Here is a 140,612-nt window from a genome sequence, read left to right as displayed (position 1 = left end):
ATACTTTTAACATTTCATTTGTGAAAAAACTTAAAGCATCATTTTAAAATGCAGAGAGATAGTATATATCAACAATATTAGGGATATAAGTCCCACATCAGGTATTGGAAGAGATCATTAGTAATATATAACATAGATGTGTCACTCCTCTTATTACCAATTGGTTTTAGATTGGAAGTCCATCTAGCTTAATATGGTATCAAAGCCCGATCCAAAAAATCCAACCCGATCCATTATCGATCCAGTCCAAAGTCGGTCCATCAATCTCCGCCCAAACATTCCGAGATTGACGCTCAAAGAGCCATCATCTAGAAATGGTGTATTAGGGACATAAGTCCCACATCAGGTATTGGAAGAGATCATTAGTAATATATAAGATAGATGAGTCACTCCTCTTATTACCAATTAGTTTTAAGTTGAAAGTCCATCTAGCTTAATAAACAAAACATATGAAAAATTGCATGCGGCTTATATAACTTAGAATACTTATCTAAAAATTAATGAGTTAACTTATTTGTTAGATTGCTTGACATAATATAAGTTCATTTATTTGTTGAGAAAAACGAAACAATCATAAAAAGATTGCTCACCTGTCAGCAACTAAATCAATCACGAACTTGTGTCTGACACATGCATATACACAGATACACTGTAATTACTTTTTGTCAAATACACAAAACTCACAGTGTACTGTTATCCCGACACATATTATTTCCCGGAGACAAACCATTACTCTACTTGGATTCTCTACGTATTCTGTGTCAATGATCCCAGAAAAGCTGGCTCCCACAGTTACTATTTGTTCACTGACCATATAACTTATGGGAATTCCTCAACTCAGTTCCTCATAAAACTTTATTTGTGGAGAAAACGAAGATGCAAATCATAAGTAGATGAGACCCTAGAGATAATATATGGTGCATTTTTTACGGTAAGAAGTGTCTCTTTGTCGTGGGAGATAACAAAATCATCAAAGTCTTGTTTTCAATCGGTTGACTCAACTTTCAAGTGCTTTAAATTGTAATTTTTTTGTAGGTCAAAGTGGGCGCTAAAAAAAATATTTTGAGTGATTATATATATGTACCTCATTTAAAAATCTATTCAGTAGCTGTTCCTTTTGCTTTCAATGAAGTTAAAAGTAGCAACATAAAGCAGTGCCAAAGCGGGAGCTCAATCAAGATGAAAAAATAATTTTAAGCCCGAGATTATGACTCAATAGAAGGAGGCTGGTGACAGAACTATCGTATACTGATCCCATCGAATATTCTTTCCCGGCTGAGGACTATGGTAGTATTACGATTGGGCCAAATATCTGGAAAGGCTGGGATGCTTTCCTGGCCCAATAGCTTGAGTATTAAGAAATGACCGTGATGACGTGGTGGTTTAATTGGTTGAGAATATTTTGTCCTATGTGGACAGTTTTAGGAACTTCTAAATTAGTTCCTTTTATATAGTAGGATACTTTGACCCTCGGTATGCTGTAAATATGTAACATTCAAGGAAAGTTTGTTACACATGGGACTTTTGAGTGAAGTGGATCGTTATGCTGACTGATAAATGAGGTCATCGTTACACTACCAAAGTTTCTTTTCACATTAGAACTTTCCTGGGTAAGTCTTTATAAACTAGTAAAAAGTATACTAAGAAAAGGTTGGCCAAACCAATCTAATTCAATTAAATAGTAACGTTATGTAAACTATGATAACCCTTTTTATAAAATTAGAATAAATAATAGTACAATTTTTTATGCGTTAATCGTGGGGGAAGTTGTTACGAACCTTATGCTATAATTGTTTTTTTATGTATCTGGTAATCGTTTTCATCAAGGAAATTGATAGAAACATGATAGGAGTATAGGACATATAATACCTAACCGACATGACAAATTAGAAGGAGACATACATCAACCTTAGTATGGTCAAAGTAAAACAGTTACTATAAAATCAATTAAATATGGCAAGATAAAAACAAAAATATGATGGTCTATTTGTTTCGTTCACGATTCATGATGTACCATCGATTTTATCACATTTATACCAAGGTATATGGTTGTTTTAGAGTCTATTATATAGATTTGAAATATGAATTTATAATATTTTCAGGTTCATGCACATTTTCGAGAACTTTAGTGATTATGAAGTTTTTTGAGGTGTAGAATTGCACATACGCGTACGATGTTTAGCTATGGATAGAGACATTCTCATGGTTCGATTGAACCCATCTTTTGACACAAAATATCGCTTTGAGTTAGATTTCTAATGCTGCCGGTTTGAGGTCAATCAACATCCTATAGCAGAAGTTATGCATGATTTACTAAAGAGTAGTACGTCTGCCTCGTGAAAGGAAGCTGTCGAGGAGATGAAGAAATGTCGATCGACGACATATCCTTGGTGACAATTGACGGTGATCCCAGAAGACAGACCAAGCCTATTTCATGACCGACATAAGCCCATAAGTCACAAATTATTACCAGAATGACCATGCACGACTTAAACCCTATTTATATGTTTTCCAAGTCACAAGAAGGGGATGCTGAACTTTTTCAATTTTACTTATTATGTAATCACTCTCTAGCACCATTTTTTGAGTTTATTGACTGCATGGTGTGATGAATGGAAATGCCAAAGTGGATCACCAGCCAATAACACATACGATAGCTGAGAAAGTCTAAAAGGAATCAAAGCTAACTTCCAACCTTAATCAACTTAACTTGCTTGTTTTGGGGCTCGGTATACACTAGATCGGATTTCTCCTGCAAGTCTGGAAGGTAAAAATCTGTGTGTTTCTGGTTTCTCTCTCACCTCTCTTCAGCATATATAAAAGATAAGATTGATATGATTTCCTGAGATGTAGAGGAGTATGTACATTACCAATGACCCCACTATTCTAATTCAAAGTAATGACCACACATCGTTGGAAGTGAGAGGTATGTATAATACCGGTGATCCCACTATTCGCCTAGTTACACTTTGTCGAAGAAAAGAAAAAACGAGAAAGAAAATCGAAATCGAAAAGAAAAAGAAAAAAAATGTAGAGAAGAGAGAGGAAAAGGATAAGAGAAGACTACATATGTGTTCAAATACTTGTTAGGGTAAGAGCCCATGTGTTCTTTGATCGATATTCTCAAGATTTAGCCAACACATTTATATGCAGAAATGAGGTCAATAGAGGGGTATGTCAGGCAGAATCAGCTCAGCAGTGGGCTGGATGGTTTGGTTGCTAAGCTAAGGCCTAGTACATGAAGTGCCTCTAAAGTTGGCACTGATCTGATGTGATTTGCAATATTGAGGAGGTAATGATAGCAAGTATAAAATTATGTGTCTATGTGTTTTCAAACCTCTTTCATAAAGACTACTCTTTGTTTAAGGTAAGTCTCGGAAAGTTGACATACCATGGATTTTACCACATTTATATCATGGTAAATAGTTGTTCTAGAGTCTATTATATGGGTTTGGAGTGTGTTTTAGAGTATTTTCAGTTTCAGGTACTTTCTAGAGAACTTTGGTGATTATTGAGCTTTTTGAGGTGCAGAACTGCACCAAACGTCCGATATTTACTATGGATAAAGACCTTCCCATAGATCAATCAGCATCCTATAGCAGAAGTTGTGCCTGATTTACTAAAGAGTGATATGTCTGCCTCGCGAGAAGACGATCGAATGTCGATCGACAACAGATCCTTGGTGTTGATCAACGGTGATCCCAGAAGATGTGTCGGGCCTATATTCATGACCGGCTTAAGCCTAGAAATCACCAACTTTACCAGAATGCCCGTGCACAACTTAAATCCTATATATATATATGTTTTCTAAGCCATTGTTGACGGCTACACTTTTTATTCTATTGCTTAGGTTTTCTCTTAGGTTAGTAGAGAAGAGAGGAACTCATTCAGAGTCTTCTTGGAACTCCGTTGATTTTATATTTAATTTCTATTTTATCTATTATTTCTATGATTTTTGTGACAACTATCATGTTTGAATACATCAACCTGTTAGGTTTAGGAATTAATTAGGGTTATGAAGGATTAGCCATAACTATATAATTGCTAAGACACTAATTAAACATCATTCATTAGAATTGATTTTACTGCTTTTGTTCTAGAGTGGCTAATTAGAATCCTGATATTAGGATGTGGACAACTACGGCGGTAGGTTCGGCACCAGAATAGATTCTATTGAGCTACGATTGCTAGAAACAAGCGACAACTGATTTAGTTAAGACTACTGAACACATCAATCAGATTGATAATGCTTGCCTAAGGAAGCATCGATCCATGCTAACCCAATAGCGTCGATCGACGCTCGATCCGTATCAACAAATAGCAACGGCTGAGATACTAGACTTAGTTAATAGATTAGACTCGTAGAGAAAGCTGGATATCTTTGCATTAGAATTTGAGATCTAGGATCGTGATACCGTTGCATTATATATCTCAAAACTTTTGATTGCCTGAAATATTAAGTCTAGCAATCCTCTTTCCATCAAACAACTACTAAACAACTGCATTGTTCACTTTTATTTACTGCTTTCATATTTATTTCATGGCTTAACCGCAACTGTACTGAATTCACGTTCCCTATAGATTTGATCTATAAATATTACAACTAAATCTCTTATTTAAAAATAAAAGTTATTTTGTACAGTAGTTTGAGTGATATCAATCAATTTGGTAGGTGAAGGATTTGAATTATTATTTTTTAGCGATCCTACTTAAAATATTATTTTGTTTGGTGTGTACACGGCACAACTAAGTTTTTGGATTATAAACTACAATGAATCAGGTCTGATAATCTCTATATAATTACTAGAACGTTATGGATGGTCCCAACATGACATACTTAAATATCTTAGTCACTATGATATTATGAATACACTATTTTTTAATTCACATGTTTAGCCTATGCTTATACTTGATTAGGAGTGTACTGATCTTTTATTAATGAGCAAAGTTAACCCATAATTCACATGTTTTCAGCCTCTTTTTGGTCAAAAACGGAATATCATGAAAAACGTTTCAAGAAAAGCAATACCAATGAAGTAATCTTTTCTCGAAAATAAAATGAGTGAATAATTCTCGATGAGGCAAAAGAGACATCAACTATTCTCATTTGACCAAACACATCAAATGGAATGATTATTTAACCAGGAAGATAAACTTCAACCATTATCGGATAACACAGCTAGCTAATAGAATAATATCTTCATGGAATAATTTAATCTTCTACTGCATATAGAGTAGTAGCTCTAGGCATGCTGAGTAGATATCAAAACACATTTATAGTTTATTTTGGCATGAACGGCGTAACTGGTGTCTTATCGTTTGCGCTACCATATCCATAAAGCTTCACCTGAATGTAGCCCCACATTTCATATAGGTTTTCTTACTTAATTAACGTGAATCTTTTGTTGGTGTGCTAGTTACCCTAAGTGAGACCGTGGATTTATGTATTTGTAACTTGTAAGAGAAAAGAAAAACATTATGCTATATATACACACATACACATATATCGTTATATCAGTCTGCCGTTGAAATGTCTAACGTATTTTGGGGATATGTGCCTAACTTATAAAGATATTATAATAATAATGCAGCAAAAATACATAGATTAACTTGTATTCTTCATGACATCTATGTCCTCTGTAGAGGCTTTGTTTCTATTTCCTTTAAGCATATTCCTAGACTTAAGAATATTGAAGCTGACGCTCTTGCGAAGTCAGCACTGTATGTTCCCTAAACATTGGAGCTTTTAATCTAAGTATGGTTTGTTCAAAAAAAAAAAACTTGTATGTTTAAATATAAATATATTAGCTGGTAAGACGAAAAAGAAAAAGAAAAAAGAGAGTTAATTTGACCCAAAAAGGAGAGAATGAAATGTTGACTTGTAATCTTTTGAAAAGAATAATTGGGGCAGGTTTGTTGTTAGGTGTGTGACAATAAATTTATTTGTTTGCATATCCCACTATATAAAAGAAGCTATTTTTAAGCTTCCTAAGGCTATCCACATGGTCAAAATAATCAGGGCCAATCAAAGTGCCAAGTCATCAAGAAGTGGACTTTAATTCTTATTTTCTGTGGATACCTAATGTTGGGTTTTAATCTTTTTTTTTGGGCGGTTAAAAATATAATTCCTAAACCTAAGCCTGCTTCTTCCATTAATCTTCTACAGATATGCTCAGCTCGGCCGCCACCTCCGTGAGTGCTCGCTCTGGCGATATTCTCTGCGGCTATTTGCATGGGAAGACCGTCGCGCCTTTCCGTTTTGCCCAGCCTGTGAGTTCTCTCCTCTCCCTGTGTCGACGTGTTCCTCTTCTTAGTGTCTTTGTTTCTCATATCTGCTATTGTTGATTTTGTCTAGAAGCAGCATGTCTATTCTAAGTTGATGCGTCCGAGTTTCGTTGCGGTCCGAGCCATGTCAGAGTCTCAGACAGCTCTAAAGAATCATCCACAGTCCTCGGCCTCCTCTGATTTGTTTTTTTGTGTTAACCTGCAAGTTCATATTCAGAGATTGATTTCAATTATATTTTGTTTACAATAAGGTTTTTAATATATTGGCGTGTGTACATCAGGAAAGAAGCAAGCTTTGATATCTTTATATGACAAGAAGAATTTAACTACTCTTGGCAACGGTCTTCAAGAGTCAGGGTATGTCTTATTTCATAATTTTTAGTTATGTTTCTGTCCTAATAAGTGTGTATGGATTGAAAAATGATTCTTTTTTTCATCTCTAGATACACTATTGTTTCTACTGGAGGAACTGCCTCTACCTTGGAGAATGCTGGAGTCTCTGTCACCAAAGTGGAGACGCTTACTCATTTCCCTGAAATGACAAGTTTCAATATTTAGCTGGTGGTAATGATTAAGCAGTAGTTTGGTATATTAAGCTTAGCTCTCATTCAGCTTGATGGCCGTGTGAAGACTTTGCAACCAAACATACACGGTGGTATCCTTGCTAGAAAAGATGTGGAGCATCATATGGAAGCTCTTAATGAGAATGGAATTGGTGAGTTTGGACACATTTGATTAGCCTTTTATTTTCTAAGGTTGAGACAAGTTATTTGTAGTATTCAGGTGGGATCAGTTTTTAGGATGGGATTGAGAACATCGACATTGGTGGTCCTGCTATGATTAGAGCAGCTGCTAAGGTATACGTATGTGCATATGAAACTTATTTCTTATATTCATATCTTGATGATAATTGTTGTTGGACAGAACCACAAAGATGTCCTCATCGTTGTCGATTCAGAGGATTATTAAGCTGTTTTGGAGTATCTCAAAAGAGGTCAGAACGACCAACAATTCCACAGGAAACTTGCGTTGAAGGCCTTTCAGCATGTTGCTGCTTATGATTCCGCTGTCTCAGAATGGCTATGGAAGCAGACTGAGGGACGTAAGTGCTTATTTTTTTATGTGATCCTCCTTACACTAGATCGAGATGTATTGGTGTCGTTTCGTCTTTGTTTCTTATCCCCTCTACTGCTATAAGGTTAATTGATTCACTGTCATTAATGCCTTTCTTAACTCCTTTGATTCAGTTCAACCACGATTTCTCCTTCAATGCTTCTTCCCTCTTCCCTCTGTTCAAGGCGGTGCATCTACAACTATAAAAAGGTTAGTTTACTTGAAAAGTTTTTTTTCCAATAAAATGGCGAACTCACGCTCCGAGCGGTGCCATCACAGTCAAGATCATCTTGGAATCACTCTGATTACAGAGGAACTCAAGCGAACATAAAGAAGCGTTAACGAGATTGAAGGGAGCAGTGGCCATGTTGTCGATGGTGATCAGCATGTCAATACTACGTAGATGGTGATTCAGGCGGCGGCTACGGCGGCTTTGGGAGTCAGAAACCGCGTGAAGTACATGCTCGCACTGGTTCCACTCAATCAGTCTCCCTTCTTCCTCTGTGCCACTCTCCACCTTCCGGTAAAATCAACAACCTGATATCTGTTTTGATAATAGTTCAAAACTTTTTATATTTGTTGTGATTATTTTCCTTTCGATTTGGTTGTTCTGATTTTTTTTTGTTCCCTTATTGTTTCTACCGAAGCTTTATGTGTTAGTACTGGATAAAGAGCATCCCAATAACAAATTTGTTGCTTCTCTTTGGGTGGCATGCTGGGATCTCTCACATTTATCATATGGTTTTGATGATTTATACAATGAATTGCTTATTTTGAAAAAAAAACTTGGTCGGTAGAATACTTTTGGTTCATACTTTTGTTGATCTTTTGATCTTTTCGGTGGGTAAAGAATGTGATACTAATACCACAATACATGTTCTTGGTACTTTCTATGCAGAAGTTAAGACACGTGATCGGAAAAAGAACGCAAGATGTTGCAGTGAAATTGCAGAAAAAGATGGAACAGAGTGTTGAAATTCTCAAATTGAAGATCTCACCGGCAGTCACGGCGGAGAAGAAGGGCACCACTATGAACTACCGTATGAACCGCATAATGAATATCTCCTACAACCTGATCACATGACCACGCCACTGTTGTGTTAGTTATCTTTCGTTCATTTGCTCTTTTATCCTCCAAACTGTATAAACAACAGAAGAAACAAGTTTGTATATACATAAATTCACAATCCATGACACATGCTACACATAATATTTATAGTTTGATTGATGTTGTTATGTCAATACAAAATACAATTTTTTTTAAATACAAATTCTGTCATTTTTTGGGACGTGATGTTGTAAACTAATGCTTAAATTGTTTTTATTTTAATGGATTTACACAAATAAATATTTTAATTGTCATATTATGATGACATAAGAAAAATTATCAAATTTTAATATATTGAAATATTAAAAAAAATATAAAGATAACTCCAGTATAACAAAACAATAGTTTGTTTGTACAATATATTTATTAAGAATACCAACGGATTTAGGATAGGTGAGAGCTCTTCTTTTTTCTTCTTCTATTTGATTTTTATAGAAAAAAATTAATGTTGTATCGCAAATAAAAATATTACTGATTAATAAAATATTATTCTTCTTTTTAGATGTTATGAGGCTGAAGAGAAGCGTGAAGACAGACGGGGAAAGGGCATCCTGTTAATTTTAAAAATACACATGCATTATAAACCGGCATCCAAATATATAAAATAATTTTTGTAATGCTCAGGTTTCATTCTTAGAATATGATAATTTTGATAATTAGAATTACACTTTTCAAATGCATGCTTTTAAATATAAAATTATATTTTCACAAAACAAAAATTCAGTAAATTCATTAAATCTTAAGAAAGCTATACAATTAGAAACATTCATTAACATTAATGATATATTTACGTATTTTTTAGAGACTAACCCGCCCGTAGGGCGGACCAAACCCTAGTATGAATAAAAAGGAATCTCTTGTATTATCTGACTTCACACACATCATTTTTCTGAAAGGTTGAGTTGCTAATATCCGTTCAAATTTAATTTAGGGCTATTAAGATTTTGGATTTTTGGAGTTGAAAATTTCAGTTCCATTCAAGTTTTTATAAGATTCGGATTTAATTCATTTTTTGCGGATAAGGTTCAAGTTCGGATAAGCCGTTTAAATTTTTGTAGAAAAAAATTAAATTCATATATACTTTAAATTTCTTAAAATATAAAAATAAAAATAATAAATTTGAATAGTTTATGCCATAATACCTAAACTTAACATAAAAATTAGTTTGGCTTGAATATTTGGATAGATGATCAATAGATATTTCAAGTATTTTTGGTGTTGAGAATTGTTTAGTTATTTTAAAATTTTACTTTTGACTATTTGTATATATTTTCAAGTATATTAGACAAATTCAAGTGTACATTTTCATAACATTATATATATTAAATCTAAAAATTATTATTATATTTAAATATAAATTTGATTCAGATATTCGAAATATTTTTTTCGGATCTGATTCAGTTCCAATTCTCTAGATAACAAAATTTTATACCCGTTTATATATTTAACTAATTTTGGTTCAGATTCGATAGTACCTTTCTAGATAGATCGGATTCAATTCAGTTTTTTCGGATTCAATTTTTTTTCCTAGCCATAACTAGAGAGCTGGTAAACTTTCCTAAGGTGTTTGTTGCAAATTCCAAGTTGCTCGTTGGTATTTGAGCGTGGGTCAGTGCTTCCATTAGCCAGAGGTGGATCACATACACACCCTTGATGAAAAGAAGAGAACATATAAACGGTGCTCGATACATTTAAAAGTAGGTTTATTCAAATAATAATATATCAAAGGTTAGATTTTAACTTAGTGTTATATAGAACATACAGATAATACAAATCTTAATATAACAAATGATAATATTGTAATTTTAACTTACAGTTATATATATTATATATTATTTTCATACATCAAATATAATAATAATTTTTGAATTCATTCCTTTTTTATTTACGGTTGTAAATTTCTAATTCATTATTTTTGTATTCCAGGTATATTCTTAAACTTTTTTAAAAAAACTTAATCTACTCGATATTTTTAAATTATCTATCAATCATTATTATGCTAGATAACGAAAATCTATATTATTTAAAAAACTTGTTTACCAAGCAATATCGTTTAATTCAAAATTTTAAACTAATTTATATATTCAACGTGAAAAATGGAGTAAGCACAATATATAGCATGTTTATATTGTCTTGAATATTAGTGTTTTGAATTTAATAATTAGGAATTTACTATATTATACGATTCTCCTATATGGTAACGGAATTTCGAATATCATTAATTTTGTTTCCATAATATTAAGCATATAAGATTTCTAATCCTTCAAAATCCGATTAGATTAGATCATCTTATATATAAACACATCATTTCAAACATAAATAATCATTAAAATTGTTAATAGATTAGATCATTTTATATAGAAACACATAATTTTATCATTAAAAATATTTCTAAAATTTTAAAATATAATAAATCATGCATTCAAAGCACGAGTCAAATCCTAGTAACACTCTTAAAACGGCTGCATAAGCTTTTTCTTATAAATAGTTATGTCTACTAATTAATTAGTGGTTCATTAATATTTTTATGAAATCATGTTCAAATTCCAGGAAATCCAATATATTATATTTACTATGCATATTATTATTAATCGAATATAATTCTACAAGGAATATTTGGTGTGGAATATGTATGTAAAACAGGTTTTCATCGAAGATCGTAGAGTTATCATTATATAACAATTTTCATAGTTTATAGTTTAATACAATGTTGAAAACTGTTGCAAATAAAACTTATTCGAACTTTCAGTAGTTTTTCTTCCCAAAAAGGTTAAATGTTTTCTAAAAAAAGGGTTAATGTTATGTTTTTTCTTGATCCTAAGAGCATCTCCAATGTATATCTCTATATTTTCCTCTAAAATAGAGATCTCTATTATAGAGGTGGATTTACTCCAATGTATGCCTCTATAATAGAGTTTCTCTATTTTAGAGGAAAATATAGAGGAATCCTACTTTTTATCTCTATATTTAGAAATAAAAATAGCAAATCTCTATATTTTCCCCTATAAATAGAGAAACTCTATTATAGAGGCATACATTGGAGCAAATCCACCTCTATAATAGAGTTTCTCTATTTTAGAGGAAAATATAGAGATAAAAATAGATGTGGGTTGGAGATGGTGCCAAAGTAAACCGATGACATCTCCATTTGGCAAGACATCAAACGGGTTAAGAAAAACCCACAGAATTCCTCCTCATCTTCTTGGCGGGTGAAAGGAGAGGTAACCATTGGGGATGTGAATCAGTGAATTCCTGCTTATCCACATTATAGGATTTTTAATGCCAAAATCCCTCAATTATATTTCATTCGGGTACAAACCTCCCAATTATTGATTCAACCAATAACCTCCCCCCCCCATCCCCCGGCTCTCTCAATTGTAATTTTGTATTATTTTCAAAATTGCAGTCACCAAAAATAATACAAAATTACAATTTCTCTAATAATTTACATCATAAAAATATATAACTCAAATACAATTTTTTCTTAATTTAATTAAAAATTATGGAAAGAAACCTGGGCGTAGCCCGGGAAAAAAACTCTAGTATTAACTAATGATGAAACGACTACAAAACCGAGATGCTACATGTAACAGATAGAGAAAAAAAAAAGCACTTAACGATCGTTGTAAATAACCGAGATCAACAGCTCTACAGTGTACAAAAATGGGTTTAGAACAATTATCTTTAAGTCCCCATGACACAGCAAAATCACTATTTTATCTGATATGGATGTGAAAACAGCAAAAGCACTTATCAAAGGAAGGAAATGAGACCATTTTGCATCTCTACCTTGTGTGGTTTGAACCAGAGTATCAAGAACATTTTTTCCATCCTCCAAAATCTAAGGGAGAACCAGTATCAGGCTATACTACAACAACTTCTATCTCAGGTAACAATACAAATGGCTATGGTGACTCATATGGTGGACGGTTCAAGAAGAAGACTACTGAGAATTAATAACCCTACTGAAATTTACATGTTCACCATTTCAACCTATCAAGTATTATATTTTTGCAAGAATCTGAACTTATCAAAAACGATCAAAAACTTACTTGATAGGTTCAGATTCAGGCCATTAAATTTCAGTATTCATCGATTGACATGTTCACAATTTCTGTTCTTAATACTCCATGGCTAAGCGTTAAGAAAAAAACAACCCAAAAATGAAAACTGAAGGAATCACCTTGAAAGAAACTCTGGTTGCATGGTCAGGTTTTGTGTCGTTGAAGCCGGATTTGAAAACATGTTGGTATGAGTTTCCAACGTGACTGTTCCAAGCTTGACAATGTTCTCCACAACTTCAACTCTTGACAGGGGTTGTGCTAGCGCGTTGTAGAACAATGCCTATCAATAAATAGTTTCAGTGAAACCACATAAACGTATCGACATCATCAATCACATAAATGCATACAACCAACATCAGTTACAATGAACAAACCTGATGCTCAAAGAACCCTCTCATCAAACTGAAGGTAGCTTATGCGTCAAGAGAACTCATAATATGTAACCCCAAGAGCTTACATATGCATTATCATGGAACCTACAAAATCCAAAAGCCGAAATAGATTCCTTAGGAGTATGAATATGTGAACAGAACATGAAGGAAATCCTTCACAATTTCATGTAAACAGACATGAACAGCATGAATAAACACAAGATACTTTTCTATTAATCATGAATCTAAGAATAGTTAGCGTCAATCAGTACATGAAACAGAGTACTGCGATGTTATGTGATAGCTTCAGCCTCAAGAGAAAAGACAAAACTGTGAGGTCATCAACGAATGTAACTATATTAACCAAAGCTACGAACTTTATGCTGATTCCAGAAACTTAATGCAAAAACTGGAAAGAGAGAAGACAAAGAGATTACTGACGGTAAAGGAAGAAAGTGAAGGAGAAGGGAAACTGGAGATCCATTTTTTGCTGGATTAGGATAAAAAACCAAAACAAATTAACACAGAGAAGCCGAAATTACCTTGGCATCACTAAGGAGCATGTCGACTCTCATTAGCTCGTCGCCGCTCTTAACATTCACGGCTTCCCAGAACCTAAGCAAATAAGTTTACTTTGTTGTTTCATAGATTTAGAAGATGGTCTTTAGAGGTGGAAATCGTACCTTTTTATGCCCGTAAAACCTCTAAGAAAATTAGCACACATTGAAGTGTAGATCGTGGCTAAAGGATTAATGCGATGGATCTGGAATCTGTCTCGTTTCGATGGATGAAAAGAAGGTGAAAAGACTTGATCAAAAGTCAAAACCCCAAACGAACGAAATCATCATGTCGACTTCTGCATCTCAGTCACTCTGATGGCGGATATAGGAGATTGTGATAAACAGCTGAATTAGGGTTAGAGGCATATTCCATTTCATCGGGCCAAATAAACTGTCCAAAATTTCAGCTCAAACACACGTATAACGATCAAGCCCATCATGCAACTGAAACAGTGAGTTTCATACCCGAGACACGTGTCGCGCTGTCAAGAGCCGATTTAATGACGTGGCGTTCTACGTGGCGCAAGCAGGAAGGAGTAAACCCTCTTTTATAGATAGATAGATAGATAGATAGATAGATAGATAGATAGATAGATAGATAGATAGATAGATAGATAGATAGATAGATAGATAGATAGATAGATAGATAGATAGATAGATAGATAGATAGATAGATAGATAGATAGATAGATAGATAGATAGATAGATAGATAGATAGATAGATAGATAGATAGATAGATAGATAGATAGATAGATAGATAGATAGATAGATAGATAGATAGATAGATAGATAGATAGATAGATAGATAGATAGATAGATAGATAGATAGATAGATAGATAGATAGATTCCACCTGCTGTTTTAACAGAACTATGAGCTTAAAGAATTCATCCTTCCTAGTAATCAACTGCGACATGGGATGGAACATAATAGAAACCTCGTCGAGATCCATGTCTATTTCAAGTCATCTAAGTGCTTTGGGAATTACTTGAAGCTTCAGCTGGTGATCTCTTGCTGGATCACTGAGCTTCTGATGATATAAACTAAAACATTTGATAAGTACAGTAAGATGAAACCAATTAAATCAAAAGAAAGCAAATAACAAAATAATTTACTTGTTCATCTTCAAAGCTCCAATTGCGGACAACTCTTTAACTCTCTTCCTTCACTCTCCCTTTTTGATTTTGACACATGAAACTCAAAGCGACTCTCAAAGCCCTCTGTCGTATTAACCCTCTTTCGATCTCACAATTAAAATTCAAAAATCCCAGAATTTGAAAAACTAAGATTCCTCATCTCTTTCTCTCGATAACTTGAGAAACACTTGGGTTTAGAGAGAGCATAAGTCCTAAGCTTAAACTACATGATGTTTAAATAAATGATGTGTTGTTTTTATTAAAAAATCATGTAGTTTACAAAATAATCAAAACACATCATTTTGTTTTAACAATACAACTGAAGGAGAGGCTGTTACATTAACACAAGTGACTTGGAGAGTTTATACATTGAATCAATAATTGAGTGGTTTCTATCCAAATGAAACATAATTGAGAGGTTTTGGCATTAAAAATCCGACATTATAAATGCAAGACAAGACCAAAGACATAAGATAAGATCAATCCGAACGTGGTTTTAGTAAGCTAGAGACTGGTTTCTAGATCATTATCACTATACTTGCAGTACCCGTCGAGATATTATTATGAGAAGTGTGACTTCAGAATTGAGAGAAATTAGGCCAAAGGGAGTTGTTCGATCGCTGGATATAGACCTCTCAAATCGTTCACTTGTACAAGATCTTAAGAAGAAACATGGCATTTGTTGTCATGTCATCATGACATCTCTTGAGTTCTTGATATTGTCATGTTTTATTGTTTATAATTTATCTGGTCAAACAAACTTTTTTATTGTCTATTTGATAGTAGTTCTTGTGAGGTTTTTTTTTTCAGAAAAGCTCTTGTGAGCTTTATGTCATTAATACATACTTCTGGTGTGAATAATTTGCTTCTCTGCGCATATTGATAAAATGGTAAAGTACAGTGTTCGTTTTGAGATTTCTCTAAAATTTTGGATGATGGTACGTATACTATTAACATGTAATAACGTATGATAAAACTGCAGAATTCTATAATATCAATGCAATACATAGGATAGAGTTACAATATCGTGAAACAAAAAAAAAAGCCGATATGCTATTCTATAAGTAATTTAAAAATCTATAACAAAAAGCATAGTTGAAACTAGTAACTTATAATAGTTAGACATTAGAATCAGGCGTCTCAGAATGGGGACAACACTTCCTAATTAAACAGGGACCATACAAGTACGAAGCGAGAGCCAAGATAAGAACACCCAACACCGTGCCGATCTCTGCTGTCAAATTATACCAGTTCATCTTCTTCTTCTTCAAACCAATCTTTATCCTTCTAAACTTTGTTTTTCTTCTTCTTTTTCTCGTGTACGATTATACTTATATACATGTATTATCAACGCTAGCTTTACATTTTTTTTTATTAAATACCTCATCACAATTTAGTAAGTTTACATTTTTAAAAGAAAAATAACTACAAAAAAACTGAATCTGACATTTTTTTTTTTTACAATTCTTACATTTTGTTATTGGTAAACATTAGAGTGTTTACATTTACGGTTCTTTTTTTTATTATGTCACGCGCATACACCATAATATTGTTTCTAAAACAGTCAAAAAGCTGAAATTATGATATTCACTACTAGAAAAAATATTATTTTTAGATATGTATACCACTATTTCCTTTTTTTATTCCCATTAGTTCTCTTGCTTATATACATGTTACCATAAGCACCCAAGTTTATATAAATTGGACGAGTGAATAGTCGCTTAACCAATTACGAAAGGCAACAAGACCAACCACATAATCAAGACCCGATTTAGGTAAACCAGAGAGCATGCTCCTCGTCAAGTATCATTTACTCATTAGCATCATTTGATCAGGTTGTAACTTGCAACGACTGTAAACTAAGCTAAACCAAAACATTGCAGAGGATCAATCACCACTGCTACTATCCAAGAGATCTACAAGAGTAATCTTTCCATTGCTGCACCGGTCGAGTTTGTCAAACTGTTTTGAGATCGGTGTTATGTCTTTATCTGTTATTTTCTCCATCTCCTTGAGTTTGTAAATCACATACTCTGCTTTACTACAAACACACACAAAAAAAATAAAAGATATATCAGACTAGAACTAAAGATTCATTAGAAAGTTAAGGAATGTGTCAAAGAATGAGTCACATACCTGACACAACCATTGTTATCAATATCAGCAGCAAAGAACTGAGAGACAGACATTGTCTCACACAGCACTCTCTTAGCCCTCTCCCTATTCCTCTTATCAACTCTCGCCTCAGCCAAGTACAAGAAAGCCCGAGCCACGGCTAACGTAGACACAAGCAGCCATACCGCAGCGAAAAGCCTACCAGGCAACGTCTTAAACGCCCTATCTCCATACCCAACAGTAGTAACCGACATAACCGAGAGATAAAATGAATCCAACCAATCAATCTTCTCGATAAAATGCATTATCCCAACACCAAGAGCAATGCATGAAACCACAACACCTAAAGCCAACGCCACTTTCAACCTAATCCTCATCCTTCCCTTCTTCACATCGATAATATACGATCTTCTCTTATCAGGCTCCTCCCTCCGCTTAGCAGAGTCTAACATGTAGCTCTCTTGAAGGTCAAGAACGTAAGAGACCATCCCGCTAAGCAAAATATCGATAAAACCGAACCCAACGAGAACGAACATGATCGAGAAGAGCTTAGTAACGACACTGTTTGGTGTGATGTCTCCGTAACCGATGGTGCACATTGTAACGATGCAAAAGTATAACCCATCAACGACGGGATGGGTTTGATTCACTACGTAGTGGTCACGGTTCAGCCAGTAGATAAGGACGCCTAAGGAGAGGTAGACGACCAGTAGAGCAAAAGCTTGTCTCACTACAGAACGTGATGATGGCTCGAGCTCGGTTTGCTGATGCATTGGGTGGTGGAGATCGTCGATTATGGCCATCGCCGGCGCGGTTTTGGATCGGTGGAGTGGATGGCCGTGATGCTGTTGTGGAGGGAGGAGGGGATCTAGCGGTGAGGAGTCGGGGAAGGTGTCTGCGGCGGCGGCGGAGGAGGACGGCGAGTGTTTCTGAGAGAGTGAATGGAAGTATTGAGAGGAGTCTCGCGGCGAGGGTCCGAAGATTAAACGGTCTTTGAACTCGGACGGTGTCATCGGAATAGTGACTTCGTCGTTTTCAGGTAAGGGTAATAGAATCGGAGGTGGTTTTCTTGTTTTGGGGCTGATCATGTATTCTATGTTGTTGTTGTTACCGTCACCTCCCTCGTTTGACATCTTGTTCTTTTGTCGGAAAAGTTAAAACCTGTGGTGGGTTTAGGGGTGGGCGTTCGGGTACCCGTTCGAGTTCGGGTCGGGTATTTCGGATTTTCGGGTATTTCGGTATAGAGGTGTAGAACCCGTTCGGGTATTTCTATACTTCGGGTCGGGTTCGGGTATTTTAAGTTCGGTTTCGGTTATTTCGGATCGGGTTCGGATATTTAGATTTTGAAGAAAAAAAATGAAAATTTTCATTTCTCAAATTTCTTGTATTTAAATATATAACTTTTCACTTAACTATTTTTTATTTTTAATAGATTGCATGGTTAATATATTTGGACATAACATTTTCAAACTAAAAAGACATTAATTTGGTTATTGTTTTTAAATTTTGGATGTAACTTTTTGTTAATTGCTGAAATAAGAAGTTTGACATGCATTTTAAGCGAATAGCAAATCATCTTCTACGTAATTGTATGTATATCATATGAATTTAAAGTATGTGTAGTATCAATATAAATATTTTATATAAAATGAAAGATGTAAACTATAAATATAAGGTTAATTATCATATGTTCGGTTATTTTCGGATATCCATTCGGGTTCGGATATTACCCGTTCGGGTTCGGATATCCAATCTCTCCTAATTCAATACCCGTTCGGATATTTTGCTACTTCGGTTCGGATTTCGGTTCGGGTTTTTCGGATCGGGTTCGGGTGCCACTTCGGATTTCGGGTAAAATGCCCACCCCTAGGTGGGTTTCTGCTTATGAGGTTACGGATTTGTCGGAAGAAACTTTATCACAAGGATGCAAGTAGAAGCATTAGAGATGGTACTTTCTCAGTTTCTTGTGGCTTTACACTGTAGTCAAAGGTGAGTAAAGATGAACCGGCAAGATGTGTCGTTTTCCCAACGAATCTCACATGAGGTGATTCTCCTACCCGATTAGATAAAGTACCATTATCAAATTAATTATGTGTGGACACCCAAACATGAACACATGATTAGCTGTCTTAACAAATAGTTAAATCACTAGGTAGAGACCCGCGCCTTGCGCGAGACGACATTATACGGATAAAATAAAATTCAAAAGTCTAAAACAAAGAATTATGTTGTTTTTAGACCTAACTGTCTGAACTGGGATACACAACTCAATTTTTCATATATGGAGCGGAATTGGTTGAGTTCTATAGATATTAAAATGGGTTCATAGATATATGGTTAGGCCGACTCTCGTTTATAGGCAGAAGCGATGGGTAGCTTGAAGCAGAAGAAAGTCATATTTGAAGCTTCTTCGATAGAGTGAGACAGTCCCTTTTGAACCCTTATCACTATATGGACCTCTTACCCCTGATCCAACAAATCCTAGTTCTCTTGCACTGCTTTGAAGAATGGTCTATATGCTATGTCTCTGATCAGAAAAACAGTGTAGCACAAGCCATTGCAGAAAGTGTGGTCACATGGGCTCGTTCACAATCGTATGTTGGGTCTGGTAGTCCTTTGTGGCTTGATCAGCTTATTCAGCAAGAAGCAGGAGATTAAACTCCCTCCTCCTCCGTCCTCAGGGGGCTCTAAGTTGCTTCCATTCTCTATTTCTCTTCTATTAAGAGTGATGTGGTACCTAATGGTACTTGTATTTTTCAGCTTTTATTTCTTTGTTTCTCCCTCAACTTTGTCCTCTTTGGACTTTTAAATTAATAAAGAACTTCAGTGTTAAAAAAAAAATATGGTTAGGCTTGGCCCATGTTAAAATTTAAATTTATTAAGTGGGGGTATTCAATTCGGATATCGGTTTGATTTCGGTTCAATTTTTTTGGTTTTCGGTATTTCGGTTTATAAAAAATAGCTACCACAAATTTACTTTCGTTTGGCTCGGTTTACATACGCTCGGTTTACATACGCTCAGTTTTCGGTTTATTTAGTTTTATACCAAAAAAAACATAATTTATCTATCTTTTAAAATATTTTATGAATTTTACTTTATATGATTAAATATCGGCTTTTATATAACATACATATATTTTGGTTTTTAGATAGCCTTATTTATTTATATTTTACTATTTAAAATAATTAGTAAGCATATTAAGTTAATAATTATAATATTTTATAGGTTAGAAATAATAACAAAAATTATTAATCCATAATATTATAAATAACTAAACATTAGCACACATATTTGTCAACAAAAAGGTAAAAAAATTATGTTTTATTTAATTAGATAAAAATGAAACATAACTTTGAACTTAAAATAAAATATTAAATTACTAAAATAAACATTTTAAATATGAAAATCATACAATAAAATAAATTATGTATTTATTCCCAATTATCTTATATAGTTTACATATAATTATACTATTGAATTTGAATTGATCAGTTTATTCGGTTTGATGGGTTTATATACCAAACCATATCTATATATCACAGTTTCTTAAAAATGACATTCATTCGGTATTATTCATTCATTCGGTATTATTCAGTATTTACCAAATCCAAATAACTTTCTCTATTTCTGCTCGGTTCGATTCTAATTGGTTCGGTTTTACCAGATTGAACACTCATCCTATGAATCATGGTATACTTCGAATTATTTTGATTTAGATATTTGTTACTTGAAAATGTAATATATAGAAATAAAATGAAATTACTCAATTTTATGTAACTAATTATATAAATACTTTCATTTAACATTCCTAGCTGGTTCCCAAGAGTTCATCACAGTAGTATTAGTATCTGAAGCAGGTGGTGGCCTTTCCGCAAACGACCTCCGATGGTCCGACCATTTCTAAAACCACACGGCCTCTCAAAAGCTCTAGAAGATTTGTTGCTCATCTCCCACGTACTGCACCTCCAGTCCACATATTAAAAGGAATCTATCATCCCTGCAACTCCTGGTATATCACCAGTCTCCAAGTAATGCTGATGGTCTATAGTAGTCATTTTCAAACATCCCAGCACTGGACCGAGAAGATGTGTATTTATGACCTTCAGAAAAATTGAAGACAGAGGAAGATTAGAAGCTCTGCAATCACTATATTGGCCTAAATATAAATATAACATCTGAAACTAAAAAAGTATCTCATCTCAAAGTCTGGACTTTTAGTGCTGAACAAAAACATCAGAACTATCATAGCACATCAAGTGATTTTCCTAAGAGACAAAACAAATTCCTTAAGGCCAGTAGTCCAAACAGGTATTTCAAATCACCATAAAAATAAAAGATGTAATGAACCCACAAAAAATAAGACTAATTGTCATCCAATAATAATAATTTGCATCAGACATTTATCATCACATATACATAAGACGGTAAGTCTGCAGATACGTTTCAACAGCTTGAACATATATTGAAAAGCATGAAAGATCTTGATTCTTAGATCGAAAAAAAAGACTTACCAAGTGATTAGCAATCCCATTCCTTCCCTCTCCCCAAATCCTTCTCCAACCATTTCTCCCTTTCTACGCACCTCTCCCACTCCTCGCACCTCCATTAGACCCACATGCCACAACATGTCAAAGCCCTCGAACCTCTCAATACCGTCAAAACCCCTGCGACCACCGTCCCTCCTCCAAACCCCCACCACTGTCATAACCTGCGACGCCGGCTCCCAATTAATTCCGTCTCGTCACCTCCATCTCCTTCACCAACTGCTCCTCCGCTCTCTTTCTTCAACTGTCCTTCTCTCTGCCCACCACATCGCCTCCCTGATTCACACCACTCCTTCTCCGCGGCCGCAACGGCCTCTCAGAAACGTATTACGTTTCTTTGTTATTATATTTTTTAGACTTCGTTTATAAGTTGTTAATCATATAACAAAGTTTACGTCTAATATAATTTCCCTAGCAAATTGACATTGGACTAACTAATTTTCCAATTGATTCTGATCATGCCACCTCAGCGAAATTGTGTTCTAATTAAGCGCCACATCAATAAGCTTAATTTGTAAATATTACAAAATATAAGGTTACTATTTTTTAAATGATTCTCAATTAATATATAGAAGATTATCTAGTGATCTTGCTTTTATAATCCATGCCTCTCAATAGACCCTCAGTTAGCAAGGACGGGCCAGGGTTAATTGAGACATACTGGTTCGGACCAGGACCGGTCTGGACTAAACAATGTTTTTAAAACCGGATCAAATACCGATTCGGTATAGCTGTTGGTTGAGTGGTCGGACCAGTTCAACCGGATTTTCTATTTAAAAATAAATAAATAAATATATATATATAATCATATATTTACACTATTTGGACTTAAAATGTAGTTTCACATATAATATCTTATATGAACATCATCAAATTAATTATTTGTGAACAGACACCCAAACATGAACACATGATTAGCTGTCTTAATAAATAGTAAAATAATTATATAGTGTGATATTGTTTTTATAATTCATGCCTCTCAAATAGCAAGGACTGACCAGGGTTAATTGAGACATACTGGTTCAGACCAGGACCGGTCTGGACTAAACGATCACTAGCCTGAAATCTGGTCTAATAATAGGATGTCAAGACTGAAGAGTTTAAAGAGTAAAGACAAAAACAAAAACAAAAAACAGAATTTCAAGTCAACAAACCAACCATTAAAAGTCTTTAACAAACCCCCCCCCCCCCCCCCGCCCCCCCCCCCCCCCCCCCCCCCTTAGCCAAACATGCAAACACACACAACACCATTTTCATAGTTCTGAATCAACTCATCGCTGTTCAGAAATAACAAACATCACAAAAATAAAAAAGGAAAGAAAAATCAAGGCATGGAGAGAGGGGTTTTGCTTTTGATCACTAGTTGTTATTGGGCCATAGCTGTTCTTGAGTCTGACTAGACGCCTCTCCAGCACTTTGTTGATGATGCTGATGCTGATGCTGATGATGGAGTTGGTCCAGTGATATTAAAGCTTGTTGAGACAGCTGTTGCTGGTGCAGTTGTTGGGCTTGAACGAAACCGGGAGGTTGCATGTTTGGATTAACACTGTAGATGTAAACTTCGCCACTGGGAGCCACACGCATGTGTGGTCGTTGCCAGGCAAATGTGTTTTCGTTCTGCGGATCAAAACAAAAGAAAGAACCTACAGGTTAATAAGGGTTCCAAAATAGATATCCAAAATTCTTCTAACCAAAAGCCAAACAAAAATTCACCTATTAACCTTTATAAACATGGAAACTCACTAAATTTTCATACTAAACGGAGCCAAAACTAAATTCCAGTTCTAATTCAGCATAAACCAAACCATACAAAACAAAACCAAACCAAACCAAGAAAAGAACTAGAAATTCAGATGCTCACACCAACAAAACAATATATTGGTTTACCTGCTGCTGCTGAAGTGATGAGGCAGAGGGAGGAATAACCACAACTAGAGGAACCTGATGGTTACCAACAGGAAACACTTGCTGAAAACCTGGATGCATGTAACCATGGGGCATGAATGGATCACTTATGAAGTTACCATGATACCCTAATGGCATTCCATGTTGATTAAAGTATGGGTATAAGGCGGGATGTTGATAAAGAGCTGCTGCTTGTTGTCCTCCACCGGGAGGAGAAATACTCTCATCTCTTAGATCCTGCAAGAAGAATTTTTTGTAAGCAATTGGTGTCAAATAATTTATATGGTTAATATCTTTTAAATGAAATTTCGATTACTTAATGGATTTTAAAAGGAGATATTTACCATTACGTTGGTGAAGAAGCTGTCAAGATTCTGCATATATGGATCTTCTTGAGGAGGTTCTTCATGATGTGCCGCTTCTCTTTCAGAATCTGATGAAGCATGGTAGTTTCTAGCGGTCGAATCTATTTGATAGGATGTTTGTTCATCAGTAGCATTATATCTAAGTTCTTCTTCCCCTCCATAGAAGTTAGTATCATGTTGTCTGAAAGATGAATTTTCTTCTGTCTCTTGCGTGTCCTCCAAGTTATAATTAAAGCGACTACTAGCTCGGCCTGATCCTATCAAGCCAAAGCTACCAAACCTCAAGTGTGACAATTGCGCAACCTGGTCTAGATCAGGATGAATTGCAACTTGATTTGTTTTCGTCTCGAGGACCTCATCATTCATTTGAGACTCATCCACATGTTGAGGCTCGCTAACTTGGTCGGCATGTGTTTTAGGTTCAAAAAATGGTTTCAAGAGAGAAGGCACTGGATCAGAAACATCTTGCATCTCAAATGAAGACCCTTCATCTTTCAAAGGAGCTTTGCTTCCACTCTCTTGCGTTTCAAATGAAGATTCTTCATCTTTCAAAGGATCTTTGCTTCCACTCTCTTGCTTCTCAAGTGAAGACCCTTCATCTTTCAAAGGGGCTTTGCTTCCACTCTCTTGCTTCTCAGTTGAAGACCCTTCATCTTTCAAAGGGGCTTTGCTTCCACTCTCTTGCGTCTCTGATGAACGAGGCGCACTGACTTTCTTCTGATGAAGAGGCTTACCCATTTTCACAATCTCAGCCATAGTTTTCTTCCCGGGGTTAGCTTTGGCCCAAGCGGATTGATACGCTGGTGCTGGCAGCAAAGAGGAAGAAGCTGCACCAGTTGGACCCGCTGGTTCTGCTTCCTTAACTTCAGCGTTTTTAGGACGATCACTACAAAAGCAAAGGAGTTATACGACACACACGCATGATTTAAACGATGATAAGACCACATGAATAGATGAGAACCTGTTTGGTGCTGAAGAGCCAGCCCAATGGTTACGTGCTCCCTTCCCTCTTTGGGCAAGTCTTGTCTCTGAACCAAAACAGATCAACAAGTTTAGAAATTGGTTCGGACTATCAACCACAACTAAGAGAAGAAAAACATAACCATATTATTACCATTGGAGTTAAATTTGTTGCCGCCACCTCGAGCGGTGTTGTAACTGGACTTAGCACTGTTTCTAGCTCCACGATTTGGGATTCCACGTCTCGATGACTCTGCTTGATCTTTAGTCTGACCAAAGAGACAAAACAAGAGAGAAATGAGTCGAAATGGAACTAGTCATCTGAAAACTATAAAGGCATTATAATAAACAATCTGCAATAACTAACGTCTTTTTTCTCGTCTCGCTTGCTCTTCACCTCTTGAAAAGCATCTGAAATGTTTGAAACCAAACAGCATTATAAGAAAGTCAGAATTGAACAAAAAAAAACACATAATCAATACCAAAAAAACTAATTTTATATACTTCCATAATCGGGTTAAAATGAAAATCAATGTTCTAAATATTGGTTTAGGCAGACGCAAATCAGTATTAACCATAACTATTTTTCTAAAATCCGATTTAAACGGTTCTAGAAAATCCAAATCGGTTTAAATGGCCACATACCATTTTAAATCAATCGAAATTGGTCTAAATCAATCGAAATTGGTATAAATCGGTTAAATTTCCAGTTTGGCTTTCATGTCTTTTTTAGTTTTTTTTTAAATCACATTTTTAGATAAATTAAAAACAAGTAAAAATATCAAATTGAATTATGATCAATTTAATTGTATCATCATCTTCATTTTCAGTTTGTCTTTTCTCCCCAACTTTTTTTCTTTATGCAGGTTCACAAATTTGTTTGTGTTTTTATTTTGTAAATTCAATTTTGTTTTATATTTACCAAAATATTTGTTATTAAGCGCTGGAAAATTTATATATAATGTTAATATAAAATGCTAATTAAAAATTATAATTTGCAAATGTCTAAGCCCGTCGAGGTCACCTAGGCGCTAGCCATTAATGTCTATCTATTTTACGAAAATTCACCCGCGAATCTACAAAAGCTTAAAGGAAAGAAGAAAGACGAAAAAAACCTTGAGAAATGAGACGAATAACGGTTTCGTTAGGATCCATATGGCACTCCACAAGCATCGTGTAGATCTCTGAGTCGGAACAGTTCACGATCTCTTTCAAACTCTGAATCATCTTTCTAACGCTGTCTTTAGAGCCCATTTTCACTCTCTCTCTCTCTCTCTCTCTCTCTCTCTCAAAAACAGAAATCAGATTCGAAATCAAAATGCTCTAAAGTCAAGCTTCTTTATTCAAGCTTGTGATTTTCAATCGTAAGCTTCGAATATTGGGGAAAATTCGTCTTTTATTCTTACGCTCTTTGGGTGTGGGGCTAATTATGGCTTTAGAAGACTAAAATATTTGAATTTGGAAACAATGTAATGAAAATGGTGATTTAGACAAAAATTATGTATGTATATCTAGGAAAAAATATTTAGTAGATTCATTACTTTGTAAAGATATTCTAATAGTTTTACAAAGTTCACTCGCCGAAGCAGATGTATGGAAAAAATATGAATTCTCGTTTTTAATGTAATGGATATATAAGATAAATATATTATTGCGGCCCAACTTAAATAATACACGTAATATGGACCTAAAGTTTATAAAGCTTAGTTTTTTCAGAATGGTTGTTAGAATCAATTACGTTGTCTATATGGTCATTAAGTGAAGGCAAATATTGGTAGGAGCATAAATAAAGTAGGAGTATGGTTATTCAAAAGGATGCATAGTATTAACAAGTATCAGGAAACCATAAAACACAGTCAAATACCAAAAACAAACCAGCAACCGTAGGTTTTCATATAATGACATTCTAGGACTGGTTGAAGTTTATAATATCTTTATATGCGAAACAACAATCTATAACTTTTTTTTTTTATTTCTGTTACTTCGATTATGGTCGGCTCTGTGATTTGAGGTGGCCGATGAAAGATTTTGAGGAGGAAAAAGAAGAACCAGAGTTCAAAAGGAAACTTCTTTTTTAGTATTGCGGTAAAAATACTGTCTTTAGAAAAGTATATTGGGTCCAAATAGTGACATAGAGATTAAGAGAAATAGTCAATTCGAGCCAACTTATCGCGTGCCCCAAATGTGAAATGCCCAATCTCCTATGAGCTCCTAGAATTTCCTATGCCCCTATTTCATAATTCTTTTTTTGATCAAAATTCAAACTCCCAAATCAAATCCTTTCCGGTCATCAAAACTAAATCCTAACTCCCTCCTATGGATTAGTGAGCCCATGGACAAATATTTAAATTCTATACCTTTCAAATTCAGAAAAAAATATTTTAAAATTGTTTTTAATCACATTTTGATGATTTTTTCGAAAATATGGAAAACAACGTTTTTGGATTTTTGAAATATTTTTATCAAATTCTATAAATCAAATAAAAAATATTAACGTTTCCATTTTAATTTTATGATTTTTCGTTTGACATATAAAATTAAAAGAACAAAAAGGTTCTTTTGAGATTATGTTATGAGATATAGGGGTATGAGCGGATTTGTCTCAAATTCCTAATCATTCTTTAAAAATTACATCATTTATGGGGAATTTTTGCTGCGTTTGATTCCTTGTCATTTCTTGAATTTTAAATAACTATAGAAAAAATATTTTTTTTATCAAAATTGATTTGGAACAAAAAGAATAAATACTTATTTTTATTCCTTTTATTTTGTTTCTATTCATTCATTTTCTACTCGTTCATATTCCTATTTTAATGGTCACCAGTTAGAGTCATTGTCTTTTTTAACATTTTTGGCACGAGTCTCTTGCGTTTATAATACTCTTGGCAAAAGTCTCTTGCCATCGAACTTTCTGGATTGTGAAAAATTGTCCATTCTTGTTTGCCGAAGTAAAGACTGATTGAATAGTTTTAACTTTTGAGCCTCTGAACCCCATTCTCCCTTTTATCTGAAGTATACATAATCGTTTGCAATCACTTGAGCTCCACCTAAACTTTGCACGGATACTATTTATTTTTTTACATGCTTCCTTGGTTAACCTGAACATATTCATAGAAAATATAGACATTGCTAGTGCCACTACTTTCAATAAAACTTCAATCCCACATTAACAATGTGATAGAAATCTCTGTTTTCACTCTTATATTACTGCTGCTCTTACTTTGTCTGTGATATAGGTACACAGTTTGCTTCTTCTGCTCCCAAATTGCTCCACTACAAGAAAACATATTTTTTACGAGTGTTATATTCCTCGTTAATTCGACGTAATAAGAGTGTTACGACAAACTATCGAGAAAACAAGTTTCTTGTTAAACATCCACCGTAACAGATGATTCGTCGTAAAAACCACGTAATATTTACAAGGAGAACTCTTCGTCGTAACACGGAAAGAAAGAGTTTGTCGTAATAGCCTCGTATACTGTCTTTGTAAGGTACTCGTTAAACGTTACACGATGTAAAAATCTCGTAAAATTTACGACGACTTTACAAGTCTTTCGATGTATATTCTTTGTAAAAGTTACAACGAAATTACATCATTTCTTATATATATAATTATTATTATATTTGTTAAAGATTCAAAAATTAAAATGTTTATAATTTAAAAATGAAATGTGAGAATTTAAATTTTATAATAAAAACTAAAATGTCATAAAATAATATTTAAATTTATAATACAAATTAAAATAAAAACTATGGGATCACATTGTCGAAGTAGGTCGCAGCAACATTCGGATCATGAGAGTCTCGGGATGCCGTTGTCGAAGCGCCGCCCGTCTTTCATCCAATGCTCTCTGCATAAGCGGGTTTCCCACCGCCATCATGTCCAGCAGATCCTCAAGGGAGTCCAAACGATCCTGTTGGATCCATTCGAGCCTGCATCCGAGCATTCTCTTGGTCCCGTCTCGAAGAGTTTGTCGAAGTCGCCCTTGCAACTTCGTTAACAGAGCTTATTCCTACTGTCTGTCCCTTCTTTCTAGGAGCAACCTTTAAAAGAAAAAATTTTCATATAGTTATTTATATTAAAATAGTTAAATTAATTTAAATATGATTTTTAAATATTACCTCTTCGAAGATCCGGTCGATCTCTTATGTTGTCAATTTGACGGGTAATCCATCGGGAGACTGCTGGGTTAGTTGCACCCCTCGCTCTTCAATCCGAGCAGCCACATCGTTGAAGAGTTTCTCGGATTCAGGATGGACAAAAGTCCCGTCCGATGTGGCGTGAGTCATCTTGAATAGATCAGACAGAGATGGTCAGACTCACGTCTTCTCAAGCTACAAACATAAAGAATAAATAAAATTAAATATTTAGATAAAATTTAATTAATTAATATAAGTTTAAAGAAATAAAAGTAATTATTACAAATAAAACTTACAGCTTCTAGACGGATCTCGGCATGGGATTTTTTTCTGGTTCTATGAACCATGGGCAAATGACCATCTCTATCCTTCGTTCTTCCGGAAGCGGAGCACGACTTTGCCTTCCGGATCGAGGACGGTAGCTTCCAAAAGGCGATGAGGCCATCCCATGTGTCCTTCGTGATCTCGGTGGCCTTTCCCTCATAACCGTAGAACTCCAACTTGTCCTTCCAATCCGAGAAGGTGTTGCAAAGGCGGATCTTTGCTTTTGCAACAAATTCCCTCTTCACCGTCTCGGTGATTCCTGAGGACCAATGCCCCCTTTGCTGAAACATACAAAATTTTTGAAACAACTAAAAGAAAAAATTAATTATTAAAAATAAAAATTTATAATTAAAAAATTACCGCAAAACATTTAAATCATGTTATCTTAACGTGATCTTGAGTCATGGTTCAGTTCGGATAGGACGCATCATAATATCCCTTGTTCGTCTCCGAAACGCTCCGGCCAATGCGGTTGTTGGCCCCAAACCTGAAAATAGAACCAATTTGTTAGGAAAATAAAATATTTAAATTTTAAAATAATAAAAATTAGTAACTTACCAATAAGTACCCGACAGTCTATCGGGGTCCAGGATATCACTATACTTGTAAGTGTGGCTTCAGCATTAGGAGAAATTAGGCCAAAGGGAGTTGTTCGATCGCTGGATATAGACCTATTAAATCGTGCGCTTGCACAAGATCTTAAGAAGAAACGGGAGATTTGCTAAAACCAACCCAAATATTCAAGTCAAATATAAAAGTGTACCCCACTTTCAGTCAAATGCAAAACCAACCTAAAGGGGTAGTGAAAGTACTATTTAACCCTTATGACCAAACAAAAAACATAAATGTATTTTACGTTTTTATCCTTTGGAAGTCTACACGTAAAAAACGAAGTCTACAAATGTTTAGACTTTCTTAGAAGTCTACCTTATAGACTTAGTTTGTAGTCTATACTCTAATTTGATCTAAAATTTTAATTTTGAAAATGTATAAAAATAATTATAGTGATATTTTTAACTAATCATCAATATAATGGATAATATGAACTAAATAAATTAAAATTTCATATAATTGAACAATTTTCAAGAATATATACTAATTTGGTTATCATGTGTTGGACAATGTTTATAGTTTACAAACAAAAGGTTATAACATGTTATGTCTTTTAGTGGTTGATTTCATAGGGTTAGATTTTAGATTTTGTTTTTTTTTGTTTTATTAACTTAAATCTGCATATTAATGTTTAGTAGTTTATATTTTGTATAATTGGGACTTTTTGATTATCAAGCAAAACATTTAGGGTTTGATATTTGGGGTTTAGGGTTTCGTAGACCTACAGAAAAGTCTATTTAGCTGGAGACGTCCTTTTCAGTCTATTTTATTGGTGTTCACATAAAATCTTTTTATTTTAAATTAAATTTCCATATTTATGAATAAGAATGTTAAATCATATATTAATAAATATAAAAAATAAATAAAAAATTTAGTAAGTTATCTTTTTAATTTTCGCAAATAATAAAGGGAAAGAAAAAAATCGTTGTAGACTGACAAAGAAGTCCACATATCAAATTTAACCTAACCGGATTTAACCAATATAATATTAACCAAATCGAATTTAAACCAAACCTCTTTTAACCTAACCAGAAAAGTTACCCAGAATATAAATACGATTTGTTAAGCTTTTTGGGGTAAAAAAAACCCTAATCCCCGCCGTTCTCTCTCTCATGCGATTTTCGGGGAGATTTCCGGCGAACTCTAGCCACACCGTTTCCGCCGCTTAAACTAGTCGTTGTCCACTCCGTCGCTCTGGTAAGTTAAATGTCTTCGGCTTGTCTTCGGCTTCGTCCGCTCCGTTGCTAAAAGTAACCACCTTTACCTTTTTCTTTTTCAGATCTGAGCCGGCGACTTCCAAATCTCTGCTTCCTGTCAGTCTCACGGCTTCTACTCTAGCGAGCTAACAAACTGTGTTTCATCTTTTCAGGGAACGAACGGTACGTCATCTCTCTATGTCTTCTCTCGTTTAACTAATAACCTAACTAGTTGACTTATATTCCTGTAACCTCTCTCTTAGTTTGTTAACTAACCTATTAGTTTCTTCTCTAATCCATTTTCTGCTTCCGGTCAGTCTACTTTAAGGTACACATCATTGTTGATATGTAGACATATTTTTTGAATTGTTGTATACTGTTTTTGGCTTCCGTCGAAGGATGACAAATTTAGTTTGGTTAGATGGTTTCGTATTCTCGATTTATGATAGAGTTTGGGTTATTAATTTAGTTTGAATGGTTAATTCTCGTGTAGACTTCATTTTGATTTGTAGACTTCTCGGATAGACTTCATCTTGCATTGTAGACTTCTCGGGTAAACTTCATCTTGCATTGTAGACTTCTCGTGTAGTCTTCACTCTGCATTGTAGACTTCTCGTGTAGACTTCACTCTGCATTGTAGACTTCTCGTGTAGACTTCATTCTGAATTGTAGACTTCTCGCATAGAATTAATTTTGAATTGTAGACTTCTTTTATTCTTTTGTAAACTTCTCTTGTGTAATTTTTTGTTTGTGCTTTTTTGCTGCAGGTTTCAAAATGGATAAACTTGATTTCCCACAAAGGCTGTATAGTGTAGGCCAGGAACCTTTTCCGAATAAAAGCATTGCCTACTACAGCAATGACAGCAAGCTCTTCCCTGCTCTTAAAGAAGCACTCGAGGCAGATGAATGGGAGGAGCTCAAGAACTCGAGAGTAGGAGTGTTCTTAAAGTTCCACGAAATGAAGTTTGGATGGGCTTCAAGGCTGGTGCACTATATACTGTGTTTTCAGCTTGACTGCAAGAAGAAGTTTGAGTTGTGGAGTCTCGTAGGTGTTGAACCATTGAGGTTTTCTCTGCATGAATTTGAAGAGATAACTGGCCTGAACTGCGAGTATGTGAAGAATCTCGAGAATCCGTTGGTTGAGGTAACGGCTGACATGAAAGCATTTTGGGCGCAGATGGGAGTGAATTTCGACCGGGGGCCAAGTATTGATGAATTAACTGCAGCGTGTCAGATGTGCAGAACATGGTCTCGAGATGATCGGCTGCGTTTAGGGTATCTAGCCATCTACGCTGGCTTCATCGAAGCAAGAAGAACCTCGTCACCCACACGGGCTAGCCTGGCTAGGTTAGTGATGGATCTAGATGCTTTTGAAGATTATCCGTGGGGAAGAGTAGCCTTTAAATTCTTGATGGAGTCGGTGAAGGGTGTAGACTTGACAAAGACGTATGCTATTGAAGGCTTTGTTCAGGTTCTTCAAGTCTGGGTCTACTGCTGTCTCCCTGAATTCGGAGCTGGGTATGGTCTCCCTATAGAAGGTTCTCCGACCCCACCTCTACTTGCCTTCTTAGGTGCCAAAGGCCAGAGAAGACTCCAGGAGAATATCTTGAAACAGGTATGCTTCTTATGTTTATATATGCATTAATTTGATATAAAGTGGTTTTATACTAACTTAATAGTTTTATCTTCTGCAGACTAGGACTAAGAACTTTGCTATGAAGGATTACTCTGAAATGTTCCCTCGCTGGGATGGTGAGCTGGAAGATGAGAAGGCTGATAACATAGTGAAGGCAATGTTTTCTTCAGGCTGGGCGTGGGAACAAAGTCACTGGCCTCTTGTCGGAACAAAACTGTGGACAAATGTGAAGGTGGAGATCCATCCGATGAAGACAGAAGCTGGTCAGATGATGCGAAGCTTGAAGACAGTGTCCCCTTCTCGCACAGAGTCTGATGCAGAATCACGCAAAAAGGCTCGTGAGTCCCCTGGCCTGGATGTGGAGACCATGAAAGGAGAAATAGTTCGTTGGCTAACTGGCCTGACTTCTAATATGGTTGAGGGGCTGAGCAGATGCGAGAACACTCTGAAGACACAATCCCACATGATTGAGGGCCTTACAACTCAAGTGGGAGCTGTTGAGAAGATGGTGCGTGAAGGTTGGAAAGAAGACCACACCAAAGCTGGTTCATCTACTGATGTACCTGAGGCAAACAAATCTGATGGAGACAAAGCTAAGAAGGACAGCGCTGAAGGAAGCAAAGGTGATGAAAGCAAAGGTGATGAAAGCAAAGGTGATGAAAGCAAAGGTGAGGAAAGCAGAGCCGAGGAAAGCAGAGCCGAGGAAAGCAAAGCTGCGGAAACAGCTCCCAAAGGAATGACAACAAGAGCCAAAGCTAGAGACACCCAAGCCACTGTGGTTAGTACCAAAACATCTCCCAAACCACTTGATCCGAAAAGAGGAAAAAAATCAGTGAAAAAGAAGTAACTTGTTTGCATTTGCATTTGGATTTGGAACGGTGGAACCTTTTTCATGTTGTGCGGAACCTTGGAATATTAGCCCTTTTTCATGTTGTTTTGGAACCTTGGAAAATTAGCTTGTTTGGTTTGAAAAACGTGTGCATTTGTATGTTCTCTTTTGGTTTGTATAAAATTTGTGGCTGTTATTAATGTGTTATTTCTACTGAAAACAAATGCAGAGTGAGAGTGAAAATGAGAATGGAGGCATAAGTGTGGTTGTAGTAGATAAAGAACAATCACACATTGATTATGGTTCTGTGAAAAAACTGAAACAAGTTGGTAAACTGAGAGCTGCTCGCATTGTGGCCCGTGCTAAGAGTGAGCGGCAACGTAGGCTTGCTGCAACTCAGCAGTCTCCTTTTGATGGAAACAGCACGGCAAAGGTTATTATACCTAACCAGCCGAAGCAAGGCCAGGGATATAACCCATTTGCTAATCCTGATCGCCAAAAGCTCTCTGCTCTTCTTGATTGGGTGAAACTTGACCCGTAAGTCATCTATTTCCTAAATTAATTGCTCTTTATATAAAGACTTTGTAGTGTTTTATTTATTTAATTTGATTATTCACAGCAAATGGCGACAGAAGGTCAAAGGTTCATCAAGTGATTGGTTCTACATACTACTAACTCCAACAAAATGGTTGATTGACACGGTATGTAGACTTCTCTCTCATGTAGACTTCTCTCGCATGTAGATGTCTCTGATGTAGAAGTCTCTAATGTTGTAACTGCAGCACATGGATGCTGGCATTAATCTTTTAAGGCTCCGATACACAAAGCACCCTGAATGGTTTAGGTCGGACAGAATTTGCATGTTGGATGCTGTATTTACTCAAATGTGGACAGCAAAGTACTCAGAGTTTCTGGCCTCTCCTGCCAATCCTGACGGCTCAGGTAAACTACTCCCTCCTGGCGCCTTAGACTACTACACAGGCGAGGAACCAGCGTATAGCAGATCAAATAAGACATGGGCACTGGAGATTGATGATATATATGCGCCATTATTGGTCAAGAACGATCATTGGGTAGCTTGCTGGATATCAATCCCGAGGAGACGCATAGTCATTTGGGATAGTGATCTTGCTTACGCTACGGATGCAGAAATTGCTAAGGCCGTGAAGCCTATTGCACACATGCTGCCGTACATGCTGCGTATGTTATCTACCGGTGCGGAGAGGGAGTTGTACACGGTTGATTTCACACATGAGCGTGAATCTGGGGTGCCACAAAACAAACAAAGTGGTGACTGTGGAGTGTATTGCTTGAAGTATATAGAATGTCATGCACTTGGCATGCCATTCCCACCTCATGAGCTGTGTGATAAGAAGATCAAGACAATCAGGTCTCAGATGGCGAGTGAGATATTTGATGAGACCAGGATAAACGGCACAGAGAAACGTGATTACAAGCATCTCGGTGTCTATGACTAAGGTTAATCCACTTCTTTGGGTAGAATTGAGGGAAAGTATGAAGTTTTTTGGTGACTTTCCTCATCGGATATATGTAGGTTGATGTAGTAGTCTTTTGTACCAGACTATTGTATTGTGCTGTGAGTAACATGCTGATGTAGCACACTTTTGTTTGTAACAAACTTATGTAATTTGCTTGCAGCAGACTTAAGTATTAGTCTTCTTTTACAGAAGACTTTTACAGAAGTCTGCTACTCGACTACTATCTAGACGTCATCTTTTTATCAGTATATTAGTCTTTCTTAGCTCATATTCGATCAAAATACAAATTCGAGACAACTCAGAGACTTAGTCTTCTTTTCAAAAAGACTACAAAAGAAGTCTGCGGTAAGTAAAAGAAGACTATAAAAGAAGTCTGCGTTCTGTAAAAGAAGACTACAAAAGAAGTCTGCGTTCTGTAACAGAAGACTAACACATTAAGACATAAGACATGAGACAACATCCAAAGCAATAAGACAACTGATAAGCTTCACACATCACATAAGACATAAGACAACATCCAAAGCAATAAGACAACTGATAAGTTTCACACATCACATAAGACATAAGACAACATCCAAAGCAATAAAACAACATCCAAAGCAACAATACAACTAATAAGTTCCACACAAGACATAAGACAACATCTAAAGCAATAAGAAAGCCAACACCAGTTTAACCTGGACAGTTAGGACGAGTGTGACCCGGTTGTTTGCACTGGGAGCAACTATAATCCTTGTGCAGTTTTCGCGGTTGGTTTCCCCTCATCCTGGAAATTTCTAGCCAAGACTGCCACCTCGACTTCTTTTGCCTACCCCTTCCACGCTTGACCTCTGGAGGAAGACATTTACGTGCCTTATCAGCTCCTTCTTCATTAGCAGGTGTTGTGTCATCAGTGTTAGGAGCTTCTTCTTCATTGGCAGGTGATGTGTCATCAGTGTTGGGAGCTTCCAAAACGTCACTTTTGGGATATATATTTGCCGCGTATGCTGCATAAAGATAATTCTTTGAATAGGATGGGCATACAAGCGTAGAGACATGAATATTTGCATCCTTTGCAGCTGCAATGGCATGTGAACAAGGTATCTTCTCAATATCAAACACACCACATTGACACCTCCGAAGTTCCAAGTCAACAACACAATCTCGATGTCCTCCTCTCACAACAAATCGCCAACCATCAATACGCTCCACATTCATCATATCTGCATACTCTTCACGAATAGCCAACAAGTTTTCGACTCCCCGACTATGATGTGAAGTGAGACTCAAAGCATCTTCTCTCCTTTTAAAGAACCACCTTCCTAGCTTCTCGCGTATAAATTCAAGAAGGAATGAGATTGGGAATCCTTTGGCTGGCTTAAGTGCAGAGTTGATGGATTCTGCGATGTTGCTAGTCTTTATGTTGTATCTGTCACCTTGAAAGTGAACTCGTGACCATAAAGAGACGTCAGCATTCTCCAAATATGTTGCAAGGCTTGGGTTTATACTCCGTATCTCATCCATGTAGCGGTTAAAATCGAAAAGCGTATGTGCGTAAGCAGCGCCTTTGACCAAGTACAACATGTGCTTTCCCTTGAACTTTTGGACTATGTTCTGTTGTAGATGATAATAGCATATTCCTCGCCCTGCCCAAGGAAAAACCTTCTCACACGCCTTCTTAATGGAACCGTGCCTGTCAGAAACTATCACCAAAGCATACTGATCTGAAACACATCTCCGCAATTGGGTAAAAAACCATTCCCATGACTCATCATTCTCCGCATCCACAATCGCAAAAGCCAACGGAAAAATCTGAAAATTACCATCTTGGGCAGCAGCAACTAGCATAACTCCTTCATACTTTCCACATAGATGAGTCCCATCCACCACAATAACCCTCCTAAGATAGTTAAAACCAGCTATCGAAGCTGCAAAAGATAGGAATAGATACTTAAATCTGTTTTCACCATCTTTCACAAGACATGTGACAGTTCCCGGATTCGATATCTCGATCTGACGCAAATAAGAAGGCAGATTCTCATATCCATCTTCTGCTGTTCCTCTCACCAACTCTTGCGCAGATAACAAAGCTCTATACGAAGTGTTGTAATCAAGCTTCATACCAAACATGTTCCTCATCGCGTCTTTGATATGCTTTGGTGTAAGCCCATCTATGATCCCAACCCGTTCTATAAATAGTCTTGCAACATATTTCGGAGTAAAATGTTTCCGTTGAGCCATTCGATCCGCCACTGAACATGTATGAGTTTTTGAATATTTTGTCACCCAAAATGTCTTTGGCCCATGCTTCACACTCGCTCTAAGCTTCCAACCACATCCTTGAACACGACACTTAGCCACATACAGAGTTTTCGTTGTCTTATATGCTGAGAATGTAAATTTATATTCCACAGCCACCGACTTCAGCTTTGAAACAAGCTCATCCTTACTAGCAAAACTCTGACCGACATATATATTGTCCTTTAAGGACAACGATCTTCCTTCCCCACCAGAGAACTGTGCTTTATAACCATCATAAAGCGTTTCATTTGCATCCTCGTCAGAATCCTCATCTTTCACTTTCCCGTAATCACTGTAGTTTACACCATCGTCAACATCAACAGCAACAGTTGCTTGAACATCATCAGCAGTTGCTTGAACATCATCAGCATCATTACTATCTTCATCCCACTCTGAATCAGTATCTTGACCAGTATCTTCATCAGCAAAATTACTATCATCACCATCAGACACATCCGCATCATCATCAACTCCAGCTTCTACTTGGCTCTGGCTTGATACACAAAGGCGTACAAAGTGTGTCTTGGCCAACTCGATCAAGTTCCACACTTGTCTATCATTCGTGACATGCATAGGAGGAGTATCCGGAGCCATTTGCTGTAGAATGACGTCTGGTAAGGAATATGTTAGCTCCACCTTCTCGATTTTCTTGTCCAGACCATAATCTTCTTGTGCCATTTCATGAAGTTCACCATGTGTACAACCATCTGGCACAAGAAACATTCTCCCTCCTTTCCGATTATTGACCACAAACTCCCACAAAGAGCCTTTCACCACCCATTCTCCATATACAACAGGTATCTGAGCCATATCCTGCAAAAAAAAATACAGGTTTACATAATCAGCAAAGAAATATTTCATGTTTCATAAAACTATAAACGAAGACTTACAAATACGTCTACAATTATTAGCTAACAACATTGTCAAATCAAATAAATTATACCTTCATAATTATAAAAACAATTCTTTTCAAAATCACCCAAACCCATTAGGATTAACTAACACACAGTTTCAAACAAAAAAACTAGAAAAAACTTAATGAACAATACACAAATTTGCATTTTTATAGATTTTTCTACGTAGACTTAATATTCCGTCTCTGACAATTTAGACGTTCGTTTCAGTTTACAAACGTAGACTGTGAAATAGGTCTACGATTTGGGTTGGTTTTTGCAATTGACCATTTCACGGGTTGCTTTCTATAGTTGAAAAAAAGTTGTGATTTTGTTCATGTAGACTTTCATTTCAGTCTACAATTTAAAAAGGTTAGTTTTTGCAATTGACCAGAATTCATCCAAAATTTGACTTTCAGAACTAGACTTCATATGCAGTCTATATGTTTGAATTTTTTTGAAAGAGGTTAGTTTTGCAATTGACCAAGTTTGACTTCCAATCACTAGATCGAAATGAATGTCTACATTGTGTGTAGACTTTTTTGAAGTCTACTTTCAAATCCGACGGGTTGGTTTTGCATTTGACCAAAATAAAAAGACAGACTTTATACGCAGTCTACAATTTTTTTTCTAGGATAAGAAGACTGCATATGAAGTCTACAATTTAATAAATTTTTTACTGCTTTTTAAACTTTTTGGTCAAACACAAAACTAACCTATTCCACGAAGTCAAAATTTTGGTCAAATGCAAAACTGACATTTGATAGACTTCGTTGGCAGTCTACACTTTGTAGACTTCCGTTGAAGTCTATTTTGTAAAGTCAAAAGTTCAGTCAAATGAAAAACTAACCTCTTTTAAGTAGACGTCTGAGTAAGTCTACCGAAAGTTTTATTTTTGTTGTCAAAGGTAAAGACAGAGACTACTGGGGAAGTCTGCGTTAGAAAAAAAATTTGTCTGGTCAATTGCAAAACTAACCCGTGTGTTGACAAATAGACTGCATCGTAAGTCTCCATGGAGGCGTAGACATACAAAACAGTCTACCGTCGCGACACAGATCTGAAAAAAAAATGAAAACCATGTGAATAGTTACCTTTTTCCTGTGTAAAGCTCGTTTCCAACCTTTTCAACTGTCCAAACTCCAAGTATGAGCAAAAAAAAGCATGTTTAACGATTCACTAATGAAGAAACTCGAAAATATGAAGTTTGTGGTTTTGAAAATGAGAGTTATGAGAGTTTTTTAGATGGAAATGTAGAGGAGATGAGAGGAAATGAAGTTTTTTGGGTTAGAATGAGAAAAAAAGTGGTTGAAAATTGAATTCTAGAGCTTTAGAGCTCAAAAATGGTGGTTCATGGTGGTTGGAAAAATTGATGATGATGGCATTTTTGTAAATAAGAAGAAATGGTTTGGGTGTATTTGGTTTTTTGCTAATTTCGAAATTAATAAATAAATAAATAAAAATGGCAATTTTGTGAATAATTCAAAAACATAAGGATAGTATGGAAATTTTATTGATGAATAGTATGGACAAAAAAAAAAGGGTTGGTTTTGGATTTGAATTGAAAATATGGGTTGGTTTTGAAAAACACCCAGAAGAAACATGGCATTTGTTGTCATGTCATCATGATATCTCTTGAGTTCAGGATATTGTCATGTTTTATTGTTTTTAATTTATCTGGTCAAACAAACTTTTTTATTGTCTATTTGATAGTAGTTCTTGTGAGCTTTTTTTCAAAAAAGTTCTTGTGAGCTTTATGTCATTAATACATACTTCTGGTGTAAATAATTTGATTCTCTGCGCATATTGATAAAATGGTAAAGTACAGTGTTCGTTTTGAGATTTCTCTAAAATTTTGGATGATGGTACGTAACTACGTATACCATTAACATGTAATAACGTATGATAAAACTGCAGAATTCTATAATATCATTGCAATACGTAGGATAGAGTTACAATATCGTGAAACAAAAAAAAAAGCCGATATGCTATTCTATAAGTAATTTAAAAATCTATAACAAAAAGCATAGTTGAAAGTAGTAACCTATAATAGTTAGACATTAGAATCAGACGTCTCAGAATGGGGACAACACTTCCTAATTAAACAGGGACCATACAAGTACGAAACGAGAGCCAAGATAAGAACACCCAACACCGTGCCGATCTCTGCTGTCAAATTATACCAGTTCATCTTCTTCTTCTTCAAACCAATCTTTATCCTTCTTTTTTTTTTTTGGACAAACTAAACTTGCATTTATCCTCACACAAAGTCTAAGCTCCACGAGTGGAGTTCAATACAGATGCAGCTAGAGCTGATTTTGCCACAGAGTCAGCTTCAGCATTAAAGTTTCGAGAAATAAAATTAAAGGAGATTACATCAAAGAAAGGGATAAAATGGTAGATATCAATCTTTAAATGGGAGATTACTTCAAACCAATCTTTATCCTTCTAAACTTTGTTTTTCTTCTTCTTTTTCTCGTGTACGATTATACTTATATACATGTATTATCAACGCTAGCTTTACATTTTTTTATTAAATCCCTCATCACAATTTAGTAAGTTTACATTTTTCTTTAAAAGAAAAGTAACTACGAAAAACTGAATCTGACATTTTTTTTTTTACAATTCTTACATTTTGTTATTAGTAAACATTCGAGTGTTTACATTTACGGTTCTTTTTTTATTATGTCACGCGCATACACCATAATATTGTTTATAAAATACTCAAAAAGCTGAAATTGTGATATTCACTACTAGAAAAAAATACTATTTTTAGATATGTATACCACTGTTTCCTTTTTTTTATTCCCATTAGTTCTCTTGCTTATATACATGTTACCATAAGCACCCAAGTTTATATAAATTGGACGAGTGAATAGTCGCTTAACCAATTACGCAAGGCAACAAGACCAACCACATAATCAAGACCCGGTTTAGGTAAACCAGAGAGCAGGCTCCTCGTCAAGTATCATTTACTCATTAGCATCATCTGATCAGGTTGTAACTTGCAACGACTGTAAACCAAGCTAAACCAAAACATTGCAGAGGATCAATCACCACAGCTACTATCCAAGAGATCTACAAGAGTAATCTTTCCATTGCTGCACCGGTCGAGTTTGTCAAACTGTTTTGAGATCGGTGTTATGTCTTTATCTGTTATTTTCTCCATCTCCTTGAGTTTGTAAATCACATACTCTGCTTTACTACAAACACACACACAAAAAAAAAGGATATATCAGACTAGAGCTAAAGATTCATTAGAAAGTTAAAGGAGTGTGTCAAAGAATGAGTCACATACCTGACACAACCATTGTTATCAATATCAGCAGCAAAGAACTGAGAGACAGACATTGTCTCACACAGCACTCTCTTAGCCCTCTCCCTATTCCTCTTATCAACTCTCGCCTCAGCCAAGTACAAGAAAGCCCGAGCCACGGCTAACGTAGACACAAGCAGCCATACTGCAGCGAAAAGCCTACCAGGCAACGTCTTAAACGCCCTATCTCCATACCCAACAGTAGTAACCGACATAACCGAGAGATAAAACGAATCCAACCAATCAATCTTCTCGATAAAATGCATAATCCCAACACCAAGAGCAATGCATAAAACCACAACACCTAAGGCCAACGCCACTTTCAACCTAATCCTCATCCTTCCCTTCTTCACGTCGATAATATACGATCTTCTCTTATCAGGCTCCTCCCTCCGCTTAGCAGAGTCTAACATGTAGCTCTCTTGAAGGTCAAGAACGTAAGAGACCATCCCGCTAAGCAAAATATCGATAAAACCGAACCCAACGAGAACGAACATGATCGAGAAGAGCTTAGTAACGACACTGTTTGGTGTGATGTCTCCGTAACCTATGGTGCACATTGTAACGATGCAAAAGTATAACCCATCAACGACGGGATGGGTTTGATTCACTACGTAGTGGTCACGGTTCAGCCAGTAGATAAGGACGCCTAAGGAGAGGTAGACGACCAGTAGAGCAAAAGCTTGTCTCACTACAGAACGTGATGATGGCTCGAGCTCGGTTTGCTGATGCATTGGGTGGTGGAGATCGTCGATTATGGCCATCGCCGGCGCGGTTTTGGATCGGTGGAGTGGATGGCCGTGATGCTGTTGTGGAGGGAGGAGGGGATCTAGCGGTGAGGAGTCGGGGAAGGTGTCTGCGGCGGCGGCGGAGGAGGACGGCGAGTGTTTCTGAGAGAGTGAATGGAAGTATTGAGAGGAGTCTCGCGGCGAGGGTCCGAAGATTAAACGGTCTTTGAACTCGGACGGTGTCATCGGAATAGTGACTTCGTCGTTTTCAGGTAAGGTGTTAAGAGCAAAAGTATAGTTTATTCCTCTCAACAAGTCAAATACAATCTCTTAACCGCCAAAACAGTAAAGAGCCAAGTTCTCATAGTCAACACTACTCGAAAACAAGATACAATCTCACAAATTGCATAAAGAACCTTAAGCTTCTACTTCTTCTATTTATAGTCCACTAGCGTTGACTTATTCAACTCAACGAACTCCAACTGTATTTCCCGCCACTTCCACGTCATCGAACTCTTCTTGCTCAATATTCTCCACTCTTCTTCTATTCTTCTTCCTCACGTAACAGCGTCTGGGTCTATCAATACCCCCCTCCCCGAAATTGAGCTTGCCCTCAAGCTCAAAGGTAGGAAAATTCCGTTCCAACTCTGATAACTTCATCCATGTCTTCTCGAAATGAGGAAGTCCACGCCAGCTCACTAAGACTTCCAAAAACCCCTCCGCATCATAACGAGAATCCAACAACTCTTCCGGAAACAGAACCAACTCTTCAGCGTCTGTTAACGACTCAGGCAATGGTACGACTTCATGATCCTTACCCAACACCAGCTTGAGTTGTGAAATGTGAAAGACCGGATGAATTTTACATGACGCCGGCAACTCCAAACGGTACGCAACTGCACCCACTCTCTCCAGGACTTTAAAAGGCCCAAAGAATTTTGCGGCTAACTTCTGACAGAACCTTCTGGATACGCTCGTTTGCCTATAAGGCCTCAACTTCAAGAATACCAAAGATCCTACTTCCAACTGCAAGTCACGACGATGCTTATCAGCATTGTTCTTCATTAAATCTTGAGCGCGACTGAGATGTATCTTGATATCTTCCAGCATAGCATCTCGTTCCTTCAGCATCGACTCCAGCTCAAAGTTTGATGTTGAACCTTCCTCAAAACGAATCAACGATGGTGGTTTTCTCCCATAAACCAACTCAAAAGGTGTCGCTTTGAGAGACGTATGGAAGGAAGAATTATACCAGAACTCAGCCCATGATAGAAATTGGCTCCATTGCTTTGGGTGAGATGAAGTGAAACAACGCAAATAGGACTCCAAACAGCGGTTAACCACTTCAGTATGTCCGTCTGTTTGCGGATGATAAGCCGTTGAAAACTTCAACTTAGTCCCCGCTAACTTGAAACACTCCCTCCAAAAACTACTGAGAAACACGCGATCACGGTCTGATATGATTGAAACAGGGAACCCATGTAAGCGAACTATCTCTTTCACAAACATCTCAGCAACAGAATGAGCTGTATACGGGTGTTTCAACGGCAAAAAAATGTGCGTATTTGCTCAATCTATCCACGACTACACATATCACATCAACACCCTGAGACTTAGGCAAACCCCCAATAAAATCCATAGACAGCTCTTCCCAAATTTGATTTGGAACAGGTATTGGTTGTAAAAGGCCTGCAGGAGTCAAAGTTGATGTCTTGTGTGTCTGACACACACGACATTCAGCAACAAACGTCTGAACATCTTGCTTCAAATTCGTCCAATGAAACAGACGCTGAACTCGCTTCACTGTCTTAAGAACTCCCGAATGTCCTCCTGAGATGCCACTGTGATACTCTTCTAAGATCACTGGAATGTACTTCGATCCCTTTGGTAAAACTAGTCGATCTTTGTAGAATAATCTACCCCGCTTCACAGTATAGCCTGGTTTCGCAGATTTCTCCAAAACAACCTCTTTTAAAAGCTTCTGAATGTGTTCGTCGAGATCAATCTCATCAAGCACATCTTGAATATCAAGATTAGAAGTCTTTGTCAGTGCCATGAATAGTTCCATCCATGTGAACGAAGGACCTAGATGAACACGAGAGAGACCATCTGCCACCTTGTTATCAACTCCCGCTTTGTAAATGATTTCAAAGTCATAGCCAAGTAACTTGGTAAGCCACTTCTGATAATCCATCGACACATCTCTTTGATCTAACAAGAACTTCAAACTCTTCTGATCTGTAAAAATGGTAAACCTTCTCCCCATCAAATAGTGCTTCCACTTCTGAACAGCCATTACAATTGCCATTAACTCTCTCTCATAAACCGGTTTGAGCTGTTCTCTATCAGTCAAACCCTTGCTAAAATAAGCAATAGGTCTCTGGTTCTGCATCAAGACGGCCCCCAACCCATATCCTGAAGCGTCAGATTCCACAACAAAAGGCTCTTCAAAATTTGGTAAGGCTAGTACTGGGGAATTAATCATCCTCTGTTTCAATTCCTCAAACGCCTTTTGTTCGTTGTCTCCCCAGTCAAACCCATCCTTCTTCAGTAAGTTTGTTAAAGGACGAGCTATAACTCCATACCCCTTCACATAATTTCTGTAATAGCCCGTGAGACCCAAGAAACTGCGCAGCTCCTTCACTGTTTTAGGTACTGGCCAAGAGGACATAGCTGACGTCTTAGCGGGATCAGTAGCTACTCCCTCAAAAGAAATCACGTGTCCAAGGTACTCAACGCTGCTTTGGCCGAATGAACATTTCTTTTGATTAGCAAACAACTGATGCTTGACTAACAACTCCATCACAATACGTAGATGTTCCACATGCTCCTTCATGCTTCTACTATAGATGAGTATATCATCGAAGAACACCAAGACAAATTTTCGCAACAGAGGTCGAAATACTTCATTCATAAGGGCTTGGAACGTAGCTGGTGCATTCGACAACCCGAAGGGCATCACCACAAATTCATAGTGACCAGCATGGGTACGAAACGCCGTTTTTGCAATGTCACTCTCCTCCATACGAATTTGATGATATCCAGATCGTAGATCGAGTTTTGAAAACACCTTAGCCCCATTCAATTCATCCAAAAGCTGATCTATAACCGGAATTGGAAACTTATCCGGAATAGTTGCCTTGTTCACTCCTCTGTAATCCACACAGAAACGCCAAGAGTTGTCTTTCTTCTTCACAAGTAGCACCGGACTCGCATAAGGACTCTTGCTGTGGCGAATCACACCAGACTGAAGCATTTGATCCACTAACTTCTCCATTGCTTCCATGTGAGAATGTGGATAACGGTATGGCCTCATACAAACTGGTTTAGTACCAGGTAGCAACTGAATAGAATGTTCATACCCACGCTTGGGAGGCAACTGAGTTGGTTCACTGAATACAGATGCAAATTGCTCCAGAACCCTTTTCAATTCAGATGGAACTTGCTGTGACACTCCCTTTGATTCTTCCAGTTGTTGTGAATGAAACACAACAGATACTGCATCCATCGTTCTGTCTCGTAGTTGTATGGAAGGGTCTCCTCTCAAGGTAAAACGTTGATCTCCCACCCAAAATGATAACTCCTGTCTCTCCCAATCAATTTCACACTTCCCTAGCGTCCTCAACCATTGGACTCCAAGAATTATATCAACGCCACCCGGTTCCAAGATAATAAAATCATCAGTCACTTCCACTGACTGAATCTTCAAAGTTACTTCTCTGCAAAAACCTGATCCATTGACAATAATACCCGTCCCCACCTTAATCTTCATCTTATCATCCTCCTATTTTAGTAGCTGAGCTTCAGAAACAATGGTTGGTGAGATGAAATTGTGTGTAGCTCCACTATCAATCATCACCAACACACGCGTCTTACCAATGTAACCCCACATCTTTGTTGTCTTAGGCGAAGACCAACCAAATAATGAGTATAGTGATAACTCCATCACCTCTGCTACTTTATCGTTAATATCCTCCAAAGAATCATGAAACTCATCCTCCCCAAGAGTCATGCTGTGATCAGTAAGCACCACCATAACATGTAATTCCCTGTTTCTGCAGCTATGCGTCTTGGACCATTTCTCATCACAAGTAAAACAAGTACCAGTACGCTTCTTGGCTGCATACTCCGCTTCAGATAACTGGTAAGGAATCATGTTGGTGTTGTTCTGTTTTTGAAACACCGGCTTGTCACCTTTATTAGGCAATTGCCCTGTCTCGTTGTTCTGAGCTCTCCCTCTCCAAGAATTTTGATTAACTGCAGCATTTCTGAAAGTAACTCCTTGACCTTGCTTCACTACTTTAGTCTCCGACGTTTTTCCGGCAATGAGTTTACAGAAATCACTATCTTCCATAGATATAACCGCAGCAATGAAGTTAGGCAAACCAATTGGTTCCTTCATCTTAATCACCTCTTGGAACTCTTTCTTCAACCCATTGAAGAAAATATCCTCCAAATTTTCTTCTGATACCTTCACCTGAGTTGCTAGCTCCTGAAATTCTCTCACATACGCTGCAATGGTACCAGTTTGTTTGATGCCAAACAATTTCTTCCCTGGCCTACTATCATAAGACTCCGCAAACCTTGCCAACATCCGTTTCTTGAATTCTCCCCAATCCACAAAGGGACGCTGCTCCTCTTCATAGTTATACCAGCTCAAAGCATCAGCCTCCAAACACAACGAAACAATCTCCATTCTTCCTTCTAACGTATAGCGACCAATACGGAAGAATCTCTCAGCTCTCGCGATCCAAGAGTATGGATGAGAGCCATCAAGAACAGGCATCTCAACCTTTCGTAACATCCTTTCGCGATTATTCAACGCAGAGTTCGCAGATCGATAACCTAGCGGAATATCTTCCAGATTCGTTCCCAGATTCTGAGAATATACCTGATCGACGTTATGCGATGAACTCGGTTGCTCTGGATACATCGGAGCTTTTCCGTGAATCGCCAAGGTCAATTTCTCCATCGATTGAAGCGTTGACTCCATCGAATCCAGACGTGTCTCCACCGTCTCCAATTTCTTATCCGCCGCCGCGGAAGTCTCTGATAACAGCTTGTAACCTCCCGATAAGTATCGAATCTGATCGTTGATGGTGTACACCGAAGATTCGAGCTCGCCGATCTGAATCGCCGCCTCCTCCGTCATCCTCGTCGACATGCTCGATCGCTCACCGCACCAATTGTTAAGAGCAAAAGTATAGTTTATTCCTCTCAACAAGTCAAATACAATCTCTAACCGCCAAAACGGTAAAGAGCCAAGTTCTCGTAGTCAACACTACTCGAAAACAAGATACAATCTCACAAATTGCATAAAGAACCTTAAGCTTCTACTTCTTCTATTTATAGTCCACTAGCGTTGACTTATTCAACTCAACGAACTCCAACTGTATTTCCCGCCACTTCCACGTCATCGAACTCTTCTTGCTCAATATTCTCCACTCTTCTTCTATTCTTCTTCCTCACGTAACAGCGTCTGGGTCTATCATAAGGGTAATAGAATCGGAGGTGGTTTTCTTGTTTTGGGGCTGATCATGTATTCTATGTTGTTGTTGTTACCGTCACCTCCCTCGTTTGACATCTTGTTCTTTTGTCGGAAAAGTTAAAACCTGTGGTGGGTTTCTGCTTATGAGGTTACGGATTTGTCGGAAGAAACTTTATCACAAGGATGCAAGTAGAAGCATTAGAGATGGTCCTTTCTCAGTTTCTTGTGGCTTTACACTGTAGTCAAAGGTGAGTAAAGATGAACCGGCAAGATGTGTCGTTTTCCCAACGAATCTCACATGAGGTGATTCTCCTACCGATTAGATAAAGTACCATTATCAAATTAATTATGTGTGGACACCCAAACATGAACACATGATTAGCTGTCTTAACAAATAGTTAAATCATTATCTAGTGATCTTGCTTTTATAATCCATGCCTCTCAATAGATCCTCAGTTAGCAAGGACTGGCTATGATTAATTGAGACATACTGGTTCGGACCAGGACCGGTCTGGACTAAACAATGTTTTTAAAACCGGATCGAATACCGATTCGGTATAGCTGCTGGTTGAGTGGTCGGACCAGTTCAACCGGATTTTCTATTTAAAAATAAATAAATAAATAAATATATACTAGGTGATAATCCGCGCCATGCGCAGAATGAATGGATTAGAAGAAATTATAATTTTTAATCTATAGGTATTAGAAATGTAAAAGTAGTCACAATATTACATTTTATATAATGAACGATTGAACGAATTGATTTACCAAATATTTCTTCACATTTGTTTTCCTTTGAACTAGGAAAGGGTCGAATTGATTTATCAATCTCTCTTAACATTTGCATGAATCTTATCTCGGTACGAAACAAAACAATATTGTAAGTTTTTAATAATTATATATTGTATTAAAATACATAGTAAATACAATATTCATTCATGTGTAAATGTAATATAAAATACACATATTAGGGTAGTATTGCCCATTTGTAATTTTTCTAATAATAAAAAATGTATGTACAAAAAAAAATATAAACATACAAAGAAGTTGGGTTAGGCTTCAATAAATATTTGAACCGCCAGTGAAATATAGTATAATAAGGAGTGGAAAGACTTATTCTTGGGTTCACCCCCTAGGGTGAACCTCTAGATTCACCAACCAATAGGATTGTGTTATTTTATATTCTAAATCTTTTAAAAAAGAAAACAAAATATTTTCTCAAGCTATAAGTTATATTATATTTTTAAAATAAAAATGTAAAAATAAATAAATTAAAAAAAGTAGTAACTAAAAAAATATATTTTTAACGTCCTTAGCAAAATACTAAACCCTAAATCCTAATCCCTAAACCCTAAATCCTAAACCCTTGGGTAAAGCTTAAACCCTTGGATAAATCCTAAACTTCAAATCAAAAACACTAAACACTCAAGGGTTTAGGGTTTTAAGATTTAGTGTTTTTGATTTAGAGTATAAATTATCCAAGGGTTTAGAGTTTGCCCAAGGGTTTATAGGGTTTATGATTTAGGGTTTAGAGATTAGGATTTAGGGTTTAGTGTTTTGCTGACGACGATAAAAACATTTTATTTTAAATTTGTGTTTCTCTAACTAATATTTTTTTCTAATTTTTTTAACCTTTTTATTTTAAAAACATAATATATCTTGACAATATTTTGTTTTCTTTTCTAAAAGATATTGAATTTGAAATAATGAAATCTTATTGGTTGGTAAACCTAGAGGTTCACCCTAGGGGGTGAACCCAAGAATAACTCGAGTGGAAATATCAACACCGTTTCAATATATTCTGAATACGTGAAGGAGTGAAAACCAAACTATAAATATATTCACGTTAGACACAAGATACCGAAGAAAAAAAAACACTTTCTACAATTTCTTTTGTCTATGTAAGAAAGTAGGTTAATAACATCTTCTTTACGTATGGAGACAGATCTTTAAAGAAGAGTTTTGTGAATCTACCATTTGCCTCTCACCAACAAAATCAAAACCAACCATTTTTGCAAAAGAAAGCCTAAATTTTATTGCAGAAAATTTAGTTTATGATTAGAATGCAGATTAGAACTGCATACCTTGGTGTTTATATAGTAGAACCATGCCTTACATTTCTTAAGATGAAAAATATCTATTAAAGAATTTGTATATATGTCATTTAATGTGAAAATAAAAATCGCAAATCTAGTCCTAAAATAACTTACACAATTCGCGGATTTTACCATAATGAATTACCTTTATTAAGAATTATGTGGTCAATTAATATTTTTTTCACTATTCATTGCCATATATTCATTTTACAGTAAATGTAATGAAAAACCTCTTATTATTTTGGAAATCGAATATATATATTAATATTAACTCAATTAAGTTGCTTACCAAACTGGTTAACATCTTCCAAATCACGCTGCGTGATTCACTCAATTAAATTGTAATACTATTATATTAAATGGCCACATTTAACCACATTGCGTGGTTAACATGCAAAATATATGTTTGGAAACTTTTGTTTTCAACTATTATAATATAATTATCTTGTATATACTTATATAACTATAATATAATTATTTTGTATATACTATTAAATTATAGTTATATGATTAAATTATTATTTTCTTTTGTATACAGTACGACCATATCAATTATATAATTTAATTATTATATATATATTTATATATTTATTATAGAATTTTTTTGTATATAGTACGACCATATCAACTATATAATATAATTATTATACATATATTTATATAACTATTATATAATTATTATTTTTATATATAGTACGACCATATCAACTATGTAATATAATTATTTTGTGTATATTTATAAAAGTATATAACTATATAATTTACTTTATATCTGTTCGGCTTACGTGGACATTGTAAACACGTTCTATCTAAGTTTAATATACAAAATTAATCATGATAAATAATATCATAGTTTTGATAAATAATATAAATTGTAAACACGTTCTATCTGTTCGGTTTGAATGTTTTGTAACAATATATTTATTATAGTTTTCATCGAGCCATTCTTACTCCCACAAATGATGAAGTGGATAAAATAAATGATTACATGCTTTCTTAGTTGCTAGGTAACATGTTTTATCATTTATTCTTATGTTCAACTAACTTTTTATATATCACTAAACAAAAGGATTTACATATGCTTTCAGGAGAAGAGAAGGTTTACCTTAGCTCTGACAGTATTATCCCATCCGATGTTGACATAGAAGAAAATGTAGTATATCCTGCAGAGTTTTTGAACAGTGTTAAAGTGGTTGGACTGCCTAGACATTGTTTGAAGCTCAAGGTTGGTGCTCCTATCATGTGTCTTCGTAACATGGATGTTGCATATGGTTTATGTAATGGTACTATGCTAATTGTTACTCAGTTATTGCCCCATGTGATAGAAGGTAGAATTATAACCGGAAACAAAATTGTTGGACATCCGGTTTGGATCCCTAGAATGTTTGTCACACCACCTGACACAAAGTTTCCTTTCAGAATGCGTCGAAGATAGTTTCCAGTTATTTTGGCTTTCGCGATGACCATCAACAAAAGTCAAGGTCAAACACTGGAAAGTGTTGGGTTGTTTCTGCCTAGGCCAGTGTTCTGTCATGGTCAGCTCTACGTTGCACTTTCAAGAGTTAAGTCGAGATCTGGATTAAAAATCCTAATAACTGGTAAAGAAGGGAAAACGCAGACAAAAAGACAAAAACATTGAATGTTGTCTACACACAAGTTTTTCAGAATATTCCGTAGTCACGGTATGTAATTTTAATCTACTTTCTTTTCAAATACAAAATTTTAAGTATATAAACTGTTACAATTATTTATTTTTTGTATTTTTCAGATGGGTAGTGATGAGTTAGGAGACCGATTGTATTCAGGAGCATCTCGTTTTTTGACTATTTCGATGACTGTCTGTCAATTTAATGTTATTTCATGTTAACTTTTATTTAAAAACTTATAAATCTATCAAATAATGTTAACCCGTCAAATTACTTACAAAATTTATTTAATTTTTTGAAGGTTTCTAATTGATTTTGCTTTATTTTTCGACAATTGTACTTCATAATTTATATTGTTTATGGATAATATTTTGAATTTTTTTTTTACTATGTTTTCTTTTACTATGTCTACACAAATGTTTTTTTATTATTAATGGAAAAAAATAATATTATTCACCAACATTAAAAAATTACGACAAATATACAATACATTTCTAATTAATGATAATATAAAATCTGATACTTCTAAAACTATGCACTATTTATTCCATATTTTGAATGAAAGTTTCTTCGTAAACATACAAATTATTTTGGGACGTTGCAATTATACGTACACACAATATCTGCCTCTTCATACTGAAGTTACTTTGTTCCCTCTCGTCCATCTCAAATATTGAGTACAAGTTTTTTTCCACGGCTGATGAATTCTCCCCAAGACGGTGGTATTATATTATAAAATCTGTTACTTATAAAACTATATAAGATTTAGTCCATATTTTAAATTTTCTTATGCCCGCACAGGGTGCGGACCGGTCACCTAGTTATAATATAATTATCATGTATATACTCATATAACTATAATATAATTATTTTGTATATAATATTAAATTATAGTTATATGATTAAATTATTATTTTCTTTTGTATATAGTACGACCATTTCAATTATATAATTTAATTATTATCTATATATATATATATATATATATTTATTATATAATTTTTTTTTGTATATAGTACGACCATATCAACTATATAATATAATTATTATACATATATTTATATAAATATTATATAATTATTATTTTTATATATAGTACGCCATATCAACTATGTAATATAACTATTTTGTGTATATTTATAAAAGTATATAACTATATAATTTACTTTATATCTGTTCGGCTTATGTGGACATTGTAAACACGTTCTATCTAAGTTTAATATACAAATTAGTCATGATAAAGAATCGTTGATGCAACTAACTATTATAAATGTTTAAGAAGGTTCATTTATAACAATGGCAATACTTGTAATTATTCTAGTGAAAAAATGGCTTTTAGTTAAAAGGTGTGAGAAGAGCTCTTGTAATGACACGTAAAAAATGGCATTTTGGTTAATAACACATGAAGATAAGGTTAGTTTGTAGGAATGCTTCTCTTTTAATAAGAAAGGGATATATAATCATTATATATATATAATCATATATTTACACTATTTGGACCTAAAATGTAGTTCTATATAGTGTGATCTTGTTTTTATAATCCATGCCTCTCAAATAGCAAGGACTAAACGATCACTAGCGTGAAATCTGGTCTAATAATATGATGTCAAGACTGAAGAGTTTAAAGAGTAAAGACAAAAACAAAAACAAAAACAGAATTTCAAGTCAACAAACCAACCATTAAAAAAGTCTTTAACAAACCCCCTCATAAATCTTATTAGCCAAACATGCAAACACACACAACACCATTTTCATAGTTCTGAATCAACTCATCGCTGTTCAGGAATAACAAACATCACAAAAAAAAAAAGGAAAGAGAAAGCAAGGCATGGAGAGAGGGGTTTTTATTTTGATCACTAGCTGTTATTGGGCCATAGCTGTTCTTGAGTCTGACTAGACGCCTCTCCAGCACTTTGTTGATGATGCTGATACTGATGCTGGTGACGGAGTTGGTCCAGTGACATTAAAGCTTGTTGAGACAGCTGTTGCTGGTGCAGTTGTTGGGCTTGAACGAAACCGGGAGGCTGCATGTTTGGATTAACACTGTAGATGTAAACTTCGCCACTGGGAGCCACACGCATGTGTGGTCGTTGCCAGGCAAATGTGTTTTCGTTCCGCGGATCAAAACAAAAGAAAGAACCTACAGGTTAATAAGGGTCCCAAAATAGATATCCAAAATTCTTCTAACCAAAAGCCAAACAAAAATTCACCTATTAACCTTTATAAACATGGAAACTCACTAAAATTTCACACCAAACGGAGCCAAAACTAAATTCCAGTTCTAATTCAGCATAAACCAAACCATAGAAAACAAAACCAAACCAAACCAAGAAAAGAACTAGAACTTCAGATGCTCACACCAACAAAACAATATATTGGTTTACCTGCTGCTGCTGAAGTGATGAGGCAGAGGGAGGAATAACCACAACTAGAGGAACCTGATGGTTACCAACAGGAAACACTTGCTGAAAACCTGGATGCATGTAACCATGGGGCATGAATGGATCACTTATGAAGTTACCATGATACCCTAATGGCATTCCATGTTGATTAAAGTATGGGTATAAGGCGGGATGTTGATAAAGAGCTGCTGCTTGTTGTCCTCCACCGGGAGGAGAAATACTCTCATCTCTTAGATCCTGCAAGAAGAATTTTTTGTAAGCAATTGGTGTCAAATAATTTATATGGTTAATATCTTTTAAATGAAATTTCGATTACTTAATGGATTTTAAAAGGAGATATTTACCATTACGTTGGTGAAGAAGCTGTCAAGATTCTGCATATATGGATCTTCTTGAGGAGGTTCTTCATGATGTGCCGCTTCTCTTTCAGAATCTGATGAAGCATGGTAGTTTCTAGCGGTCGAATCTATTTGATAGGATGTTTGTTCATCAGTAGCATTATATCTAAGTTCTTCTTCCCCTCCATAGAAGTTAGTATCATGTTGTCTGAAAGATGAATTTTCCTCTGTCTCTTGCGTGTCCTCCAAGTTATAATTAAAGCGACTACTAGCTCGGCCTGATCCTATCAAGCCAAAGCTACCAAACCTCAAGTGTGACAATTGCGCAACCTGGTCTAGATCAGGATGAATTGCAACTTGATTTGTTTTCGTCTCGAGGACCTCATCATTCATTTGAGACTCATCCACATGTTGAGGCTCGCTAACTTGGTCGGCATGTGTTTTAGGTTCAAAAAATGGTTTCAAGAGAGAAGGCACTGGATCAGAAACATCTTGCATCTCAAATGAAGACCCTTCATCTTTCAAAGGAGCTTTGCTTCCACTCTCTTGCGTTTCAAATGAAGATTCTTCATCTTTCAAAGGATCTTTGCTTCCACTCTCTTGCTTCTCAAGTGAAGACCCTTCATCTTTCAAAGGGGCTTTGCTTCCACTCTCTTGCTTCTCAGTTGAAGACCCTTCATCTTTCAAAGGGGCTTTGCTTCCACTCTCTTGCGTCTCTGATGAACGAGGCGCACTGACTTTCTTCTGATGAAGAGGCTTACCCATTTTCACAATCTCAGCCATAGTTTTCTTCCCGGGGTTAGCTTTGGCCCAAGCGGATTGATACGCTGGTGCTGGCAGCAAAGAGGAAGAAGCTGCACCAGTTGGACCCGCTGGTTCTGCTTCCTTAACTTCAGCGTTTTTAGGACGATCACTACAAAAGCAAAGGAGTTATACGACACACACGCATGATTTAAACGATGATAAGACCACATGAATAGATGAGAACCTGTTTGGTGCTGAAGAGCCAGCCCAATGGTTACGTGCTCCCTTCCCTCTTTGGGCAAGTCTTGTCTCTGAACCAAAACAGATCAACAAGTTTAGAAATTGGTTCGGACTATCAACCACAACTAAGAGAAGAAAAACATAACCATATTATTACCATTGGAGTTAAATTTGTTGCCGCCACCTCGAGCGGTGTTGTAACTGGACTTAGCACTGTTTCTAGCTCCACGATTTGGGATTCCACGTCTCGATGACTCTGCTTGATCTTTAGTCTGACCAAAGAGACAAAACAAGAGAGAAATGAGTCGAAATGGAACTAGTCATCTGAAAACTATAAAGGCATTATAATAAACAATCTGCAATAACTAACGTCTTTTTTCTCGTCTCGCTTGCTCTTCACCTCTTGAAAAGCATCTGAAATGTTTGAAACCAAACAGCATTATAAGAAAGTCAGAATTGAACAAAAAAAAAACACATAATCAATACCAAAAAAACTAATTTTATATACTTCCATAATCGGGTTAAAATGAAAATCAATGTTCTAAATATTGGTTTAGGCAGACGCAAATCAGTATTAACCATAACTATTTTTCTAAAATCCGATTTAAACGGTTCTAGAAAATCCAAATCGGTTTAAATGGCCACATATCATTTTAAATCAATCGAAATTGGTCTAAATGAATCGAAATTGGTATAAATCGGTTAAATTTCCAGTTTGGCTTTCATGTCTTTTTTTAGTTTTTTTTAAAATCACATCCCTTATATACTAAAGCGCAAGTCGCTTAACGAATCAGAATTTGACACATGGATTAAAAAATAAAAATATTTTAAAATAAATAAAAAAACAAATACAAAACCAAAACTAAAAAAGCAGTTAAGGTAAAATCGTGCAATTGGAAAAGTATAGAAACAAAAAATTTAAAATTAAAATTATGGCAAAAAAAATCTAACAAATTTTTAAACTACCAAAACTTAAATCCCTATAATTTCTCACATCACTACCATCACGTTCAAACTTGAATCTGTGGTTACTCTGTTTCTTTTATTTGCTCTCCCTCTGTCTTTCTCTTTCTCTCATAGTTTGTCTTCTTCGTCAACTTTTTGGTTTTGAGTATAGCAACAAAAGGCGATACATGATCTGTTCTTCTCAACTTGATATCATTTTTGCATGATTCAAACTGAAATTGGCAATTGAGTTTCTTCGTATCTCAGAACTTAATTCTTCCAAAACTAATTCAAAATGAAGGTACTGTCAACAACTGGGTAATAATAATTAATGACTTAAGTAGTTTACCATTTTTTTCTCTTTTTAAAAACATTTATATATCTGTTTTCTTTTTTCCTTTGACTGACATATCTCTTTAATTTTCTTTTATTTCCAGGAAGACGAAGGAAAACGGATTCGGCATGTGTGTATAAATTTAAAATATCAGACGGTAATTGGATATGAAATTCCAACGTGAGTGTTTTAATACTTTTTCAGTTAACCATGAATTGTTTTTCGATGTTTTGAGTTATTTTTCCAGTAAGGTTTATTATGATTGTAGCTAAGGCCAAACAAAGGCTAGATCATCTTACCAACGAGGAAGGTGAAGATGGCACATCGCTGCGGGAATGAGATTAAGGTAAATTGTTAATAGAGATATTTTAGTTATTCTTAACTGTAAGTTGCTACATTTATCCATAGTTTATATAGCTTTATCTAAATACAAATTATTACTCTTCTGCATCCCTTGACACTCATGATATTACTTAGACAATCTAATTAACTGATAAAAAATATTTTCATATAGTAAAAGTTTTGTGGTATATGTTGAATTGTCATTTCTTAGGAAATTGACTTTGTCATTTTAGATGTTGATTTTGTTACTGTTAACATTCAAGTGAATCCTTTGTTTTGCAGATGAAGATATTAATAAAGAAAAAGGTAAATAATTGTTTAAAGAGGGATAAGAGTTAGAAGAAAAATAAGAAGATGAAGATAATAAACTAGATAATAGTGCATATATAAACTGCATAACCAATTGGATTTTCTGTGAAAGCTATTTGGTTTAACCTTTTGGTTACTGTAGGTTTTGGTAAATTTTGTGAAGTGTGTCCAAAGTAAATCACGTATAGCTTTGGTGTTTCAATTTAAAATTATTTTATTTTGGTAAATCTAATTCATAAACATGATGCTTAACAATACTTGATTTTGATTAAAAGTTATGACTATGCATATAAGTATAATTGATTTTTTTTAAATAATAAATTTTGATTTTGTTTTCCAATATTGTTTTACCATTTTCAGTTTTTTAGTTTGAATGCAACTATCTCACATGACTTTCATATCAACATTTATATAGTATAACATTATAATTTATTCCAATAAAATAATTATAAATTTACAGTTTTATCATCAAATAATTAATAATACAGTTATTTTAACCCATGCATAGCATGGGAAGAACACTAGTTTTTAGATAAATTAAAAACAAGTAAAAATATCAAATTGAATTATGATCAATTTAATTGTATCATCATCTTCATTTTCAGTTTGTCTTTTCTCCCCAACTTTTTTTCTTTATGCAGGTTCACAAATTTGTTTGTGTTTTTATTTTGTAAATTCAATTTTGTTTTATATTTACCAAAATATTTGTTATTAAGCGCTGGAAAATTTATATATAATGTTAATATAAAATGCTAATTAAAAATTATAATTTGCAAATGTCTAAGCCCGTCGAGGTCACCTAGGCGCTAGCCATTAATGTCTATCTATTTTACGAAAATTCACCCGCGAATCTACAAAAGCTTAAAGGAAAGAAGAAAGACGAAAAAAAACCTTGAGAAATGAGACGAATAACGGTTTCGTTAGGATCCATATGGCACTCCACAAGCATCGTGTAGATCTCTGAGTCGGAACAGTTCACGATCTCTTTCAAACTCTGAATCATCTTTCTAACGCTGCCTTTAGAGCCCATTTTCACTCTCTCTCTCTCTCTCTCTCTCTCAAAAACAGAAATCAGATTCGAAATCAAAATGCTTTAAAGTCAAGCTTCTTTATTCAAGCTTGTGATTTTCAATCGTAAGCTTCGAATATTGGGGAAAATTCGTCTTTTATTCTTACGCTCTTTGGGTGTGGGGCTAATTATGGCTTTAGAAGACTAAAATATTTGAATTTGGAAACAATGTAATGAAAATGGTGATTTAGACAAAAATTATGTATGTATATCTAGGAAAAAATATTTAGTAGATTCATTACTTTGTAAAGATATTCTAATAGTTTTACAAAGTTCACTCGCCGAAGCAGATGTATGGAAAAAATATGAATTCTCGTTTTTAATGTAATGGATATATAAGATAAATATATTATTGCGGCCCAACTTAAATAATACACGTAATATGGACCTAAAGTTTATAAAGCTTAGTTTTTTCAGAATGGTTGTTAGAATCAATTACGTTGTCTATATGGTCATTAAGTGAAGGCAAATATTGGTAGGAGCATAAATAAAGTAGGAGTATGGTTATTCAAAAGGATGCATAGTATTAACAAGTATCAGGAAACCATAAAACACAGTCAAATACCAAAAACAAACCAGCAACCGTAGGTTTTCATATAATGACATTCTAGGACTGGTTGAAGTTTATAATATCTTTATATGCGAAACAACAATCTATAACTTTTTTTTTTATTTCTGTTACTTCGATTATGGTCGGCTCTGTGATTTGAGGTGTTTGATGAAAGATTTTGAGGAGGAAAAAGAAGAACCAGAGTTCAAAAGGAAACTTCTTTTTTAGTATTGCGGTAAAAATACTGTCTTTAGAAAAGTATATTGGGTCCAAATAGTGACATAGAGATTAAGAGAAATAGTCAATTCGAGCCAACTTCTCGCGTGCCCCAAATGTGAAATGCCCAATCTCCTATGAGCTCCTAGAATTTCCTATGCCCCTATTTCATAATTCTTTTTTTGATCAAAATCCAAACTCCCAAATCAAATCCTTCCCGGTCATCAAAACTAAATCCTAACTCCCTCCTATGGATTAGTGAACCCATGGACAAATATTTAAATTCTATATCTTTCAAATTCAGAAAAAAATATTTTAAAATCGTTTTTAATCACATTTTGATGATTTTTTCGAAAATATGGAAAACAACGTTTTTGGATTTTTGAAATATTTTTATCAAATTCTATAAATCAAATAAAAAATATTAACGTTTCCATTTTAATTTTATGATTTTTCGTTTGACATATAAAATTAAAAGAACAAAAAGATCCTTTTGAGATTATGTTATGAGATATAGGGGTATGAGCGGATTTGTCTCCAATTCCTAATCATTCTTTAAAAAATACATCATTTATGGGGAATTTTTGCTGCGTTTGATTCCTTGTCATTTCTTGAATTTTAAATAACTATAGAAAAAATATTTTTTTTTATCAAAATTGATTTGGAACAAAAAGAATAAATACTTATTTTTATTCCTTTTATTTTGTTTCTATTCATTCATTTTCTACTCGTTCATATTCCTATTTTAATGGTCACTAGTTAGAGTCATTGTCTTTTTTAACATTTTTGGCACGAGTCTCTTGCGTTTATAATACTCTTGGCAAAAGTCTCTTGCCATCGAACTTTCTGGATTGTGAAAAATTGTCCATTCTTGTTTGCCGAAGTAAAGACTGATTGAATAGTTTTAACTTTTGAGCCTCTGAACCCCATTCTCCCTTTTATCTGAAGTATACATAATCGTTTGCAATCACTTGAGCTCCACCTAAACTTTGCACGGATACTATTTATTTTTTTACATGCTTCCTTGGTTAACCTGAACATATTCATAGAAAATATAGACATTGCTAGTGCCACTACTTTCAATAAAACTTCAATCCCACATTAACAATGTGATAGAAATCTCTGTTTTCACTCTTATATTACTGCTGCTCTTACTTTGTCTGTGATATAGGTACACAGTTTGCTTCTTCTGCTCCCAAATTGCTCCACTACAAGAAAACATATTTTTTACGAGCGTTATATTCCTCGTTAATTCGACGTAATAAGAGTGTTACGACAAACTATCGAGAAAACACGTTTCTTGTTAAACATCCACCGTAACAGAGGATTCGTCGTAAAAACCACGTAATATTTACAAGGAGAACTCTTCGTCGTAACACGGAAAGAAAGAGTTTGTCGTAATAGCCTCGTATACTGTCTTTGTAAGGTACTCGTTAAACGTTACACGATGTAAAAATCTCGTAAAATTTACGACGACTTTACAAGTCTTTCGATGTATATTCTTTGTAAAAGTTACAACGAAATTACATCATTTCTTATATATATAATTATTATTATATTTGTTAAAGATTCAAAAATTAAAATGTTTATAATTTAAAAATGAAATGTGAGAATTTAAATTTTATAATAAAAACTAAAATGTCATAAAATAATATTTAAATTTATAATACAAATTAAAATAAAAACTATGGGATCACATTGTCGAAGTAGGTCGCAGCAACATTCGGATCATGAGAGTCTCGGGATGCCGTTGTCGAAGCGCCGCCCGTCTTTCATCCAATGCTCTCTGCATAAGCGGGTTTCCCACCGCCATCATGTCCAGCAGATCCTCAAGGGAGTCCAAACGATCCTGTTGGATCCATTCGAGCCTGCATCCGAGCATTCTCTTGGTCCCGTCTCGAAGAGTTTGACGAAGTCGCCCTTGCAACTTCGTTAACAGAGCTTATTCCTACTGTCTGTCCCTTCTTTCTAGGAGCAACCTTTAAAAGAAAAAATTTTCATATAGTTATTTATATTAAAATATTTAAATTAATTTAAATATGACTTTTAAATATTACCTCTTCGAAGATCCGGTCGATCTCTTATGTTGTCAATTTGACGGGTAATCCATCGGGAGACTGCTGGGTTAGTTGCACCCCTCGCTCTTCAACCCGAGCAGCCACATCGTTGAAGAGTTTCTCGGATTCAGGATGGACAAAAGTCCCGTCCGATGTGGCGTGAGTCATCTTGAATAGATCAGACAGAGATGGTCAGACTCACGTCTTCTCAAGCTACAAACATAAAGAATAAATAAAATTAAATATTTAGATAAAATTTAATTAATTAATATAAGTTTAAAGAAATAAATGTAATTATTACAAATAAAACTTACAGCTTCTAGACGGATCTCGGCATGGGATTTTTTTCTGGTTCTTTGAACCATGGGCAAATGACCATCTCTATCCTTCGTTCTTCCGGAAGCGGAGCACGACTTTGCCTTCCGGATCGAGGACGGTAGCTTCCAAAAGGCGATGAGGCCATCCCATGTGTCCTTCGTGATCTCGGTGGCCTTTCCCTCATAACCGTAGAACTCCAACTTGTCCTTCCAATCCGAGAAGGTGTTGCAAAGGCGGATCTTTGCTTTTGCAACAAATTCCCTGTTCACCGTCTCGGTGATTCCTGAGGACCAATGCCCCCTTTGCTGAAACATACAAAATTTTTGAAACAACTAAAAGAAAAAATTAATTATTAAAATAAAAATTTATAATTAAAAAATTACCGCAAAACATTTAAATCATGTTATCTTAACGTGATCTTGAGTCATGGTTCAGTTCGGATAGGACGCATCATAATATCCCTTGTTCGTCTCCGAAACGCTCCGGCCAATGCGGTTGTTGGCCCCAAACCTGAAAATAGAACCAATTTGTTAGGAAAATAAAATATTTAAATTTTAAAATAATAAAAATTAGTAACTTACCAATAAGTACCCGACAGTCTATCGGGGTCCAGGATATCACTATACTTGTAAGTGTGGCTTCAGCATTAGGAGAAATTAGGCCAAAGGGAGTTGTTCGATCGCTGGATATAGACCTATTAAATCGTGCGCTTGCACAAGATCTTAAGAAGAAACATGGCATTTGTTGTCATGTCATCATGATATCTCTTGAGTTCAGGATATTGTCATGTTTTATTGTTTTTAATTTATCTGGTCAAACAAACTTTTTTATTGTCTATTTGATAGTAGTTCTTGTGAGCTTTTTTTCAAAAAAGTTCTTGTGAGCTTTATGTCATTAATACATACTTCTGGTGTAAATAATTTGATTCTCTGCGCATATTGATAAAATGGTAAAGTACAGTGTTCGTTTTGAGATTTCTCTAAAATTTTGGATGATGGTACGTAACTACGTATACCATTAACATGTAATAACGTATGATAAAACTGCAGAATTCTATAATATCATTGCAATACGTAGGATAGAGTTACAATATCGTGAAACAAAAAAAAAGCTGATATGCTATTCTATAAGTAATTTAAAAATCTATAACAAAAAGCATAGTTGAAAGTAGTAACCTATAATAGTTAGACATTAGAATCAGACGTCTCAGAATGGGGACAACACTTCCTAATTAAACAGGGACCATACAAGTACGAAACGAGAGCCAAGATAAGAACACCCAACACCGTGCCGATCTCTGCTGTCAAATTATACCAGTTCATCTTCTTCTTCTTCAAACCAATCTTTATCCTTCTAAACTTTGTTTTTCTTCTTCTTTTTCTCGTGTACGATTATACTTATATACATGTATTATCAACGCTAGCTTTACATTTTTTTATTAAATCCCTCATCACAATTTAGTAAGTTTACATTTTTCTTTAAAAGAAAAGTAACTACGAAAAACTGAATCTGACATTTTTTTTTTTACAATTCTTACATTTTGTTATTAGTAAACATTCGAGTGTTTACATTTACGGTTCTTTTTTTATTATGTCACGCGCATACACCATAATATTGTTTATAAAATACTCAAAAAGCTGAAATTGTGATATTCACTACTAGAAAAAAATACTATTTTTAGATATGTATACCACTGTTTCCTTTTTTTTATTCCCATTAGTTCTCTTGCTTATATACATGTTACCATAAGCACCCAAGTTTATATAAATTGGACGAGTGAATAGTCGCTTAACCAATTACGCAAGGCAACAAGACCAACCACATAATCAAGACCCGGTTTAGGTAAACCAGAGAGCAGGCTCCTCGTCAAGTATCATTTACTCATTAGCATCATCTGATCAGGTTGTAACTTGCAACGACTGTAAACCAAGCTAAACCAAAACATTGCAGAGGATCAATCACCACAGCTACTATCCAAGAGATCTACAAGAGTAATCTTTCCATTGCTGCACCGGTCGAGTTTGTCAAACTGTTTTGAGATCGGTGTTATGTCTTTATCTGTTATTTTCTCCATCTCCTTGAGTTTGTAAATCACATACTCTGCTTTACTACAAACACACACACACAAAAAAAAGGATATATCAGACTAGAGCTAAAGATTCATTAGAAAGTTAAAGGAGTGTGTCAAAGAATGAGTCACATACCTGACACAACCATTGTTATCAATATCAGCAGCAAAGAACTGAGAGACAGACATTGTCTCACACAGCACTCTCTTAGCCCTCTCCCTATTCCTCTTATCAACTCTCGCCTCAGCCAAGTACAAGAAAGCCCGAGCCACGGCTAACGTAGACACAAGCAGCCATACTGCAGCGAAAAGCCTACCAGGCAACGTCTTAAACGCCCTGTCTCCATACCCAACAGTAGTAACCGACATAACCGAGAGATAAAACGAATCCAACCAATCAATCTTCTCGATAAAATGCATAATCCCAACACCAAGAGCAATGCATGAAACCACAACACCTAAAGCCAACGCCACTTTCAACCTAATCCTCATCCTTCCCTTCTTCACATCGATAATATACGATCTTCTCTTATCAGGCTCCTCCCTCCGCTTAGCAGAGTCTAACATGTAGCTCTCTTGAAGGTCAAGAACGTAAGAGACCATCCCGCTAAGCAAAATATCGATAAAACCGAACCCAACGAGAACGAACATGATCGAGAAGAGCTTAGTAACGACACTGTTTGGTGTGATGTCTCCGTAACCTATGGTGCACATTGTAACGATGCAAAAGTATAACCCATCAACGACGGGATGGGTTTGATTCACTACGTAGTGGTCACGGTTCATCCAGTAGATAAGGACGCCTAAGGAGAGGTAGACGACGAGTAGAGCAAAAGCTTGTCTTACTACAGAACGTGATGATGGCTCGAGTTTGATTTGCTGATGCATTGGGTGGTGGAGATCGTCGATTATGGCCATCGCCGGCGCGGTTTTGGATCGGTGGAGTGGATGGCCGTGCTGCTGTTGTGGAGTGAGGAGGGGATCTAGCGGTGAGGAGTCGGGGAAGGTGTCTGCGGCGGCGGCGGAGGAGGACGGCGAGTGTTTCTGAGAGAGTGAATGGAAGTATTGAGAGGAGTCTCGCGGCGAGGGTCCGAAGATTAAACGGTCTTTGAACTCGGACGGTGTCATCGGAATAGTGACTTCGTCGTTTTCAGGTAAGGGTAATAGAATCGGAGGTGGTTTTCTTGTTTTGGGGCTGATCATGTATTCTATGTTGTTGTTGTTACCGTCACCTCCCTCGTTTGACATCTTGTTCTTTTGTCGGAAAAGTTAAAACCTGTGGTGGGTTTCTGCTTATGAGGTTACGGATTTGTCGGAAGAAACTTTATCACAAGGATGCAAGTAGAAGCATTAGAGATGGTCCTTTCTCAGTTTCTTGTGGCTTTACACTGTAGTCAAAGGTGAGTAAAGATGAACCGGCAAGATGTGTCGTTTTCCCAACGAATCTCACATGAGGTGATTCTCCTACCCGATTAGATAAAGTACCATTATCAAATTAATTATGTGTGGACACCCAAACATGAACACATGATTAGCTGTCTTAACAAATAGTTAAATCATTATCTAGTGATCTTGCTTTTATAATCCATGCCTCTCAATAGATCCTCAGTTAGCAAGGACTGGCTATGATTAATTGAGACATACTGGTTCGGACCAGGACCGGTCTGGACTAAACAATGTTTTTAAAACCGGATCGAATACCGATTCGGTATAGCTGCTGGTTGAGTGGTCGGACCAGTTCAACCGGATTTTCTATTTAAAAATAAATAAATAAATATATATATATTAGGTGATAATCCGCGCCATGCGCAGAATGAATGGATTAGAAGAAATTATAATTTTTAATCTATAGGTATTAGAAATATAAAAGTCATAGTCACAATATTACATTTTATATAATGAACGATTGAACGAAATGATTTACCAAATATTTCTTCACATTTGTTTTCCTTTGAACTAGGAAAGGGTCGAATTGATTTATCAATCTCTCTTAACATTTGCATGAATCTTATCTCGGTACGAAACAAAACAATATTGTAAGTTTTTAATAATTATATATTGTATTAAAATACATAGTAAATACAATATTCATTCATGTGTAAATGTAATATAAAATACACATATTAGGGTAGTATTGCCCATTTGTAATTTTTCTAATAATGAAAAAATGTATGTACAAAAAAAAATATAAACATACAAAGAAGTTGGGTTAGGCTTCAATAAATATTTGAACCGCCAGTGAAATATAGTATAATAAGGAGTGGAAAGACTTATTCTTGGGTTCACCCTAGGGGTGAACCTCTAGATTCACCAACCAATAGGATTGTGTTATTTTATATTCGAAATCTTTTAAAAAAGAAAACAAAATATTTTCTCAAGCTATAAGTTATATTATATTTTTAAAATAAAAAGGTAAAAATAAATAAATTAAAAAAAGTAGTAACTAAAAAAATATATTTTTAACGTCCTCAGCAAAATACTAAACCCTAAATCCTAATCCCTAAATCCTAAACCCTTGGGTAAAGCTTAAACCCTTGGATAAATCCTAAACTTCAAATCAAAAACACTAAACACTCAAGGGTTTAGGGTTTTAAGATTTAGTGTTTTTGATTTAGAGTATAAATTATCCAAGGGTTTAGAGTTTGCCCAAGGGTTTATAGGGTTTATGATTTAGGGTTTAGAGATTAGGATTTAGGGTTTAGTGTTTTGCTGACGACGATAAAAACATTTTATTTTAAATTCGTGTTTCTCTAACTAATATTTTTTTCTAATTTTTTTAACCTTTTTATTTTAAAAACAAAATATATCTTGACAATATTTTGTTTTCTTTTCTAAAAGATATTGAATTTGAAATAATGAAATCTTATTGGTTGGTGAACCCAAGAATAACTCGAGTGGAAATATCAACACCGTTTCAATATATTCTGAATACGTGAAGGAGTGAAAACCAAACTATAAATATATTCACGTTAGACACAAGATACCGAAGAAAAAAAAAACACTTTCTACAATTTCTTTTGTCTATGTAAGAAAGTATGTTAATAACATCTTCTTTACGTATGGAGACAGATCTTTAAAGAAGAGTTTTGTGAATCTACCATTTGCCTCTCACCAACAAAATCAAAACCAACCATTTTTGCAAAAGAAAGCCTAAATTTTATTGCAGAAAATTTAGTTTATGATTAGAATGCAGATTAGAACTGCATACCTTGGTGTTTATATAGTAGAACCATGCCTTACATTTCTTAAGATGAAAAATATCTATTAAAAAATTTGTATATATGTCATTTAATGTGAAAATAAAAATCGCAAATCTAGTCTTAAAATAACTTACACAATTCGCGGATTTTACCATAATGAATTACCTTTATTAAGAATTATGTGGTCAATTAATATTTTTTTCACTATTCATTGCCATATATTCATTTTACAGTAAATGTAATGAAAAACCTTTTATTATTTTGGAAATCGAATATATATATTAATACTAGGGTCGGATCCGCCCTACGGGCGGATAAGCAAATAAAAAAATATATTTAAAATTTACATGAAATTTTTGGTTTATTTTAATAATAATTTTCACTATTTTTACTACATATTTGACTATTTTTTTATTTTCGAAATTATATATTTGTTACTATATGAAAACAAATATATTTATTTCACTGTGTTCAAAATATTTAATTTTTTTGAATTTAATAGATTTTTAATATAATTCTTCTTAAATTTTATAATTTAAATAATTAGAAGAAAATCCAATTTATTGTATTTTTCTTTAAAAAAAAAGCAAGTAGCTTAAAATAAGATATTAATTGTTGCTGTTTAATATTTATAAATATCATGTTAGGTTATAATTTATGAATTATGTTTGCGAACATATTCTGAAATCCCTACGAACTACCCGCAAACCTATCGCGATAAACACATGTGTGCCAATAGTAAGGTATGATGAGACTCTTCTCTCTTATTCCATAAGTTTAAATCATAATAATCACACACCACAAACTTTTATAACAATTGTGAATCGAAGATTATGCGAGCATAAATCAAATCTTCATCTACGCAACCCTTAAAACTGAAAATAATACAAACTCCTATGAGAAGTCATTTTCTGTCCCCCCCCATAAGCTTGTTCTGTATGAGATGACCATCCCTTCATCACAGACGTTGGACACCATTTTTAGGTCGAATTCTTAATTTTTTTTGAATATATATATGTTAGAATTATGTATTAAAATAAGTTAGTATACAAATTTTAAACTATTACTTTATTGTTTTCTGCCTAATAAATCTGAAAATTTTAGAACTTATAGTTTGTTGAGGGTTCTATAATATAACACTATAGAGATGATGGTATAAGTAAGAAATTAATGGTCAGACATGAAAAATTCTCTAGCTAGATTGTTACTATAAAAATTGGTTAAATGATTATAGTTTAACCAATAATTTAAGTGTTACTATTTAGTTTAAGTGTTTAACCAATAATTAAGTGTTGCTATTTATAAGGCAAGTCAAAATGACCAAAACAACTGAAAACTTTTGTCCACCAAACCAATTTATGGAAAGCCATTACAAATGAAAGGTTAGACGAAAATCAAACTAAATGACAAATTCTTAAGCAAACTACCACCCAAAAGACCAAAACTTTATATTTAAATCTTACAAATCAGGCCATGAAACACAAACCAATTTTTTTTACTCTTGAGGAAATGGAAAGTGTCAAAAACACCATAAAGATTCAAAAGGAACCTCAAACAACAATTGAAATTACACTAAAAACTAAAAAGCGAATAGAAACGCTAAGAGCTTAAAACTCCACCTTCTCTCCAAAAACACATAGCTTCACCATAGACATTCAACTCCACCATCATCTGTTACACGCTGTTCCCCGTACCTTCCTCTGCAAGCAAACCATGTAACAAAGAAGGTTACCCTGGGCCACATAGGACTGAAGTCTCATCTCCTTTGTCACGCTTTGAGCAATCAAGAAAGCACCCCAGTTAGCCTCTCTTATCACCATATTCACCTTCCAATCTGTAAGATTACTCAGCACTTCAGTTAACTCCAAACCATACGCTCGAAAGGCTGGCCAGGCACGTGGTCTATTAATTGATCCAACCAATTCTGAAGCTTCTAACTCAAAAATCACATGCTGCAACCTGGTGTATCGTCTCTGTTAGAGGCCAAACGCAAACCAATTAATCTCTTTTCATTTCTTTATTCTTATTTATAAATAAGCTAAGCTTCTTCTACAGGGAAGAAAAATTCTCATTGCTGCTTACCCTATCCTTCTGGTGAAAACTGAAAGCACAGAAGGTATAAACTCAATAAACTCGTGATGAATCTCTTATCTAATGGCATCCCAGGTTTACCTTCCTCCAGCTTGCAGCTAACTTCAGATTCAATCTCTTGGACAACATCTTTAAACCCTTTTTCAACCTACAAATTTCAAACAGACCTCTAGATTTCAATACGAAAAAAAATCCGGATTCATGACAGGAACAAAAGTGTAAGCCATGAAGAACCCTATCACTGCAGCACGACCTGCAAGACAAAAACTTCAAATTTCACCGTTAATTGATGAGTTGATATTCTTGTGATGATATTGCTTCATCCATGCCCACCATTGGATAATCGAGGTATCAAAGAGAAAAAAACCGTTAGTAGTTGTTTCTGAGTTATCTTCAAGCCACTTTCTCCTCTTTGTCTCTATAAGTAAAACAATAGCACACATTAAACAATCAATCACTCATCTCCCTATACCTTATTACAAAACCAAAGCAATAAGCTTACATAAAGTGCATAACTGAAATAAAGATTCGAGCTTTAGAGGATCTAACCATGAACTATCGCCGAATCCCGATCTGTTTTGCCTCGGATTGTTTCAGATCCCAGTTTCCAGTAACTCACTTAGCATCTTGAAAGAATGATCTCACTCGTGGTGGTTGGCAAATCAGTCTCGTCTCCTCCATTATCAGACACAGAGGATCTTTTCGTTGGAGATTTAGCCGGCACCTTCTCTACAGAAACGAAAGCAGGCTTCGGAATCTCCACGGTGGTTGCAGAAAGAGGACCAGAAGAGTGAGAGATCTTGGGGATAAGATTAGGGTTTTGAAGTGAAGCAGAGATCGCTTCCATATAACCGTAAAGTAGAGAGAGCTTGGTCTGATCGAGAAGAAACGGACATGTATAGATATTCAAGTGAAGAATGATAACCTTTATATAGGTGTAGATACACCTTCTTACAGAGAGTAGACACGCCTTTAATGTCAGATAGTGCTTCACATTGATCTGTAACTCTCAGTTTTTCAACTGATTAGAAGAGGAAACGGAACAGTGATAAAAAAAAAAGAAGAAGAGGAAACGGAACAACGCAGAAGAACTCTTTTTTGGTGTTAAGAAGAGGCCAAACCTTAAAACAACGTGTTGTTCATGAACAATATATGGGCCTCTGGGTATCAGGCTTAACTCGGTAATCAAAACAAACAATGGAATGCAGGAGCCCAATGTCTCATTAATGAAACGCAGTGTATTGCAAGAAGGGACACGTGTCAGGCTCTTGTGAGCCGAATTTGTGACGTGTCTGCTGATGTGGAGGGTCCTGGAGAGAAGAAACTCTACTTTATATAATAAGATTAACTCAATTAAGTTGCTTACCAAACTGGTTAACATCTTCCAAATCACGCTGCGTGATTAACTCAATTAAATTGTAATACTATTATATTAAATGGCCACATTTAACCACATTGCGTGGTTAACATGCAAAATATATGTTTGGAAACTTTTGTTTTCAACTATTATAATATAATTATCCTGTATATACTTATATAACTATAATATAATTATTTTGTATATACTATTAAATTATAGTTATATGATTAAATTATTATTTTCTTTTGTATATAGTACGACCATATCAATTATATAATTTAATTATTATATATATATTTATATATTTATTATAGAATTTTTTTGTATATAGTACGACCATATCAACTATATAATATAATTATTATACATATATTTATATAACTATTATATAATTATTATTTTTATATATAGTACGACCATATCAACTATGTAATATAATTATTTTGTGTATATTTATAAAAGTATATAACTATATAATTTACTTTATATCTGTTCGGCTTATGTGGACATTGTAAACACGTTCTATCTAGTTTAATATACAAAATTAATCATCATAAATAATATCATAGTTTTGATAAATAATATAAATTGTAAACACGTTCTATCTGTTCGGTTTGAATGTTTTGTAACAATATATTTATTATAGTTTTCATCGAGCCATTCTTACTCCCACAAATGATGAAGTGGATAAAATAAATGATTACATGCTTTCTTAGTTGCCAGGTAACATGTTTTATCATTTACTAGGTTCGTGTCCGCGCTATGCGCGGATTGTATGGTTATATAATTATTTTTTAAAAATTAGTATAAATATATGACACTCTTTTTTTTTGTAAACTAATATATGACACTCTTTGGTAATTTGATCCTAAAGATCTATAAATTTGAGCTTGAAAAATAGTTAGGGATCTTATTATCTTTTTTACTACAAAAGAAGGCATTCTATGATTTCTTTTGGTCCTAAATGTTAGAGAATCTTCAATTATACTTCATTTTCTGTTTCAAACATTATTTTGGAGTAAAATATACTCTAATCCCATTTCATAAATGGAGTAAGCCTAGCTATTACTCTATTTTGGCGTCGAACATTTTTTATTTATATAATTATTCTTTAAATCTTAAATTTGTTTATTACATACTTTTTCCTCATTTTTATGTAATACTTAAATATTTAAAATTTAAAAATAATACAATAACATGAAAATGTGATTTCCATAAGAGAATATTTAATAATTTCAAATAAAGATACATAAACTAATAAAAATACCAAAACTAAACATAAAAATATAAAATAAATAAAATAAGTGATTTAATAATCTGATATATCATTTTTAGAACTGCCAAAATTGGCAAGTATTATCCAAACGATAAAAATGACCAATTTTATAAATGTTTTTGCTTGATTTATTAAATTCAAAGATAAAAACTCATTATTCATTATAAAATGCATTAGTTGACCATTTGTGAAAAAAATATTATAATGTTCATTATTGAACCAAAATATGATATTTTATATATATTTACGATTATTGTATTTTTTAATAATAAATATTTAATGTAAATAAATTATATTTTATGGAAGTTTTGTAAACATAAAATAGTTGAGGTTAATTGGTATTTTTTTATAAGTTGAAGGTATTGTTAACAGTTATTATTTAAATAAAAGTAAAATTATTTTGGAATATTTTTTGTTGAAATAAAAAAATCGAATAATACATTGGAATAAAACACAACTCCATTTTAGTGTTGCACCATTTTAAAGTAAAAATTGAGTAATACAATTGAGATGCTCTTACAACACAATCTTCACTAAGTTTGATATTTGAACAAAATTTTAAAGCCAAATTATATTAACAATTTTATTTAACTTTTATAATAATTAAGAATACTAAAATACAATTATTTATCATGATTTTCTTATCAGTATATATTTTAAATATGATTGTATCATTTTCACACTTGTTATTAATAAAAGTATACTCTTTAAATTAATTATTAGTAGCTATTTATTTAGTTGAATTTGTAAATGTACATAATATATTTATGTGGTTCAAACAATTATGTTTTCCTTTTTTGCTTCCGTGAGAACAAATAGTACCGTACAACTAAAGATCTAACTGAAAAGGAAAACAACAATCGAAGAGAGGAAACACCCAAAAGTACAGAGAAGGGTACATCCTCATGATCTTCAACTCTTTCAACCCATTTCTTTGAGCTGGCTTTGCTTCTGTTCAACCTACTACATAAGATCACTGGGGAGGGTAGAGCCAAAGGAGATTTCAGTTGATACTCTTTGCCTACCATCTTACTGTTATATAGTAATGGAGGGTCAAGAAAAATCCAATGTTCTTCCAGCTGACATTATTTGGGCTTTTGTATGTCCATGTAAGATTGTATCAACTGGTCATGATTTTGCATAAATCCACTTTGCAGAAAATTTGAAACACGTCTCTTGTAATTCAGACATCATACATAATTTCACGTTGTGAAGTGTGGCCACTACGACAAAAACATTAAAAAAGTTCACATGCTCCCGAGTTCTCTGAGTTCCACGCCATTATCATCATCCCGAGGAAAGAATGTAGCATCGCTTCCAATTGAGACCATTCCGGATCAGAATAAATTCCAAGTAAGCTTTGGCCGGTCCTAGCAACGCTTGACTCAGTCGCCTGTTCTCCCACTGTATTTCTCCAAATATGTTGAAACGCCCTTGATCTCTTCTTACATCACATATATCGTACCAACTTTTGATCTCCGAACATCTAGTACCATCTTCAGGAGTTTGCAGAAACTGTTCATATGATATCTCGCTAGTCCCTTTAAACGATTGCCTTGTCTGTTCTCCTCTGCTTGAACTGAAGAAGAGGAACACCCGTTTGATGGCTATTCAACTCTCATTCATCCCCATTTCTAAACTTTGAGAAAACTCATTCACTCTGGATATTTTCATCCCCTGCCAGCCTTCTACACATGCAGTCCTTTCTCCCAGACTTGTGCCACGATTATTACAGCGCCTAGAATTAGTTAACATAACCAGCAAACTTTGATTGCCAGCCTCTCTACAATTATGAACTAAACGACTGTCTGCATCATTGATCCTACCTTGACTATTCAAATTGTTTAGTTCACATCCACTATCACCAGTTTCAGCATTTGAGGTCTTCGAGATTCAAGGGACTGGCTCTCGCTCGACCATAGACATACCGGTTCACTCTGAATATACTCCCCCTGCACGTAAAAATACACAGTAAACATTCACTTTCTTAATCCATCCAAGACAACGGAAGTATATTAAGAAAATATTTTGAATTAAAACCCCATTTAAAATGGTCTTAGCCTTCAAATTCAACATGAAATAAGCCAAAAAAAATTCGCATCGCCATAAATTTACCAGATTGCTTAGAATGCAGAGATCATAAAGGTCAAAAAGCAATCAAGCATAGGTCTAATTAATTGTTTTTCTATTTGTTTTTAACGTTATTAAACTGAATTATACTATTCACTTTAAAGAAACGCAGTGTGCATGTTTTATAAGAGAAGACAACAAAAACCAAGTGATGTTTAATTATAGTGACGACTCGTGGAACATTATAAACATGTATTTAAAAGCCAGCAATATCTCATTCTCAGTTAGGAATTAATGTATTTTAGGAGTGTTGCAATTCTCAACCACAGTCTAAGGTTTCTACACAATATCATCATATATATTCACAAAAAGGTATAAAGTAAAGGGTCTTACAGGAAAACCCAGTTACAGTAGAGAAGCATCGAATTCTCTACCGGAGACAGAGCAGGATTCAGTGCTTCCAATTGTTTCACTGATCGACAGTGGGAATGTCTACATGAGTAGATCAAAGATAAACCAAGATTATATATTTAGAAACTAAAGCAATCAATCACATGATCTAGATGTTTAAAATACTCCGAAGTTCCTCAAAAGTAAAAATAAAAATCTTCAAAAATACATATTTCAAATCGTTGCCTCAGTAAAATAATTTGATAGCAAAAACTATTCTAGGTAACAAAGCCTTTGTCTGGCATCGACGCCCTCTATCTTTTTCTCTCTAGAGTTCTTCGCTTCGTCTTTTCATCCGGGTGGAGTCTCCTTCTCCGGCGTCTCCGTCGGTTGTTCAGAGGTCTCCCACCCCCACTTTTTCTTTCTCTACGGCAACTGATCTCGACTGACGGAACATGCACGGCACGGTTTCTCCATGTAAGCTTCAGATCCTGGTGGTTCGTCGGCTCTCTCGGCGGATGAGCTCCGATTGAGGGCGTCGAAGACAAAGCCAGAGCCGCTAGTCAACTATCGGGGTTTGAAACTTTTTCGTCCAGATCTGGAGATGCAAATCGTCAAAGGGACGACCCTTGAAAGGATGGTGGTTTCTCTTGAGATGCTCACCTCCGGTATGGTCTCTCTCCATCAGAATGAAGATGGAGCAGTGCGTGGTTTCTTGAACTTGGAGGCGGCGGCGTCACGGAAGATTGGATGTGAGTAGGGTTTGGAGTCGGGTCCTCTGGACCACAGCGTCTTGGGGCTGCGGGGCTCCTTCGAAGGTGAGCTTGCTCGGATGGTCAACAGTCGACGGATCTTGCGCAGGATTTTAGAGAATTTTAAACTGGGCTTTGAAATGGTTTAAATGGGCTGCGAATGTTAACTCCAAGCCCAGTTCATAATGACATGGCAGTTTGATAGGTGGGGATTATTTTGCCCATGTGGCACCTCTAGAAAAGCTAGAATTTAGCTTCTTTTATATAGTAGGATTCTTATGTTCAACTAACTTTTTATATATCACTAAACAAAAGGATTTACATATGCTTTCAGGAGAAGAGAAGGTTTACCTTAGCTCTGACAGTATTATCCCATCCGATGTTGACATAGAAGAAAATGTAGTATATCCTGCAGAGTTTTTGAACAGTGTTAAAGTGGTTGGACTGCCTAGACATTGTTTGAAGCTCAAGGTTGGTGCTCCTATCATGTGTCTTCGTAACATGGATGTTGCATATGGTTTATGTAATGGTACTAGGCTAATTGTTACTCAGTTATTGCCCCATGTGATAGAAGGTAGAATTATAACCGGAAACAAAATTGTTGGACATCCGGTTTGGATCCCTAGAATGTTTGTCACACCAGCTGACACAAAGTTTCCTTTCAGAATGCGTCGAAGACAGTTTCCAGTTATTTTGGCTTTCGCGATAACCATCAACAAAAGTCAAGGTCAAACACTGGAAAGTGTTGGGTTGTTTCTGCCTAGGCCAGTGTTCTGTCATGGTCAGCTCTACGTTGCACTTTCAAGAGTTAAGTCGAGATCTGGATTAAAAATCCTAATAACTGGTAAAGAAGGGAAAACGCAGACAAAAACATTGAATGTTGTCTACACACAAGTTTTTCAGAATATTCCGCAGTCACGGTATGTAATTTTAATCTACTTTCTTTTCAAATACAACATTTTAAGTATATAAACTGTTACAATTATTTATTTTTTGTATTTTCCAGATGGGTAGTGATGAGTTAGGAGACCGATTGTATTCAGGAGCATCTCGTTTTTGACTATTTCGATGACTGTCTGTCAATTTAATGTTATTTCATGTTAACTTTTATTTAGAAACTTATAAATCTATCAAATAATGTTAACCCGTCAAATTACTTACAAAATTTATTTAATTTTTTGCAGGTTTCTAATTGATTTTTCTTTATTTTTCGACAATTGTACTTCATAATTTATATTGTTTATGGATAATATTTTGAATTTTTTTTTATTATGTTTTCTTTTACTATGTCTACACAAATGTTTTTTTATTATTAATGGAAAAAAAATATTATTCACCAACATTAAAAAATTACGACAAATATACAATACATTTCTAATTAATGATAATATAAAATCTGATACTTCTAAAACTATGCACTATTTATTCCATATTTTGAATGAAAGTTTCTTCGTAAACATACAAATTATTTTGGGACGTTGCAATTATACGTACACACAATATCTACCTCTTCATACTGAAGCTACTTTGTTTCCTCTCGTCCATCTCAAATATTGAGTACAAGTTTTTTTCCATGGCTGATGAATTCTCCCAAGACGGTGGTATTATATTATAAAATCTGTTACTTATAAAACTATATAAGATTTAGTCCATATTTTAAATTTTCTTATGCCCGCACAGGGTGCGGACCGGTCACCTAGTTATAATATAATTATCCTGTATATACTCATATAACTATAATATAATTATTTTGTATATAATATTAAATTATAGTTATATGATTAAATTATTATTTTCTTTTGTATATAGTACGACCATTTCAATTATATAATTTAATTATTAATATATATATATATATATTTATTTATTATATAATTTTTTTTGTATATAGTACGACCATATCAACTATATAATATAATTATTATACATATATTTATATAAATATTATATAATTATTATTTTTATATATAGTACGCCATATCAACTATGTAATATAATTATTTTGTGTATATTTATAAAAGTATATAACTATATAATTTACTTTATATCTGTTCGGCTTATGTGGAATTGTAAACATGTTATATCTAAGTTTAATATACAAATTAGTCATGATAAAGAATCATTGATGCAACTAACTATTATAAATGTTTAAGAAGGTTCATTTATAACAATGGCAATACTTGTAATTATTCTAGTGAAAAAATGGCTTTCAGTTAAAAGGTGTGAGAAGAGCTCTTGTAATGACACGTAAAAAATGGCATTTTGGTTAATAACACATGAAGATAAGGTTAGTTTGTAGGAATGCTTCTCTTTTAATAAGAAAGGGATATATAATCATTATATATATATAATCATATATTTACGGAAAATTGTTACGCAGCTACACAGACTATGCAGCATCACATGGCCAACCATCCAGAGTAAACAAATGTATCGAAACCTACACGAAGTATATGTCGCACATAACGACATGTGATGATTAGCAAAAAATTATGTGTTTAACATCACAAACCCACTTAACCTCGTCGGAACCCGGTTAATCTCTTCGGAACAATAAAACCGAACCCGATTTACCCGGTTTTTAAAAAAACCCGACCCACCCTTAATTAACCATAAACCCGACCCAGATTTAACCTAAATCTAAAATCTGGTCTCTCAGACCTTTATCTCCTTCTCTCAACAAGAAAAAAAGAAACAGAGGCTACTGAGTTACAAGAGGAAGACGAAGACCCGAGAGTGTGAGACGATGACTTACAACGCTGAATCTTCGAGTTTTAGGCGGAGCAGATCTATTGGAGGCAGAAGAATGTGTGACTGTGGGTTGCCCGCCAAGATTTTCACTGCGTGGACAAATAAGAATCCTGGGCGAAAATTTTTTGGTTGTGAACTGTATAAGGTACACAATTCTTCTGCTCACAATTGGTTACTATTTTTTTTGGAGTGAGTACATCTTGTATGTATTTGGGTATAGGAAATGGGCAATGAACACTGCAAATTCTTTGAATGGTTCGATGAAGGAGAAGTCACTGGGTGGCCAAAAAGAGCGTTGATTGAAGCTAGAGATGAAATTAGAGAGAAAAGAAGAGTGATCAATGAACTGAGAAATAGAAATTTGGAACTTTCTATGGAATTGGAGAAGAAAGAGGCTGCAAAATCAAATGGAAGTGAAGATGAGATGAAACGTTTGAACCCCAACCTTGGTTGGAAGAATAAGTTTCTGAAACTGTGTTGTATTGTTAGTGATTAAGAGTGTTGAGTCTTCTGTTTCTTTTCCTTTCTAAAGACTAGTTATGTGATGAATGAGTCTTATGTTTCTAAAAAAAACTGGTTATGTAATGAATGATGAATGTGTAATGTGATGATATTTTAGGCTAGTATTGAGATGTTTTACATTTATAAGAAGCTTAGAATGACAAACTATAATCATAAACTAGAAGTAGATAAACCAGTTCAAAATGGAATACATAGTTGAAGTTTAAACATTACATCATCGTTAACATGATAGAACATGAAAAAAGAAGCTTTCCGAGGACATGTTAAAACATGTAAAACAATCCTAATAAGGTACCCGAGAACATGTTACCACATGTAAATTGTTTTTCAAAAAAAGGATAAACCTCCCTTCAACCGAAAAGCAAAGCTGCCAAGCGACTGCTTCTTCTGAGGTTTCGTTGTGGTGCTTGGTTTCCTTGGCTTGGTTGGCTTGGCTGAGGTGCAGTAGAAGAAATAAACTCAACTTCTACTTGATCTTCCATTTGAGCTGCCAAATCAGCTTCCATTTCAGCTGTTTCCTGAGCTTCATCGTTTGCTTCATCTTGACCATTCCTTGCAGCTGCTTCTTCAGCATCTTCTTCACATTGCTTACTTAGCCGTCTTCGTTTTTCCCTGGTCTCCGGAGACTGTCGAAAGACAAAGAAAAACTCAATAAGCGCAGACATAATCAGCATAAAACACACTTAAGAAAATAAGATCATACCTCAGTGGGGCATGTCCTTGAGTTATGACCTTTCTCACTGCAAATACCACAGTGTGGTACCCTTCCTTTGCGACCAACCCTCTTTTTTGAGGGTGACTCATGTACTCCTTTGATCCTAGCTTTTCCCTTAGGTCTTCCTGGAGGACGTTTGTAAGGTGGTCCAACAATGCGTCCTCCTCCACACTCAACCCAAAATTTTGGTCCATTGACCGGCTTCAAATCTCTTCGATAAGTCTCTCTCCATTTCTCGGTCGTGTAGTAATCAGATATGTAGTCTTCAACCAAGCCTGTGTTCTCCCTGATCGCACACACAGCATGACGACATGGAATCCCAGTTAGATCCCACTTTCTACACGCACATGTCCTCTTGTGCAATTTCACCGAGTATCCATTAGTTCCCTCAACAACCTCATACCTCCCACCAGTGCTAGAGACAGAACGACAGTGTTGAGCTTCATCACACGACTTCTCAACCTCCTTTCTTGCTTTCTTAGTATGCCTTGCAGGTTCCTTACGAGCTAGTTCAAAGCGGTTGGCAATCCTTTGCATTGCATCTCTCCTTATCAGCTCTAACATCTGGACAAAAGGTTTCTTCCGTGCCACCTTTAGAGTCCTATTAAAGGACTCTGTCAAGTTGTTGTGTGTGTCTGCACAACAGCAACCAATCCTAAAAAACGCCCTACACCAAGTCCGGTGGTCTCTCTTAAGGAGCTCATCACATGCCAAGGGGTCAAACTCTCTAAATGCAGCTAAATTTTGCTTGAAATCAGCTTCATTGTAGCTGCTTGCGACCCTCCAAAACATTGGCTTCAGTGTGTCTGACTTGTGCAGTTTCTTCAGATTGGCGTAGATATGTCTTGCACAAGCCCAATGCTCTGCCTTTGGCAACTCAGTAGCAACACCGTGGATCAAACTTCTGTGCATATCAGATATTATTGTGATCTCATCGCCTTCACCCAAGTCCAAGTCGACCTTGACTTTGTGGATAAACCACTCCCAATTATCATTATTTTCAGAAGAAACTACAGCCCACGCTATCGGGTATATCTGGTTATTAGGATCCCTTCCAATAGCAGTTAATATCATTCCCTGCATTGAGTGCTTCAAAAACGTACCGTCCAAACCAATAACTGGTCTGCAGTGTTGCTTCCATGAAGTCTTTAGAGCCGCAAAGCATAAGTACATTTGTGAAAATGCTTCACTTCCATCTTCTCTACGAGTTGTGTTGATCTCCACAGTAGTGTTTTTGTTGGTCCTCTTGATTTCATGCTCGTAGTCTCTAAGTCTTGCAAATTGTTCATCAGTTTCAGCTTGCAACTTATCGAAAATCAGTCTTCTAGCAACTTGTGACTGAGCAGGCGAGATGATAATGTTGTATCTCCTTTTCATTTCATCTTTGATCTCCGGTGCACTCATCTCTGGATCTCGCCTTATATCTTCAAGAAACAAATCAGCAACAACAGGGCTCTTGATAAGCTTGCACCGCCCCACAGGATGACATTGATGCTCATCTTCATATACCTTAACCATCCATTTGCCGATAGGTTCTTCAACAGAGCAATATATCCTCCATCCACAATTCTTTTCACCACACTTTGCACCAAGCTTAGTCTTTTCCCATCTATCAAATATCACATTACGCCCAGTCTTCAGGATGTATCTTATGACATTCTTCTTAAATTCTGACCCACTGCTGAAGAGCTGTCTCAAGCTGAACACTCCATCCGGTAAACCCCTTTGCACTAATCTCTCAGCTTGTTCTTCTTCATCACCAGATGAATCGTCTGTAGCAGGGTACACCTCATCTTTGTCTGGTATCTGTTCCTCATAGTTCACATTGTCGATGTCTACTATATCCTCTTCAACAACTTCCGCCTCATCATTCGATTCTGAAGATTCTGACAAGGCATCTTCTGAACACTTCTCATCATCCGAGTCGTCTGCAAGAGGATCATACAAAGTGTCTAACGCCTCATCTTCATCTTCATCAAACATCAAACCCGTCTCAGAATTCTTTTCAGCCAGCTTTTCACAGAGCTTCTCACACTGTTTTTCAGCTCTATCATGCAGACCCTCTTCTTCTGGTTCAACGTTCATAACCCTTTCTTGAACTCCAACATTCGTGCTACCTTCTTCAGCTAGAACAACCCTATCTCTCTCTACATAGATGTCGAGCTCCTTGTACCAACGCGCTGAAGATTCCATTCTCTTCTTATTGGCTTCGACATTTTCAAATAAAGGTTTCCTATCTTCCAACTCATGGAATGGTAGCTTGAACCACAACTTCCCAATCACTATCCTTTTCTCAAACATCTTCATTACCAAGTTCGTGAAAAGAGAATCCGCATCCAACTCGAACTCGTCGACGGTTCCATCTACATAACACAATCCACCTTCATCTTTAAACCGACCAGAGTGAAAGCATTTCACTTTCACCGAGACACTACATCAGAAAGAACAAAGATACTTTAGAATCTCAAATCCGACATATTGCAAACCCAGAAATCAACCATTTAAATTCAAAGAAATACCTCATCTCGACTTGATTCTTCACCGATTCACTCTTCTCTTGCGAATTTAGCCACAAAATCCACTTCTTTTGCACTTGTTCGTTCTCTCTCTCTCACGATTCGAAGAACGGGGAAAGTTGAGTTCTTGATTCGATTTCTTCTTTTCTCATTTTAATGGGCTTCTAAATTGCAGAATTGGGCTAGATTTAGGTTAAATCTGGGTCGGGTTTATGGTTAATTAAGGGTGGGTCGGGTTTTTTTAAAAACCGGGTAAATCGGGTTCGGTTTTACTGTTCCGAAGAGATTAACCAGGTTCCGACGAGGTTAAGTGGGTTTGTGATGTTAAACACATAATTTTTTGCTAATCATCACATGTCGTTATGTGCGACATATACTTCGTGTAGGTTTCAATACATTTGTTTACTCTGGATGGTTGGCCATGTGATGCTACATAGTCTGTGTAGCTGCGTAACAATTTTCCTATATTTACACTATTTGGACCTAAAATGTAGTTCTATATAGTGTGATCTTGTTTTTATAATCCATGCCTCTCAAATAGCAAGGACTAAACGATCACTAGCGTGAAATCTGGTCTAATAATATGATGTCAAGACTGAAGAGTTTAAAGAGTAAAGACAAAAACAAAAACAAAAACAGAATTTCAAGTCAACAAACCAACCATTAAAAAAGTCTTTAACAAACCCCCTCATAAATCTTATTAGCCAAACATGCAAACACACACAACACCATTTTCATAGTTCTGAATCAACTCATCGCTGTTCGGGAATAACAAACATCACAAAAGTAAAAAAGGAAAGAGAAAGCAAGGCATGGAGAGAGGGGTTTTTATTTTGATCACTAGTTGTTATTGGGCCATAGCTGTTCTTGAGTCTGACTAGACGCCTCTCCAGCACTTTGTTGATGATGCTGATGCTGATGCTGATGACGGAGTTGGTCCAGTGACATTAAAGCTTGTTGAGACAGCTGTTGCTGGTGCAGTTGTTGGGCTTGAACGAAACCGGGAGGCTGCATGTTTGGATTAACACTGTAGATGTAAACTTCGCTACTGGGAGCCACACGCATGTGTGGTCGTTGCCAGGCAAATGTGTTTTCGTTCTGCGGATCAAAACAAAAGAAAGAACCTACAGGTTAATAAGGGTTGCAAAATAGATATCCAAAATTCTTCTAACCAAAAGCCAAACAAAAATTCACCTATTAACCTTTATAAACATGGAAACTCACTAAATTTTCACACCAAACGGAGCCAAAACTAAATTCCAGTTCTAATTCAGCATAAACCAAACCATAGAAAACAAAACCAAACCAAACCAAGAAAAGAACTAGAACTTCAGATGCTCACACCAACAAAACAATATATTGGTTTACCTGCTGCTGCTGAAGTGATGAGGCAGAGGGAGGAATAACCACAACTAGAGGAGCCTGATGGTTACCAACAGGAAACCCTTGCTGAAAACCCGGATGCATGTAACCATGGGGCATGAATGGATCACTTATGAAGTTACCATGATACCCTAATGGCATTCCATGTTGATTAAAGTATGGGTATAAGGCGGGATGTTGATAAACAGCTGCTGCTTGTTGTCCTCCACCGGGAGGAGATATACTCTCATCTCTTAGATCCTGCAAGAAGAATTTTTTGTAAGCAATTGGTGTCAAATAATTTATATGGTTAATATCTTTTAAATGAAATTTCGATTACTTAATGGATTTTAAAAGGAGATATTTACCATTACGTTGGTGAAGAAGCTGTCAAGATTCTGCATATATGGATCTTCTTGAGGAGGTTCTTCATGATGTGCCGCTTCTCTTTCAGAATCTGATGAAGCATGGTAGTTTCTAGCGGTCGAATCTATTTGATAGGATGTTTGTTCATCAGTAGCATTATATCTAAGTTCTTCCTCCCCTCCATAGAAGTTAGTGTCCTGTTGTCTGAAAGATGAATCCTCCTCTGTCTCTTGCGTGTCCTCCAAGTTATAATTAAAGCGACTACTAGCTCGGCCTGATCCTATCAAGCCAAAGCTACCAAACCTCAAGTGTGACAATTGCGCAACCTGGTCTAAATCAGGATGAAATGCAACTTGATTTGTTTTCGTCTCGAGGACCTCATCATCCATTTGAGACTCATCCACATGTTGATGAAATGCAACTTGGTCGGCATGTGTTTTAGGTACAGAAAATGGTTTCAAGAGAGAAGGCACTGGATCAGAAACATCTTGCTTCTCAAATGAAGACCCTTCATCTTTCAAAGGAGCTTTGCTTCCACTCTCTTGCTTTCCAAATGAAGACCCTTCATCTTTCAAAGGAGCTTTGCTTCCACTCTCTTGCTTCTCAAGTGAAGACCCTTCATCTTTCAAAGGGGCTTTGCTTCCCCTCTCTTGCTTCTCAGTTGAAGACCCTTCATCTTTCAAAGGAGCTTTGCTTCCCCTCTCTTGCTTCTCAAGTGAAGACCCTTCATCTTTCAAAGGAGCTTTGCTTCCACTCTCTTGCTTCTCAAGTGAAGACCCTTCATCTTTCAAAGGGGCTTTGCTTCCCCTCTCTTGCTTCTCAGTTGAAGACCCTTCATCTTTCAAAGGAGCTTTGCTTCCCCTCTCTTGCTTCTCAAGTGAAGACCCTTCATCTTTCAAAGGGGCTTTGCTTCCCCTCTCTTGCTTTCCAAATGAAGACCCTTCATCTTTCAAAGGAGCTTTGCTTCTACTCTCTTGCTTCTCAAGTGAAGACCCTTCATCTTTCAAAGGGGCTTTGCTTCCCCTCTCTTGCTTCTCAGTTGAAGACCCTTCATCTTTCAAAGGAGCTTTGCTTCCCCTCTCTTGCTTCTCAAGTGAAGACCCTTCATCTTTCAAAGGGGCTTTGCTTCCCCTCTCTTGCTTCTCAGTTGAAGACCCTTCATCTTTCAAAGGAGCTTTGCTTCCCCTCTCTTGCTTCTCAGTTGAAGACCCTTCATCTTTCAAAGGAGCTTTGCTTCCCCTCTCTTGCTTCTCAGTTGAAGACCCTTCATCTTTCAAAGGAGCTTTGCTTCCCCTCTCTTGCGTCTCTAATGAACGAGGCACACTGACTTTCTTCTGATGAAGAGGCTTACCCATTTTCACAATCTCAGCCATAGTTTTCTTCCCGGGGTTAGCTTTGGCCCAAGCGGATTGATACGCTGGTGGTGGCAGCGAAGAGGAAGAAGCTGCAGCACCAGTTGAACCCGCTGGTGCTGCTTCCTGAACTTCAGCGTTTTTAGGATCACTAAAAAGCAAAGGAGTTAGACACACACACACACACATGATATTAAACTATGATAAGAGTACCACATGAATAGATGAGAACCTTTTTGGTGCTGAAGAAGAGCCAGCCCAATGGTTGCGTGCTCCCTTCCCTCTTTGAGCAAGTCTTGTCTCTGAACCAAAACAGATCAACAAGTTTAGACATTGGTTCAGACTATCAACCACAACTAAGAGAAGAAAAACATAACCATATTATTACCATTGGAGTTAAATTTGTTGCCGCCACCTCGAGCGGTGTTGTAACTGGACTTAGCACTGTTTCTAGCTCCACGATTTGGGATTCCACGTCTCCATGACTCTGCTTGATATTTAGTCTGACCAAAGAGACAAAACAAGAAAAAAATGAGTCGAAATGGAACTAGTCATCTGAAAACTATAACGGCATTATAATAAACAATATGTAATAACTAACATCTTTATTTTTGTTTCGCTTGCTCTTCACCTCTTGAAAAGCATCTGAAATGTTTGAAACGAAACAGCATTATAAGAAAGTCAGAATTGAACAAGCAGAGAATTATAGAAAAACACATAATCAATACCAAAAAAAACTAATTTTATATACTTCCATAATCAGGTAAAAATGAAAATCAGTGTTCTAAATAATGGTTTAGGCAGACGCAAATCGGTAATAACCAAAACTATTTTTCTAAAATCCGATTTAAACGGTTCTAGAAAATCCAAATCGGTTTAAATGGCCACATATCATTTTAAATCAATCCAAATTGGTCTAAATCAATCGAAATTGGTATAAATCGGTTAAATTTCCAGTTTTTTTCATGTGCTTTTTAGTTTTTTTTTTCGAATCACATTTTTAGATAAATTAAAAACAAATAAAAAATATCAAATTGAATTATGATCAATTTAATTGTATCATCATCTTTACTTTCAGTTTGTCTATAATCAAGCGGTGATCCTTTCTCCCCAACTTTTTTTCTTTATGCAAGTTCACAAATTTGTTTGTGTTTTTATTTTGTAAATTCAATTTTGTTTTATATTTACCAAAATATTTGTTATTAAGCGCTGGAAATTTATATATAATGTTAATATAAAATTCTAATCAAAAATTAATAATTTGCAAATGTCTAAGCCCGTCGAGGTCCCCTAGGCGCTAGCCATTAATGTCTATCTATTTTACGAAAATTCACCCGTGAAGCTACAAGAGCTTGAAGGAAAGAAGAAAGACGAGAAAAAACCTTGAGAAATGAGACGAATAACGGTTTCGTTAGGATCCATATGGCACTCCACAAGCATCGTGTAGATCTCTGAGTCGGAACAGTTCACGATCTCTTTCAAACTCTGAATCATCTTTTGAACGCTGCCTTTAGAGCCCATTTTCACTTTCTCTCTCTCTCGAAAACAGAAATCAGATTCGAAATCAAAATGCTTTAAAGTCAAGCTTCTTTATTCAAGCTTGTGATTTTCAATCGTAAGCTTCGAATATTGGGGAAAACTCGTCTTTTATTCTTACGCTCTTTGGGTCTGGGGCTAATAATGGCTTTAGAAGACTAAAAGATTTGAATTTGGAAACAATGTCATGAAAATAGTGATTTAGACAAGAATTATGTATGTATATCTAGGAAAAAATATTTAGTAGATTCATTACTTTTAAAAGATATTCTAATAGTTTTACAAAGTTTACTCGCCGAAGCAGATGCATGGAAAAAATATGAATTCTCGTTTTTAATGTAATGGATATATAAGATAAATATATTATTGCGGCCCAACTTAAATAATACATGTAATATGGGCCTAAAATTTATAAAGTTTGGTTTTTCAGAACGGATGTTAGAATCAATTACGTTGTCTATCTGGTCATTAAGTGAAGGCAAATATTGGTAGGAGCATAAATAAAGTATGAGTACGGTTATTTAAAAGGATGCATAGCATTAACAAGTATCAGGAAACCATAAAACTGAGTCAAATACCAAAAACAAACCAGCAACCGTACGTTTTTATATAATGACATTCTAGGACTGGTTGAAGTTTATAATCTTTTTATATGCGAAACAATAATCTATAACATTTTTTATTTTTGTTACTTCGATTATGGCCTTATGGCCGGCTCTGTGATTTTGAGGTGGCTGATGAAAGATTTTGAGAAGGAAAAAGAAGAACCAGAGTTCAAAAGGAAACTTCTTTTTTAGTGCTGCCGTAAAAATATTGTCTCCAGAAACTTCTCTTGCCTTTAATACTCTTGGTAAAAGTCTCTTGCCATCGAACTTTCTGGATTGTGAAAAATTGTCCATACTTGTTTGCCGAAGTAAAACCTGATTGAATAGTTTTAACTTTTGTACCTCTGAACCCCATTCTCCCTTTTATCTGAAGTATACATAATCGTTTGCAATCACTTGAGCTCCACCTAAACTTTGCAAGGATACTATTTATTTTTTTACATGCTTCCTTGGATAACCTGAACATATTCATAGAAAATATAGACATTGCTAGTGCCATTACTTTCAATAAAACTTCAATTCCACATTAACAATGTGATAGAAATCTCTGTTTTCACTCTTATATTACTGCTGCTCTTACTTTGTCTGTGTAGGTACACAGTTTGCTTCTTCTGCTCCCAAATTGCTCCACTGCTTTTTTATGAGCGCTATATTCTTCGTTAATTCGTCGTAATAGGAGTGTTACGACGAACTACCGAGGAAACGCGTTTCGTTGTTAAACATATGTCGTAATGGAGGATTCATCGTAAAATCCACATAATATTTACGAGGAGAACTCTTCGTCGTAACACAGAAAGAAAGAGTTCGTCGTAATAGCCTCGTATACTCTCGTTGTAAAGTACTCGTTAAACATCGATGTAATTGCCATGTAAAATTTATGAGGACTTTACATGTCACACGATGTAAAAACCTCGTAAAATTTACGACGACTTTACAAGTCTTTCGATGTATATTCTTTGTAAAAGTTACAACAAAATTACATAGTTTCTTATATATATAATTATTATTATATTTGTGAAAATTTTGAAAATTAAAATGTTTTTAATTTAAAAACAAAATGTGATAATTTAAATTTTATAATAAAAAATAACATGTCAAAAAATAATATTTAAATTTATAATACAAACCGAAACAAATTAAAATAAAAACTATGGGATCACATTGCCGAAGTATGTCGCAGAAACGCTCGGATCATGAGAGTCTCGACCAGTAGATTCGGGATGCCTTTGTCGAAGCGCCGCCCGTCTTTCATCCAATGATCTATGCATAAGGGGTTTCCCACCGCCATTAAAGAACCCTAGGATAGGGAAAGATCACTCAATCGAACTAAGGAGATATGAACTCGCCAGAAGAGAGAACTGGTGGACTGAACGGTGACACAAGAAGTGCGGAAAGTCTCTTGATACTACCAGACTTCAGTTGTTTCTTGATATGACGCACAAGTCCAACAAAAGAAGAGTTTCTATACGTTGCTTGATATGATGCACAAGTCCAACGAAATAGAAGTTTGTTTACTCGGAGATAACCTCACCAAGAAACAAAAAGTGTTCTACAAAGAAAGAAGATATAAACTCAAATAAAAAGGGGAAAACTCATTATCTGATTTTGTGGATCTTAGGCCTTATTTGTAGAATTACAAGTTGTGGAGATCCAATGAAAAATGTGCTAAGAAAGACATAAAAGACCGAAAACAAAGACTTGACTAAATAAAGTCTTTGACTGAAACTTGGACTGCCTCTTGATATATCCACGACCAGGACTTTGAAAAGTGAAGGATATGTTCCTGATATGGGCCAAGACATGTCCCTTTGAGGACTGGTCGAAATCCATCTTTTCCCTTAGCCAGTATTTTATCGGTTTCTCCATTTGCCCAAACAAGTCTGTTTTTGAATCTTTTTGAAAACCATCAAGCCCAAGATTTTCTTGTTTTGTTTTTGTAACGGTCTATGATCTTTTTGTAAAACAAAGGAAATGTGATAAAGACGAGTCCCGATAAAAAACAACTAAAATATTTCAAAAATTAACTATATTAAATTTTCTTACGAGTTTTTCTTCGACATCGACTCTAATCTTTAAAAAGAGCATATTCATTAGGGAAGACTAATTTGATCTTTTTTTTTGAAACATCCTCTTTACTTGGCTTGGTTGGATTCAAATTATTTTCACTTCCTTGACTTCATAGAAACAAAAGTATATATAGGTACGCTAGGCAAACGTATTATACGCTATCCTATTTTATTTTCCTACAAGAGTTAATGGGAGATTATTTTCTTGGAAATTTAAAACATGAATAATTACCTTTTTCATGATTGAATTGGTCGTTGGTTCAACAGAAAGAAGGTTAGCCATTTCCAGCTTCTCGGGTGGTCTGAATTCGCGAGTACTGAAGATCTCCAGATTTGTAAATGACATAACCATCACATATAAACTCCGTTTGATATGATTCTTCTTCGAGGAGATCCGTAATTGAGTTGAGAACTGGAGCAAGACTCCAAATCACGTTAAGATCACTTGGTTTAAAATGTTTGCGGTAAGATTTTTAAATTTAATTAAATTTTCACTTTTAAATATGTATATATTTTTTAAATATTATTATTAATTGTAATTTTTCAAATTTTTTGTGTTTCAGCAAAAGTGGCATTGGTCTTTGGGAATCACCGAGATGGTGAAGGCGGAATTCGTTGCAAAAGCAAAGATCCGCCTCTGCAACACAGTCTCCGATTGGAAGGACAAGTGGGAGCTCGACGGGTATGAGGGAAAGCCCACTGAGCTCACGAAGGATGTGTGGGATGGCCTCATCGCCTACTGGAAGCACCCCTCTTCGATCAAAAAGGCCAATTCGTGCTCGGCTTCTCGAAGAACGAAGGATAAAGATGGTAATTTGCCCATGCTTCACAGAACCGGCCAAAAACCACATGCAGGCATCCGTCTAGAAGTTGTAAGTTTTGTTTTTAAATATTTATTTTAAAATATTCAATTAATATAATTTTTAATATTTTTTTTTGTAGTTGGAGAAGACGGGAGTCTTACCATCTCTGTCTGACCTATTCAAGATGACTCACGCCACATCCGACGGAGTTTTTGTGGATCCTGCATCTGAGAAACTTGCTCAAGCAGTGGCTACTCGGATTGAAGAACGGGAGACGCAACTAACTCAGGAGTCTCCCGATGGATTACCCGTCACATTGTCCACCGAAGAAGCCGACAGAATCTTCGAAGAGGTAGTACAACTAAAAATTTTTGTTTACATTATTTTTAATAACTATATTAATATATGTTTTAATTTTATAGCTGGCTCCTAGAAAGAAGGGACGAATAGTCGGTATAGGCTCTGTTAACCAAGTTGCAAGGGCAACTTCGTCATACACTTCGAGACGGGATGAAGAGACTTCTCAGATGAAAGCTCGAATGGATAGCCAGCAGGTTCGTTTAGACTCTCTTGAGGATTTGCTAGACGTGATGGCCGTGGGAAACCCGGTTATGCAGAGAATGTTGAGTCAGAGACGAGCCGCTCTTGGGTTGCCAGTACGAGATCCCCAAGAGTCCGATCCAACCCGTCAACAGCCGAGCAACCCCACCGACTACTTCGATGATATGTAGTTTTTTTAATATTTTGGTTTGTATTATGACTTTAAATATTATGACTTTTAAATGCTTTTTTATAAATGTTTTTTTTTTCATATTTCGTTTTAAAATTAAAATTATTTAAAATTCAGAATTTTAAATAAATTCAAATTTATATATATATATATATTTGAGGTTAAAAATAATATTCAAAATATATTATAAAACGAAACGTCGATGTAGGCTCGACGTAAACATTTACAACTGATTACCGTCGAAAATAATTACGAGTCTTTTACATCGAAGATTTTACGTGGTCTTTACATCGAAATGTTACGTGGAGTTTACATCGAAACATTTACGAGGGTGTTACAACGAAAATGTTTACGTGTGCTTTACATCGAATCCATTACGTGGAGTTTACCACGAAATTTTACGTGTCGTTTACGACGAATCTCTGCCCTGCGCTTTACGAGGAATATATTTCGTCGTAAACTTAACAAGTCATTTACGACGAAACATCGGTTACGACGGGCGTTTTACGACGAAACGTGTTTCGCGGTGCATTCGTCGTAACACCCCGTTTACGACGAAGTTACAACGTATATTGCCCTCGTAAAAAATATGTTTTCTTGTAGTGATTATCCAAGTGATTTCATGCGTAGAAACCTCGTGGTTTGGAAGATATGAGTCAAACAATGAACATATATCTTTACTGCTTCCCATGATCAAGCCATGCATGTTTGTTTTGCCCGGTGCACTATGCAAGGGCACATCATTCCCTCTCTCTTGAAAATGATTTGACCTCGAATCCATTTAACTTGTATCAAAGGGAAATGAATCAGGCAAAAAGAATCTAAAGAACATGTAAAATTTAGTGAAGGAAAATTTTGGAAATAAACTTCTTTAGAGTTTTGATGCCATTTTTCTTAAGTACATGCATTCAGGGCCGGCCCAAGAGGGAGGGCGAGCAGTGCAATGGTCCAGGGCCTATCCCAAAATCATACAAATTTAACTATAGAAAAGGACCCAATTTTTTTGTTTGTTTTCTATCAAGGGTCCATAGTTTTTTTTTAAATTATCTATAATGAATTTTAAAAAAAAATTGCCCAGGGGCCCATTAGAAGTTTAAGCCGGCCCTGCATGCATCTCAAACCTCAGGCTGATAAGCATGGTCTATGCTTTTGTTCCTTTCATTTCTTTGAGACTGAACATGTTTATCTTGGACACTCAAAACAGAAACTAGAATACCAGGATCATCATATGTGCAAGACATATACTTGCTCAAATATGAAATCAAAGTTTCTTTCCCTAGAATATGTAGCACACGTTTCAGCCTTTCAAAATCCACATAAAAGTAAATATTACATACCAGAATGGTATCAAGGCACAAAATAATATTGAACATTTTTAAAACGTGCCTATCCTTCTCAAAATCAGAACACAAAAGAGTAAGTTCGGATTGAGAATCACTTATCAAAGGTTCACTATGTTTTTCAAAGAATGTATTGCAAACCAGAATAACATCGAAGCTCAAAAACAACACAATTCTCAAGCAATGATCTCAAAATATGCTAAAGTTTATTTGTTTCAAAATGCAAGATATCAAGCTTCAAAACAAAATCACAAATAAAATTGGTTTCAGTTTTATGTTATTTTTGTTCCAACAACTTCCTAAGCATGAATTCGTCCAAGGTACATGTGGATGCAAACAAATCACCAGTGATCAGTTCATGTCTTTAAGAGCTTAGACTGAAACCATTTTCTTTGAAGACAAATGAATCATATGATTTACTAGAATAGAAAACAGGCTGTTGCAAATCAAGCTCAAATGACTTTTCAAGATGATCAAAACCTTTGTTATGGTTCATAAACTGATCAAAACTCAAAACAAGACCAGAATTGATGTTATTACCAAGTTGAAAACGTTTTTGAAATAGCAAAAAAGGCGATGCATAAACACAATTCTTGAAAATATTAATAGTTTTAAAGGCCGGAGAAGTATTTATTTGGGCCACAAATAAAGCCCATATTGTTCTGTAATAAAAAACCCTAATAGCCCCTTTAAAAAGCTAATTTAGGGCTTGGGCAGCTGTTGACGTAGTCGCATCGAGAGATCTTAGGAAGCAGCAAAAAAATGGCGGTCCCGTTGCTTACCAAGAAGGTCGTGAAGAAGAGGTCCGCCAAGTTCATCAGACCCCAGAGCGACCGTAGAATCACTGTCAAGGTAAAACCCTTTTTCTCATTTCTTGTTCTTGTAGGGTTTTAGAAGATTAGTCTCTGTGTTTTCTTGAATCCTTAAGCTTCAGAAATGTAAGATATGATGATAAAACGTGTCGTTGGGACTTCAAGTTTGCATCTTAAATACTTTTGTAAACGCCATTAGGACCAGAAGTGTTCGATTTTGACTATAATTGTGGTTCTGTCTCTGTCATTGTGTTTTCTTGGATCCTTAAGCTTCAGAAATGTTCTATATGTCAATAAGTTTGTAGTGGAGTCTTAAAGTTTGCATCTTTATGAGTGACTATTTTAAGTAGTCTTTGTCCACACCGTTAGGACCATAAGTGCTCGAGCTTGACTCGAGTTCTTGATTCTCTCCATCTCATTGTGATTCCTTGTCTTCTTTTTCTTTTCAGGAAAGCTGGAGGAGGCCAAAGGGTATTGACTCTCGGGTCAGAAGAAAGTTCAAAGGTGTCACGTTGATGCCCAATGTTGGTTACGGATCTGACAAGAAGACCCGTCACTATCTCCCCAATGGATTCAAGAAGTTCGTTGTTCACAACACGAGTGACCTCGAGTTGTTGATGATGCACAACAGGACTTACTGCGCAGAGATTGCTCACAACGTCTCCACCAAGAAGAGGAAGGCCATTGTCGAGAGAGCTTCTCAGCTGGATATTGTTGTCACCAACAGGCTTGCTAGGCTCCGTAGCCAAGAAGACGAGTGAAGATTACAAAGCACTTGAGATATTTAGTTGTTTCTGGTTTGTTTGCATTTCGTCATGTGTTTTGTGTTTGCACTCAACAAACATGAATTTTTGTTTTAAGACCGTTCTTGAAGTATTATTTTATATTCAGTATTTCTCAAAGATTAGGCCTTTAATGGTCTCGGATTCTCTTACACTGTTAGGAGTATTTAGCGGACAGGATAGTTAATTAATTAACACTTGTACAAGAGATCAATTGTTTCTGTTCACAAAACTCAAAAAGCATTCGTCTCGTGAAATGAAATGAAATTCTTAGCTGGTGTGTGGAGAATGTAGCATGGTGAATTTGTGTTTAACCAGATAGGTTCCTGCTCGCTTTTAAATAGATTGATTAAGGTTTTATCTTACGTTGAGAAGACTGAGACGAAAGATGAAATAATTGATGATCATAAGCCTTCTTTTGATGTTGGTTCTAAGTACTATACTAATCTTTGTAGAAAAGAACGAGAAATTGCAAAGAAAAGATACTATTGTGTTTCTGAATAATTATCAGTTGAACAAAACTGGCCTAAAAATTCTGACCACCTTGCTTAGTGATTGATCAACTTGGCCATCAACATATGACGACGCTATACCCCTAAGTCATTGGTCTGTTGTTGACAGGAATACGAAAAAAATAAAGTAGTGTATGTGGAAATTTTGAAATATATCTGGTGAAGAGTCAATCACTCAACTAAATCCTACGACTTGAGTCAATTAATCACAGTTTATGTGGACAATTATGATGCAATTTTGATACACGGGTAGGCAATATGCACCTACTCCGACGACTTGACGCAAGACTTGCCAAAATCAAGACATGCTGAGTTTCTTTTTGTTTTCCCTTTTATAAAGAGCTGCATAAGCCATAATCATACACACTTATCACTTACCACACAAACACAAAAGAGAAGGAAAAAAAAGGGTAATGAAGATCCCATACCACTATCATTGTTTTTCTGGTACTGTTACCTTGTATTTGTTCTTCTTGGTTTTCCTAGCTCTGCACACTCTAGCTTCTCCTATGCTTTACTATTGCCGTCATGACCAGAGGGATGCTCTTCTTGTACTGTTACCTTTCCAAAAATTATTTAGTAGGTGAAATTCCAGTTTCATTCGGAAACCTAAACCAACTAAGAGACCTAAGCCTTGCTGATAACCAGTTCAGTGGAAATATTCCTTTTTCATTTGCCAACTTTACACAACTCCCTCATTTAGCCACCTCAAATAATCATTTCACTGGTGAGTTCCCTCTTGCACTTGTAAATTTAACCACCAGTTTGTCTGAACTAGCCATCTCAGTGGAATTCTTCCTCCAGATATACTTGTCAATGGTACACACTTGGTGTCAGTTGACATCAGCGGCAACCAGTTGGAAGGAAAACTTCCACCATCATTGATCAACTGCATTTCCTTGGAGTTTCTTGAATGTGAAAAGCAACAGAATCAAAGACACGTTTCCATCTTGGTTGGGTATTGACTTTTCAGGAAATAACATATCTGCGGTGATAGCCTATGTACCTGGTGTGTTCTGCGGATTGGTGATTGGACATACCTTCACTCCACGCATACACAAGTGGTTCATGTAAAATTTCCCTCCAAAACAAGCCCAAAACAGTCACCTAGAAATGCATGTTGGACATCATCTTCTCTTTAAGTGTTTTTGAGGCATTTATATGTGTAATGTATTCTCAAGATGTACTTTTCTGTTTTATCATTTTGTAGTAAACGTCTTTGGCAGAATTTAATTTGCTCTTAAATTGAAAATGGATTCAGAAACTTCCTCTTACATAAATCAAAACGTGTGAATGTATGTTTGAATTGTAACCTATGAATCTAATGATGTGTGTGTGGAAGCTCGATCATGTTAAATCTTGGAACCACATCATACAAAGTAAATAGCCTTAGATAAGCATCCATAATAAAAGTCTTCAATACTTGTTTTGATAGGTTTACGTTCTCGCCCTAAGCTATGCAAGACAGCGAAGGGTCTTCCATATTTCGTGAGATGTAATTATTGAACTTTTTGATAGCTTGTTCAGAAGAAAGCATAACTCTGGGTCAGGCAGAGGCATTGCAGGAGCAGAGATTGAATAATTATTCTTAATTTTGAGTGTTCTTGTAGCAGAGGTTTTTCCTAGAATCTGGTATTGCATTATAGAAAGCAAGTGTAGTGTAGTGATTTTAATCATACATTAGATTGGCCAACAACAAACAGTCTCAAAGTCTCAGAACCTGAGAGAACAAAAACAACAATAGACAAGTAATGGTACAGAGCGAAAGGGAAGACATGCCTGCTAATGAGGAAGGCTACTACTAGAAGTTGAGTGCTATTTCATATGAGAAAAGATAGTACTTAAGTGAAAGAGAGCCATTCATCCAAGTTCCTCAAATTTTAGCATATTGTTGCAGCTTGGGAGTTTAAAGGCGACTCAGGTTTCTGCGAAAGAACAAAACAGGATTTAGGCTAATTCTCTCTTTACTCGCAGCTCACTTGACATGAGCTAAGAACCATACGCAGACAAATGAAGATCATAAAATAAAGAAGTTGGGGAGGTGTACCTGAGTTTATCTACTGGATCCTGTCATCACATCAAACAAACCACAACAACTTAACCATGAGGTTCTTTGTGCAACTCCATGTATTGGTCGCACGGGAGCCTAAGAGAACAACTGAGTTTAGTCTTTTTTTTTTAAACATAAAAGAGACCAAATAAAAAAAAAAGGTTAAAAAATGAGAAACAATCACCTCTTCTTCCTCATGAGAAATGACAACTTCAGACTCTTTGCTGCCTTCAGGAACACATTTGGATTCTTTTTTACTTGAAGACGCCTGCTTACTCTCATCAGATTCAAGAGAAACTTCAGCGGCAGGCTCGTTTGAGAGTACTGAATCAACAGAGGAGATCTCGACAATGTTCTCAGTGTTTATATCGCTAGGTGTAGTCGAATCCATCAAACCGGTGTTCTCTACAATCGCATTAGCAGTAGAACCAATGATGAACGGAGCATCTCCAGCAACTGGAACAGGCTGACTTGGCACTGGTGTAATAACTTGAGTCTCCACCTTATCACCATCTTCCCTCTTGACTTCCTGAGACTCATCATCCGAGCTGCTGCTACTACTACCACTACCACTACTGCGACTGCTAGAGCTCTTGTCATGATCATGGCTTGAATCAGTGATCTCTATACGCTCATCAGTATCCTTTACCAATCTGACAGCTTCTTCCTCAGTAGTTCCTGCTTTTAACAAATCTAATCAGTTTCACAACAGACAAACAATAATAATGAATATCACAGAACAAAACAAAGAGTGACTTATTGACTCTACTTCAAGTCAAATCCACAATCTAGAGAATCAAACTGTAACAAAGCATCAGAGATCCACAGGAAACAGTAAAAAGGTACAAACTTTCAATCATAAAACTATCCTAAAGTGATCCAGTATGCAAGAATTAGCCAGAAAAAAAAAAACAAAGTTTTACAGTGAGTGATTAAAAAGAAAAGATACCCACTTGATTGGATTCAAATGAGCACAACAATAAAAATCCAAACTTTTTGAAGAATCGAATAGACCCATGTGTGTGTGTGTGTGTGTGATTGATTGAATAATTGAATTACAAAAGACAAAAAGGAAGCAAAAGAGATCATGGGGGGTGTGAAAAAAGATGGAAACTTTCACCATGGTTGTTGTTGGGTTTGAGAGTAGAAGAGGCTTGTTCCTGCTTCTTCTTGGCGGCTTTCCTTTTCTTGGCACCAGAAGGCATGATTGATGATTAGGTTTTTTCTTTTTTCTGTGTGGGGATCTCTGTACAGCTATGGAGGATCGTGGGTTGTTGTCTCTTCCTCTTTTCTCTCGGTTAATCTAGAAGAAAACAAAAAGTGTGTCTTTGTTTTGGTGGTGGTGAGGCCGTAAAGTTTCGAAACTCAAATGGGGTAAGTGGGAAACTTTGTGTCGGGTTTTATATTTCTTTCCGCGTTTTGCTTCGTTTTGTTATCCGCGTTTGAACCGTTTTACTAATTTTAAGTGATGTACAAACTCGATTAGGAACGTCTTAAAATGTGTTAATATAGACACCAAACGATAATGAGTGTGTTTCGATTTTGAAACCACAATCTTATACTCCAATTTGGGGTGATAATTTTCATTTGATTCATTGCATTACTGAAGGCTGCAGTATTATCGTCTATTTAATTAGAATAGAGCCAGAAACAACAATTTGGTGGAGCTAAAGATACAACATGATCTTACTGAAGTTGTAGTTGGTAATGTGACTACTGTCGGTTTGATTAAATAAACAAAAAACCAACGTTAATAAGAAAACAAAATAAAATAGGTTGTCTATTCAAATTGTTATTGTGTTATGGCAGTTAGGACAAATGATATGGGGAGAGTGGGGACAGTAGTCAAGTGGCTGTGAGTTGGCCATGTCAGACATCTCGTTACTACCTATAATTATAAATTATTTATGCAGACAGATTCACATAAATTAATTAATTGGTAAATTACTAGTCACGTAAAGCCCCCTCGTTTGGCATGTTCTTTTGCAGCTTCCAAATAATAAAATCTTGAACGCTCATACCATTTAACCAAAGCCGTGGTAGCTTGGCGGTAAGAGTTGACTTGAAAACGGTTGATTTTGAGTTAGATTCCCATCGAAAACAATAATGAAATCATGTCTTGAGTTTTATTACGAATTTTAGAGACTGTCCTGGGAGATTAGTTGGACTTCTGCTGACATACCTTACGGTTAGCAAAAAAAAAAAAGATTCTCGTGGAGTATACTACAGTCTACAATCATCAGTCTACTCTTATATGTTATTGTCATTATCGCTAATAAGTAGAAACAAACAGATTCCTGACAGTGAGCCGCAGGAAACCAAAGCCCAATGTAAAAGGCCCGTTATGTTTCGATACTAAGGCCCAATGCCTAGAATATAAATAAACTTTGCAACGCGAACGAAACGCCGCCGTATCTTAACCTAACAAACCCTACGCAAGAAGAAGTACATCCATCGCTTAGAGAGAAGAAGAAAGAGGCAAGTTTTGACAATGGCGGTAGAAGACACTTCCAAGCCTGTTGTCGTTGCGGAAGAAGCGAACCCTAACCCCACAGACCGTCCGATTGATCGATACCATGAAGAAGGCGACGATGCTGAGGAAGGAGAGATCGCCGGCGGCGAAGGAGACGGAGACGAATCGAGCAAATCCGCGGTTCCGCAGTCGCATCCGTTGGAGCATTCGTGGACTTTCTGGTTCGATAACCCTTCTGTTAAATTAAAGCAGGCGACTTGGGGAAGCTCCTTGCGATCCGTGTTCACTTTTTCCACCGTCGAGGAGTTCTGGAGGTTAGGGCTTTTTACAAAAATCAATAATTTATTCTTACAATTATTATTTCGACATGGGTTTTAGTTTGGTTTTGTCTAGATTATGTTTTCTCGAGGAAAGTTGTGTTCTTTCTTCGTGGGTTAAGTGAATCACTTGTTCTTGTTTGTTTCTGAAATATTGCTTTGCTTGTTTGTTTGGTGTTTGAATTATGGAAAAGGAATCTTTTGTTCTTTCAATGACTATGCGGCATGGGTTTTGGTTTAGTTTTATTTAGATTGTTATATCTCAAGGAAAGTTATGTTCTTTGTTGGTGGGTTAGATTCCGTGAAGTCACTTGCTCTTGTCTGTTTCTGAAGAATCACTTAATTGGTGTTTGAGTTTGTAGCTACTGCTTATATGTTAAGGTCATATTTGTTCGCTTGTTATCTTCACAAGAGCTAAAACATTGAACCAGGGAATCATCGGTCTTGTTTGGTTAATGTTGGATGCTATTGTGTTGTTGCGTGTGTGTGTGTATATATACTTTCTTGTGTTCTTCTTTTTGATTTGTGAGTCTCTCTCAAGTCTCAATGGGATTTAAGGACTTGTCTTTGGCTCTATTGACTTCATCTTACTTTGGTTGCAGTCTGTTCAATAACATGAAGGGTCCGAGCAAGTTAGCTGGCGGAGCTGACTTCTACTGTTTCAAACACAATATCGAACCTAAGTGGGAGGATCCTATTTGTGCTAATGGTGGCAAATGGACTATGAACTTCCCGAAGGAGAAGTCTGATAAGCCCTGGCTTTACACCGTATGGTTTTGATTCTTCTTACTTGAACACATGATTCTTGTTTCCATCCATTCGAGTCTGATTGGGTTTTTGTTTTTTCCATGTAGTTGCTTGCGTTGATTGGAGAACAGTTTGACCATGGAGATGAGATATGCGGAGCTGTTGTCAACGTTAGAGGAAAGCAAGAGAGGATTTCCATTTGGACCAAAAATGCTTCCAACGAAGCTGCTCAGGTAAAATATCATTTATTGACAAATAAATGTTAAATTGTCTCTCTTCCGGCTAAAAGACCTGAAATTTCTTGTTTCCTTTGATGTTGCAGGTGAGCATTGGGAAACAATGGAAGGAGTTTATTGATTACAACAACAGCATTGGTTTCATCATCCATGTAAGAAGAGAGCTTTTCTCTTGAATGCTTATTCATAAGTTTTTTTTTTAATATCTCACTGTCTGTATTGTTTTTTTTTTTCTTCAGGAGGATGCCAAGAAGCTGGACAGGGGCGCGAAGAGCGCTTACACCGCTTGAAACCCCAACAACTCTCTCAAAGGTTTACACCGTTTCAAATACAGTTTTGTATGTGAGAGATCTCTATTTACATTTTCAAAACATGACTTGACACTAGTATTATTAATGTATTTGAATGGTCGTCATAAAAATTTACCTTTTATAAATTTAAACTTCTTGAATCTTGATGTTCGTTCCATCGGTATTCATGTTGAAGAAGTATATATTGAAAAATATTCCTTATAAATAGTGCAAGGTAAAAAAAATGAAGAGAAATTCACTATTTTCATTCATTCTCCAAACATTTGTTAAAAACTTACTGGAGTAGACACAAGTTCAGTTGACAAAACTCCTCAAGACTTATTGAGCCATGAAAACCTAAATAACTTTCTATAACATTACTTGTTTAATTGTCAAGAATGGTACATGCGTCCTTTCAATGATGCATGAGTCGGTGTCTTTTCAATGATACATTCACACTTTGGTGTCTTTGGAAATTTTTATTCTCCTATCTTGGAGGCCTGAACAAATCAAAAGGTCGCCAAGCTTGGAGGCTTGGTTGCTACATTTTGTTGATGAAAATATGAATAAGTGAAAAAAAATTTATGAACTAAGTGGTGGGGGGGGGGGGTAGAGTAGGAGTCTAAAATGTTGGTAGGTTACAATTGTCGTAATCTATATTCTTTACATTTCATTTTAGAAAGTTTACAATAATATTGTTCCCCTTGGTAATTAGTTGTTAATATGCTACAGTATAGTCAAATTGGGTCCATAGCTCAGTGGTAGAGCAATTGACTGCAGATCAATAGGTCACCGGTTCGAACCCGGTTGGGCCCTTCTTTTTAATTATTAATTCTAAAATAATTTCGTTTTGGTTTCCACATAAATACCACCAACTAACACGCCTACACGACTCCTGTAGAATTGAGAGTATGGCTGAGGCGCATGTTGACATCACTCACTGAATTACCCACATGGCCACATGTTTCTGAAAACTCTTACTTACTACCCGCTACCTTTATTTGTTTGTTCACTTGTTCAGTGTCTTCTATCGGCTTGCTCATCTTGAGCTAAATTCATGTGCTCAAGGTTGGTGGGATCTCTCCTCGCTCAGATGCTCCAAAATTTCAGATTTCTCGTGTGTTGTTGTTGTCCACGTCGCTCATATGCTTAGAAGGGCTCATGCTTCTACCATGTATGCGTATTAACACAAAGAAGTTAAGAGTAATACAAGTCAGTGTTACAAAAAAAATTTACAAAGTTTAATAGATGTAAAACTAAGTGCAAAACAAACCCCAAGATCTACTTTGTTTGTCTAATACATTACTAGGATATGTAGCAGTGCTGACTTTGCATTTTTACTAATGTAGGTGTTTCTGGAATTTTTGAAAGTATAAGCTTTCTCCTGTGGTCTAAAGGTAAGCAGTATCTTTCTCAACGTTTTGCTATTTCTTTTTGACTTGCTGTTTACTCTGGCTATTTTTTGTTCTTAAATTGATTTGTTCTTGCACACTTTTTAGACTCAAGGCAATGATGTTCTTTGGTGTGATACTTTGGTGTGATATATGACGGGGAAGGTTTTGGTCAAGTGTGCTGACTTCTCCAATCAAAGAACCTAGACGCACACGCATGTAAGTAAATCTGTAAATATCACGGTTCGTAGCTGTTAGATGAAGACCACCCATCCAAATGGAATTTCAGGTCACACTTAAATCATACGATCAACACGCTAAAATTTACTTTACTATCACTCTTCAGCTGTCTAAAAATCTTTTCTGTTTTCAGGTACCAATGTTCACAGCGTCTGATTCAACGTGTATGGTTTCTTAAGGTACGAGCATGGCTTCAGACTTTTAAACATTGCTTTTTAGCTGCTTGTTGGTCCAATAAGATCCTCCACTTTAGTCGCTAGCATAGACAAAAAAAAGGGTTATGTGCTTTGTCATTGATTATCCCAAAACAGATCACTTTTTTTAATCTTTGGTTCTTTGAATTAACCGGTGAATTCGAATAATTTCGTGACATGTATGGGAGAAGAGTGGATATGACACGGTCAAGTGGGTACTTTCATACATAACCAAAGTTGGTTACTGCGAAAATCAAATGTTGAAAGTTACAGTTTTTCTTTTACAGGAAACCAATTTGGATCTTCGTTTTGGAAAAAAGGATGTTTTGTATTGCTCAGCTAAATATATGTTGGGTGCCAATATTAGTTTTACATTCCAGTGGGTCTATGTATTTTTATTTGGTGTAGCATTAAAAATTAGTATTTTCAGGTTGTCAATTAATTTGGAATCTATATAGTATATACACATTTCTCTAAATACATCATTTTTCTTAAAATGATGAGGCAAGAGAAGGACATAATGGTCAAAATAAGCTGATGTCATTTTCAGTAGTGATTGTATTTAAGATCTGATGAAGCATATACTTATACTTAAAAAAATAAATTCTGACACATCAAAGTACAAACCATGTTTATTTTGGATTTTCCAAAACACAGTCAATCCAAAATCTTTAGTCTACATGATCTTTTATAAAAAAATATAGACATTATTCTCTTATTAATTCCTTGTGCATTTGTTTCTACTCTAATTACTTGATAAATGGTTTTGTTATTTTCTTCTTGAGTCGAGAATCTTGACTCATCACTTCTGTTGAGTTTTGAGTCTACTCTATTAACATGATAAAAGCCTCCTAACATTCATCTTCAATGTCATTCTGATTTTAGTTGTCTCTTCCAATACCAAACTCTGTTCATTCAATGCAACAATGAAAGTTATGTGAAAAAATCCAAAATAAATAAAAATGCATTAATTTTATAAAAAAGAAACTGAGTTAAAGGAGGACACCAAAACGAAAGAGTACATTACAACTACAAAGTGTAAATGGACTGGTCATCATTTAAGACAGCCTCTATATTCTAAACATCTTCAAGTTAATTTATATCCCACTCTAAAATAAAATTCTCTAAAATAAAATTTAGAGTGAAATTTGTTTTGTCTCCAGTTAGTTTTATAGTACTAGTATATAATAGGGTAAAAATGAGATTATTCTAGAAATGAAATAAAAATACTCCATGTTTTTAGCTATATTCAATTTTCCCTCTAAAAACTTGGAAAAAATAAAACTGAAGTGAAACTCAATTTGATTATATAATTCTCCATTTATATTGGAAAAATTGAAAAATACATTGGAAACATTCTTTTGCATTAACAAACTAAATCCTAACTAAGTTATATGTTTAGATTTATTTCATTAAAATTAAGAATAAATTTTCTTTTTATAAAAAAAAAAAAACCTCTGAAGAGTGAAACCTCCAAACCAAAGATTTGTTTATGTAATTTAATTATAATCATTTAAAAAATAATAATAATACACAGATCGTCTCTCTCTCTCTCTCTAATATCTCTGGTGTTAGCTAGCTCACACGCTTTCGCCTAAAACTCAAAAACCTCCACTTTCTCGGACCAAAATCTCATATGGACCAAAAGGTCAAAAAATAATCTACAGCATCCAAAAAAAATCTGTATGGACCTCTATCATGTAAATTACTTTAACACCCTTAATGAAACTAAATTAAAATAAAATTAAAAACACAAAATTAAAAAAAATTGTGGTCGCCGGCGTAGGGTTTTCTTCTTCCTCATTCTCTGCGTCTTTTCTTCTACTACTCATCGTCTTCAACCATGTTCCACTGCATCGGCATCAAAGATGAAGCTTGTTATCCACCATGTTAAATGGCGTCAAAACTCGTGACATCCCTTGCTTTATCTTGAGCTCTGATGCCACAACCTCTTCTCAGCTTTATTCTCCAACTCCTCCGCCGGTTTGGTGAGCCACAACCAAACCTGATTGAGACATCGATCCCAGCGATCCCAACAGCTTCGGTGCTCAGCATGTATTCGACTCCATGACATCTGCATCGTGGATGAAGCTCTTTATCCACCGTGGCCTTCTCTCTTCCAAGACCAGAGCTTGAAATCTTCACTGAACCCATGTGCCTTCACCACACTACGATTCACCACCACAGCTTGTCCTCTCTAAGTTCTCTATCCGTCACTTTTCCCTCATCTCTCTTATGTGACCTCTGGTGATCCCTTGTGTCAAAGACGAGTATAGCATACTCGACATGCATGAAAAATCTTGCTTTCAAGGCCTAAGTATTGAGAAATGGAAGCTGAATCAACAGCTTTTTCAGGTCCTATACCAAGACTGAGCTCTGTCAAAGATACATCTTCAATAAGAGTGGGATCAGTCAGAGTTTTGATGTTAAGCCTCTCGAGATAAACACTTCACTGAAAATTCTTATAAAAATTAAAGTGGCCTTTTGCGTTTTTAACTTATGATGTGTATTGAAATCTGCAGCAATTGGATGGTCTCTCTGTGGAATGTAGGAAGTTTAAAGATGTTTTGGAGAGTAAAGTACTTATAATCTCAAAAGATATGAAAGATGACAGGTCTAGTAAAAGCAGCTAAGTGATCAGTGTTGGCTTACCAGCTTATGAAATTATCTATGAGATTTTATAGTCTGTCAAAGTCAATACATCCGGCTTGTTACTTAATAAAGTCTCAACCTTTTATTTTGTTTTCTTACTTTCACTTCTGATGATTTTTTTTTTTGTCATCTACTTCTGATGATTAAACAAAGAACATAATATTTTATTTATCGGCACGACACTCCCAATGTTTTACGTGACTGCATTTATGCTAAAGACACAAAAACAAAATAATTTAATGATTATCATTTACGTAACATATGTAACTATAACTTTTATGAATATATTTGATTTATCTTTACAAACATCAAACATATTTTTACATGTGAAAGTATTAGTAAAAGCCCTAAAACTAGATATATAAACAATTGATATACTTTTATTATATATTAGATGAGTATTACTGGTACAACTGGTACAAATTTGACATTCAGAAATTGATAAAATAAATTTGGCATTCTACATGAGAAAACAATCTCATTCCCAATTGGTATGTATTCAAAAAGTTTCTCTTAATTTATTTGAAATTTTGGAAAAACAATTATTGCATAATTTCATAAGTTTACATGATCTACCTTATACTTTTAAGGTTTGTTAACTTATTTGTCTACATAATTTTTGGAAAACATACATGAAATGTATTTATACGAAATTGATGATTTCATTGTAACCGGGCAATGTCATGTAAACATAAAGAAGTGGTACAACTAAGGTAATTGTATTTATTATGAGGTACAACTAATATTTTTAGATTTTACTGCCAAAGTACAACTATGCACAAACTGGTACAACTAAAAAACTAGTACAACTATGTATCGTCGGTATAACTAGAAAACTGGTACAACTATTTATTGTTTTATTTAGTATTGTTTAAATGTGTATTACGTTTTAAACAAGTATCATGTTTTAAACATTGTGGTTGAACACTGACCTCGAGTAGTTGTACTAGTTGTACCATTCATATATATCATTATCACTTGTCATTATTTGTTTATGCAAAAAGTAGTCAAATGACCAAATTAGTGTGTGTTTATAATGGTCTCTCCTAACAATTTTATTTTTTAAATGTTTTTTGGCAATTATTTACAATATCTCATAAGTTTCCATGTTCCACCTTATATTTTAAGGGTTTGTTTACATGTTTGTCCACTATATTTTTGAAAACATACACCGAATGCATTTTAACAAAATTTATGATTCAATTATATGTGATATCAGATAGTTAAACATATAGAAGTAATACAACCGGGGTATATTTATTTTTAATGTGGTACAACTATTTTTTTTCAATTTCACTGTCAAAGTACAACTATGCACAAACCATTACAACTCAAAAACTAGTACAACTATGTACAGTCGGTACAATTATAAAGTGACTCTGAAAGTGATGATACACATAATTTACAACAATTCATTTAGTAATTGATGTAAAAATATAAATTATTTGCATCAGTTCATTTTACAAAAAATTAGTCTCAACTTAAGAAGTTATTCAAAAATATATATCATTTAAAACTACTGATTTATATCATTTACTAATTAAATGTAATTTTAACAAAATTATTTGATTAAAATGATTTATTTTGTTAAATAATATATTCTTTTTCGACTTGTGATGGCTTATGCATCATCTTTTGTTTTCTCGGTGAAAGTATATTTCTATTGATAAAATCCAGAGTTGGTTGGATGGCTCTTTGAGACATGCATGCAGGGAAGAGTGAATTTTGGAGATTTTTTTTATCTAAATCAGCTTTCTCAATTGGATCAGCCGCTATGGTGATTGAGATTTTTAAGGAAACTTCCAAAGTATTTAGGGATTTATCGTAAGGATCCATTCTTTTTTAAGGATTTTTTAACTCAACTTCCAGATCAATTTTTAAATCTAAACTATAAATACAAACTTATAATAGGTTATTAATAACGAAAATAAACTAATATTTTCATATCAATAAGCTTTTTTATATTTTCATTTTTTATTTGGATAACTTAATAAAATTTCATAATATTCTAAAGAATCACAAATTTATGTAATGTTAAAAAATATATGAGTAATTCCATCAATTTTTTTAAAAAAATACTATCAGATATTTTGTGTTTTTAGCGGGTTAATAGTGAGTTTTTGGATTTTTACCGGGCTCTATCTAATTTTTAATTAACGTTTTTTTTTCATTAAATATGAACCGGATTATGTATAATGTATCGGGTCTATTGATTTAACCACGAATCCAGGTCGGATATGAAAAAAATTCTTAAAACTCAAATATTATTATAATCGGTGTTTTACACTTTCTATTTAAAAACAACAATGCCACAGCTATTATAAATTGTATAACTAGTTCAAATGTACAATTAGTACTGCTAGTATATAGACTGATAACTGTACAACTGGTATAACTGTACAACTGATATAACTGTACAACTAGTACAACTGGTACAACTGATAAAAATAATTTTAAATATTTAAAGTTAAATGAATATGGGCCGGGTTTTGGGTATTGAGTTTGGGTTCGGATTTAGTTGGTTGGGTTGGTAAATAAGTTAAAGTTTTTAGGTTTGATGGACATTTTGCTGACTTTTCATATTAAATTTAATTCTAAAAGAAATTCAAATTATAAGGGGTCCATAATAGATTTTTTCAGATGCAAGTGGTCCATTATAGAATTTGATCCCACTTTCTCGTCTATTATCTCGGAATTCGCGAAACAGAAAAAAAGAAAAAAACTGGGTCTCACGAGAAAATTATTACCCTAAATTTAACCAAAGAGAAAGTTTCTTCCTTTACTTTCTCCAACCCTTCTTCGATGGATTCAAGAGAACTCCACCAACAACAGCAACAACAACAGCAACAGCAACAGCATCAGCATCCCCAGCAGCAGCAGCTTCAACCACCTCCTGGGTTCCTAATGGGCTCCTACAACCGTAACCCTAACGCCGCCGCCGCCGCCGCCGCGCTAATGGGTCCCACCTCCACATCTCAGGCGATGCACCACCGCTTACCTTTCGGCTCTCTCGCACCGCATCAGCCTCAGCATCACCAGCAGCAACAACAGCAACTGCATCCTCACCAGCATCACCAACCTCAGCCGCAGCATCAGATGGATCAGAAGACGCTTGAATCTCTGGGATTCGAGGGATCGCCTTCTTCCGTGGCGGCCCAGCAGCAGCAGCCGATGCGATTCGGGATCGAGCCACAGGCGAAGAAGAAGCGAGGGAGGCCGAGGAAGTATGCTGCCGATGGTAACATTGGTCTCGCTTTGGCTCCGACATCGCCTGCTTCTAATTCCTACGGCGGTGGAGCGGAGGGTGGTGGTGGTGGTGGTGGTGGTGGTGGAGATAGCGGCGGAGGGGGTAATGCGAACTCTTCCGATCCGCCTGCTAAACGGAACAGAGGTCGTCCTCCTGGCTCCGGTAAGAAGCAGCTTGACGCTTTAGGTACTGTCTGAAACTCGATCTAAAACAACTTTTGTTCAATTCTAGATCACTGTCTACTTAGGTTTCTGTGTTTTGTCTGAACAGGAGGAACAGGTGGAGTTGGGTTTACACCTCATGTCATTGAGGTCAAAACTGGAGAGGTAATTAATGTGTCTTGTGTAGTAACTCTTTGATCTTGTGTCGGAATTTTGCTTGTCTTTTGATGTGTTTGCTTTTGGTTATAACTTATTGTCAGGACATAGCTATGAAGGTAGTGGCGTTCACGCAACAGGGGCCACGCGCGATCTGTATTCTCTCAGCTACAGGAGCCGTGTCTACTGTGATGCTTCGTCAAGCTAACAATCCTAATGGTGCTGTTAAGTTTGAGGTATGCCCTTGTTTGTTCACTCCTTCATTTGAGAACTGGAGTTTTATCTGTGTGATCTTTTATTGAGCTGTTTTTGTTGTTTGCAGGGTCCATATGAGATCATTTCTATGTCAGGTTCTTTCTTGAATACTGAGAGTAATGGTACTGTGACCAAAACTGGTAGCTTGAGTGTATCTCTGGCTAGACCAGATGGTCAGGTTGTGGGTGGTTGTGTTGCTGGAATGCTTGTAGCTGGATCACAAGTCCAGGTCACTCTAATTCTCACACCTTTATATACTCAAGTTGATTCACTGAATCTTCATGATACTGAAGTTGATGGTGTTTATAGGTTGTTGTTGGAAGCTTTGTAGCAGATGGGAAGAAACAGAAACAAAGTGCAGGACGTGTTCAGAATACTCCCGAGCCAGCTTCAGCACCAGCCAATATGTTGACCTTTGGTGGTAGTGGTGGTGGTGGAGGAGGAGGAGGAGGACAAGGAAGCCCTCGGTCTCAGGGACAGCAACACTCAAGCGAGTCATCAGAGGAAAACGAAAGTAACTCTCCGTTGCACCGTGGTAATAACAACAACAACAACAATCATCATGGACTGTTTGGAAACTCTACACCGCAACAACTTCACCAAATGCCACCTATGCAGCCGCAGATGTACCATCACCACCTCTGGCCTGGCCACAATCCTCAATAAGCAGATGATGATGGTTCATGGCTCGTGCTGGCCGGGTTTGCTTTCCTGTTCGTTTTACACATCTCTCCATCAGAATTATCCATAAAGTAGATTGAGCTTTCTTTACTCTCTCGTCTTCTTCTTCCTCCTCCTCCTACTTCTCTTCAATTTAATTTTGGTTTTAGATAAACAGAGATGTTAAGTAGGTCTCATTTCATCTTTTTAGTTTGTTTCTCTTAGTTACTTTTGATTGTGATAATCAGAGACACTTCTTTTTTACTCCTACAATCCAACGAATGATCTCCACTTCAGTTTCAAAATTTCTGATAGAAGAATTGACTTATATCAAACCTTTTAATACAAAACTCTTAATTTATACAAAAGCTTTAACAGAAGCACTTTTTTATTATCTATTAGATATAATAATTACATTCATTTTATTGTCACGTATATATTATATATATGTTTATTTGCTCTTCAGGCAAGTAAAACAAAAACAGTTAGAAAATAGTCAAAATACGTTGAAGGTGGTCCAGTCACAGTCTCCATACTCTTCTTCGTGTTAAGTCTTTGGCTTTGCTAAACGGCAGAAACCATAGCTGGTGATGCAACCATCAAGTCATCATCATCATCCTCATCCTCTGCTTCCCACATGAAATGTGCGTATGATCCCATAACCATACTGCAAACAAAACACAACCGTTTTACATTTTGAATTGGGGATTGCCAATGTGATCAATAATCATATATAGCATACCAATCACCAGGAGAAGCAATAACAGCTTGATCAAAGTAACCACGAGCTCGCTTCTCATCTCTTTTCGTCTCCCATATCAACTTCCCATACATTGACAATGCTTCACCATCACCCGGACTCTCAAGTATCGCTCTCCCGTAGTATTCCTCTGCTCTCTCCGCATCTTTCTCCACCTACACGATCCACAACAAACATCAAAACCCTGAAACCAACAAGTTTCTTGGTCCACACGTTACCTCATACAAGAACTTGCCGTAGTTCATCAGAAGAAGCGAGTTATTAGGGTTCGATTTCAACATCTCTCGATAGTAATCACCGATCTTGCTCCTACCGTCGTAACCGTCTCCTCCGTTTCCGTTACCGCCGCTGTAACCAGATCCACCGCCACCGGCAACTCCTTGCTCCTCCGCGGGAACACCGCTCTCCTTCCACATCAGCGATCCCCAGCCGTCGGAAAACCTAATTTCATCCTCCTCCTCCGGAATATTCGCCGGCGAAGGCTTCGATACGACGCTCTTCGACATTCTCTCGGATCTAATCACATCGCTCTCCGATAACACCCTCCGCAGCCCGGACGTAGCCTTGACGTCGATCGAGATCTTTCCGCCGGGGAATCTCTCGCCGCCGTGGCTGGGTAATGATTCGACGGAGTTGTGCCGGGAGATTGTCGTCGACGCCTTCCGCGACGGGATAAACCCGGTTTGAACCGGCATCGAACCGGTTCTCATTAAAAGAGATGTCATCACGAAGATTTTTTTTTTTTTCTTGTCTTCGATCTTCCGATTAAATCCATCTCTTTCTATATATAGATTCGTTAATCATCCGACTTGTGTTTCATATCAACCGTTGGATCTTTTGACTTTTTTACTTCACGATCTCGCGCTGATATCTCGCCACGTCATCTCTTTCGTATGATGGACTTAAAGGTTGGATAAGTTTCAACCGTCCGATGCGATGACCACAATGGAGGGGAGGAATCAGGTACGTGTTGACTGTGGAGGGTTTGCATGTGAAGGCCCACGAGATTAACTGCTTTCTTAGTGACACGTGGAGGAGGTGGCGGGAGCCGGTGAGTCTAGAGATATTTAACTCTTGGATGGATTCTGTAGATGCACCCAGAATTACGAAACCGTCCTTACCATTATTATCGAATACCATTGGCGCGCCAGAATCATACAAGAAGCTTAAACTTCTTACATTCTTTGGATTTGTTGTCATGTCAATATTATATTATGGCACCTCATATCATGGTGTTTGATAAAATACAAAACGTTTTTATTAACATATACCATCACCAAAACTTTTACATTTTGCATGCATTTCCTTTTTGTTGCATCTCAATTTTTTTTTTGAACTGAAATGTGTCTCGAATTAGTACAATCAAAATGCCGGTTATTAACGATGTGATGAAATCCAATGACTGAGAACCCACAATGATTAGTCTCTATCAGTGATAGATATGACGAATAGTTCATGTCCATAATGCACTTGGGAAAAATGATTTTGATAGGTGAATAATATCACGATCACACAAGATGATATTTCGTTTATCTTGTTTTTGTCTCCAAATCTAGAAGATCATGATTCACTACGGTTACAACCTACAAGTGGCAAATTTTCTTGTTTGATATTTGATAAGATAAGTTTTTTTTTTGTCAAATTAATGATTACAATATGGTATTTTAGTTTTGTCATTTTGTTTCACATTGTTAAAAGCAACCTTATCTTATAAAAATGGTTATCATACGTAACCATTGAAAATGGAAACAACTTCACTCAACCCACTACTTGACTTAACTGATGACACTAAAATAACAAAAGATCAAAAAAGATAAGAACGGATTAAACATTTTGTTTCTTTCCTTCCAAAAGACTAACATCATCCTTGATGAACTTAAGACACGTCCGTGACTGGAACTCTTGTTCACCTTAATGTCAAAAATTATATCACCTTTACTGCCACGATCATCATCAAAACATTACGTCACACCGCCTCTCAAGTTATTCCTCACCATTTCTCATCAGTTTCTTTACTCTCTTCCTCGACAACATGATGCAAAATCTTCGTGTCCACTACGGTGGAGAAGCAGAAGCAACTGATATTCCCCTTTAAACAATTGAAGCTCCTCCTGTTAATACCGGCATCGACCTTCAAATCTTAAACTAAATTTTCACTTTTTCTTATTCCTCTGTCAAAAATATACGAGAATAAAATATGGCTTTGAATGTGCCATACGCTTGTTTTTTCTTTTTTTTGAACTTTACCATATGCTTGTTCCACTTATGCAAATCGAGCATAAGAGAAAGATGTTAGCGTCTCACTGCACAAAACATCTAAATGTAAGTAATATTGTTAAATATGTATTATATCTCGGAATCCAAAATAACCATTCGTTTATTGGTTCAGTTCCGATTTGGTCTAGGTATCCGCAATGTTTAATAGTATATGAACCATTTGGATTATAGTATTGTGTTTTCTAATTCGGCTTCACTACGGATATTTTCTGTTCAGTATAGTTTGGTTTTATATTTGCAAAATACTTCTGATCTAAAATACCAAAAACAGTTGCTATTTAGTAAAAAAAAAACAGTTGCTATTACTTTAACTAAATCGTGGTCCGCGCTATGCGCGGATTATTGGTTTATAAAAATTTAGAATTTATGATATTGTATGAATCTGTATAAGTCGATGATAAAAAAAATCACTCTCACTTAATACAAATTGTATCTGCTGTAATTGTTATATGTTGTTGAGGGTTGTATTTTACATAGGATACTAAGTTGGTTGACTGCATATTGAGAGTTTATTTTGTTCCTCTTGTCAAGTTTATCTATAATGTCAACGGTGTTTTTAAAGTAGAAGTGTGTTCTTGGTGTTGAGGCGAACAATGCACATATAATTGTGAAACAAATAATTAGATTGTATTTAATTTAATAAGTTTGTTTGCTATATTTTTTATATTTTTTCAACATGTTTTAATATAAATTTAGAACCTGCGTAATAGCTTTGATTGTTACATCTAGAATTCTTAGCTAATTCATCAACCAAAGTCAGCCTATTTCTAGGGACATAACAAAAGGAAAAATCATAAGATTTGGAGCTTTCCATTATATCTTGTAACATGGAGACTCTGTGGTACGGACCTTTGGGATGGTTGTTTGACCGTTATATTGTTGCAACACATATATGATTGGTTTGCAATCACTGATGAAAGCAACTTTCTTAAAATTTAGCATCCTCATTTGCTTGACTGCCATTCGCAATGCCTCTGCTTTTGGTTTTAGTGATGTGTTTGTAGCTCTGATTGAGGATGATCTTTCACAATGTGATCTCTTTTCTGCTGGAAGACTATTGATACACATTTTCCATATTCTTCATCTTATGAAGAAATTTAGATACCAAAAAAAAAAAAAAATCTTTTATCCTTCTTCAAACTCAACAACATATGATTTTGCGTTCTATATCATATTTTCTTTATATAATTATAAGCTGACGATTGTTACAATGGTTTAACAAAATATTTAATTTTTATTTCTCCCCGTCATCAAAATCTTCATATTATATACAAATATTTTGGTCGAAAAAAAAAATTAAAAACTTATAAATTTTTGAAATTTGTTGTGCCAAAATCAAATGTATAGAATATATAAATTTTTATTGTTGACTCAAGTATACAATTATCAATCACTTTCCTCACTCCGCCTTTTTGCTTATAATACCATTTCTTTAGTCTCTACCAGACCAGAGCTTGACACATCACCTTGACAATTATCTGTTGGAACAGCCAGTAAGTTTGCTATTCATCATTTAATTCCTTCTTACTCTCTTGCTTCTTCATCAACTTAGCCAAAGCTACAGGTTTGCAGGTTCTGTAAGAATCATACCCAAACATGTGAGAAACATATTTATTCAAACAATTTTGTAGATTGTTTGTAGCACAATTGCTTCAGAACTTTTTTGTGTGTGAGGTAGAATGACAATGCCATAGTTAATGTATGCGAATAACAGCAGTTACAAAATGATGATTGTCTTGCATTCCCTTTAACCAAATCTTAAACTAACTAAAACAGATGTGCCCCAAACTAACCAAATCTTTTTAACGAATATTTACACATGCAAACTCAACTCATGCATGACACATGAAACTGTTAAGTGTTGTTGCTGATTTCATAGAAATTACATGAAGCTTACTATTAGAGATTTAACAGAAATAGAAAAGTGTTGGTGCCTAAAGTGACTGAGATAGACCATAGACTTATTAAATGAACATCAACTGAAAAAAGGCACTTAATGAAAGAAATCTTGAATGTGTTATTAAAAAACCTTAAGAAGGAACTTAGCAACAATGTGACAGGTATACAAATAGAGCTCTAGAGATAAGATGCTAACAATTATTGCACATGCGGGTAGCACAGTTAAAAGCTCACCCGAAGGTTTCTCTGGTCTCTCACCAGATGGCACTGGAGGATACAAAGCTGGTTAACGTGTAAGACTCGACTGTTGGAACACATATACTATCGTGAGGATTTGATAATATGCTCTAGAGGCTTTAAATTATGTAAACTCAAAAAAAAGATGTTACTAACTCTTGGTTTTGAGCTAGAGTGGAGCTAGAGCCAAACTGTGGATACTTCAAGATTGTCCAATCAAATACATGTCAAACTGATAACCTGCAAATATATAACGTTAGACAAAATTTGATTAGTTTTTATAAAAAACAATCTTCAAGCATAAGCTACTGGAATGTAAGAATATGGAGTTTCTGTGAGGCATTTTATCAAACACGTAGCCTGCTATGAATATACATATTCCATAAAAAAGAAAAGACAGCTTACAAAGATAACATGTTTTGCTCGGATTTGATTACTCTTCCTCGGCCACTCTGAACTGCTAGTGCTTTTATATTAAGCTTAATCCTGAAATGCACATTTTTAATCAACTAAACAAACAGATTCATGAAAATATTTGTAATTCAAGTGAACGATCTCGTTTTATTACTAATGTTTTGCAGGCTATTGAATTCTCGTGAATGCCTTTTCGGACATACGACTCAACTTAATCGCTGCATGTATTTTGAAAATAATCTACAACATGGAATAGACACGGGTGTAAGTAAAAGTAAGATACTTTAGATATACCCACAACTGAAGCTGATTCAATTGTGAATTTTTGATAGGCTTCAATTTTCAGATAGATCACATCTTTACAGATCTCACCCAGTCAAATCCAATGATAACATAGATGAAACGGAGTCAAATACCAGTGATGTCTTACAACGCCGATGATGGATGATTGAACTGAGCGTCAGAAAGGCGGCAAATTTCCTAAGCTTTTCTGACCAGAAGCTTGTTGTTAGAGAGATCATGCTTTCCAACTATGCCAGCTTTTATAGAATTGGTGAGGGGAAGCCAAATAGTTGACGGTTTTATCATTGGGGAAGAAATTAACGGGGATATTTGCTGTGATAAACGACTCCATATTGTAACGGGTGATTTCTGAGAGGAAGAATGTTAAAGGTCTATTAGCAGCTGAGGTTAGAGTCAAGAGACTATAGAGCTTTTTTTAATGAATATTTTTGCTGTTAAGCCCAGAGTTGGAAAGACAAACAGAAACCTTTGCAAATGGACTGCTGTAATGGTTTGGGCCTGTCAGTTAAACATCCGAGATGACTTGGCAGCTTGATTGGTGGGGAATATCTTGTCCTACATGGCACCTTTTAGAAGCTCTAAAAATAGCTGCTTTTATATAGTGGGACTAGAGATTTTTTCCGCGCTTCGCGCGGATTGTGTCTTATAAATTTATTTTATTTATAATATTATTTGTCGGTTTGTTTTATTTTACATTAATTTCTTGTTTTTCCGATGTTAGTTTTTCTTAATTTAAATTTATATGTTTATAATTTTTCATTTTTCTTGTTGTAGATGGAGAATTATATTTTTTATTGATGGTTTTTTGTATGTGACATAAACTTTTTGAAATTTTAAAATAATGTTATGTATAGTACGATTAACACATTAAAGAAGAAAAATATATTTAGGCACATTTTACACATATTTTATATGCATAATTTTAAATATTATATATGTATATACTATAAGTTTGAAACATGTAAAGGCTTTCTAAAGCTAAATACTTGTTATGAGTTTACATAACTTATCGAAAGTTTTATCTCTTTTTAAATTCAAATCACAGAAAAAAAATATCAAAAAGTCAGTATAGATAGGTTTTTTGGGCTTTTAAATCAACACTGAAAAATTACATGAATCAGATAAAAACAGTTTTATAAACAACTGGATAAAATTTGACCGAGCCAAAGATTTTCACACAATATGTTCTTTCTTCTTCAAATTGCAAAGAGCCTATAGGCACAAGAAAAAAAAATCATAATTTTTTGTTTTCACTTATATAACATTTCTTCTTCTTTACACACGGAGTTTATTACACTGCTATAAGCAATGGAGAACTCTATTCATATAAGATTCACATCTATGCATTTTGACAAAGAAGAATTTTAGCCATTTTTAGTTTCGGAATGGACCAACTTCAGTCATATACACTATATTTTCTCTATGATTCAAATCTTACAATTTTAATATATGTGCAGATTTCCATGTGAAAAAGCACGCACACCATCTATCATTCAACCTATTACTTTTTCTAAAGTAAACACTATAATCCTCGTTTGGTTAGCTCCACAAACTTATCTCTTTGGATCACTTTACTAAAAAATATGGATACTAACGTCAGAAAAAAATATAAACACTATCAACAATAAATATTGGTACAAGACTATTTGGTTCAAGGAACATATTCCACGTAATGCGTTTATATCATGGCTGGCTTTTCAGAGAAGACTGCCAACCAAGGATCGCTTGAGGCGTTGGGGTTAAATGTCTTAGGAACATGCGTCCTTTGTAATCTGGAAATAGAGACTCACCATCATCTATTCTTTGAGTGCTTTTTCTCTCGCTTGATATGGAAGCATTTTGCTGCTGAAGTTTAGATTTCTCCTCCGGCTGATATACACTCTGTTGCAGCCTGGATCAATCAACCTCGCGTCAACGCAGATACGCATGCTACTCCAGTCATCAAGCTCTACTTTCAGTCAGCCATCTACCTGATGTGGAAAGAGCGTAATGCTCGTGTGTTCACAGCTGTCTCTTCACCTTCATCAGTCATCCTTGCCTCTCTCGACCGTATGATGCGTGACCGTCTCCTCTCTTACCCGGCAAGTTCTTCTTTCTCCTTTTCTCTACTTCTTTTTATCTTTCTTGTATAAGACCTCCTTAAGGCTTTTTTTACCTTGAGTTGTTGTTGGTTATTTTTGTTTCCTTATTGTAATAAGTTGTTTAAAAACAACAGTGTAACCTTTCAGAAAATGATAATCTTAACATCTTACCAAAAAAAAACAACAAATATTGACTTATTTATGTGAATATATATTTTATTTTAAATTATTATAGTGGACGAAGAAAGCACCATAATTTGTACAACAAATTTTCTTAGATTCACCTCATCATACTCACCATTTTACCATTTTAATTACATAATTTTACATGAGTTTCTTCACCCTCTCCGGTTATTTTCTCTTTATTTATAACTACAATATAAAGTTATAAACTACATATATTATAAATTAATAATTTATTTACCCTTGATGTCTAACGATTAAAAATAGAACATAATTCAATATATATATATGATTCTATTAATAAATTAGCAGTTACGAATTTGAAATTTCTAGAAATATCAAAAGTCATATGTTAGTTAATTATTTTCTAAATGATATTTATTTCTAATTCTTTTTGGATGAGAATATTTTGGCTGAGGTGGATAGTCTCAAAAGCCTTAAATTTAGTCTCTTTTATATAGTAGGATTTCTTTTATTTTTTTATTCAAAATCCATTTTCTTGATATTGAAACACTAATTTTTTATTTATTTATAAAAACTTCCTATAATTTTCTATCCCAAAAGTCGATCCTGATATCTTTTCTTTTCATTTGTCTAGATATTTACTTCAACACTAGTGTTGGAAGATGGTCTGAACTTGTATGTAGAATAACTGCTGGACTAAACAAAGTTAGACCAGATCGAATTGGTTTACTATATTTGATACAATTTGGGATGGTTTACTGGTGAATAGTTTTTCATATCGGAGGACTTTGGTGAACCATTGTGTTATATGCATTCTGTTTCTTGTCTTCTCTCTCTCATTGCTTATTCGATTTTTCAAATGGTCTCTTCTCAAGAAAGTTAGACCAGACCGAATTGGTTTACTATATTTGATACAATTTGGGATGGTTTACTAGTGAATAGTTTTTCACATCGGATGACACTTGGTGAACCATTGTGTTATGCATTCTGTTTCTTTGTCTTCTCTCTCTCACTGCTTATTCAATTTTTCAAATGGTTCTCTTCTCAAGAAAGTTAAAAGAGAAAGCAAATCTCACCTTCCCCACCAATTGCTCTCCAACACAATGTCCCATGAGAATTAATACACCGTATGGATTAAACAAATTTGTTGAATTTTTCAAACAGTTATTTTAAAACAGAGAAATACTTTTCAAACCATAGAAACGAGCGAATATAAAGGCAGCGAATCTCATTACTTATTTTGTTTTTCCAGATGCATGTATGGCACCTAACCAAACCAAATTTACAACCAAAACTAATTTTGTTTTATTTCCACTTTTACCACCTTCAAAGCCCTATATTTACCTTCTACCCTTTTTGCATAACATAAATATACAAAAGCACATTACATATTCACAGACTTACCATTAGTAGAACAAAACCTATATGGCCTTTTTTTTCACCTAACACAAGCAAAAGGCCAATTCTTCGGTATATAAAAAAAGATAAGAGACGAAAGCTTATGTCTTAGCTAAACCTTTGTGTGTAATCTTATAGATGAAGAAACTGGCAAATGAGCTTTCTGTATTTTGGCTTTTAACACTTTTGCTTCTTTTTATTTATCCCATTGGAGACCGGTGAGGGATTCCCTTTCTTCGCTTGGCGATTCTGCAGTGACTAGATGCAGTAAGTGGAGGTGTTGATGGGCTGAAACTCTGAATGTTCTTCCCAATTCCAATGCTGCTACTTGAATCATCTGATTCCATCACAAGGTTCTTCCTTCCCTTTTCAAATCCTCTAGATGCTCCAGCAATCTTTATTTCATTTCCCAAAACACACATAAAAAGTAAAGTTTTATCAGATAATGATTATGAGAATTGAGAAAGAGCTGCTATAAGAATGTACAAGACAAATCTGACCCATATCAAAAGTTTTGTTCTTTTTTTGGACAAGACTAAACAGGAAAAACTAATGCTTGGAAACGTTAGGTGAAACTGTAAAAGAATAAACCAAATTTGAAGATGACCCATTTCAAAAAGTTTTCATCTTTTTACTCAAAAAAGGCAATGAAATGGTAAGAGATCCTTAAAATGTGTGTACCCAATACCAAAGTTTCTTCCTTTTGACTTTAACACAAATGAAAAAGGATAAAAAAAATTGTACCTTGCAGCCAAGAGAGCAGAAGCGGAAGCTATCATCAACGAGGCTACGATAGCAAACCTTGCAGGTATTGGTCACACCTTTCCCGGGCCTAGGCTGAGGCCTCTCGTTCAAGAAGATGACTTTAGCACTATTGATCACATACGTTTGGATCCCTGATATATCAATATGCTTTTGTATCTCATTCACCCTTATAACATCATGATAAGAAGATCTCCTTATCTGCAGGACAAAATTCAAAACCTCAACAAAGAAAAAACTAATTTAATTTGAATTATTGCAAAAAGCGTACCTGAATGGTGTGATGATTCTTGTGATGGGCAAGACAGAGAGAGCAAAGCGGACCGTTGGTACAGTCTAAGCAGTACATGTTGCATTCACTCTTGTGAGAGTCAACATGAAACTTGCAGTGACCAAAGAATTTCTCCTGAAGCAGAGGTTTCAGCCATGGCGGCTGCCTGTTATCTTCCTCCTCCGGTCCACCAGCTCCCTACACCAAAACCAGTATTCAATTTTGATGAATTATTTCAAAAAATATTACATGGTTTATGTTTAAACATATCTCTGTTTTCAACATATCTATTAAACAGAGCACTTTACTGATGAACCATTTTACAGTTTTTCTTTCAAAAGGCGATTATTTTAGCCATTTTCAAAATAAAAATCACAAAGCCAGACAAAATATTCAAATAAATGAGAGACTGAACCTAAAAAAGACAAAACATTGCACATTTGGAGAACAGAGAGAAGAAAACTAGAAAACAAGAAAGAGGGTTTTGTTTAAAGTACCATGATTCTTCTGTTCTTAGGCTTGATTTCTCGGATGGTATTCTCTTGATCCTCGATCGCCATTTTCACTAAGAAACCTAAAAGACAAAGTCTTTTTCGAGTAAACGCTTCGAACTTTTTCTATAGAGAGAGAGAGAAAGTGAGGAGTTTTGTTGCAGAGAAGGTTTAGAGGGAGAAGAATGAGGAAGGGAGGAGAGAAGACAGTCTCTCTCTTATCTTAGCAAAGTCGACCAACCAAACCTCCTTTGCCTTTCCTTCTGTTTCTCAATTATGTTTAAAAAAAAAACCTAATATATTATATTTTCTTTTAAATTATGCCAATATGAGGAAAAGTATTTTTCCATATCTTTTTGCGATAGTCTCTTTTTTTTTTTGTCAAACTTTGCGATATCCTCTTAACAAAACAATATTACTAAGCATATCTTACAATGATATAACCACATTCCAACTAAGATTTTAAGTTCTATAAAAATAATGAAAGGATATTTTGGTTTTAATGATCATTTTTCAGAGAACACTGTATTTTAAAATATATTTTTCAACTTTATTATGTATTTTCATATTTTTAAATATATTTGTCATATACTGGAGACTTATCTTCATATGTTATTCCTTTCCGTTACATAGCCTTACCGCACACCATTATTGTTGGTTATACATTAAGCATTTATGTATGAGATAAGAAATTTCCTTTCGTTATTAATATGGACTTTAAAATATTTTTTTTGGGAAAGTTAGTTTTTCGTGTTATAATATTATATTAGCCAAGTGGAGAAAACTAGTGCTCCATTATTGTAGCTTGACATCTCATCTCTATCCTTTACAATCCCATTATATTTTAACTAGATCGTTTTCCGCGCTACGCGCGGATAGTTGTTATTATATATTCTAACTATTTTTGTTGTATGAATATCAAGAACTTTTATAAATTAATATTGAATAAATTAATAATCTCTATAACTCAATAAATTTTGCCGGTCCCAACTTGGACCGGGTCAAAATTTGACACAAATCGATAGAATAATAAGTTTCTAGAAAATTCTACGTAAATATATGGTCCCATTAAAATTATAAATTGATAATTTATATTTATACATATTTTATATAAGTAAAAACCTATTATTACATTATTTGTTTTATATTCACAATGAAATTATCTTTATATTCTTGCCATTTAATATATTTTTGATGAGATTTAGTAATAGTATATCTAAAACCACATTTAAATTATGTGCAATATATATTATATACACCAAATAATATAATAAAATTAAAATGTCAAATTTCAAAAAATAACAATTAATATATATATACTAAAATCAAATATATTTTTATCTTAGAATCAAAAATAAGAAATCTAACTAAGAAAACTTTTGTAAATTAATATCTCTATAAAATAATAAAATTTCAAAGTCCCAACATTATTAATTTGTTGAGGTTATATTGTATTGTAGAATTGTCTGTGTTAATAAACTATTGAGTGTGTAGGATATATTATAAGAAAAGAGACATGCTCTGAATTTTGTTATATGTATATTGCATATAGGTTTTTTTCGTCGCATTTTTTGTAATAACTTTTTTTTTGGTTAGTTGGGCCAAAATATCAAAATTGAATTCATAATACATAAACAGTTCTCAAGATGCCGAGAATTTATTCTTAATTTTGTTTTCTTGATTATAATCTTAGGAGTTGTAGATTGGAAGTTTATCTCTAACTAATGTATTGAACTTTACTTTTATTTTTCCTTTGAAGTCTTTGATGTTTTTATTATTGTGTCAAGGTAAAACTGTGTGGCTGATAATGAAGCGAATAATAATTTTCATGCAAATTATTAATCAGAGTATGTATCAGACTTTTAAGTTTGTATTTTTTTTATATATATTTTAGGGATATACTTGTCGCCATGACAACTTTATATCTCCGACTACTTATGATTTGAAGCTCATTGAACATAAATTATTGGTTGTCCCATAGTGTAACATCCACATCTTGACGATTAGTGCAACACTAAATTTGCGTTATGTCAAAAAAGAATCATCCAAGAGCTTAAGAAAAACAACCTATTTGCTTTAAGTTCTAAGCTTGCTTCTTAGAAAGTAATCAGAAGATTTTAAAGTCAGAACCATTCGTTTGAGATTGGATCATTGAGTGAATATAAGAAATTGCTTATTCATTAAAGTTGACTATAAAAATTGCTACAAATGCAAAAGGATTTCCAGGATGGTTTTAGAGACTCTTATAGCCATTCCTAGTTGCGAGCTTCACCATATTACTACATCTATTTTATACAGGTATATACGCTTAGCAAATTAAATATGTTTTGAATATTAGTTTCATAATCCATATGAAAACAAAGTAAATACTTTTTTTGTTCTTACTTTATATAATATTTACCTAATTACTATATTTTAAACTTGAAAATTTTATTAAATCTTAAATATATTTCTACTTTCAGAATGATACAAACCATGCTAATAAAAATACTTACATTTCTCAGAATTACTAAATGTAGTATTTATATATGATTAGACAAAAAAATATAATTTTATGTCTTCCAATGTTGGTTGGACTCTAAATATTTTGTAATACATGCCTAGCAAATTGTATATATTTAAGAATGTTAGTCTTGATGAAAAGAAAATCACCATTATCTATTCTGTCTGTTATCATTAATGTAAAACAATTATTTACTTAAAATTGTATATATTTTCTTTATTTGTTTCTTTTAATTAATAAAACATTTAAAAAATTTAGAGTTAAGAAAATATTTACTCACGCTTTTTTCTGCACTTTTATTTTACATAGATATTTTTCCGCCTGTTTAATTTTTGTTATTTTGTAAAATAAATTATTATTTTATTTAAATGTTCCTTTAACCTAATAGCTTACTTTCTTTTTGTTTTGTTAATAAGTTTTGAATATTACTCGTTCCGTTTCATAATGTTCTAGAGAAAATTTGATGTTTGAAAATGTAAGATGTTTTAATATTTTTAAGATATTTTTAACTTTCTTGAAATTTGGTTAAATAATAATATTATATTTTAATGTTTTTGATTGGTTTAAATGTATATTATTAAATAATATTTAAATAAAAATTGATTAGTTTTATGACCAAAAGATCGTATAATATGAAATAGAGTAGTACTTTAAAACCTTGTTATCATCAAAAAAATTGTTTAGTGGTGTGATCAAGCATTGACATTTGTTGCTGATCTTTAACGTCTTTTACATCATAAACACGTTGATCCAATCATTCTCCCGAGTCAGGAGCCTATTGCTGGGGGAAGTTAAGCAACCGTACTCTCTTTTCTTAACCTTTTACCTCATCGTCGTGTTCCTTTTGTGTTCTCAGATACCAGCTACTATAGCATATACGGTCTGTGCCTTTTTCAGTCTCCAAGTTCTATTAGCAGGCATAAAAGCCAAGAAATTCGACCAAAGTGAAAAACTGTTCACTGGAACAGATTAAAAACACACGTCTGGTATGTTTAAGCTTCCTCAGCTCTTGGGTTTATGTTATTAGATTCAGGATTCTCAATCAAAGCTTTTTGAGCTTAGAAGCCAAAGATTTTTCCCATAAAGATGTTCGAAGAAAATTCTTATGGAAGCTTTACAGGCAAGAGATGGTAGCTAGGCATCGACCAGTCTCTATACCTCTTTCTTCTAAAAGTTTGGGAGGAGACTATTGGTATTGTTTATCAATCGATCCGCATGTAATGTGTGTACATAAATGTAAAAATTAGGAAAGTCTTTCGTGAAATATATATTTGTACTGATTGTTGCCTGCCTCAGTATCTATATTTCAGCACTCTTTGGTTTCTCTAAAGTACATAAATACATACGTGTAAGAGAGTGATATGGTAAAAAGACAGCAAATCAAATGAAATATGATTGCAACCTTTAACAAAAGTGTTCCTGTTGATTTCTAGCATTTGACGTCCAGCTTTAATAATTTCATACTTTTCCCCCGTATAAACAACTATCAGAATCTAAAGACTGTAAGATTCTTTACCGTGACTTCATCTCAATTTCCACTTTTCTCTCAACCATAGACTTCACCCGGAAATTCCCCAACGATTTGCAGCCTAATCCTCACTGAGAGTAATTTGTGGGTTCAGCAACAAAGAATATGCAGTGCTCATGCTAATTACTCGAGTATCATCAGTCAGGAGCAATGGCCTGAAAACTGAAACTCGTGTTGATGGAAATGCAGTCTTGTTATTGCAGGAAATAATACTCACATCAACCCTAAAGCTTGAATAGGCATCCCACACCACCACGGCACCACATGTACTGAGTTGTAAATCAAGAAATAAGAGAAGCCATGTTACATCTTTGCCTGAAAAGTAAAAGTTCCAAAAGATATAATGAATAAGTAATATTACTTGGATGTTATCAAAGTACGACTTTTGATGTATTTTGTACAACATGAACCACTCTTGCAGCACAAACTCAACGGATGATTCTGCAATTAGAAAGGTCTCATTTGTGTATACTAATCTAAAAATCTGAGTTTGAGATTATGTTAACCCTGAAGGTGAGATTCAATATTTATAAAAATTCCAACTACACACACACAAGAAAAGTTGAAAGCGTTATCCACATAATCAGTTCTTTCATGAGATTATTTAGTAAAGGAAGGATGTATAATGAGTCTTACATTTCCTTCAGTTTCAGAACCCTCATTGATTGACAGATTGTAGAGAAGGACCATTTCTTGTCTTTTTAATCAGTTCTCTGTATTGCAGAGAACTAACATATAGATGGAGTGATCTATTCTTGGTCTTGTTCTTCTTGATTTTATCTTCCATTGAATCTCCTCTTTAATTTATCTGACAAACATAAAACAACAGGCAACAAAGTTGAATTTCCTTTTGGGTCTTAGTGGTTCGATCTTAAACTTAAGCGGCATTCCTCTAACAGACAGCAGGAACAGAGAGCAGCGAGACAGATTCATCAAGACACACACAACAACAAAAACGGTTTCGTTAACCGAGTCACTTCACTGTAACGAAACATGATATAAGTTGGTACATCACAAGTGACTACACTGAAAGTTTCAGACAGAACACCTAAAATATATAAGACGGGACTTTGTTTAACAGTAGAAGATGATGTTCTGATGACAGAAACTCAACACGTTTACATAGTGTTTTCTAGATTATCACGTCGGAACTATCAACTGGTACCTTAGAGAAATAACATAAGATCAGATCAATATCTCAGTCACAAATCTAAACACATCAAGGGGATCTTATGGCAATGCACATTTAGTTTGAGAGTTCATTTTAAGACTAAGACGGCAATAATTGAATCAGTATCAAGAGTATTGGTTCAATACTCTTAGTAGTTAACGATACAGTAATCTAAGAAATTTTTTTTATGGTGGATCGAGAAAGAAGGAGATAAAGGAACGAACCAGCCACGGATGTAAGAGCTGTAACCAGAGTTCGCATCCTAGTAACAGTGATGATCATGATAGCAAGCAGTGATTGTATTGTTGTGGTGGAGGCTGAGGCAGAGCCTACTGAGAAGTACCCTGATAGGCGCATTCTTAAGGAGGATCCAAAGGTGTTTGAGATGGATATCCCAGCGGTAGATACTGAGATTGGTAACATAATCAATTTGATCACCAGGGAAAGAGAGATTTAGAGTCAGCCAGAAGATCAAAAGGTTTGTTCTTCTACCGTAAGGAATTCAAACAAAATAGAAATTGGATGACGATAGTACGAACCTGGAGGAGAATACGAATCATGTGCTTAAGCTTTGGAAATGTTAGGGGTCATTGTTGATTTGGTTTCATCGCCATTAGTTCAGCTTAGGAGACGAAGCAGTTTTTAAAGGAGGAGAAAGAAAGGTGAAACGAATTCATTAAGAGGGGAGTGAAGAACATAATTGATTGTTGAAGAGAGCGAAGCTGTAACAGAGATTTACGGGTATCGGAAACGGAGAAGACGGAATTTAGGATTTGAGATGTGGGCTCGAGCTGGAACTGATATGACGTGGCAAAACAATTGTTTCTGATTGGCTGATTTTTCAAGAGGACGTGGCATGCCTCTCCATTGAGTATATTAACCTTTTAGTATTGTTAGATTAAGAAAAAAATCCCATATTTTTCTTTTTCGTCATCAGTGGTCTCTCATTTGCCCCTCTCTTTTTCTAATATTTTAAAAATACCAGATAGAATATATGTGTAATATATTTCTATAATAGTTTAATTTGTTTAAACAATTAATCCATCTCAATACAGAACCAACCAACTAACAAAAACTCTTTCCGTGTCAAAAATACTTTTAATATAACATCCTTGGGGGAAGTTTCCTCAGGCGAGCTCGAGCAGACGGAACAACCAAAACCACCATCTCGCTCTTTCCATTCTTCGGTGCTATCCTTTTCTTTCTAAAGAAAAAGATGAAGCCAATGCAGATCCTTATTCGCGGTAGCAGAGATATATTTAGTTTGATCCGAAATATAGTCAAATAGCATAACAGTTGGGGAACAAAAAACAGAGTTTATAAGATACCAAAAACTACAAAATCATTTCGGAATTATGTTATTTTCAAATTAGTGTATGTGCATAAGAATGAGTTGGAACAAGTGTGAATCGCACTTTACTTCGCTGTTATATTATTGGTGTTTATGTGTATTAGTGTATATAATAAGAAGATGGATTACATAATTAGATTCCATTGGTATAGCTTTTGTAGCGAGCAATAAGCGGCTCATCAATTGGACATTTTAACCTAATCCATGTGTACTTGTATATAACATTTTAATATGATTCATTTATAAAGAAGAGATTGATGCAGAAATTTAGGTCAAAAGATGGGTGATTATATATAATAACACACTCGTTTGTTTAGTAGTGCTTTCGTTTGGTTGTTGTTCCCATTTAATTAGGTACAACATAGCAAAGTCAGTACTAACTATTCCAGTATACATCACTTGAAAAGGAAATCCTATTTTGATTATAACAAAATCATATAGGCACATAACCTATTTTGTTTTATATACCAAAACTTGTTTGGAATCGTTGTCATGCTTCGTCTGATATGAAAGTACAGTGTTTTAATAAATCAATATGTTCCCTAAACGTAAAATCATATTTAAATCAACTTTAACGAATAAGTTTCTCTTCTTACATATTGAACTAACCACAGTTTTTTGTTCTACTGAAATTCGATAGGTGAAACCTAGAATTATTTATCTAAAGTGGTGAATTCTTATTATTATTACAATAAGATTCACTTATTTCTTTGTTAATTAGACCACCATGTTTCATGCGGATGTATAATTTGTTGACCCGATGATGATAAATCATTGTTGCAACCTTATGATACCTGTAGTCTCTGACTTTAACAATGACTATAATGTAGCATATAATATAATAAGATAAAGACGACAAGTAAATAAAGTAAAGGAAACATATAATACGCATTGTATAGACGTCATATGATAATAAAAGCTTTTTATTCATTTGTCATGCATGATTTAGATGGAGGGAGATGCCAAATTGTTTTTTCAATAGAAAAGTTTGAAAAATGAAACTATTTAGTCAAAACGATAATTTTTCATTGGTGGATTATCTTCTTTGGATTATCTTCTTGTGGCAATTTTGATTAAAACGTATGCAGTCATTTAAACAAGAACGCAGACATCTTATTTGCGTTTTGTTGTCCATTGACTTTGAAAAAAGGACGCCACTTGACTTTCACATTTTGTATAGTCCCAATGCACATTCTTTCCTTTTTCATAAATAATTTGTGTTTTTTTTTTCAATACTTGTTTTTGATGATCACATCCCTTATATATTATTTGAGAAGCATTACAACTTCTTTTTGTAGCCACATGTCATCACTAGGATGATTCTTAGAATCATTAGAGAAATATGTTGGTCCATCTAATTATATAATAAGTTTTTTTATTAAACTAACAATAAATTCATTATTAATGTACTTCATTATTTCCTTAAATAAAATTTACGGAATTGCCTAATGTGGCTAAAGTATATATGATATTAATGATTTTGAATAATAAAGATTTGATAAAAATTAGTGTATCTTTTATCATATTTGTTTAATTTTAAACTATTAAATAAATTAAACAACCACAATAACCGTATAATAAAAAAAAATTAGATTTTTTTTGTATATGTTATATTTTGAATTTTGAAAAGCGACTATAAATTACTAAAACTGTTTAAAGTCTTACATTCAAATGATTACAAAATTATATAAGTGAAAAGTATAATTTAATTAATTATTAAGATTGATATATATATATATATATATATCGTTTTAAATTAAACTATAAACCATATAAAATACATAAATCTTTTAGTTTCAAAATTTACTTTGAACAATTTTTTGGTAAACGTTTTGAACGAACATTGATAACTTATTTTTTTTAATTATAAATTATTAAAACTATTAATCTCACAATGAAAATTTTGTTATCAGTAATTTAAATTTTTCTCTATGAAAGATACAAATGATCAAAAAAAACTATATGAAGATGGTTTCGGAACCAGAAGAATGGCCAGCATTTGAAAGCTATATGGAAGACATTAAGCTCTTAAAAAGAAGTTTCATCAACTCAAACATCGTTCATGTACCACGGGTGGAGAACCTACGGGCGGATAGCTTAGCACGCAGTGCTAGGAAACAACCGTCTTTCGTCGTTCACATGGATATGGAGTTACCGATTTGGTTTACAGAGTCAAGTTGAGTCTGTAAATGTTTTTTGCTGTAAAAAAAAAAAAAACTATATGAGTAGAAATCATCATTTAATAGACATTAGTATTAAAAATATACTATGTATGTTAGTATCATTTAAATTTAATTACATATCCTATCAAATATTAAAAAAAATTGGATTAATAAAATTGATTTATATGTTCACACTAATTTAATTATATATTTAATAGTTACTGACTTTTAATTATTCAATATATATTTATTATTTCATAATATGTAAAAATATTTAATACATAAAATAATTTTTATATATAATGTTCATCCCGCGCAAGGCGCGGGTCTTAACCTAGTATTACCTATTTATTGTTTTTCTATTTCTATTGCTGAGTAATATTTCCCATTACACACATAATTCCAACACAATGTGACCTGTGATAAATCTTAAAAAAAAAATGTGACCTGTGATATAAATGAATTATTTTTCAACTTTTTATTTGTATTTGAAAGATTAATGTTTTACAATTTTATTCATGTGTTTGTTTTAATAATTTATTATAATTTTAAATTCAAATATGGTTGGTATAAAATTTATAATTTAAACAAAACATATGTAAATATTTTTAAAATTTTAATGTGTGAAAACCTTAAAACATCAACAGAGAGAGAGAGAGTATCATCTAATACATTATAATTTATAATATGAAGCAATTAATGTATTATATAATAATACATTAATTAACATTATGCATGTACCTTTCCATGTTAATTTCAACAGGAATCGCTTAAAATATTTTAAAACATATTAACAGAAGTTGTTTTCTTGACATTTAGACAAAAATTCTACAAACAAAAAGGAAAAAAGAATGGATTTAGTCAAAAATTAATCACTTGGCTTGGACACGGCACACCATATCTGACCTGACCCTGGTGGGCTTTCTCCTTATCCTCCATCCCTTTTCTTTATTTGGTTTCTAGAGAAAATTGTATTTTTTTTTGTCAGTTGTTTTTTTGTGAAACTAAAATTAAATATGTACGAAAGAGATTTGAACTTGGGATATTATGGGTGCATAGGTAGAGTTCTTTTTCAGTTGTTAACCAAAATACAAACGAAACAAAGTGTAGACTCGGAAGGAGACTAGTATATTGCTACTCAAATTTGAAAAAAAAATAATCATAGTCCAAATAATCTTCAGGCTTTAACACTTTACTTAGTGTATTTAACTTGGTAAATTTCATTTCAATTGAATTATTGGTTAATCAAGTGGTTTGAAAGTGACCGGAACCAAACCGACCGGCTTTCATCTCACTAACAAATTGTTGTCTACTGTCCTGTGGTCTGGTCTATAGTAGTGATCTTATTAATTTGTCGCCATTAGGCGTTTGAAGTTCGGAGTTAGAACAAAAACAAAGTCATTGACAGAATGATTCTAAAGTTTTTATTAATCAGCAAAACAAGTCAAATCAACCGGAAGTTCCAAAATCAGCTACTATGCACAAAGTATTAAAGTTTGATTTAATCTAATCAAAGTCACCACCAATATTTCCCTTATCACACCTAGAAGATGCTTCTTAGCTAATTAAGCGATCAAGAAAGCTGATAAGATACATGTCCAGACTGCTAGACAATTTCATGATGTTTTTAGTTTTTTTTGTGCAGAACCAGATGTAGACATAGCTTCGCCCAACTCTCTATCACGTGGTGGAGGTTTCTTCATGAGGCTTATTAGTAATGGTTGCTTGTAAGGTTCTTCTTCTTCATAGTTCTTTTTAGCTTCCACTCGTTCGAGTTGAATTTGAAAATTTCCTTCTGCAAAATCATCACACACATAGACCAAGTAAGTACTCAGCTCCATGAGGTTAACATTAATTGAAGAAGGCATAAAACTCAGTTAAAAAGAATGGTACCCGGCTTTTTTGGTGACGAGCCTATCAAATAAGGAGAAAAGGCAACACCAGTTGTAGCTCTTTCAGTGGCAAAACAAGAATCTGCTTCTTTCTCAGTGCATGAGTTGTTGGAATCATCATCAGGATCATGCTGGTCCAAAAGCACTTCCATGGAAGATTCCTCATCACTAGACTCTTCAGATTGAGACAACTCATTATCTTCCTTAGGCTCGTCGGAGTGGGTTCCACAACTCTCTTCTGTCTCGACATGTAATAGGTCTGATACTCCCGCTGAGCCACATCCCTTTTTGGATACATTCTCAGAACTGATTTCAGATGAACACTCCTCGTTGCTAGGATCAGAGACGGACTTTGGCGAAGGATATTCCGAGCTAGTATCTTCTTCGGTCATTGGATGTAACTCTTCAATGGCTGTTGAAAACCATGGAGTCCCTTCTCTTGCATAGAAAAGAATATATGAATTTTGTGATAACACACAATCTTCATCGACTCTAGTGACCTACCAAGGTTTTTCAAAGTCACAGCAAGAGACATGTTAATTTATTTAAACTGTTACATCAATCAATCAATCAACGTTACTACTAGATGTATCACCTGTTTGTCATTAAACTTATGCCATATACTTGGGGCTGACCTCACAAAGGAAGAGTAATGACCATAAGCTAATGATCCATAATGCTTCACAAGAGCATAAAGATAATATTTTGCAGCAACCTAAATTAAGAAATAAAGAAATGTGTTATCTTAGATAAACACAAATAATTCGAAGGGTGATGAGAGACAGTTTGACATACTTGGTCATTGCTCATATATGGTTGCAAGTCTAACTCCAACGGAAACTCGACATAGTTACAGTTCTTCAGCATGAAATATCCATTATTCTTGAATCTCTTCAAGTGAAATGTGATAACCTGTGGCAAATTTTGTAGCAAGAGTCGCTTCTCCTTTGAAACTTTTTCATCACAGTTATCACACTTCATTTGCTCTTCAAGTTTTTCTACACGAGTAAAGGAATCTAGTGCACTTTGAAGGTTATCAACATCTTCAATTTCCAAACTCAACCCAAGAGAATCTTCAAATGTCTCGGAAACGTAGTTGCAGTTGCAGCAACGAAGCTGATACATGTATCCCGAATCAAAATTTAAAACGCATAGGAAAACTGCTTGACAAAAATATATGGTTAATTAGAGTTAACTTCTTACCTCACTGACGAGACGACCACCAAAGATATGTTGAACAAAGTTAACATCATTTCTTCGATTCAAACAACATATCTCCAACTTATTCAGAAACGCATGTAGAAACTCATGTGCGTCTTCTTGTTGGTAACGCCGGAAGTCAGGTGAAAAACCTGCATGTGGTAGTTTAATGATTAAATTCAGAGAAATATATACAAAAAATATAATAAAAATATTATGACGGGAGTTTTTTTTATTTGTGGAGGATACATACAACGGAGATTGTTAAAGAAATAGACCGGAGATATTGAAAATACTGAAGTGGTCTCGAGTGCAACACCAATGTGATATCGAAGAGCCCTTATCACACAGAACCTCTGGTTGCCTAATATCAGATCAAGTACAAGGTTATGTCAAAATAAGAAAAATAAAAAGCCTCATTGTGAGAGAGTCAGTCTTACAGTTACAAGGGTCTTCATATTGGTATGCGTAGAGGCTCTCGATAAGAGGCACGGTGTGAGTGAAACATTGCAAGACTGAGTTAATGAAACAGCTGTTGCCTAGGTTCAAAAGTCCAGCACCCTATATATACGAATTGATGTCAAATTGTAATCAGACAAAACCCTAAAACTGAAACAAAAGAGAATCACAAGTTCAGAAAACATACAACACAAGGGGATTCCACGATCTCTGGAGGTTTTTGTCTGAATCTCCACAAGGGTTGGTTCCCTGAGTCAACATCAGTATCGGATCCAGGTGAAACATTGGGAGACCATTGTTGGCGATTATCTGGAGATTTAGACAAACAAATGTCCAAGTGTGTATCGTTTCTCTTAGAGTGATTTATAGGCTTGTTCATGACTTGAGCATCACTGCACTCGCCGTGCTCAAGACGTAACGGAGAAGGCGCGATTAGGGTTTCGTCCAACGGAGTAGAGAGAGGCTCATCCGAGTTTCGAGGCGGAACTGAGACCTCCTCCGTCGAGAACGAGACCTGATTATTACCAATCGACTCGTCTATGGTTTCGACGGGGTTTGGTATTAACGGCGAACGAGGTAAAATAGATGAAGAGAACTCGGAATTAGCCACCAGCATCGTATTAAGACAAAACCCTAAGATTGAAAATTAGGGTTTCGTCTAGAAGTCGAGAACACTGATTTGGAGAAAGATCGTAAGCGAAGATGAGAGTAAGTTTTAGGAGAGGGTTTGAGTGGAGAAGGGAAATCGAGACGCCATCTTTTATCTCTAAAGTAGAATATAGACGTCGAACATCTGATTGATATGCTTCTTATATACGGTACGTTTGTTTGAGGTCGGTGGTGGCCACACGTTTAGATTTTTTTACTCTAATTCTATTCAAGCCAACAATAGTTTTAATAATTTATTGGTAATATATACTACTAATACATACAAAACATTTATATTAAAATATTTTTTAATAATTTAAAGTTACAGATTTTATACAAGGATAAAGCAATTTAGTTGTAGCACAGCCAACCATAAATTTTAAAACCAATTGGTAATATAAGTAACAAGTAATTAGTATCCTTGATTGATAATTTGATTTGTATCCTCCCACAACTACAAAATCAGAATCATCACTAATTTTTTTTCAAGCCATTAATTTTCAGTACTATATACTATCTGCAAGATGACAAAAAAAAAGGATACTATCTGCAAATGTTGTATTCGTGCGTGCTACATGATAGTTGTTAAAAGAAACAAATTTTTAGTTTTTTTTTTACCTTCTACTATTTTTGTATCACTTTTATTTTTTAAAAATAATTATTTTTTTAAACATTTTTTATTTTAAAAATATAGAATTGTTCATAACTAGGTGTTTTACTCGCATATGCAGATATAATTATGTTACAAAATATTTATTAGTATATTTATTATATATTAGGTTTCTTATTAATTTTGAATGATATTTTTAGATAATAATAATATAGAATTCAATTTCTTTTTAGCTCAATTTAGTATTTATGAGTTACCGGAAACAATGCACAGCATATTATCATAACATCAATGTTAATTGCATTCTGATATGACGATTGTGCCATATGAATTTTTCTATGTACGATTTTCACCAATGCAGTGGATCACCATTCAAATGCAAGAGACATGAAAGTGTCTTCATCCAAAAGAGTATCAGTTTTGATTAGATAATCTTCCTCATTGTAATTCGCAGTTTCTTCTATATTGTTGATGTTGTTCATAGTTGAGCTAGAAGAAACATGCTATTACACAAAGTGAAATTCACAACTTTCAACTATATGTTTCTATCGAGGATAATTAATGTTTCAATACTTTGGTGATTGTATCGCGTTTGAAAGCGAGTAGGCACTACAAGAAAATATCGGGATACTGAGGGAAAAAATCGTCGGTATGTCGTCGGAATAACGCTATTCCGACGACATACCGACGAAAAAAGTCCTCGGAAATATCTCCTCGGAAATTCATACTTCCTCGGAATTCCGTCGGAAATTTCCGACGGAATTCCGAGGAAACAAAATTCCGAGGAAACTCCGAGAAACATATGTTCGTCGGAAGGTTCCTCGGAATATACCGATGGAATTCCGATGGTCAAATCCTCGGAAGTTTCGACAAAACATTCCTCGGAATGTTTATCGGAAAATTCCGAGGAACATATGTTCCTCGGAAAATTCCGAGGAACATATTTCCCTCGGAATTTTCCGAGGGAATGGAGTTCCTCGGAAAATTCCGAGGGACAAAACTCCCTCGGAATTTTCCGAGGAACTCCATTCCCTCGGAATTTCGAAAAAATTTATTTTTTTAAAAAAAATTTAAATTTTTTAAATTTAAATTTAAAAATTTAAAATTAAAATTAAAATTGAATAAAACATTAAATAAAATATAGTAGATAATATTCAAAGTTAAATAAAACATTCAGAGTTTTTGGTAAAAAAAAAAAAAACTACGGGTCTTGGATGTTCGGGAACACCTCGTTCGGGTACATCCTCTTCATCATCTCCATCATCTGCTCGTTGAGCCTCTTCTGGGTCTCATAGCCCGCCTGTTGAGCTGCCATCTGGGTCTCCAACGCAGATATCCGATCATCCTTGTCCTTCAGCTGAGCCGTAAGAACTTCCGGATCAACATATGGCGGTGGTGCAGAAGAAGGAGCAGCCGACCGGGAGCGACGACCCAAACCGACCATACGTCCCTTCTTCTTTGGAACCGACTGAAATATAAAAAAAATAAATTTAGATAATATAAATTGATGATAAAATAAAAATCAAGAAATAAATAAATTGAACTTTAAAAAAAAAAACTTACCGATTCAACGATTTCGTTGATTCGAACCCGGGACAAGTTGGTCGAAGCCGTCGAATCGTCATCATCGGTTTGAAGCTGAGACACTTCGTCGTACACCTGAGTTTGGACCAGGTCGACCACGTCCCTCACAAGACCATCATCAATCTGACCGGTCTTCTTGTTGGTATACGCCATTTTCATTAGGGCGAGATCATCAACCGGCTCGCCCTCATTTTCTTCCGCCTTGAAAAAAAAATAAATTAAACAAACATTAGAAATTTGAAAAAATGCATAAAAAATAAAATTCTGAAACTTAAATAATTAAAGAAAAAGCGGTTGAACTTACCATGCGATCCGCGAGAGTGGCAATAGATTGGGCACCCAAGTTATGCTTGTAGATGCCCTTCCCTTTACGGTCGCTCCTGCGGTTGTTGGAGTTGGTGGAAGAAGTTTCTTTCGTCTCTTCTTTATCCCAATGCTCACACAACTCCTTCCATACCGTGTCGTTCATCGACTTTGGGACCTTTTAATTTAAAAAAAAAAAAGTTTAATAATTTAAAAAATAGTTTAATAAATTAAAAATTGTTAATAAATTAAAAACTACCTTGTTTACTTCCCACTTCTTCTTCCACTCGTACATCTGCTTCCCATAGTTGTCCATAACTTTATGGACAAAATGGTTATAGATAGAGAGCATATCATCGGAATTCCAGTTGAATTCTTGCTGAAATAGTTTAAAAATAGTTTTTAAGCACAAAAATATAAATAGTTTAATAATTACAAAAATAGTTTTAATAAATAAAAAATAGTTTAATAAATATAGAAAATAGTTTAATAATTACAAAAAAAAAAGTTTTAATAAATAAAAAATAGTTTAATAATTAAAAAAATAGTTTTTAAAATATTTAAAATGTTTAATAAATATAGAAAATAGTTTAATAATCACAAAAAATAGTTTTAATAAATAAAAAATATAAGTAAAAAATTTGAATACTTACCGCAAACTGACGAAACCACAGATGCTGCTTCTCGACGGGGAAGTGAGTGAAAGTCGGATGTCCCTTGTCGAGGGCAGAGTACATCATACGGTTGATCCATGCGCTGATCCCGTTCCCGGATCGGTTGAACCTAATAAAAAGAACAAATTATTAATAATCAATCAAATTTTAAGGAAAAAAAATAAAAGTTTAATTACCATGTTTGACCATGTCCATGTGGATACTCAGTGAGATAGGGAAGATGGTCACGACCGGGCTGTCGAACCAACTCCGCAACACTAATCACTCCCGGAGGACCCGTAGGAGCAGGAGCGGGTATAGCAGCGGGAGCGGGAGCAGCAGGAGCGGGTAATGGAGAAGGAGATGTATGGTAGGAGCTGTGGGGCGAAACGGAATCCTGAACATGGCTGGACGAACCCCGAGACTGGCTCCCCATACCACCCCGGCTACGACGCTGGCGAGGCCGGATCTGATCATCATTAGACCTGTAAATTAAAAAAAAAAATAGTTTTAATTAAAAATAATTTTTAATCACAAAAATATAAATAGTTTAATAATTAACAAAAAAAGTTTTTATAAATAAAAAATGGTTTAAAAATTAAAAAAATAGTTTTAATAAACCCCAAAAACAGTTTAATAATTACAAAAAATAGTTTTAAAAATATTTAAAATGTTTAATAATTACCAAAAATAGTTTTAATAATATTAAAAATGTTAAATAAATATAAAAATTTATATTTTATATATAAAATACATAAAACGTTTTATTACCACAAAAAAATGATTTTAAATATTATATATATATGATTTTTAATCACAAAAAAGTTTTATAGATTTTAAAAATCATTAATAAATATATAAATGATTTTAAAATGCAAAAAATAGATTTTTTATACAAAAAACGTTTTGAATATATACATATATAATTACAAATTCGATTTTTATAACCACAAAATCAATAAAAACCAAAAAAAAATCCAAATCAAGTGAAATACATAATCAAACTCGATTTTACACAATCCTACCATTCAACCTAACAAAAATCTATAAATCTCATTCCAAAATCATCAAATCTACTTCAAAACCATACAAATCTACCCTAAGAGAGTGGGATAGGGTTCTTACATGATTATGGGAGTGGAAATCGCGAGGGAGAAAAGAGAAATCGCCGGAAATCGCAAGGGAGAAGAGAGGAGTCGGCGGAAATCGCAAGGGAGAGAAAGTGAGGCAGAGAGAAATGGGGAAGAAGATCGCGTTCGACCTAATAAAATGACGCGTCCGACGGAAACTATCCGTCGGAATTTCGTCGGAATTATTTAATGCATCCGTCGGAATTTCCTCGGAATTCTTTGATTCAATTTTCGCGAAATATTTGGCGGCTTGGTTTACCCGGTTAAATGAAAATATTCCGAGGAACCATGATTCCTCGGAATACCCTCGGTAATTACCGAGGAAATTCTGAGGAACCAGGGTTTGGGGTTTTAAAACATCGATTATTTTCGCCGTATTTCATTTCTTATACAATTATAATGCATACCATTGAGGATTCTTTGTATAGATGATCATAAACCATGAAATAACACAATTTCAAAAATAATTGTAAGTATTCCCTTTACCGTTTATTAAAGTGTATAAGTGTTTCTCTTATGTTGTGTGGTTTTCGTTCATGGAATCGTAAAAGTGTTTGTTATTGGATAAAACACCAAAGTTCCTAGTTCCAAACATCATAATCTGGTTAAGACACTTAATGAAGGTTATATACATGTTATTCAATCCGTAAAACGTTGTTTTCGGTTTAAAACCCCAAGTTCCTCGGAATTTCCTCGGAAATTTCCGAGGGAATTCCGAGGAAACAATTATCTTCGTCGGGATTTCCTCGGAAAATTCCGAGGAGATTCTGAGGAAAAAGAATCTATAATCAAATCCCCATGTTCCTCGGGATTTCCTCGGAAATTTCCGAGGAAATTCCGAGGAATTCCTTACTTCGTCGGAATTTCCTCGGAAACTTCCGAGGAGATTCCGAGGAAAAGGAATCTATAATCAAGTCCCTAAATCGAGAAGATCTATTCCGAGGAAATTCCGAGGAAAACCTATCTGTCCTAGGAATTTCCTCGGTATTTATATTTAAAAAAAAAAAAAAAAGTCGACGCTAGTCTGTTTCCGAGTCGTCATCACCAGATGAATCTGAATCTGGATCTTGGTGAAACTCTCCAATCACTGGTTCATCCTCTACGTGAACGGCGGCTTCCTCTCCGAAGTCGGTTAAATCGACTACAAGGCCAACTCCACCTAAATCTTCTGCTGCACTTAAGTTGCCGGATGTGCTTGGTTGTAGTGGGTCTTCCAGCTCAGAACTTCCCTGAACTCGGCCTCTCGGGTTGAGTCTTGTAACAGTAACCCATGGATCATCTCTGTTCCTTACCCGGGGGTACTTGATATAACAAACCTGATCGGCCTGAGAAGCAAGAATGAAAGGATCATAATATTGCAGCTTCCGTCTTGAATTTACTGATGTAACACCAAATGCATCTGTTCTCACACCTCGATCTGGAGTGTTGTCGTGCCAATCACAATAGAAAACAGTACAGCGCAATCCAACCATGCCCAAATACTTGATTTCCAAAATCTCATTTATGTGTCCGTAGTATACATCATCTCCTGATGCAGAACAAACACCAGCATCGTAAGTCGTACTCGAACGTCTCCTCTTCTGAGTTGTGAATGCATATCCTCGAGTACAAAATCTCGGATATGACTTCACACAAAGTTTGGTCCAACGACCATCTCGCGTATCCAATCGTCAAATGTTTCACCTCTTGCCAAACCATCACTCACATAAGTAAACATCCATCCACCAAATTCTCTCTGCTTCATTTCTTCTAGTTCGTCCTCTGTGGCGTATCTATATTCGAACCGCTTTTCTGCCATGAAAATCCTTTCATATTGAAGAACATCATCGCAGTTGGTGAGTAAATATGTTTGCAAATGACTGCGCTCCTGATCAGTAAGTCGACGGTCCTTTGGTTTTCCGCTAAGTCGTCCAACGTCTGTGAAAATGTCTGGAACCTTCCAATGATATGTTGCCCGTTCGCCTCTATCATCATGCCGAGCAGGTCTTCTGTTTTTGGTCTGAACTTCTGCTGGAAAGTAGTACTCGGCAAAGTTTGAAGTTTCTTCATTGATCATCTGTGCGACTATAGACCCTTCCACCCTACTTAAATTTTTCACCATCTTCTTCAAATGGAACATATACCGCTCATACAGATACATCCATCTATACTGCACAGGACCACCAAGTTCCAATTCTCTTACCAGGTGAATAACAAGATGCTCCATAACATCAAAAAATGAGGGAGGAAATATCTTCTCAAGGTTGCACTGAATCACAGCTATGTTAGTCTTCAAATTTTCAATACCTTCAAGAGTCACTGATCTTGTGCATAAATCGCGGAAGAAACCACTTATCCCTGCAATTGCTTCATGAACATTTCGTGGTAATAGTTCCTTGAAGGCAAACGGAAGGAGACGCTGCATCATTACATGGCAATCATGGCTTTTCAAGCCAGTAAACTTTCCTTCCTTTCTGTCGATACAGTTACGCAAATTAGATGCGTAACCGTCTGGAAATTCCACATCGTTTGAAATCCAATCAAAGAACGCATCCTTTCCCGCTGCATCAAGTCGGTATATGGGAAAAGGAGCCCTACCACTCTCATCAACATGAAGTTCTGAACGATCACATATATCGACTAAATCGAGTCTTGACTTCAAATTATCCCTTGTTTTACCTTGAACATTAAGGATCGTGTTCATGAGATTGTCAAAAAAGTTCTTCTCAATATGCATGACATCTAAATTATGCCTTAGTAGATGATCCTCCCAGTATGGCAGATCCCAAAAAATACTTTTTTTGTGCCAGTTATGTAGGTTTCCAACACCATCTACCGGAAAACGCTCATGTCCACCGACGTCTGGCGTCCTTTCTGCACCAAAATCTCTAAGTTGTGTCTTCAAATCTTTCCCACGAATTTCCGGAGGTGGACTGTCAAACACCCTCTTGTTCTTCGTAAACAAATTCCTACTTCTACGATATGGATGATCTGGTGGTAGAAATCTCCTGTGACAGTCAAACCAACACGTTTTCCTTCCGTGTTTTAGTTGGAAAGCATCAGTGTTATCTTGACAATATGGACATGATAGCCTTCCATGCGTTGTCCATCCAGATAACATACCATATGCTGGAAAATCACTTATTGTCCACATTAGTACTGCCCGCATTTGAAAGTTTTCTTTACACGAAACATCGTATGTTTCAGCACCTTGAGCCCATAGTTGTTGCAACTCATATATTAGTGGCTGAAGAAACACATCAAGTGATCTCTTAGGATGCTCTGGTCCGGGAACGAGAATCGAGAGAAACAAAAACTCTCGTCGCAAGCACAAGTTTGGGGGTAGGTTGTATGGTGTAAGAATGACTGGCCATAGAGAATACTGTCTTCCACTCTTGCCAAACGGGCTGAAACCATCAGTACATAATCCAAGGTAGACATTTCTTCTCTCATACGCAAAGTCGGGATACTTTGATTGGAAATGCTTCCACGCTTTTGCATCTGAAGGATGTCTGATCTCACCATCTGTTGAGTGCTCCGCATGCCATCTCATTGGTTGCGCTGTGCGTTCAGACAGATACAGCCTCTGCAACCTTTCCGTCAAAGGCAAATACCACATCCTTTTATATGGTACTGGAACTCTTCCACTCGTATCTTTATAACGAGGCTTCCCACAAAATTTGCATGAAACCCGCTGTTCATCCGCCCTCCAATAAATCATGCAGTTGTCTCTGCATACATCTATTACCTGATACGATAAACCAAGACCAGCTACGAGTTTCTGAACCTCGTAGTATGAGCCAGGAGCTACATTATCTTCGGGTAGAATACCTTTTACATAATCAGCAATCGCATCCACACAGTCTTCAGCCAAATTATAATCCGTCTTAATGCCCATCAATCTTGTAGCAGATGATAAAGCTGAATGACCATCTCTGCAACCTTCGTACAATGGTTGCTTTCCAGCATCCAACATATCATAAAATCTCCTAGCTTCGGCATTGGGTAAATCTTCCCCTCTAAAATGATCATTTACCATCTGCTCAGTACCTACACCGTAATCTACATCCGTTCTAATTGGATCTTCTAATCTAACCGCTGGCTGAGGTTCGCTAGTACTACCATGTTCATAATCAGTTTCTCCATGATGATACCAAATTTTGTAACTTCGTGTAAACCCACTCAAATATAGATGAGTCCAAACATCCCATTGTTTAATAACTTTTTTATTTTTACAATTAGAGCAAGGACATCTTAACATACCTGTTTTTGCTTCCGGTTG

At 35.3% G+C, this 140,612-nt stretch overlaps 16 protein-coding genes, 5 long non-coding RNA genes and 1 other non-coding gene across 26 annotated transcripts; 7 read left to right on the top strand and 15 right to left on the bottom strand.

Moving 5' to 3' along the window:
* Nucleotides 1–16,252: 16,252 nt before the first annotated feature.
* On the bottom strand, nucleotides 16,253–17,885 carry LOC106430623 (two-pore potassium channel 3-like). Its single transcript, XM_048738719.1, has 2 exons — nucleotides 16,774–17,885; nucleotides 16,253–16,678 (listed from the first exon to the last, which is right to left on the bottom strand). The coding sequence occupies exons 1-2, from the start codon at nucleotides 17,883–17,885 to the stop codon at nucleotides 16,525–16,527; spliced, it is 1,266 nt and encodes a 421-aa protein (XP_048594676.1). The 3' UTR covers nucleotides 16,253–16,524.
* A 2,587-nt stretch (nucleotides 17,886–20,472) lies between these two features.
* On the bottom strand, nucleotides 20,473–21,858 carry LOC111214633. Its single transcript, XR_002663996.2, has 2 exons — nucleotides 21,265–21,858; nucleotides 20,473–20,853 (listed from the first exon to the last, which is right to left on the bottom strand). It is a non-coding gene; the product is annotated as an uncharacterized LOC111214633 (long non-coding RNA).
* A 798-nt stretch (nucleotides 21,859–22,656) lies between these two features.
* LOC125576920 (GBF-interacting protein 1-like) lies at nucleotides 22,657–26,363 on the bottom strand. Its single transcript, XM_048737459.1, has 7 exons — nucleotides 25,643–26,363; nucleotides 24,895–24,938; nucleotides 24,682–24,796; nucleotides 24,529–24,595; nucleotides 23,547–24,453; nucleotides 23,185–23,439; nucleotides 22,657–22,914 (listed from the first exon to the last, which is right to left on the bottom strand). Exons 1-7 carry the CDS (start codon nucleotides 25,779–25,781, stop codon nucleotides 22,657–22,659), a joined length of 1,785 nt encoding a protein of 594 aa, XP_048593416.1. The 5' UTR covers nucleotides 25,782–26,363.
* A 3,365-nt stretch (nucleotides 26,364–29,728) lies between these two features.
* On the top strand, nucleotides 29,729–33,282 carry LOC106369489. The gene is made up of 2 exons (XM_048738718.1): nucleotides 29,729–32,414; nucleotides 32,494–33,282. The coding sequence occupies exons 1-2, from the start codon at nucleotides 31,575–31,577 to the stop codon at nucleotides 33,280–33,282; spliced, it is 1,629 nt and encodes a 542-aa protein (XP_048594675.1). The 5' UTR covers nucleotides 29,729–31,574.
* A 7,401-nt stretch (nucleotides 33,283–40,683) lies between these two features.
* Nucleotides 40,684–42,223, bottom strand: LOC125577330 (two-pore potassium channel 3-like). Its single transcript, XM_048738717.1, has 2 exons — nucleotides 41,232–42,223; nucleotides 40,684–41,136 (listed from the first exon to the last, which is right to left on the bottom strand). Exons 1-2 carry the CDS (start codon nucleotides 42,221–42,223, stop codon nucleotides 40,983–40,985), a joined length of 1,146 nt encoding a protein of 381 aa, XP_048594674.1. The 3' UTR covers nucleotides 40,684–40,982.
* A 10,597-nt stretch (nucleotides 42,224–52,820) lies between these two features.
* LOC125577328 (GBF-interacting protein 1-like) lies at nucleotides 52,821–58,444 on the bottom strand. Its single transcript, XM_048738716.1, has 6 exons — nucleotides 57,753–58,444; nucleotides 55,302–55,345; nucleotides 55,089–55,203; nucleotides 54,936–55,002; nucleotides 53,954–54,860; nucleotides 52,821–53,846 (listed from the first exon to the last, which is right to left on the bottom strand). Exons 1-6 carry the CDS (start codon nucleotides 57,889–57,891, stop codon nucleotides 53,562–53,564), a joined length of 1,557 nt encoding a protein of 518 aa, XP_048594673.1. The 5' UTR covers nucleotides 57,892–58,444; the 3' UTR covers nucleotides 52,821–53,561.
* LOC125577329 lies at nucleotides 55,700–57,725 on the top strand. Of its 2 annotated transcripts, XR_007315763.1 has the most exons (4): nucleotides 55,700–56,177; nucleotides 56,314–56,390; nucleotides 56,479–56,556; nucleotides 56,835–57,725. It is a non-coding gene; the product is annotated as an uncharacterized LOC125577329 (long non-coding RNA). The 2 variants fall into 2 exon arrangements; XR_007315762.1 differs by having other exon boundaries at nucleotides 56,479–57,725.
* Nucleotides 58,445–62,726: 4,282 nt separating the features above from the next.
* On the bottom strand, nucleotides 62,727–65,496 carry LOC106359643 (two-pore potassium channel 3-like). The gene is made up of 2 exons (XM_048738715.1): nucleotides 63,276–65,496; nucleotides 62,727–63,179 (listed from the first exon to the last, which is right to left on the bottom strand). The coding sequence occupies exons 1-2, from the start codon at nucleotides 64,385–64,387 to the stop codon at nucleotides 63,026–63,028; spliced, it is 1,266 nt and encodes a 421-aa protein (XP_048594672.1). The 5' UTR covers nucleotides 64,388–65,496; the 3' UTR covers nucleotides 62,727–63,025.
* Nucleotides 65,497–67,763: 2,267 nt separating this feature from the next.
* LOC106441039 lies at nucleotides 67,764–69,491 on the bottom strand. Of its 2 annotated transcripts, XR_007315761.1 has the most exons (4): nucleotides 68,980–69,491; nucleotides 68,684–68,848; nucleotides 68,422–68,578; nucleotides 67,764–68,312 (listed from the first exon to the last, which is right to left on the bottom strand). It is a non-coding gene; the product is annotated as an uncharacterized LOC106441039 (long non-coding RNA). The 2 variants fall into 2 exon arrangements; XR_001287817.3 differs by having other exon boundaries at nucleotides 68,422–68,848.
* A 2,690-nt stretch (nucleotides 69,492–72,181) lies between these two features.
* Nucleotides 72,182–76,102, bottom strand: LOC125577327. Of its 2 annotated transcripts, XR_007315760.1 has the most exons (3): nucleotides 73,530–74,563; nucleotides 72,893–73,018; nucleotides 72,182–72,804 (listed from the first exon to the last, which is right to left on the bottom strand). It is a non-coding gene; the product is annotated as an uncharacterized LOC125577327 (long non-coding RNA). The 2 variants fall into 2 exon arrangements; XR_007315759.1 differs by having other exon boundaries at nucleotides 72,182–73,018; nucleotides 73,530–76,102.
* A 539-nt stretch (nucleotides 76,103–76,641) lies between these two features.
* Nucleotides 76,642–81,234, bottom strand: LOC106353447. Its single transcript, XM_013793207.3, has 3 exons — nucleotides 80,786–81,234; nucleotides 78,255–80,697; nucleotides 76,642–78,177 (listed from the first exon to the last, which is right to left on the bottom strand). The coding sequence occupies exons 1-3, from the start codon at nucleotides 80,788–80,790 to the stop codon at nucleotides 77,902–77,904; spliced, it is 2,724 nt and encodes a 907-aa protein (XP_013648661.2). The 5' UTR covers nucleotides 80,791–81,234; the 3' UTR covers nucleotides 76,642–77,901.
* On the top strand, nucleotides 77,025–77,525 carry LOC106356924. Its single transcript, XM_013796639.3, has 2 exons — nucleotides 77,025–77,174; nucleotides 77,250–77,525. Exons 1-2 carry the CDS (start codon nucleotides 77,025–77,027, stop codon nucleotides 77,523–77,525), a joined length of 426 nt encoding a protein of 141 aa, XP_013652093.2.
* A 176-nt stretch (nucleotides 81,235–81,410) lies between the features above and the next one.
* Nucleotides 81,411–86,083, bottom strand: LOC106360855 (serine/arginine repetitive matrix protein 5-like). The gene is made up of 7 exons (XM_013800520.3): nucleotides 85,245–86,083; nucleotides 84,464–84,507; nucleotides 84,251–84,365; nucleotides 84,095–84,164; nucleotides 82,513–84,013; nucleotides 82,151–82,405; nucleotides 81,411–81,880 (listed from the first exon to the last, which is right to left on the bottom strand). The coding sequence occupies exons 1-7, from the start codon at nucleotides 85,381–85,383 to the stop codon at nucleotides 81,623–81,625; spliced, it is 2,382 nt and encodes a 793-aa protein (XP_013655974.2). The 5' UTR covers nucleotides 85,384–86,083; the 3' UTR covers nucleotides 81,411–81,622.
* Nucleotides 86,084–91,611: 5,528 nt separating this feature from the next.
* On the top strand, nucleotides 91,612–92,656 carry LOC106358845 (60S ribosomal protein L32-1). Its single transcript, XM_048738714.1, has 2 exons — nucleotides 91,612–91,794; nucleotides 92,204–92,656. The coding sequence occupies exons 1-2, from the start codon at nucleotides 91,705–91,707 to the stop codon at nucleotides 92,513–92,515; spliced, it is 402 nt and encodes a 133-aa protein (XP_048594671.1). The 5' UTR covers nucleotides 91,612–91,704; the 3' UTR covers nucleotides 92,516–92,656.
* Nucleotides 92,657–94,709: 2,053 nt separating this feature from the next.
* Nucleotides 94,710–96,518, bottom strand: LOC125577326. The gene is made up of 4 exons (XM_048738713.1): nucleotides 96,219–96,518; nucleotides 95,283–95,776; nucleotides 95,096–95,194; nucleotides 94,710–94,973 (listed from the first exon to the last, which is right to left on the bottom strand). The coding sequence occupies exons 1-3, from the start codon at nucleotides 96,301–96,303 to the stop codon at nucleotides 95,102–95,104; spliced, it is 672 nt and encodes a 223-aa protein (XP_048594670.1). The 5' UTR covers nucleotides 96,304–96,518; the 3' UTR covers nucleotides 94,710–94,973; nucleotides 95,096–95,101.
* A 985-nt stretch (nucleotides 96,519–97,503) lies between these two features.
* On the top strand, nucleotides 97,504–99,322 carry LOC106360852 (eukaryotic translation initiation factor 4E-1). The gene is made up of 5 exons (XM_013800516.3): nucleotides 97,504–97,885; nucleotides 98,491–98,656; nucleotides 98,743–98,868; nucleotides 98,958–99,023; nucleotides 99,111–99,322. Exons 1-5 carry the CDS (start codon nucleotides 97,590–97,592, stop codon nucleotides 99,159–99,161), a joined length of 705 nt encoding a protein of 234 aa, XP_013655970.2. The 5' UTR covers nucleotides 97,504–97,589; the 3' UTR covers nucleotides 99,162–99,322.
* Nucleotides 99,323–99,905: 583 nt separating this feature from the next.
* On the top strand, nucleotides 99,906–99,977 carry TRNAC-GCA. The gene has a single exon. It is a non-coding gene; the product is annotated as a tRNA-Cys (tRNA).
* Nucleotides 99,978–102,405: 2,428 nt separating this feature from the next.
* Nucleotides 102,406–108,381, top strand: LOC106360848 (AT-hook motif nuclear-localized protein 13-like). Of its 2 annotated transcripts, XM_048738710.1 has the most exons (6): nucleotides 102,406–102,601; nucleotides 106,312–107,071; nucleotides 107,156–107,211; nucleotides 107,307–107,438; nucleotides 107,525–107,686; nucleotides 107,767–108,381. In XM_048738710.1, the coding sequence occupies exons 2-6, from the start codon at nucleotides 106,441–106,443 to the stop codon at nucleotides 108,121–108,123; spliced, it is 1,338 nt and encodes a 445-aa protein (XP_048594667.1). In that variant the 5' UTR covers nucleotides 102,406–102,601; nucleotides 106,312–106,440; the 3' UTR covers nucleotides 108,124–108,381. The 2 variants fall into 2 exon arrangements, with proteins under 2 accessions (XP_048594667.1, XP_048594668.1); XM_048738711.1 differs by lacking the exon at nucleotides 102,406–102,601 and having other exon boundaries at nucleotides 106,310–107,071.
* Nucleotides 108,382–108,487: 106 nt separating this feature from the next.
* Nucleotides 108,488–109,648, bottom strand: LOC106360850. The gene is made up of 3 exons (XM_048738712.1): nucleotides 109,096–109,648; nucleotides 108,860–109,032; nucleotides 108,488–108,784 (listed from the first exon to the last, which is right to left on the bottom strand). The coding sequence occupies exons 1-3, from the start codon at nucleotides 109,600–109,602 to the stop codon at nucleotides 108,682–108,684; spliced, it is 783 nt and encodes a 260-aa protein (XP_048594669.1). The 5' UTR covers nucleotides 109,603–109,648; the 3' UTR covers nucleotides 108,488–108,681.
* Nucleotides 109,649–112,481: 2,833 nt separating this feature from the next.
* LOC125577325 lies at nucleotides 112,482–114,608 on the bottom strand. Its single transcript, XR_007315758.1, has 4 exons — nucleotides 113,696–114,608; nucleotides 113,447–113,530; nucleotides 113,288–113,357; nucleotides 112,482–112,729 (listed from the first exon to the last, which is right to left on the bottom strand). It is a non-coding gene; the product is annotated as an uncharacterized LOC125577325 (long non-coding RNA).
* A 2,838-nt stretch (nucleotides 114,609–117,446) lies between these two features.
* Nucleotides 117,447–119,431, bottom strand: BNAA08G08490D (protein RGF1 INDUCIBLE TRANSCRIPTION FACTOR 1). The gene is made up of 4 exons (XM_013800515.3): nucleotides 119,164–119,431; nucleotides 118,667–118,864; nucleotides 118,378–118,596; nucleotides 117,447–118,028 (listed from the first exon to the last, which is right to left on the bottom strand). The coding sequence occupies exons 1-4, from the start codon at nucleotides 119,224–119,226 to the stop codon at nucleotides 117,834–117,836; spliced, it is 675 nt and encodes a 224-aa protein (XP_013655969.2). The 5' UTR covers nucleotides 119,227–119,431; the 3' UTR covers nucleotides 117,447–117,833.
* Nucleotides 119,432–128,990: 9,559 nt separating this feature from the next.
* On the bottom strand, nucleotides 128,991–132,639 carry LOC106360846 (ubiquitin carboxyl-terminal hydrolase 20-like). Its single transcript, XM_013800514.3, has 8 exons — nucleotides 131,611–132,639; nucleotides 131,405–131,525; nucleotides 131,218–131,328; nucleotides 130,968–131,116; nucleotides 130,560–130,880; nucleotides 130,360–130,479; nucleotides 129,766–130,264; nucleotides 128,991–129,667 (listed from the first exon to the last, which is right to left on the bottom strand). The coding sequence occupies exons 1-8, from the start codon at nucleotides 132,037–132,039 to the stop codon at nucleotides 129,489–129,491; spliced, it is 1,929 nt and encodes a 642-aa protein (XP_013655968.2). The 5' UTR covers nucleotides 132,040–132,639; the 3' UTR covers nucleotides 128,991–129,488.
* Nucleotides 132,640–140,612: the final 7,973 nt, after the last annotated feature.

This window comes from Brassica napus, chromosome A8 (genome assembly GCF_020379485.1).
Source record: "Brassica napus cultivar Da-Ae chromosome A8, Da-Ae, whole genome shotgun sequence".
In the NCBI taxonomy this organism is placed as follows: Eukaryota; Viridiplantae; Streptophyta; class Magnoliopsida; order Brassicales; family Brassicaceae; genus Brassica; species Brassica napus.
This window is presented reverse-complemented; position numbering and strand designations above follow the sequence as displayed.

Bases quoted from the DNA above. Each gene is read 5' to 3' on its own strand.
- LOC106360855 (XM_013800520.3), bottom strand. From the start codon at position 85,383: ATGGGCTCTAAAGGCAGCGTTCAAAAGATGATTCAGAGTTTGAAAGAG. The intron at 84,508-85,244 runs GTTTTTTCTCGT...CAAACATTTCAG, and splicing joins TATTCGTCTCATTTCTCAAG to ATGCTTTTCAAGAGGTGAAG. The intron at 84,366-84,463 runs GTTAGTTATTAC...CTCTTTGGTCAG, and splicing joins AGCGAAACAAAAATAAAGAT to ACTAAATATCAAGCAGAGTC.
- LOC106360852 (XM_013800516.3), top strand. From the start codon at position 97,590: ATGGCGGTAGAAGACACTTCCAAGCCTGTTGTCGTTGCGGAAGAAGCG. The intron at 98,657-98,742 runs GTATGGTTTTGA...TTTTCCATGTAG, and splicing joins ATAAGCCCTGGCTTTACACC to TTGCTTGCGTTGATTGGAGA. The intron at 99,024-99,110 runs GTAAGAAGAGAG...TTTTTTCTTCAG, and splicing joins GCATTGGTTTCATCATCCAT to GAGGATGCCAAGAAGCTGGA.
- LOC106353447 (XM_013793207.3), bottom strand. The intron at 78,178-78,254 runs GTATGATCTTAT...GTCTTTCGACAG, and splicing joins CAAGGACATGCCCCACTGAG to TCTCCGGAGACCAGGGAAAA.
- LOC106360850 (XM_048738712.1), bottom strand. From the start codon at position 109,602: ATGACATCTCTTTTAATGAGAACCGGTTCGATGCCGGTTCAAACCGGG. The intron at 109,033-109,095 runs GTAACGTGTGGA...TGGATCGTGTAG, and splicing joins ACGGCAAGTTCTTGTATGAG to GTGGAGAAAGATGCGGAGAG. The intron at 108,785-108,859 runs GTATGCTATATA...TTTTGTTTGCAG, and splicing joins ATTGCTTCTCCTGGTGATTG to TATGGTTATGGGATCATACG.
- LOC106358845 (XM_048738714.1), top strand. From the start codon at position 91,705: ATGGCGGTCCCGTTGCTTACCAAGAAGGTCGTGAAGAAGAGGTCCGCC. The intron at 91,795-92,203 runs GTAAAACCCTTT...TTTTCTTTTCAG, and splicing joins ACCGTAGAATCACTGTCAAG to GAAAGCTGGAGGAGGCCAAA.
- LOC125577328 (XM_048738716.1), bottom strand. From the start codon at position 57,891: ATGGGCTCTAAAGGCAGCGTTAGAAAGATGATTCAGAGTTTGAAAGAG. The intron at 55,204-55,301 runs GTTAGTTATTGC...CTCTTTGGTCAG, and splicing joins AGCGAGACGAGAAAAAAGAC to ACTAAAGATCAAGCAGAGTC. The intron at 55,003-55,088 runs GTAATAATATGG...GTTTTGGTTCAG, and splicing joins CAACAAATTTAACTCCAATG to AGACAAGACTTGCCCAAAGA.
- LOC106359643 (XM_048738715.1), bottom strand. From the start codon at position 64,387: ATGTCAAACGAGGGAGGTGACGGTAACAACAACAACATAGAATACATG. The intron at 63,180-63,275 runs GTATGTGACTCA...GTGTGTTTGTAG, and splicing joins GATAACAATGGTTGTGTCAG to TAAAGCAGAGTATGTGATTT.
- LOC106356924 (XM_013796639.3), top strand. From the start codon at position 77,025: ATGACTTACAACGCTGAATCTTCGAGTTTTAGGCGGAGCAGATCTATT. The intron at 77,175-77,249 runs GTACACAATTCT...ATTTGGGTATAG, and splicing joins TTGGTTGTGAACTGTATAAG to GAAATGGGCAATGAACACTG.
- LOC125577326 (XM_048738713.1), bottom strand. From the start codon at position 96,303: ATGCCTTCTGGTGCCAAGAAAAGGAAAGCCGCCAAGAAGAAGCAGGAA. The intron at 95,777-96,218 runs GTGAAAGTTTCC...TGTTAAAAGCAG, and splicing joins CAAACCCAACAACAACCATG to GAACTACTGAGGAAGAAGCT. The intron at 95,195-95,282 runs GTGATTGTTTCT...TTGTTCTCTTAG, and splicing joins TTTCTCATGAGGAAGAAGAG to GCTCCCGTGCGACCAATACA.
- BNAA08G08490D (XM_013800515.3), bottom strand. From the start codon at position 119,226: ATGGCGATCGAGGATCAAGAGAATACCATCCGAGAAATCAAGCCTAAG. The intron at 118,865-119,163 runs GTACTTTAAACA...GTTTTGGTGTAG, and splicing joins CTAAGAACAGAAGAATCATG to GGAGCTGGTGGACCGGAGGA. The intron at 118,029-118,377 runs GTACAATTTTTT...AATGAAATAAAG, and splicing joins TCTGCTCTCTTGGCTGCAAG to ATTGCTGGAGCATCTAGAGG.
- LOC106360846 (XM_013800514.3), bottom strand. From the start codon at position 132,039: ATGCTGGTGGCTAATTCCGAGTTCTCTTCATCTATTTTACCTCGTTCG. The intron at 131,329-131,404 runs GTAAGACTGACT...ATCTGATATTAG, and splicing joins ATATGAAGACCCTTGTAACT to GCAACCAGAGGTTCTGTGTG. The intron at 130,265-130,359 runs GTGATACATCTA...AAACCTTGGTAG, and splicing joins ATAAGTTTAATGACAAACAG to GTCACTAGAGTCGATGAAGA.
- LOC106430623 (XM_048738719.1), bottom strand. From the start codon at position 17,885: ATGTCAAACGAGGGAGGTGACGGTAACAACAACAACATAGAATACATG. The intron at 16,679-16,773 runs GTATGTGACTCA...GTGTGTTTGTAG, and splicing joins GATAACAATGGTTGTGTCAG to TAAAGCAGAGTATGTGATTT.
- LOC106360848 (XM_048738710.1), top strand. From the start codon at position 106,441: ATGGATTCAAGAGAACTCCACCAACAACAGCAACAACAACAGCAACAG. The intron at 107,212-107,306 runs GTAATTAATGTG...ACTTATTGTCAG, and splicing joins TTGAGGTCAAAACTGGAGAG to GACATAGCTATGAAGGTAGT. The intron at 107,439-107,524 runs GTATGCCCTTGT...TGTTGTTTGCAG, and splicing joins ATGGTGCTGTTAAGTTTGAG to GGTCCATATGAGATCATTTC.
- LOC106369489 (XM_048738718.1), top strand. From the start codon at position 31,575: ATGGATAAACTTGATTTCCCACAAAGGCTGTATAGTGTAGGCCAGGAA. The intron at 32,415-32,493 runs GTATGCTTCTTA...TATCTTCTGCAG, and splicing joins AGGAGAATATCTTGAAACAG to ACTAGGACTAAGAACTTTGC.
- LOC125576920 (XM_048737459.1), bottom strand. From the start codon at position 25,781: ATGGGCTCTAAAGACAGCGTTAGAAAGATGATTCAGAGTTTGAAAGAG. The intron at 24,797-24,894 runs GTTAGTTATTGC...CTCTTTGGTCAG, and splicing joins AGCGAGACGAGAAAAAAGAC to ACTAAAGATCAAGCAGAGTC. The intron at 23,440-23,546 runs GTAAATATCTCC...TTCTTCTTGCAG, and splicing joins GCTTCTTCACCAACGTAATG to GATCTAAGAGATGAGAGTAT.
- LOC125577330 (XM_048738717.1), bottom strand. From the start codon at position 42,223: ATGACACCGTCCGAGTTCAAAGACCGTTTAATCTTCGGACCCTCGCCG. The intron at 41,137-41,231 runs GTATGTGACTCA...GTGTGTTTGTAG, and splicing joins GATAACAATGGTTGTGTCAG to TAAAGCAGAGTATGTGATTT.